At 36.5% G+C, this 144,179-nt stretch overlaps 7 protein-coding genes across 15 annotated transcripts; 4 read left to right on the plus strand and 3 right to left on the minus strand.

The window, feature by feature from the left end:
• Nucleotides 1-25,204: 25,204 nt before the first annotated feature.
• Nucleotides 25,205-28,078, plus strand: LOC140794207 (probable LRR receptor-like serine/threonine-protein kinase At4g37250). The gene is made up of 2 exons (XM_073146127.1): nt 25,205-27,178; nt 27,256-28,078. The coding sequence occupies exons 1-2, from the start codon at nt 25,420-25,422 to the stop codon at nt 27,924-27,926; spliced, it is 2,430 nt and encodes an 809-aa protein (XP_073002228.1). The 5' UTR covers nt 25,205-25,419; the 3' UTR covers nt 27,927-28,078.
• Nucleotides 28,079-32,243: 4,165 nt separating this feature from the next.
• LOC140794065 (glycerophosphodiester phosphodiesterase GDPDL7-like) lies at nt 32,244-38,068 on the minus strand. The gene is made up of 10 exons (XM_073145899.1): nt 37,963-38,068; nt 37,727-37,843; nt 36,974-37,270; nt 36,667-36,776; nt 35,972-36,473; nt 35,819-35,860; nt 35,448-35,729; nt 34,207-34,346; nt 33,144-33,627; nt 32,244-32,685 (listed from the first exon to the last, which is right to left on the minus strand). Exons 2-10 carry the CDS (start codon nt 37,812-37,814, stop codon nt 32,357-32,359), a joined length of 2,274 nt encoding a protein of 757 aa, XP_073002000.1. The 5' UTR covers nt 37,815-37,843; nt 37,963-38,068; the 3' UTR covers nt 32,244-32,356.
• Nucleotides 38,069-39,834: 1,766 nt separating this feature from the next.
• On the minus strand, nt 39,835-43,928 carry LOC140793588 (nucleolar GTP-binding protein 1-like). 3 transcript variants are annotated; one of them, XM_073145148.1, is made up of 3 exons: nt 43,646-43,928; nt 40,362-42,425; nt 39,835-40,173 (listed from the first exon to the last, which is right to left on the minus strand). In XM_073145148.1, exon 2 carries the CDS (start codon nt 42,386-42,388, stop codon nt 40,364-40,366), a length of 2,025 nt encoding a protein of 674 aa, XP_073001249.1. In that variant the 5' UTR covers nt 42,389-42,425; nt 43,646-43,928; the 3' UTR covers nt 39,835-40,173; nt 40,362-40,363. The 3 variants fall into 3 exon arrangements, with proteins under 3 accessions (XP_073001249.1, XP_073001246.1, XP_073001247.1); XM_073145145.1 differs by having other exon boundaries at nt 39,835-40,181; XM_073145146.1 differs by having other exon boundaries at nt 39,835-40,181; nt 40,326-42,425.
• A 3,124-nt stretch (nt 43,929-47,052) lies between these two features.
• On the plus strand, nt 47,053-66,722 carry LOC140793191 (protein TIC 21, chloroplastic). The gene is made up of 4 exons (XM_073144544.1): nt 47,053-47,459; nt 51,817-52,074; nt 59,690-59,893; nt 66,350-66,722. The coding sequence occupies exons 1-4, from the start codon at nt 47,175-47,177 to the stop codon at nt 66,461-66,463; spliced, it is 861 nt and encodes a 286-aa protein (XP_073000645.1). The 5' UTR covers nt 47,053-47,174; the 3' UTR covers nt 66,464-66,722.
• Nucleotides 66,723-67,771: 1,049 nt separating this feature from the next.
• On the minus strand, nt 67,772-85,054 carry LOC140793648 (uncharacterized). Of its 2 annotated transcripts, none has more exons than XM_073145266.1 (10): nt 81,394-85,054; nt 80,790-80,991; nt 80,497-80,647; nt 75,160-75,244; nt 73,345-73,419; nt 72,115-72,202; nt 71,738-72,008; nt 71,617-71,659; nt 71,421-71,524; nt 67,772-68,586 (listed from the first exon to the last, which is right to left on the minus strand). In XM_073145266.1, the coding sequence occupies exons 1-10, from the start codon at nt 84,872-84,874 to the stop codon at nt 68,143-68,145; spliced, it is 4,944 nt and encodes a 1,647-aa protein (XP_073001367.1). In that variant the 5' UTR covers nt 84,875-85,054; the 3' UTR covers nt 67,772-68,142. The 2 variants fall into 2 exon arrangements, 1 of the variants encoding a protein (XP_073001367.1); XR_012109994.1 differs by having other exon boundaries at nt 67,900-68,586; nt 71,421-71,493.
• Nucleotides 85,055-105,086: 20,032 nt separating this feature from the next.
• LOC140793832 (thioredoxin domain-containing protein PLP3B-like) lies at nt 105,087-113,559 on the plus strand. 6 transcript variants are annotated; one of them, XM_073145564.1, is made up of 10 exons: nt 105,097-105,341; nt 109,810-109,870; nt 110,681-110,913; nt 112,104-112,175; nt 112,283-112,330; nt 112,422-112,564; nt 112,651-112,723; nt 112,802-112,863; nt 113,079-113,176; nt 113,239-113,559. In XM_073145564.1, the coding sequence occupies exons 3-10, from the start codon at nt 110,830-110,832 to the stop codon at nt 113,349-113,351; spliced, it is 693 nt and encodes a 230-aa protein (XP_073001665.1). In that variant the 5' UTR covers nt 105,097-105,341; nt 109,810-109,870; nt 110,681-110,829; the 3' UTR covers nt 113,352-113,559. The 6 variants fall into 6 exon arrangements, with proteins under 6 accessions (XP_073001669.1, XP_073001665.1, XP_073001670.1 ...); XM_073145567.1 differs by having other exon boundaries at nt 105,139-105,341; nt 109,810-109,880; nt 110,672-110,913; XM_073145565.1 differs by having other exon boundaries at nt 105,139-105,341; nt 110,672-110,913.
• A 28,512-nt stretch (nt 113,560-142,071) lies between these two features.
• LOC140794430 (transcription factor MYB44-like) lies at nt 142,072-143,362 on the plus strand. The gene has a single exon (XM_073146454.1). The coding sequence runs from the start codon at nt 142,232-142,234 to the stop codon at nt 143,147-143,149; it is 918 nt and encodes a 305-aa protein (XP_073002555.1). The 5' UTR covers nt 142,072-142,231; the 3' UTR covers nt 143,150-143,362.
• Nucleotides 143,363-144,179: the final 817 nt, after the last annotated feature.

Here is a 144,179-nt window from a genome sequence, read left to right on the forward strand (position 1 = left end):
CGCACACTCTTTACTTTTTGCCGCGGCGAGTGAGAGTATCAGTGCTTAAGTACTAACGTGTAAAGCAAAAATAGTCAATAATATAGGGTCTAAAATAATAATAATAATAATTTAATAATAATGTACGGGCTAAAAGGTAATAATGGTGTCAACTTTTATTTAATCTCCAATCCAAAAAAATAAAGATTTAACTTTTTATTTGACCTAAACTTTGTATCTCATCCCTGTGCATTAATTATATTTGAATCCTTAAACTATTAGTCTTTTAACACTAAATTATTAAAAAGATATCAAATATGATTTCGTGAATAATTAATTATATACGATGTGTTTACTCTTACATTTTAAAGAAATAGTTATAAGAGGAGGCTACGAGGAAAATTATTGCCGCTTTGAAAATGAAAGGCTAATAATAATATAATCGGCTTCCATGATGAAACCCTGGAAAGAAGCTTCACGTCCATGCAGGAAGAACAGAGCACGCTCATGCATGCAACAATGCCAAAAGAAAGATCCTACCAAACACCAGAAGAAGACAAAAGAGAAATGAATGGAGGGGGCGGCATGAACCCCACCATCTCCCCCCGTAACTCACAAGAAGAATATATATAATGGAGTTGTTTTTGAAGTGGGAATCTCATCACAGAGGAGATCCACTTTATTATATATTATCCCTCCTTTTGAAGTCTGAATAGGGAGAGGGAGATCAGAGGAGGAGGAGGAGGAGGAGAAGAAGAAGAAGAAGAAGAAGAAGAGGAAGAAGAGAGGAGAGAGAAGAACACCAACTTTTCTTTTTGGTTCGTCTGAGCTTCTTTTCGAAGCCTTTTTCTTTAAATTTGTTGATAGGAGGAGGTAGAAAGCATCAAAGGAGAGGAGAGAGAGAGAGAGAGAGAGAGAGAGAGAGAGAGAGAGAGAGAGGCCACACAATAATTGTGGAATAATATGATGGCGAGGTCTCCTTTTTGACCCGGTCATCCACCACGCTGCCTTCTCCTTATGGGGACACCGACAGTAAAATTACGTAGGGGTTGGAGAGAGAGAGAGAGAGAGAGAGAGAGAGAGAGAGAGAGAGAGGAAAGCTTTATTAGTCAACATACTTGGAGAAATAAAGTTGGTAGGTTGAAAAAAATTAAGACAAATTTATCAAAAACATCTTTTCTTTCTCTCTCTTTCTTTCTAATTGATATTTATAATCATGGTAAATTTATATACAACACCCTACATTAGAATATAATTATAGTTTGCATCTAATATTTTCATTATTTACAAGTCGAGCATCATAATTTAACGAATATGTGCAGAAAATATTCTAAATTAAATTTGAACTAACACTGTGAGAATATTATTTTAAGTGAAGATATCTTATTTCTATATGACTAAAATGCTCTTAGTATCACTTAGTTGAAGATATTTTTATAATTTTTTTAGTATAGTTAATTTAACTCAGAGATTTTGTTTAGTTTAACTAACTGATCTGACAACATGATGCTAAATTATAAGGCTCGATTTATAAAAATAAATTACAGAGTATAAATCACAATTTCATTAAAAGACAAGGTGTTAATAGACAAATTTTCTAATAATCATTTATCCTACTAGATGTTCATCTTTCGATCCTTTACATTGCTCTAAACGTCTTAAAAACGCTTTAGCAACTAACCTTATAGAGAATAATTCGTTAATGAAAAGTAAAATATATAAAACACCTCTCATTTGAGTTTAAAAATCTAGGTCTCTATTTATTTTAACTTTAACCTTTTTTTTTAATTTAAGATTATTGAAGGGGTGTTGAGGTCTTTTTACATTAATTGAGTTATTTTAACTCATACATTTGGTAACAGATCATTAAGAAAATTAACGGAAGTATTTGGCAAATATCCAAATATAGTAGTGTCAATAATAATATATATATAATATAGGGTGTTTTTTTTATAAATTCTATAAAATTTAAGGAGGTATATATTTTCTATATATTAGTTTTTTTAGAGGGTAGGGCTATTAGTTATTAGAGAAATTTAGTTAACATTTACTATACATTTTTGGCTTTTTATATTCATGCTCTAATATATATATATATATATATATATATATATATATATATATATATATATATATATATATATATATATATATATATATATATTGCTAGGTATTATTCAACCTATGTATTTTTCTTCTACTGTCTAAAATGTTGGAAAAAATTATGTGTTTGAGTGAGGTACACGCATTATTAATAATATATTAATAGTAAAATTAAAAGATCTTATAGAGTATTTTAACATCATATATTCACTTATTTAAAATAATGAAAAAGGTGAATAACAATTTGGTTTTAAAGTAGCTATTATTATAATAAACAATAAAAGAAATGAGTTTAGTACCATATTTACTATTTGAGAAATGTCAATAGGATATATATATATAAAGTATTAAGTTAGTCGTAGGTTTTGAGCCTTAAAGAGGTATTCGATTTATGTGCAAGATAGTCGTTGTATCCTAGAAGATCAATGTCCACTATTCTTGAAGCAATGCAAATTAGTCTTAAGAAAATAGTGTTTAATACTAGATTCAATTTATACATAATATTACATTTTGTAATCTATAAGTTTATTTATTAAATTTTATTAATATTTTTAAATTTAATTTTATAGCTCCTTGAATCATATTGTTATCGAGAAGTTTAAACTGGCAATTATTGAGGAATAGAAAATATTTTATTACTTTCGAAATTAAAAAAATAAAATACATAAAATATGCCTTGGTAAAGTTGTCTACAAAGGGGACAACAATAACTTAGCAGAACTGAATGTAGATATATTTACATACAATCATTATCTTATATTTTTAATTTAACTTATTTATCTGGTAAATTTATAGTACTTTTGGGACAATAAAAATAAAACGTGGGAATTGAATGATAAATTAAATCACTAAAATATACTTGAAAAAAATTCTGATATAGACCTGCACTAGTTAAAATAAAATATTTCTAAACCATGCTATATCCTAATAAATATTATTTATATTAGCCCTCGAATAATAAATATTTTACCTAGAAAAACTATAATTTGAAGGGAGGAAAAATGTTGATATAATTAGCCTCTCGGATCAATCTATTTTATACTCAAATATAGTACACAATTTTTAACAATCATGTTTACCATACCCAAATAGGCCATGATTGAAGGCCTTTCTTACTCAAAATTCTTGCTTCAATAAGCTATTTTGTGAATTGATTGCTCATCATTAATTTTTCTTAACTCGATGTGGATAAGACTCTCAAACTTTTTGTATCAATGTAAGTGTCGACGTAGATAACTCGGTTTAGGTCATATGGTGCTCAATTATCTATCTTTGTAGTAGCCTAGCACGCGAACATATGTAGTAGCTTTACTCATATTTTTGTAGAAAATATGCTCCGTGAGAGAGTTAAGAACTCACTAATGATGAACTTGAAGATTCTCAATTCTCTTTAGATAAATCCTTCCTCTAACCTCTAGTTTCAGCTCCTCCGAAGTGCTACAAGATATATTCAATATTTGACTAGTGCTCGAAACAATAACTCCTCATACAATGATAAAATTATAAGCTCTTTAGATGAGGAACCCTAGAACTGGATGAATACCTATATTTTGTCTCTAGATCCCTTTCTTAAGTGTGGTAAACCACTTTCGATCATAGTAGAAGATTTACTAAAGAAAAACACCAAATTTGAATTAGTTTATCCTTTCCTTGTCAAATTCTGTGTGATCAGTTTGAACCGATTTGAGTTCGGTTCTTACCAAATTTATGTTCTTTTTAGTGTTTCGAGCAATTCAAAAACTTAGTTGCAGTTTGAGCCCTTTGAAATCGGTTCAAATCAACGCTAGTAATATTGCCTGATTTTACTATAGCAAAGGCTAAAACTGAGGGTTTTTTTTTGTACGCCAATTGATTCAATTTTTGGTTATCTTCGAATATACACTTCTTCCATAATAGTGCAACTTGATCACATATTATTTCTAAATTATTTTTCTAAATGTTTTATATTCACCAACTTGTCATTAAATTGCACTAATAGTTGTTAGTGCAACTTATGATGGTCAAAGGATTTAAGTTGTATGAGTAAACCAGGGTCTAATTCTAATGCCACCCAATGGTTTAAAAGGGATGCCATTATAGTTCTCACTTCTCTAATATATATAATATCCAATCCCCATTCTTCATCTATATTTAATCTAGATCGATCCGAAAGTAAAAAATTATAAAAATTTAAGTAGTGATAACCACATGAGTTAGGATTCTAATGACTATAGTTTCACATTTATCAGACATGAATAAAAAAACATAATTAAAATAATGGAGAAATATTAAAATATGGTATATTGGTAAATATCTCACATTACGGTGGGTGTCGGAGGAAGGTGATTAGGGTTTGAAAGCTTCGGAGGTTCTACGGCTATAATATACTTATAGAAAGATAACGACGATCTAATGGCTATAGTAAAAAATAAAGACGAATAATAAATATAACTTGACTCAATTCTCGTTCCATGATTCATTCTAATCAACACACGACCACTCTTATCTATAAGAGTAAAAATCCTAGCGTATCGAATACATATGCAGATTATTCGATTTATTTGACATTCAAAATAATAAGATAAAGCTAACTAATTTAACTCAACTTAACCAATGTGATTGGATCATAAAACGTTGAAACATACCCCCTCCATTCTAAATCAATCTTCTTCTTTTTTTTTGTGGAAAATTGCTAAAAATATCTTATTTTTAGGCTTTATTATCATTCACATTTTATTATATAAATACCTATTAATAGAAAATATTTTGTTACTTATAAAAATAAAAACTAAAAATGCATTCAATACGTCTCATTTGACTTATAAATTTAATTTTCCATTTATTTCTACCCTAACCTAAAAATCTTGTTCAAAGAATTGAGCCCATTTTCCATCTTTACTTTAACTCATTTATATGTTAACTTATCATTAAGAAGACTAACTAAGTGATATCCATGGAGTCGACGAATGATAAAATATTCATATAATATTAGTGTGTGAATGATAATAAAAGATAAATGTACAATATTTTTAATAAAATTTCATGGCTTAGTATTAATCTTTATTGTTTTTATTAATAGGGGAGATGCTAAGCCAGCGAAAATTTATTCAAAAAAAAAAAATTAAAGTCTTCCAAAATCAAGTTCAGGGGAGAATCGATGATTGCTTAGCCTCCAAGAACACAAAAAATTAAAGTCTCCCAAAATGGGCAGCCTAATCGAATGCATATTAGGGTTTTTTTTTTGCTCATATATATTATATATATACTATAGAGCTAATTGTTTATCAATCGGTTTGATAAAGATCTAATTCTTAAGATCCTTAAGAGTATAATAGGAATGCAAAAAATTTAAAAGATATTACCAGTTTAATCGGTAATTATAGTTTTTTAAATATATTAGCTTGCACATTATTTGTTTATAATTATATTATCTTAATAATTTATCAAGTAAAAGACATATATATCCTGGTTATATTTAAATTGAAGTCTATTTCCAAGAAATCAAATTTAAATAGTTTAGTATTAATTTGAATTAAATTTAATAATAGATAGGGATGGAGAATTATATTTAAATTAAAGTCTATCTCCAAGGAATCAAATTTAAATAATTTAATATTAAATAATATCTCCTATAATTAATGTATAATCGTATATATCGCAATCATATTTAAGAAAGAAATTTTAACAAAAGAAAAGAACGAGTAATCCGAAAGTTAAACACATGTAATTAAATTTTTTTTTGACTGATATGCTTCTTTATTTTACTAGGTTCTGGAATGAAAACTGATTATATATATATATATATATATATATATATATTACTTCAACACATACTTGATTATCGCGTTCACTGTTATACGTGTGCCAATTCAACTGCATCCATCCATCCATCCATCTATCATATATATGCAGAAAAATCGATCTCTGGCAAATGCCAGAATGAAGAACAGTTCGACGTACCTCAGGCTGGCTGCTCATCACGTCGATCGAGAACGCCGCAGATTAATTGTATATATATATAAAGACATTTACTAAGGGCTATGAAGGCATCTAATACGGGTAGTTGGCTAAGCTTCGACGATCACGTCGTTCACGGGCTTTGCCATCACTTTTGCATGCCGGAGGCGGAGATGAGGGAGAAAGAAGGAAGGAGGAAATTTTCCATATAACACCCTGCATTTAAATATTTTGCACTTTCGGACTTTACACCTCTTAACTTTCTAAACACCATTTATTTTCCTGGACTGCATTTCTCATTTTACGAAAAGGGCGGGTGTATTTTGTAAAAAAAAAACAGAAGAAAAGTTAAGAGTAACTGAATTTATTGCCACTGTGGGTGGTGACGAGGAAACACCATTAAATCGATGCGTAGCTCTTTGTAATTAATTGTTATAAGATGCCAAAGCCATCTTAATTAATGAGAGATGGTCAGGTAGTAGACAGTGGGCAGAGAGGGGTTCATACGCCTTGCGTGAATCCAATCACGCCCAGGATGGATGCCTTCCTTAATTTATTCTCATGATGAGTGGATATGATGAGCTCTCTGCACCTCACTGCCATGGTCCATGGTACATCCAATTTAAACATCAACATTGTACAGGGACATAGGAGGAAGGACATGGCCACATCAGCCACTCATTGGGAATAGAGCGGAATAAGGATAACAAAGTCTAAAATGAGGGTATTATTTTAGGAATAACTATTCCACTGTTTAGTTATATTCTTGAATAAGGATTAAATGATTATATTTAATGTGATATTTATGTATGTAATACTTGGAGTTAAGACTGCAATGTTAGGCTAGGACATTACGTATGTAATTTTAGTTTTTATTTGCACACTTATGTAATTGATAAATTGTATTTTAAAATATAATTTATATTCATGTAATGTATCTAGAATTATATATATGAGTATATACACAAGTTATGAAATATTTGATGAAAAATATATTGGAGTGAAAATTTAGTTTTAGAGTTAAAATGTTATTGAAGTGCTCAAATGGCGGTCATAAAAGTTGAAATAGTATGAAAAAAAAATGCTCAAAGGCATAGCATATGAACTATCACTCTGTATTAAACTGTCTAGTATGCCATTCAAATGGAGTGTTTGGAGTGTGTTCGAAAAAACATAAATTTTGTTTTGGCCTTTTGAACGCACCCTACGCAAGCGTTCACACATACAGATGCCCATATTTGGTTGTTCATAGCGCTTTGACAATTCAAGTCATCTTGTTCGAGCGCACTCGAGCCGCATTCGAATGCACCTATATAATTTACAATCTTTGGAGTTACGTAAGATCTGATTTAACTTTATCTCTAAAAGGATGGGGGCTGTCAATTATTAAATTAGAGACCATCTTTTTAAAAAGAGGTCTATAATCATATTGAGATAATCTTTTTAAAAAGTGGTCTACAATCATATTGAGCTAATCTTTTGGAGGCCATTGGAGATCACTTCTCTACTTTAGACAGAACGTGTTGAATCGTTTTCATCTTAATGCATCTACATCAGATCTAAAAGAAATATGTCTCGAGGGTTTCTAAGACAAAATAATTAACCTCGAGGGTCACTGAGGTTTAGAAACTTATTATGAAAAAAGCAGTGTGTTGTGGGGTCTAGCGAACAAGGTTGGCACATATTGAGTCGTGTAAATCAGCGAGTGATTTGTAAGCCTCTTGTTAACTGCTATAGATTTTAGTGATTAGTTTCGATCCGAATTTGAATTTGTGGTTTTTACCCAGTTTGAAAATGACATTGATTATTCATATATTTTGTCAATCCCTAATAAAAATTAGGGTTACATGTATAAATCTGTAAAAAAAATATTTAAGTTATAGTTTTAATTACTATAAGTAATTGGGTTAAATACATTTTACTCTCCTATACATATGCTCAAAATCACTTTACCCCTCCTGTATTTCAAAAAGTCAAACCAGTTCATGTATTTACGTCTAAAGTGAGACCATTAATTTTTTCATCCAAATTAATGGTCCCAAAAAATTTCAAAATTTGAATGGAGGGCTGAATTCCCTTTATTTTTAATTTTTTATGGACAAAAATATCTTTCTCATCATACATAAGCATTTCTTTCTTTTTTAAAAAATACTAACATATTTTCTTCTCTTACTTTCCAAATTGTATCAAATATATAGTAAATTTTATTAAACCTGAGTTTTTATGAAGTTTAATAATTATATCACAACTAGAAAGAAGAGAAATATGGATTAAAAGAATTAAATAAAAAACTCATCTATTTTGCCTAATAAACACGAAAGGGCATTTTGATTATTTGAGCACGTTAAATTTAGACAAAATTTGTCGTAAGTATACGAACTTGTCTGAGATTATAAAAAGTATAGAACAGTAAAGTGAGTAAAATGTATTTAACCCTAAAAAATTTAATAATCTTTTATTACGAGATCTTCCTCCAAAATATCTATGATACAGAGGTGAACAAAAAATAGAATAAAATTATGATTAGAGATAATATAAAAAGAGATTGATAATTTTGAATTCTACTAACACCTATCTAATAGGATTTGATATTAATGTTGTTGGACAAATGTTTCTATTGAGTTTACTGTCCCTATGCATGCATGGATGGCTATGTATGATCAAAGAGAGGGCAATCAATCATCGCCATCATCCTTTCTATCGTCCTTAATTTCTCCTAAAATAAGCAACAGCTAAGAAGGCCATCTAATTAACTCATTCCAGCCCGTTATCTAATCAATGGGCCTAAAAGTCCACTCTATTGAAGAGCCTATTGGATCATTAATTATAAAAGAAAAAAAAAATTCTAAGTGGTTGCTCTCCTTGGGAGATAACAAATGTTAAAATAAAAATTTCTAAGTAGTTGCTCTTTTTTTATCCTGTGTACAATGGATTTTTTTATTTTTTTTTCTTATTTTTAGCCGTTGAATACTTTTGAGATTTGCTTTTGATCTTGTAAAATATAAAGATTTTAACATAAAATTTGTAGTCTGAGTTAATTAAATCTAACTTTTTTTTATTTTTATAGATAAGAGTCAATAGGCTAATAGTATTAGACAAATGAGTGAACTCTTTAGAAAATGGACCATAAGGGGCCCAAACAATACTTATAGAAATATCGAATCTATGATCTTTGTTTAATAAACGGACCATAATAGCCTCGTTTTAGACATAATCGTTAGGCCCGACCCATCCAAACCCGGCCAGAACCTACCCTGTTTTAACCGGGCTAAGCCCGGCCGGATCCCGATTTAGGCCTGGCCTGACCCAAACCCAAGATGGCAGTGGATGACAGGGGCTAAGCCTTTGCCCGCCCGACCCGGCCCGAAAACTCGATCCACTACTCTCGTATATGGCCCAACCCATAATACATGCATATTCCTATAATCTTTTAGTCCTACATTAGATATTTAGTAAATTATATATTAATATATAAGTATGTTCTCATGAAAGATAACTAAAATATCTTAATATAAACCCATTAAACTTAGCCTAATAAAATATAATATTTTTTATATTTAATTCATTATGTTAGGCTCATTATATTCAACTCAAACTCAATATCTAATAGGCTAGTGGGTGGTAACGGGCTAGAATATTCTAGCACGACCCGAGTGATTGGTGAATCGGGCCGTGAACAAATATTTAAGCCCGGTTAGCCTGAAAAGCCCGTCCGGCCCGGACTGCCCGATGATCACGTCTATCTCGTTTATTAAACAAGATCATTGTATGAGATCGAGCTAGGCTTATTTAATAAGCAAGTAAGCTATTTATTGTAACATATGGGCTAATTGGGCTTGGATTGAAGAGCCCCACACTCAGCCCAACTTTTCTTGGGCTAATTGTACGCCCAAGCTTGACAACAGTGACATGATTCAAGCTTGGCTTGAAAGTGACATGATTTAAGCTTGATATGCATAATAGGCTCGGAATTAATTTCAAACCGAGCTTGATCACTCGGTGAAATAAGACTCAAAAATTATCTATTGATCAGCTCTTTTAGGCTCGAGCTTCGGCTCTAGCTCGAAATTAATTTCAATTCAAGTTTGATCATAGCTCGACTCGATTATATCTCGGACTTCTGACTAACGTCAAACTGTTAAATTTTTTGTCTTTAACTTAACATAGCTTTCCCAAAATTACTAAAATACCCTTTTATATTTATCAAACAAACTAATTGAAGAGAGATAATTCGGATATTTTGATAATTTATTCTATTTTATATAAATAGGCATTGTAGTAATTTAGACAAAATTTGTTAAGTTTGATAGAAAAATCTAACCGTCTCATATACCAGTTTAGTATAAAATTGCACAAAAATATAAAATAATTTTAAACATAAGTACAAGAAGAAAAAAATCTTCTACGGTTGTTTCATACCACTCTAAACAACTTAAAAAATGAAATAAAATTTATCTCAATTTGGATATCATTTAAGTTTCTTAAAGTGATCCTAGGTTGAATATTCGGCCGTCACTTACTTTCAGTACAACAAGGTTCTAAAATAGCAAGTTAAAACTATTTTTCTTCACACTTCGACTTAATTTTTTAAATGATTCGATCTTCCATAAGTTATATGACTTGATAGCGCACTTGAACTAATTTGTACAACTTTAAACATACATTCCATGAATTTAACTTGCAATCTCCCTTCAGTAATTTTGTGATAAAACACAAACCTAAATAAAAAATCTCATAGAGTTTATAACATCCATAGATTCAAGGCCCATAGCTTATTTCAGATTTTGAAAGAGTACAATCCTTGCAAAAATCAAAACCCCTACAAATCCTACGAAAAATAAGTATGTAAGATATGAAATTAATGTCATAAAAAAAAATCTCAAACCAAATCCCTGATCAATTTTCATATATGAATCTAAGCAATTAAGATTTCAAGACATAAAATTTATTACACCATAAATTTATTTGGAAAAAGCTCCTAGAACATACTTGAATTAAGTTTTCAAACTATATGCAAGTAAGCTCTAAACTTGAACAAGTAAGTGAAACAAAGGCAGAAGTAGGTAACATTGTCTGGATGCCATCCTGATGGAACTAGGACAGATTCTACTTGATACGATTTGATCACAAGAGTTGAGTCAGTTTGGTTGAGTCTAGTCAGTTGATTTTGCTTATTTTTTTAATTTGAATTAAAATAGATAATCCGCATATGTAAGTCCAATATGACAAATTAAATCTAATCAGCTCTGACTTTACTTCTATAAATAGTAGTGGTCATAGGTTATCATAAGATGATGGAATGGACATTCGTTTAAGTTAATTCTTGTCATATAAATAGTTATTATTTTTCTAGGAGTAGATCTAACCTAGAACTCTAACTCTATATCTAAATCCTAGCCACCATCTACCTCCACGAGTCACCGACCCTTACGCCTGACCTCCACAATTGCATAGTAGTCCGGCACCCTCTGACAACGGTCACAACATTGGTACTCCTATTTTTGTCTAGTTTCGTCCTATCTTCATTGTTTCCTTCGTAATTTTTCACTTCGACTTCAGAATCAATTCATTCCAATAGATCCTAGACTAACGAGGCTACCTCCCATAAAATTTTTATCTATTAACATATCATTTTAAATTTGGTTCGCAACACTTTCCTCCCCTAATGTAATCTACACGGGCTAATACTCCTCGGAGCTTAACTTCATAATTGAATTGTCTAAGAATTTCTTTTATTTCATTTTGACCCAAAAATCTACAAATTGGCAAAACAATTATTTCAAAGCCTTTAAAACAAAATTTATTAGATTTTCACATTTATTCTTTGATGTAGCTATTTTTAAGGTTAATTTTAAAGATTTTCTCTAACATGCAATTGCAACAAAGCCAAAAATGAATCTATTATGATAAAATATGGATATTATGCAACCAATTAGATATTTAAGATATAAGGCTGAATTTTAGGCTTAACATGCATACATTCTCGATCATGTGCTTTCAAAAGAACATTAAAAAAAAATCATATAATATATTTAAACAGTATGTAGTGATCAAATAGGTAGGTAATAAATATGACTCAAAGTTTTTGTCTTATACGAATAGAAAGGGAAATCCATCAAAACTAATCTAAAGAAAAAGAAAAGAAAATCTCGACCACAATATATGGCATTCTTGACACCTAAGAGTATAATAGTTAATTTTGATGCGATATATAATAAAGGAAAAATTAGGAAGCGCGTGATGGATAGTATATGTATTCCTCGATATGGCTATTATGATGTTTAGCTCTTATTCTAATATTAGGAATGTATTCTAGAATAAGAAAAACGTTAATCCTAAAATGAACACGAGCTTAGAATATCAGAGAAAATTAGATCTTGATCTCAAAACAGTCAAAGTCATAGACTTCTTACTACACTGTAGATGAGTTCTTAAATTAATATTGTCTAGTCATTTGAAGTGCACTGTCAACCCAAAATATGCAACTTAGATTTCTCATTCTATTGTTTAATGGCGTTTACGTTATCTAGAAGTATTTGACTAATAGTCATCTTAATGTATATAATGGTATTAATATTTAGGGTTAATATTACTTTATCTTCTATTAATTGACTTAATTTCATAAAATCTCTCTGTACTTTAAACTTAAACACTTAACTTCCTTATGGTTCAGATTAAATTATAATCGTTATTCTTTCATCATATTTAAAGTAGAAAAAGTATTTCTATTTTGCATGTCCAATCATGAATCCTCGAATTTCTATAATAAGTTAGATAAGATAAGAATCCAACTTAATCAAGTTATATATATAAATGTATAAATATTTCTAACAAACGTCGCCTTGTGTTCTTACATTATTTATATATAGTTATTTATAAATTTATTCGGTGATTTAGTGGCTTGACTCAATTAATAAATTAATGGGGCTCTGAGTTAAAAAAAAAAAAAAGCTCAATGGGGCTATGGCTTGGAATGTCTTTAGACTTTATGAATTATAAAAAAATATAGATTAAACTATAGAGAGAGAGAGAGACAAGTATTTATAATGTATAATATAACATGGGACAAACTAAATATATGCAATTATATAAGTGCACTTTTCTTATTACTACCAAGAATATATATGAAGAGCATATTACTCCAATTACTATGTTCTTCTTAATCTTTTTCTTTTCTTTTTTTCCTAGAATTGTGATCTTTAATATAATGTTCTATAGAAATAGTGAGAATTAGTACTAAAAATTAAGTATATATAATATAATATAGATCTAAAATTTTACCCATAAAACACCATTAAATTATTATAAAAAAATGACCACAATGCTACATTAACACTTTTAATAAAGTGTTTGTAGGCGTAGCATTATTCATTTCAGAAATAAGTTAATTTATTAAATAATTGTATTAATTTGAATTTAAATATATTCTAAATTAAGTGTTGAAATAACTTATATCTATTATTTTCATGTCTTATCAATATTCTCTCTCCTCTCTCTTCCAAAAAAATATATTTTAATTATAGAAGACAAATATTCATACACACCGATAAAAATTAATATTTTTATTTAATATAATTTACTGATAGATTTAATATGGGTGTAAAGTGGCTAACTTATATACTTTTTTTAAATAAATATATTTTTTTCTAAAAAAATTTAAAATTGATTAAATCTGTAATAAATTACAAAGTGAAGAGTGGTTATAGGCTTGTAAGATTTTAGACCGCAATGACTTATTTTTTTACTATGCTAAAAATAAGAAATTTTATTAAAAAATTATTAATTTTAAATATCATTAAAAATCAAAGAATATTTTAGTCTATTATTTCATTCAAAATAAAAATAATAATAAAATTCACTTTCTCATATCAATTTAAAAGTAACAATCAGCGTTTAAAATTTAGACTCAAACCAAACAGATGGATGGTTTTATTTTATTTTATTTTTTATTATCTGTAGATGGATCTGCCATTAATGATTAATTACTTCCTTTGGAATCTTAGTAAATAGTGGGTGCCACTGCCAACCCTCGAGAATGTTCTCGATCTCAACGCGTGAAGAATTAAATTCACCCTTCCTTTCCCCCCACCCCCCACCCCCCACATTGAGATATATATATATATATATATATATAGAGAGAGAGAGAGAGAGAGAGAGAGAGAGAGAGAGAGAGAGAGAGAGAGAGATCTACGCTAAAGTTGGTTTTGGAATTTTTCTTTTTTAGAATTTTATAAATTATATTTTATATTTTACTTATTTATTTTATGATTCACACGCTGTCTTTAAAATTTTTTATAATTGACTATTTTTCTTATAATTTTTATTTAATAATCTCAATTAATTTAAACGGTACCGGTAAAGAAATATTCTGTTATAGTATGTGAATATAAATATCTAAATTTCCGGTGTCTTTTTTAGGAAATGCGTAGATTGGAGGAAAATTAATAGTGAAGTTATTTTGGTAATTTGATCAATATATATTAATCAAAATAATGTCCAGATATAATACAAGAATTATAGAGAAAAAAAGGGTCAGAATATAAAATCGTCAAAAATAGATGTGAATAACAAAATAGGTAAAATATAAGGTGTAATTTATAAAATATCCGTTTTTATGAAGTTTTTAACATAAAATTTGTAGTCTGAATTAATTAAATCTAAATCTGCGTTAATAGGCTAATAGTATTAGATCAACTAGGTCAAACTCTCTAAGAAACGGACCACAGGAATCGACAGACGAGTTATACCGGTAGTCTTGTTTATTAAATAAGCTCATGGTATGAGCTCTACTTAGGCTTGTTTAATAAGCAAGTAGGCTTGTTTAATAGGCTTGTTTAATTAGCCTATGGGCTAATTGGGCTTGGATCGATGCCCAACAATCACCCAATGGTGGTGCAATTTCTACGCACAAGCTTAATAATAAGGTTCTCAAAATAATTACGCCGGCTCGAGTTCGACTTTGCTAAAGCTCGACCCAAAAGTGAATTGATTCAAGCTTTATCTGCATAGCCGGCTCAAAATTAATTTCGAGCCAAATTTGATCATAAGACAGCTCAATAATGCTTAAAAATATTATGACTAAATTTTAGATTAAGACCTAAAGACTTATAATATTAATATATTAGTTTTGTACCTTCGTCATGGATAGGGCCTTATTTCGACCTTACTTCACACATGAGCTCAATTTAGGCTTGAAATTAATTGTTATTGAATTAAAATTATTTTAATTTAATTATGATTCTATAATTAGGCTTAAAATTAATCTTTATTTAAACTTGATCAAATCTCGACTCGACTACACTCGAGTCTTCTGGCTAACGTGAGACTATTAGATTTTTATTTTATCTAAACTACTAAACAAACTGACGGGGGAGAAAGATTAATTTGGGTGTTTTGATAATTTATTTTATTTGTTATATTTGAAATAAAGGGGGAAATTTAGTAATTTAGATAAATTCTATTAAATTGGATGAAAAAAACCAATTTTTTTTACAAAATGTTACAGGGGGAGGATAAATTTATTTTGGATAAATATACAAGAAGATAATATATATTCATATATCAACTGTGGTCTGGACTCCACCACCTGCCCAACTTCACGTCCAAACTGTAAAACGAAGTACGAATCAAAGAGGACAGTAAGAAGAAGACTTACAATTTAGCTGCAAAGGAAGCCCCGACATTGATAGCAAATCTGAACACGGCTCTGGGCGTAACATAGTTGACTACAACTAAGCAGGCATTTCATCAAACACATGCTGCCTTACTAAAAGGGCCCATGCAGCCAGTTGCCATGGACAGTATCAATTATATACAGGGCAAGATGAACTAACTAGGCCTACCAAATCCATGCATTCCTTCTCTTTCCAATTGTTAAATGTGATGTTGGCATTCATATAGATAGATAGATAGATAGATAGATTGATAGGTAGATGGATCCCATACCTAACAAAGGGTGGCAATTTTTATTATTTCGATCTGATAATATGATTTGAACCTGAACTTTTTTTAACGGATTTGGGTTTAGTATGAACGGGTTCGTCTAATAAGTGGGTTGATCACTCTAGCTAAATTATTAATTGGGGCCTGATATTTAAGGTGGCATCTGGGTTGAGAATAAGAATTTTCTTAAACTAGTTTAGTTGTCATAACCAAATATTAAATAAACTAGCTAATTTCCTCTCTCCATTCCTCATCCATCCAACTATTTTATATTTATCAACTAAGTCAGAATTATTATTTACCTTTGAAATATGAGAGCCTTAATTCAATATCAAGAAGAAGAGATACAACTTCCTCAAAGAAGAGAAGCTCTCGAGCAATGTTGATCAGAGCAGCAACAATCAGATCATCATACTCCAAACTAAGACCATGAAGAAGCCACTCATCATCATCGATCAACTTTCCAGCACTTACAAAAGCTAAGGCCAATGCTTTCGCAATACAGTGCTCTTACAAGAGAGATTGTAGTTCTCATTTCTATGTTGAATATGAGCATGATTGTGGGTGGCATAAAGCTTCTCAAGTGCACTCCACAACTCATATACTGTTTGCCCATGAATAACCTGAAATAATATTGATTCAGACAAAGAGTGAATCAATCATGCCAAGATCATTTGATCAAGTTGCACTCACTTTGTATAGCTGGAGTCGAGAATATCATCACCATCGGACCCTTTGTTAAGCTTTAAAATAAGAAAGTTTACTAGTAATAAAAGCCAAGTAAGATATGGGGCTAAGAAGAACATGGAGTACTTGTGCTTTCTATAGTACGTATAGTTCATGAAAATAAGCTTTACAAAGATCTCCTACGTGATATCATATGTTTAGCCTTGCAAAAGTGATTATCTGAGAATTTACATTAATTATATTCGCGGGACTTTAAAGTGTGTTATTGTCCTAGGTGAGGAGTGTTAGTTTAGACTTTGTACAGAAAGATAATATTTTGTTAAAATGCTAAAAGAAGAGATTGTAAAGTACTTGTAACACATTGGCAATGTGATCAAAATAAGTTGAATTTGTAGAAAAGAAAAGTTCATATTTAATGTTATGATAATTTTTTACAAGTGTAGAGAGCAAGGAGGCAAGATATATGAAAATAAAATAAAAAGTAAAGTGGTTTAGTAGAGAATTCCATGTCTACTAGGTGTTCTTAGAGGGTTACAACAGATCAAGATCAAAAAATCCCAGAGATTATGTTTTATTAGGGTGCTCTGGAACGCAGTTAAAGGCGTTCGAATACCCATATGTCTTGGGGTCTTACAAGTCCAATTTGCTGAGTTTCTTAATAGGCACTTATGTATATTATGGGACATGTATATATTACAGTTTTAACCAAACCCTAGGCATCTCATCTATCATTGTTTTGGAGGCTACTTGAGATCCCTGAAGGATGGTGCTGAACTGATTCTTGCGCTTTCTCATCTACTTCATATGGCATGGATCTTTGTCTTGAAAGTTATTGAGATAGTAGCGTCTACTTCAAGGATCATTGAGCTTGGAACCGACTATAGTAAGCGGTGTGTTGAGGGTTCTAGAGCAAATTGTTATAAATTTAGTCGTAGAGATTGACGAGTGATTTGTAAAGTTCTTGTAACTGTTACATTCATTTTTAGTAGTTGGTTCAATCTTAGATATGAGTTGTATATTCTTACATGAGTTTGAGTTATTCCACATAAAATTCTTGTGTTTGTGATTGCCTGTTTTACACTATATTATTAGGTGTGATAAATCCTAGGACGTTATAATTTTTCGATATAGGTTAAGTTAAGTGAAATAAAATTCTAGGAACAAATATGACCCACCTAATTAAGTAATAATTTACTTAGAGGTTTGTGACATAATGACCCTTGTTATTTACTTGCATTTGATTTTAATTTACAATAATAGACTAGTGTGCACTGTATATATAACTTGTGTTATAAAAAAATTACTTAATTTTATATGCTAAATCAAAAAATTAAATATAGTTAATGTAACATCCAAAAAATTGGCACCGCCGGTGAGCTTAAGAGCGCGTACATGCAGGGCACATGTGCACATTTTCCTCTTTTCCCCTCTTTTTCTTTCTTCTTCTCTTTCTTTCCCTCTTTTTTCTTTTTCTTCTTTCTTCTTTCTTCTACCCACGAGTAGCCTTTTCCCCCTTCATTCTTCCCGCCACACTAGAGCATCGCTAGAACCGCCGACCCCTGGATCGAAGCGCCAAAGCTCCCTTATCCTCTAGGTAAGTTTGATTTACAATTCATTATTTAATTAGGGTTTTTCTATGTTTTTCTCTTCCTCTCGATCTCACTGTGATCCGGCTGGCCAACGGCCTCATGCCTTGTTGTGTCGGTCTGGTGAGCTTCCTCTCTTTGCAAGGATTTCCTCGGTGGTTTCCTTTGGTGCCTTCATGGCCGGAGTTGCCGGGCAGCCCCTCGCATTGGCCGGTGGCGAAGGCGGATTCTTGCTGCCGGCCGCTTCTAGCAGTTGGGCTTCCCCTCAGCTTGGTTATGCTTACCGAGGAGAGCATGTCGATAAGGTCAACAGGGTTGCCGGCGACTGGGTTCGCCGGCAGCTCTCCCCCCACTAATTGGGTTCTTGGCCATCGGTAGGTGGTCTTCGTCTTCCCCACCAGTCGGGTAGGCACCGTGGGTGCCTTCCTCCGCCGGCGAGGCATTGGCTAGTTTGTTGGCCTCGACTGCCGGCGTGGCATTGGCTAGTCTGTTGGCCCCGACTGCCAGCGTTGGTGGCCATTGGCAACCACCCTTCCTTCCACTTTTCTGTAGAGATGAGGAATGAGAGAGGGGCTGTCTTGGACTCGGGCTGGGTGCGACCACCCTAAGTGTCGGCTTGGGCTGGGTGCGACCTAGCCCAATTGCTGGGTTAGGCTAGGTGCAACCCAGCCTAAGTTTCAGGTCGGGTTAGGTGCGACCCAGCCCGTGGGCTGAGCTGGGCTAGGTGCATCCCAACCTGAGTTTAGGGTGTGGTTGGGCTGCATGCAACTTAGCCCAAGTTTATTGTCGGTATGGGCTATAGGCAGCCCAACCCAGGTTTGTTGGTGGGTTGGGCTGCGGTCCAGCCCATGAGGCCTTTAGGCCTAGTTACCTTGGGGCTTTGGGCCCAATTTTAGTGGGTTTGTACTTGGCCTTGAGCTGGCCAGGCCGATTAGTTGCATCATAATCAGTTTAATTATGCTAGTCATCTTATTCTTTTCTTTTTGTCAACTTGAGGCTTAATATTAATTATCGATAAAGAGTTGTTTGGTTAATTTTAATAATTGCTCTTAATAGGGAATTAGTTCTAGGTAGCGTTTAGCATGTTTAACTTTGGTTAAATTTATTTTAGCAAATGAGTCGTTGATCTGGTTGTATCTGTATTAATTGCTCTTGCGAGAAAATTAATACATATCACTATTAAGAAATTATACTAAGCAGATTGTCTTATTTAACGAAGCGAATTAACTTAGTATTGCCCATGTGATTTACCTAAATGATAATAATTAGTGAAACGAAAATTCGAGGTAGATTATTTATAATTGCTTTTAATAACGTGTTAGGCACTAGTACAGCTATGCTGGCTCGACCTAATTAATAAATATGAAAATTTGTAGATGGACCTACCCAAGCCTGTAGTGAACGTTAGTAAAATTGTTTAATTAATCAATGAGAGATATTTGTGTTTATATTTTTTAATTACTTTCCTTATCGAGGTGGACTCCGTATCCTATGAGGATGATCTCGTGGCGCATTATGGTAGTTAATATCAAAAAAGTAGTTTGGGCAAATGAAACTTCTATAATATAGGAGTAGTATAGAGAATGAAATAATTTATATTATGACATCATCACATTCATAGCATGCATGTGCATATGTTTTTCTTACCGTTATTATTACACGTCATGCATGGTAATTTTATTTTGTTGTTCGGTAAGATTTCACATATCATGATTTTTACACATATTTATTGGGCATGAACATGTGTGTTAGCACACAAAACATGATAATGATTTGTGTTACATTATGTTTATTATGTTGTATAATATTATGCCACTTACACGTGCATGACCATAAAGTGGGTGATTGCTGCGTCTTGACAGTATCTGACACCTCCATAGCTAGGGTTAGAGGCAGGAGATACTATTATACTTATATATACTAGGGCCCACGTCTAAGGTCTTAGTTTGTTGATCACAGACAATCTAATAGATGTTTCGTCGGGCGATAGGCGATTTACTATCAATCGACGAGAGTTATACCCTTTATGATATATAAGATAAAGAGAGAGAAGGGTAGGATGACGTAGATCTAATGGTACCCGATGACATAGGGTGAGGGCGTTCATGAGCAATGTCTCATGATTTTCACACGGTGATGCGATGATGAGGCCGAGGGCTCGGACGGTAGTATCGATGTGCGATACTGACCTATGTGATGGGCTTACGACTGAGGTCTTTAGTTCGCGGTGGCGGATAGTTGGTCTTGTTGTTCATCAGGTAATGAGCTGATAATTCTACCGCTAGGGCCTACCCTCCCTTGAGAGATGTGTGTAGTCAGGTGTGAGTGATGATGAACCTTTGTTACAGACTTAATAGTTTGAGATAATGCTTATTATGTCGTGAAGTGTTGTCCTAGCATATGGGCGGAGCTCAATATAAGCTCGAGTTTGAGGACTTAATAGTCTGGATGATACATAATAGGTTATCAATTGCTAAAGCATGTGCATATTGGATGAGCATGACAAGTATGTGGTATTAAGGCATTCTATTTGATCATGATGCATATATTTATATTTACTTATTATTATATTTTTTATTGTACTACTTTTAGACTATAATAGTAGATACTTACTGGGCTTTATGCTAATTACTGTTTGATATTTTCATATTAGTAGATGACCCCAGGCCCGTATAGGATATGGCGAAGACCGACTTTCAGTCTTCTAATTCTTATTTTTATTTTATTCATGTAAATTAAGTTAGATAGTTTGTAGCTCTTGCGTCGGCTTTGACTTATATTTTATGGATATATAATTTGGGCTTGTTGTGGCATTGGTGTTATGAGTTACTCTATCTGTTTTATTTGTGAAAATATGAGTTTTTCGATTGTATATTATGTTAAAACATTGACTAGTAGGTCATGTGATAATCACGTGGATTCTACTCATGAGCACGTGCGCGTATTTAATGTCGAGTGTTACAGTTAAATTACAAAAAGCCCCTCGTGACATAAATCTATTTTTATATTAAACTTAAATTTATTTAACAAATGGACTCATAAATTGCCACCCCTATATTTATACCTACCAAGTCTAGTTGAGAGTTAAAATTAAATTTCTCTCAGATACCCAATAACGGGTTAGCAACTCTATTGCAAGTAGTGAGCAGCTTATCTCTCAATTTTAATGCTCGGATTCAATTACTACTTTTTAACTGTTCTTTTCTTTTCTTTTTCTTTTTAAAATTTTTCTTTTACATTAGCAAACGCATACTACACGAACAGACGTACAGTAAATCTACTTCTCAAAAGAAAATTGAAGTTACTAGAAAAGAAGGTACTTTTTGGTTTTGTCCGGACTCTCTACTTGTCAAACTTCACATCCCTCTCTAAAGGACTTGAGTAGATCATATGTTCTTTTCTTCATGTTACTATCCGTATACCAAGCACATTAATGCATGTTATGTCCTTCTCATGCAAACTTTATTAATCTTTGCACTATCTTCCAGTTCTTATATTCCACAACAAGAATACTTTCCTGGCTGACAACAATTCTACCCAGGTGGAGTACATTTTACGCAAAAAAAAAAAGGAATGTCCATGGTAATAATATAGAAGAAAAATATATGATGTTTTTATAAGAAGATTTACTGATCTGAGACATAAATATCTCAATAATGGAGTAGTACCTGTGCAACAATGCCCATGTACGTAATATATATATAATAAGACCTAGCTAAATGCATCCAAATATATTAACCAGGTATACCAGATCCATGCATGGCTTCGCTTTCCATTTATTTTGTTCGATTAGGTAATCAGAACAACGATAGAGAAATTAATCAATAGTAAGATATACACCATGCATGTATAATTTGCCGGACCCATGCACGTATCTGGAGGTGGTCTTTATATAGTTTCTTTTGATCTTTTCATTACTTTATCTTTGTTGAACTTTTGTTCTCCACTCGCAAAAAGGGTGGCAAGTGCACTTGATTATTAGGGTTATGGATTCAGGTCAGGTCAACTACTGCGTACTGTGAATATAAAAGTTATACTTTTGAAAACTTTGGTGTACATTGTCGTTTTAGTAAAGTTAACGGTGCAAATTAAGTTAATAACATTGCATTAAGTATAAATGAAACTTTTCACATGCTTGACAACCACACAAAAGTGAATAGGACTTGGTACTCCTGGGAAAGTTTAAATAGCTGGGAATTATATATGTATATATATTGACAACATAATTGACAGTATGGTTGTGGTAAACTTTGTTTGCTTAGGTCTTTGATTTTTTTAGATGGATGAAGCACTTTGATGAAGACAATATCTAATAATTAAAATGATATATAGTCGATCTTGATTTGCTTCATTCAATCATGAAAGATATGATTATATACTATTTTCCATCACATTATTAGGATACTCTAAAAGGTCAGACTCTCACACATATATAGACATAGGTTCTCTTTTGTTGAGGATGACTGCGGCTCATATTCTAGCCTTTCGAGTAAACTGTCAATTGCACACCAGCATATTCAATTGCCATGGCACTTTGATGATGTCCTGATAGATAGAGCCATTCCTCGGTTGGCAATTCATGGTTCACAATTTATAGTCAAAATAAATAGTGGGCAGAACCACTGCATAAGTTATAACATCTTCTCTATCATAGACTGTTATTTGAATCGATATAATAAAGCCCGTCTAGCTATTTAAGATAATATATTCAAACAATGAAATGATCCATCTCTTAATAAAAATCTAAGGTATAGAACTTATCCTATATGTTATTTTCTTAAAAGAGGAAATTTGTATGGTTTTTGTAACTTGGAAGAAGATATTGGAAGACATCAATCCATAAAAAAAGCAGCATAGAATATCAAGGAATAAAGTAATATATTAGACATGAGTTAATAATTATTGTAAGAAAGTAAAAGTATTTTTGACAAGTAAACAAAGCGTTGTTGACTCGCTATTAATGATCAACTTCCATAAAATTTAATGCCCGTAGGGACCAGTGAGTAACTCTTATCCCTCAAGAAGAAATATCAATCCAATAGCCTAGACCTAAGAATTATTGAATGAAGAAGGTCAACTGCAATTCAGAAAGCCTAATAAACGCTCATCTTATCATGGGTCAAAAGTAATAATATTCAAATCAATATTTCGTATAATATATAGTTTAACATAATATAAGAGACTATCTTTATTTACTTGATCTGTATTTATACTTAATTGATATAGTAATTAAATTTATTATTCTCACTATCTTTAATTAGTCGTAGCCAAATAGAAATTATCAAAAGTTATCGGTCGATAGATACCGAGTTAATTAGTATGATATTATTAGATTTTTAATTTACTTCTCTCTAAGATGAAACCTTTTTATTGTTCCTTTGAGAAGGAATCCCCTTAGTATGAACTTTGAGAGGTTTTTTTCAAGTACTAAAAGCTGCTGCTAGATAACATGTGAGATGTGCAGCAGACACACTCAACTCAGCTGGAGATTCTAGGAATACCTCAAGAGAAAGATTGCAATCCTCATAACAGTCCATACTTTATTAGATTTCATATCTGGCAACAAAACTACTTATCTATTCATCCAAATTTTAAATTCCATTCCTCTGTACTGGTGAAATCAATCCAAGTTTCAAGTCCTACCAAATGGAATTTATGAGAACCAAAACAAAGCACCTCTATATATGTATATATATATATATATATGTATGCCTCTCCACCTTAAACACTTTATATATATATATATATATATATATATATATATATATGTATGCCTCTCCACCTTAAACACTATTAGGATTACTAAAGATCAACCATAACCCCCAGATCCATGCCCATCATGAAGGTATATATGATACCATGTGGTCCTTACAATCCTTACAATAAAAACAGGGATGAAATATTCCACCCATTCACACACACATATATCCCTCCATAAACCATGCCATGTGAGGAGAACATACACAGAGATTAGATAAATAACATTCCTTTCTCATCCTCTTATTTCCTATTTTATCCACTCTGGTTGAGAAGAGTGTACGGGTGAAAACGGATGGAATTAACTCTGATCCGGCCCGCTATTTGACTTGATTTGAATCAAATTTGGATAAAAAAATTTTATCCGATTTAGATATTGATTCGGATATGAATAGTATTTTTGAAAAAAAAAATGGATACGGATTTAAATACTGGTCGAATATAATTTTCGAATTCAGATACAAATACTGAATATTTATTTATTCGCATATTTTTTAAATAATTTATTATTTTTTAGTTTGCTTATTTAAATAGTAAATATTAATAATATTTCTAATAATATGTTATATATTAGTTGTACAGATTAATTTTACTAATTTTATATGTATTTGATATGCGCTAAATTTATCTTTTTTTGAAACCTGTAATATTTGTATGTTAATTGTCTCTAAATAAAATATTATAGTTTGTCGATCCCCTATCTAAAAAATTATTTGTATTTATTTAGTTATGATATAGTTTTAAATTTTATTATTCATACTCGGATAAAAAATATTAATTCAAATAAAGGTTAAGTATTATCAGATCCGCTTTGGCCTCTAAATGAATGGGTTTTCTACCCGGGGGGGGACCTAGTAGTTCTCACTCCTCACATTTGTTGACACTTTCCAACACTTGGAGATTCCTCTCTCTTCTCTATCTTTTGGCCACTCCATTCCCTCCTTTTTAACATCCCAAGCCCGGGAAGAGTAGAAAAGAAAAACTACTTATTAATAATTCTTCTTCTACTGTTACTCTGTTTTCAAAGGTTAAATATTTATGGAGGGATGAGCTGTGGTCTCATTATATTAACTCCACCAGCAGCCAAGCTGCTCCCCCCTCTCTCTCTCTCTCTCTCTCTCTCTCTCTCTCTCTCTCTCTCTCTCTCTCTCTCTCTCTCTCTCCCCCCACTCTTCTAACCTCACATGCTCTTCTCCTCTCTCTTCTCTTAACTTGGCTTAATCTTAGTGGGTCTTCTTTTTTTCTCATTAATTTGGTGAACTACTCCCCCTCCCCTCTATAGAAAAAAAAAACAGAGAGTAGCAGGTGGTACCCAAAATACCTCCTCCTCCTCACCACCATCACCACATTCTCTCCTGCTCCTCCTCCTCCTCCTCTTCTTATCCTCCAGTCTCCTGACGCATGGTGTGTGCTCCAGGCGGCAACCAACATGAGGTCTTCAAGCAGTTGTCTTCCTCTGTTTTTTTCCTTTCTTCTTCTGCTCCTCCCTTCTCCTCTCCTGAGTCTTAACTCGGATGGAATTTTCCTCCTCTCCTTCAAGTACTCCATCCTCAGTGATCCCTCGTCGGCGCTCGCTGACTGGGACTACGCCGACAACTCCCCCTGCTCCTGGAATGGCGTCATGTGCATGGGCTTCCCTGCTGCAACAGATGCAACTGGACTTAATTTGAACGCCACCACCGTTGTTACGGCTTCTGATGTCTATACTCCTACTGTTTCAAGAGTGATCAGCTTGGTTCTACCCAACGCCCAGTTGTTGGGCTCCGTCGCGCCGGAGCTCGGCCTCATCGAGCATCTCCGCCACCTTGATCTCTCTAACAACATCCTCAATGGCACCCTCCCGGCCACCCTCTTTAACGCCTCGGAGCTCCGGGTCGTCTCCCTCGCGAACAACGAGATCTCCGGCGAGCTGCCCGAGCTCGTCGGAGGGATGAGGAGCCTCCAAGTACTCAACCTGTCCGACAACGCGTTGACTGGAAGATTACCGGCAAATCTGACACTGCTGTCTAATCTCACCACGCTTTCCTTGGCTAATAATTACCTCAATGGAGAAGTGCCAAGTGGGGGATTTGATGGTCTTCAGGTGTTTGATCTGAGCTCCAACCTTGTGAATGGCTCTTTACCTCCGGATCTTGGCGGGACAAGTCTCAGGTACTTGAATTTGTCTTACAACCGGCTCACGGGGGAGATCCCAGTTGAGCTGGGATCAAGATTTCCAGCAAACGCTACGATTGATCTCTCCTTCAACAACCTCACCGGACAAATTCCTCAATCGGGTGCTTTTCTTACCCAAAAGCCATTAGCTTTCGCCGGGAATCCGGATCTTTGCGGGAAGCCACTGAGGGAAATGTGCACAATTCCTTCGACTCTCTCCGACCCTCCTCCCAATGGCTCCACCACGGCGCCCGCTGAATCCAAGTCTCCGCCGGCATTCGCGGCGATGCCGGAGAACCCAACTGGGAGTTCGCCAGGGCCTGGCGGGGAAAGGTCCAGGCAAGGCGGGCTTAAGCCGGCGGCAATTGTAGCTATCGTCGCCGGAGACGTAGTCGGCATTGGGGTTCTGTTCTTGGTATGCTTGTATGTATATCAAGTCAAGAAGAAGAAGCAACAACAACAACTACAGCAGCAGCAGAAAGAGGTGAGAGGAATTGGGTTGAAAGAAGCAAAGGCATCAGCATCATCCCCTGAGCACAGAGGACTAGTTTGCTGTCTAAGGAGCAAGAATGGCAGCAGCGGCAATGAGACCGAGGAGACCTCCGAGAGCTGGGCGTCATCTGAATCTGAAGCAGAAGCAGATCAACAACCCCGCAAGGCTGGAAAAGAGGGAGCCAATGGCAAGTCGCAAGCACAGGGTAAACAACAGGCGGCTATGCTTGTCTCTGTCGACGGAGATACTGAGCTAGAGCTGGAGACACTACTGAAAGCCTCGGCTTACATACTCGGAGCCACCGGATCCAGCATTGTTTACAAGGCGGTGCTCGTCGACGGCACCGCCCTGGCCGTGCGAAGGATTGGCGAGAGCACCACCACTGATAAGTTCAAAGATTTCGACGCGCAGGTCCGTGCCATCGCAAAATTCCGCCACCCAAATCTCCTCCGCCTTCGTGGGTTCTACTGGGGCGCCGACGAGAAGCTCGTCATCCATGACTACGCCCCTAATGGCAGCCTCGGCAACATTTCCTTTAGCAGTAAGTGCTCAACTCTTATCTCTCAGCTTACATATCGGTGCCTTTGGTATCAATTGATCGCGTCAAATTGTGCGCAGAGAAGCTGGGCTCATCACCATTCAACCTGAACTGGGAGGCAAGGATTACGATTGCGAGAGGCGTGGCGAGGGGGCTCGCGTACCTCCATGAGAAGAAGAGCGTCCATGGCAACGTGAAGCCAAGCAACATCCTACTTGGTCCAGAACTGGAGCCATGGATTGGAGACTTCGGCTTAGAGAGATTAGTTTCCGGCGACGGCAGCTCCAAAACGGGCGCATCGGCCCGGCAATTCGGAAGCAAGCGATCGATGCACTCGACGAGCAGCCTCCCTGACTTGTCGCAGATGACCGGAACTAGCCCCTGCTCCTCCTCTGCTGCAATGGCCCCTGCCCCATACCAAGCACCAGAGTCCTTAAAGAACCTGAAGCCCAATGCTAAGTGGGATGTGTACTCTTTTGGCATGGTACTACTTGAGCTGGTTGCTGGGAGAGTCTTCTCAGAGGTGGAGTTATGCCAATGGAATTCTGGGCTTGTTTTGGAGGAGAGGAATAGGATTCTGCGAATGGCTGACCCATCACTGCGAGGCGAGATAGAAGGCAAGGAAGAAGCTCTCCTTAGTTGCTTCAAATTGGGTTTTGCTTGCTCTGCCATGGTTCCTCAAAAGAGGCCTTCCATGAAGGAAGCAGTGCAAGTGCTAGAGAGGATACCATCCTCTTCCTTGTCTTCTTAGCCTTTCACTGATCTCACTGGCAACAATGGGATCAGAATTCTCAGAGTTGGGTGTTGCCATTAACCTTTTCCATTGTAACAAAAATACTTCAATTGTTTGTGTTGTATTATGATTTCGAGCTCAATATCTGAAGGGAAATTTCTTTTTGTGCATTGATGAAGGTGATTGTTAAAGTAACTTCTCCACTGTAACAATTGGTTGGCATGGTCTTTTTTATTGAGTTAAATCAATGACATATCTCCAATCAAATAGGAGTTTTATGAATGGGTTTTATGAATTTTCTATGGGAGTATTATTGTAGCCCATTAAAGCAATGAGAAGCTCATCAGTTTAGTTATCATTTGCTTCTTTATTCTATACACATTGTAGGAGATTAGCTCAACAACTCTGACCAGCAACATCAATAAGACATTGATTGATCAGGACGTTTACCATATCAGCCATTAAAAGAATGTCTATATCATAAATAAACATAAAAGGATAAAAATATACCATATTTACACTTATACTAAGTATCATATACTCACAGTATTATTATTATTAAGGAGAAATTATATTTTACCTATTTAGGGCTAAATTCACTTCACTCTCTATAGTTTATTTGTGTCACTTTACCTTCTTATTATTATATTGAAACTAAAATTATCATTTTTCATAATATTTGATCCATTGCTAAGTAGAGCTTGAAGATATTTATTAAAAATAAAGTTATAACAAAAACATACATATATATTATCATATTTTTTATCATCTAAAATCCGAATGGTATTATCTACAATTCTATCTCAAATAAATAAAATAACAATTTCAGTTTGAATATTATTATAATGGGATAAAATAACACAAGTAAAATTATAAGGGGGTGAAATAAATTTAGGCCTAACCGGAGAGGGATAAAATATAATTTTTCCGTATTATTTATTAGATATTGAGAGTAATGCATGTTTTAGTGAACTTTAGGAAAGATATTTTGAGAAATATGAGTAAATATTAAAATTTTATTATAACAAAGGGTTATTGAACAATGAATGTGCCAAAGAAGATTAGAGGTAAGAAATATAAATTAGGTTTAATCACATGGACATAAAAGCATCTTAGCTTTTAAGAGCATATAAAAAAAAAATTAAAAATAAAAACAAAGAAGAAGAATGGAGGCCTTTAAGACAATGTCCTCTAGGCATTGGATTCCAACCAAAGTCTCTAGAGAAAGCTACAGAAAAGTTAGTCTGTCCATTTAACATTTTTTTTTAAGCTAATGAAGGACAGTAACCCAACTGGAGTCTGCAAGGCTTAGGGTTATTAATCCAAGATTCGAAACCCTCGTGTTTATGCCTAAGAAATTAGTACTAAACTTGTAACGGTATAATTTCTCTTTATCCATCTATGTCGGTGCTCAAACTGTTCTTTGTTGATTCTTGGGTATCAAAACCTATTGGATTATAAGCAACTCTTTTATAGTGAAATTATATATATTTATATGTTCTACTAGGAGGAAATGCTCCTTAATGGATCTTTAGTTTCTTTTGATGGGCTGGAAATGCCAAACTTTGCCCAAGAAATGAACTTAGATGGCTCATCTTATACTAGAAAAAATCATGCATGAACAAGGATTAATTTTACTTAAATTTTTTCGAAAGCCTTAGGCTTTGGCGATATTTATCGGGCACTTCTTTAAAAGATAGAAATAAAAGGACTATAATTTTTAGCATTGACTTTAATTATAAATATATAATTTTCTTTACATAACAATAGATTGCAAAAGATAATACATAAACTTAAATACCAAAAATAATCTATTTTATTATAACTATAATTAAAATGCTTAACTGTTAAGTATTTTTCTAATTAAAAATCTTTGTAGACTAAAAAAAATAAAGTATAATCTAAAGCGTTTCAATAAAATTTGTATTAAAATAAACTCAATTTGGTACTTAAATTAAGGAGTAATCTATTTTGATAAATAAATTTAAAAAATAGATTTATTTTAGTCGACAACTGGAAGAAGTATATGTTTTATTTGTTGGGGGAGTTGGTGAATGGTCTAAACGAATTATATATATATATATATAGGAAGGGACAAATATTATTATTCCTAGGAAATATAGGAATATTACTTATCAAATTCAAAGTCAAAGATGATGGCTAGATGTAAGTTTAGAAGGAAAGAAACTCACTATTTGCAGCAGGAAAATAGTGCTACCCTACGGCAGGAATTGTTGCAAATTAGAAGCAAAAACTATAGCAAATTCTCCAACGCACACGTATATATTATCTATTTGCTGATGGAGTTTGACATTCTTGTTCACGTTAACAACTATGACCTGGAAGCCCCCCACACAAGAATATCAGGATTTTATGCAAGTAGTGCCACATTAGCCTGCCAACTCTAGTCTCTAGATAAAAAATGAAAAATAATGGAAAAAAAAAAGACTCTAGTCTCTAGCTGGGAGTTTTTGATTATTTTAACTCTTCTAGTAAAAAAAATTTCGCATGACTAATTCCCCTCTAAATTTAAATCCAAGACTATGTGAATTCTATTATGTCGGCAGTTTTGCTGAGCGAAGTGACAACTTTTAAACATAAATTATTATTTTTTATTTAGTGATGTATATAAAAATTTGAAGGTCAACTAGTAAATTACTAAAAGTCCGGGGGAGGAATTTCTATGTAAGTTTTCGGTCGATTTCATGACTTTTGAATTCCTAAATTGAAAAGCGATTATATAGAAATTGATCTTCTTATATTTAAGGATTTAAAATCGTTGTTCCAATTGATAGTTTATTGTTGTTAGACGTGATCATTGAGTGGCTCGGACTGATCGGGCTGTCCACTATGTTCATAGCTTGCCCGCGAGTGAGTTGGGCTAGGCCAGGTTCGATATGGGCTAGAATTGTTTAGCCCGTTGTTGCTCGTCAACTCATGAGAAATCAGGCTAGCCAAGCTGGGACGAGCCAAGCCAGGCTCCCCCTTAGTATGGGCTATACACCCAGATATATAGAATTGTCCTCTATATTCTTCTGCCCTCTTAACCTCTTATTCCCTCCCTTTATTCTTACTATATTTATCCCGACTTTCTCCTCTCCCATAGACTTCCCCGGTGACGACATCATAACCTTCGGATCTGATGAAACATACCTTAAGGACGTCGTCCCCGACAATTCTCGCCTCAAGAGCTCCCCTCCCCCCAAGAACCCACCTTCCTGGCGGTGCTGCCAAGCTCTAAGCATACTCCTTCGATGGCGCTGGAAAATTCTTCTCTAAGGATTGGGATTTAGCAGAAGGAAATAGAAAGTCCTTCACTTGGTACCACGTCAAGCTTCCCTAAGGGAGCCAAAAGTTTGCCCTAAATGCTCAATACCTAATTGAATCCCTTTGCCCTCCATTGAAGCTCCAAGAAATCTTAGCCCTTGCGAGCAACGTGGATGGGTAATTGGTGTTCAGGGTCAAATCTCATGGCCCGACGATGAGCCCCTTCACAGGATGAGGAAATCATCATGGCAGATGAGACACTGCCATCTAAGAGACCATTAGAGATCTATGTACGACCTCGGATGCCTCTTCTCGCTCCATAGCCATGCAAACACCACTATGATCTCCTTCAACTCCCTTCTCCTTAAACGGCTAAACCCTCTGTCCTCCCCTAATAAAAGTGCCCTCCGTCACCTCCTTCCTCCCTAAATGGTAACCCTTCTCCATCCTCCCACAATAGAATTGCCCTCCATCACCTCCCTCCTCCCTAAATTGTAACCCTCCCTCCTCCCTAAATAGTAACCATTCTCCATCCTCCCCCAATAGAGTCGCCCTTCATGCGAGGCCTCCTTCACCTCTCTCCTCCCTAAATTAGTTGAAGGAGGAGCAAATAAAAAATTGATGACTGAAGATGATGGGCCGAACAGGTCAGGTTGGGTCAAGTGGGCAAAGGGCTGGGCTGACCCATGCCACCCATTGGTAATTCAGACTTGGGCCAAGCCCAAACCGAGTCCAGACCAAGCTTAGCCCGGTCCAAACCAGGCCGGGTTGGGCTAGGCGCGGGCATGCTAGGTCATTTTATTAGGTCTAACTATCGTGATAAAATACACTTAATAAAGAAACAAGTTTGGGAGGACAATTTTTGTCAAAAACTTACTCTGATTGGTACAGCAATCATTTTTGAGGATCCTTCCACTGCTGCCATGAGATCTTTGTACTTGTATATTCTATTTATCTTGTGAATGGTTGCGGAAGATTTATTCATTTACTTATAACATCCTCTTTTAATTTGCTCTTTTGGATTTTCATTTAGGCAATCATTGACCAAAACAAATGAAATGCACATCCTGATCTAAATACTGCAAGTTTAACAACAACAAATGTTACGTAAAATTACAAATCGAGTTAAAAGAAAGAGAGAAGATGTTATAGAAATACAAATGTCAAGTCCCCCCAAAGGATCAATGGTAGCTCAAAGATATGATCACAAGCACCACCGTCAAAAGACATCGAATACCGCCGTTTGCGGCAATCGCCGGCTGACTGCTTTTAGGGTCTGTCGTCGTCGTCGTCGTCGTCGTCGTCGTCGGTGCTGCAGCTGGTGCTGGCTCATCAGCGATGTGAAGAACCGGCGGCAACGGTGGGTCAACAATATCGGCAGCGTCCAGTGCAGGAGCCGGAGCTTGGGCCGGAGGCAATGCTTCCGGTGGAGCCAAGGAGAGGAGAGAACCGGGCTCCGTCGGCAATATTGTGTAGGGCAGTTGGCTCTTCTCATATGAGCATGGGCTCCCTGCAAACGTTCACTTCTCATTAGTACGCATGGGATGCATGCCAATGGACTGCTCACTTGGAAGTTCTTTTCCTTTTAGAGAAAACAATAAACAGTTCATGTGGTTTGCAAACTGCAAGATAGATTGCAACATCGAAGATAGTATCAGTTTGGATATACTACTCCGAATTATGATAAGTTGTGCAACTTTTTGATTGCAACTTTTGAACTCTTTAACCGAAACTAATTAATACTTGCAGAAATCCACCTTAAGAATAAAACAAGCTTGATTTCTAATCAATATGCGCAGCAACCAAATTTCGTTTCTATGATAAAATAGTTATACATCCAAAAGGATGCTAAGTTTGCAGGATAAGTGAAGGATAGAAAAAAAAAATAGTCAAAAGTATAATGTATGAGATCTTGGTCATCAAAAACCAATAATTTGATATCTATTTACTGTGAAAGTTGGTACTTACTCAGATATGCAGTAGCAGTGGCAGGGAATTCAGTGATAAGACCAGCAACTCCAAGACCATCAACATAAGTAGCGATTTCAACCATGGGATCTGAGAAGAAATCAAATGGTAGCGAATCTAGCTCATTCCGCAGCACTGAGACGTAAACAGGTAGGTTTGCATCTCGCATCGCCTTCATCACATCAGTAAATCCTGAAAGAAAGGGGCCTGCAGTTGAAACAAGGGAAGCTCTGGGGAGTTTTACTACGTGAGCAAACTGCTTGATCTCATCCACTATTGGCTTTGGAGTGTTGCTTATGGTTTCTGGGATCTCAAGAACTCGCTTGTAGCTGTTGTATTTCTTGAAAATAGAGAGAATTGCAGTGTCATCAGACTGGATGAGGACTTGCTGAGTGGTTTGTTTGTCGTAGCTCGCATTCGTTAATGCACCCGAGACCGCATCAACAATATCAAGACCCTTCTCGGATGCCAGATAGGGAGCATTCTGCATGTAAAGAAAAAGAAATTCTCTAATGAAATGGCTTCTGAGATGTATTAAATTTTCAGGCGATGGTTTGACGAATAATATGTTGAGTAGCTGTCCAGTTCCATTTAGTACGAATCATGACAGCATTTCTTAGGATTCAACGATAAGTACTCAGTGGTATTTGACATTTAATCTCTAAAAGCTACAAGATGTTGTCAAGTCCATTTAGGCATGGATTTATGTTGAACCATCCAGACATAATATCCTTATGAGATTATGAAATGTGCATCTAAATTAATTAACAAGTGGCAATAGTTTAATACTTCAATTTTAACAGAACAAACAATTTTATCCTACTGACTGGTGATGCAGTTGCTGTAAGCATCCAAACAATTTTAATAAGTGCTGTTCGTTAGACAAGTAAATTCTTAGACAGGAATAAGATAATGATCACTTACCTCTATATTGATTAACAGAACAAACAATTTTATCCTACTGACTGGTGATGCAGTTGCTGTAAGCATCCAAACAATTTTAATAAGTGCTGTTCGTTAGACAAATAAATTCTTAGACAGGAATAAGATAATGATCACTTACCTCTATATTGATTAAGATACCAGGTACAGTGCTGTTCTTCGCAAACTCCAGAAATTCAGCCAGAGTCATTAATTTTCCCTTATTTTTTGCTGCAGGATTTCTTATCGCACCCGCTTGAGCGAAGGGGCTCAGGATCTCAGCTGGGAAAAATAAAATTGACAAGAGCTATAAGTAATATAATTTGAGAAATACTGCAACAAAATTCAATAGTACTTGCTACATCGCCTAATCACATAGAAGTTCTAGTATCACAGTTACGCGATATAGCTGCAAGGTCTTCATCCATGTTTCAGTAGTCCATGAGAAACTCCTTAAGGGTTCTTCCTATGATAACCACAATACATATAGCTTCAGTCTGAGTTTCATTCTTTATCTACTCTTTGAGATTCCTTTCCTAACAAAGTTAGGATAGTGCATTAGCGTGACAGTTCTAGTGTTTCTGCTATCTTGCAGCCACAACTTCTATTGTTTCAAGAGAAATTCAACATTTTTAATTGATTAGACCTCCTAGTCGCTTAACACGAAAGAATTGATTACTTTTAAGACAACCAATTCTCTATATTGAAAGTTTTACTTCTGAGAGTACTGTGCTAATACTGTACATAGTCTTGAATAAGTCTGTCCAATTAGTCTTATTGCATGAAATAGAGCAGCAAATATGTAGACTGTTATTTTACGAATTAACTGCAAAGTAGAGCACAGCAACAAAAATCTAACGAATTGAAGCAATTGAAGTAAAGAGTATAGAAAACATCAATACTAACACCTGTGACCAGGTTTATCATATATATTCAGCATCTAACATAGGTGCAAATCAGTGTAGGGAGTAAATAATTTGGATTATGGCCTGAATACAAGGCACTTATCAGTGTTATTCTACGCAAAAAAAACTTAAAAGCACCAGCAAAAATATACTCTAGATTCTAGAATGGAATGCCACAACCAAGAAAGTTGATTTCAAAAGAGTGCAAATTCTATAAGTTCTATATACTTGGCTTTCATCATTTGAACCCTATGAAGGTATCACTTCATGTGACAGGTTGATTCTCGCCAATGCATCCTAAATCCTAACGGTGGGGTATGCAAGTCAAGCAAAGTGCCTCTCCAATAAAGAAAACACAGCCACAAATTCTTGTCTATGGATACCTTGTTTGCCTGATTCCCTTTTTAAGTTATAAATATAATCTCACACTCTGGAGATATCAACAAAATTTATTATGAAAATGACTGACTGTCCTTACGCTTCAGGGTCTGGATATCGCTCCATGTGAGATCAAAGGAGAAGATCCCACTGTCTGTTTGTATGTCAGGGACAGTGCTTGATTGGCTCATGAAAAAATCTATTGCATTTGTGCCACTCATAAGATCTGCTGTATCCAAGCAGAAGGCTACTCCGTCTTTCGACATCTGAACGGAGCAGTCAATTACATCTGCACCATCTTCCACTGCTTGCTGATAAGCAAGATCTGTAGATCCAGCAAAGACGCCACTCGCACCGTTGTGAGTAATTACCAGCGGTCTCCCTGAAACCAACCAAATTTATAGAAGTAATTGGTGTCTCACTAAATGAACAGCAGATTAGTATGTTTAAGTTTCAGCATAGCTAGCTTACCTTTCTTACGAGCAGTATCATTATTGTTATATGCCAAGCAAGCTACACAAAACCATAGAGATTCATGTATCAACAATCTTCTGCCAAGTTAAGTGACTTGGGAGAACATTTAGAACTGCAATATTACTGTAAGTAGAGAAGAAAAGTACTTACCTACTGATTCTGATGCTGTGGATGGGAAGTCTGTAAGCAGACCATCAACTGAGAAGTTTGAGTTATCTATATAATGCAAGTACTCTGCTGTTGGGTCAAAACTATAGTTGTAACTCGCAGGTAGGTCATTTGCGAAAATATCGGCATAAATTTCAAGGCCCAGACTATGAGCATCTGTAACTAGAGTAGTATGTGGCTCTAGATATTGATCTTTATTGACAGGCCATATGTAATTCTTGGGCACAAGGATTCCAGAAGCAAATGACTTAATTTCTTGCAGGTCTTCGAGTAGGGAACTGTATGTTTTGTTGGTGGAGGGTTCCACTGCATTCACATCTCGAAAGCGGAAGATGAGCTTCGTCTTTCCTTTCGGTAATTTTCCATTGAGACCTTTCAAAAAAGCAATTTCTGGAGACGATATGTAATCAATTCTATTCATTTTTGATGCTCCTCGAATGTATGTAATAATGTCTAATTTATGTTCCTTGAAGAACATGTAATACTGCAACAAATTGAAGACAGGTTCAGATCACTGCTGAATATTTACAACTAGCATCATTCTGAAGTGGCAAAGTATAGTAAATCTTGAAAGAGAAAATATGAAAGTTAAACAATAAGCTAGAACGATTAAGCATCACAATCTAGACTATATGCAGGAAAACAAAAATGATAAGCTTTGGTACAGTCATGCTTACCTGCACATTCAACCAAAACTGTGAGGGGCGAAGGCCTGTGACTTCCTCGACGGTGAGCAGTGGCAAGCTGTCATCAAATATACTTGGCCGGGAATAGATACTCTGGACCACTTTGAAATGATAAATGTAGCAAAGAAATGTAGTTCAGCCTAAGTTTCAGTTATTTCAGTTATCGCTATAAACGTCAAAAGTATCTGAGATTTAGCCTAGGACTCTTTTCTTCTAGCTTGAATTGTGCAAATTAATCTAGTAATGATACAATTACCTCGAGCGCCAAGTAGAAGAGTAAGAAATGATGTATACTTACTTGTGATATTGTTATATATCTCATCTAAAGTGAAGTCCACCGAGAACCATCCGCGAATGGATTCTCCGTTCACGGAGTAAGTTTTCCTCCTTTTTGGAAAAATAGTAGCTATATTTGTGGAATTGTCAAGTCTTAAATCTGTTTTGCAAATGCCAGCCCCATCCTTTGTTAACTGCAGATCACACAACAGAATAACATCCTTCAAGCTTGTGGACAAGGCGAATTGGTAGGCGAATTCACTAGACTCAGGGAAGAGCCCCGAGTATCCACCGCGTGCTACAATCGCCGGCGCATTGCCTGCAGATTTGAGGACAAAATGTAGTAAGATACTAAGTTTGCAGTTCCCTAACAGTTGGATGTCAGATTTCTTGTAATTGATTGACATTGGACCTACCTGATATACATGCATTTGTAGTTAGAAAAAGAAGACGAATTGCTAATGCCTTGATCTAAGACATGAACAATATTTAGAGCACGAAAGAGAATCTAAATTAGTATAAAAGAGAATGCAAAAGAATCACATTTTGACTGTTTACTTGAAGATCCTTGTGCATAATGCTACAAGGGGCAAAAGAGCAATCTTTCATATCATAGTCATGATCATTATGATTTATTATTATCTAACAAATATATATATATATATAAGAATCTTAGATTTATCTTGATAAATTCATAAATTCATGAGAGAGAAGAACTTTGAAACATAAAAATGTTACATGGTCCAATTAATTTAAGAATACAATAAGATTTTACCGCGGAGTGTCAGCCATTTCGGTGGAGGAGAATTAGCAGCAGCTGCTCCATGGAGAAGAAGCAAAAGGGGAAGAAATGGATGCCACATTGTTTTATAAAGATTTATCTCTGGAAGACCTATAATGCAAACAATTAATCAAAACCAAAATGAAAAAATTCAAAGAAATGCCAAAACAATTGTAATAAAAACTGAGGATAAGCAATCAATAAAAAGAACTATAATTAAGGGAATTCACCGATCGCAAACAAACAAAGGTTTCCCGATTCGTGTAGGATTTCGCCGGACGTGAGATCCGGCCAGAAACCTACCTAAAAGAAGCTACACAAAAGAAAACTTATTATTTATGGAGACTTCAAATGCATTTTATTTTTATTTTTGTTGTTTATTTATTTTGATCTCTCTGGAATTGATGTCTGTTTTATAACAAACGGTAGAGCTGAAACTTCTCCCATCTTTCTCCATTATGGCTACTGCTATTTTTAACCCTTCCTTTCCCATTATAACTCTCTCTATCTCTCTCTTGGCTAGACTTCGGCAGGACGGTAGTTTGATTTAATGGCGGGAAGATTTGAGCGAGTTTGTGAGTTTTTATTTGGACTACAAATTATTTAAAAAGGATTAATTATAAATTGCCCCCCATAGTTGTGCCTAAAAATTAAATTAAATTACCCCCTAAACTTTTAATTATGTCACTTTTCCTCCCCTATGGTTAGACTAATATAAAATTATTAACTTTTCTATCCAAACTAATAGAAAAGTACAGGAAAAAATTAGTAGAGAAAATTTTCCTACCATAATGAATATAAAAATGTTAGAATTATTCTTCTCTTTCCATTAAATTTACTCATCATATTTGATACTTTAATTTAAAAATAAACTTATATTTTCAATCTCTTCTATCTTCTTCGATTTTTGTTATTAGATAACTATCATAATATGAAAAAAAAATTCAATCATCTAAAACAATATGAGTAAAAGATGAGATTATTAATTTTATAGAAATATTATAATAATTTATACTTTCTGACTACCCACGAAACCAGTAAGCTTGGATATCAATTGCCCCTAACATATATATATATATATATAATGCTCTTCTAATTTTCTTCTTATATAAATAAATATTTAATCTAATAACTCTCATTTTAGGATAAAAATATTATGTAACCCAGGAAGAAATTAATTACTGACAACCAAAAGGAAAAAAGGTCAGCTTGGAGAAGCAATGCAAAACCTTCTAAATTTAAAATTGTTTTCTTTTGGTCTTCGATTAGTTACTTGTTATTAGTTCTAGTAGCTAGATGTATGTAATTATATGTCTAAATTATTAGAACAGGCTCGTAGGAATTAAGAATACAGAGAACCAGCAGAGTAAGACAACAGGGAAGGATTTTTACACAAACCCGAGTGAGTAAGCGTAGCAAGAACACAAGAAGGAATTAGCATTACTACTATTTCAGAACAATGATACATTACTATTACACTGTTACGAACCGGACTAATGAGAGAGTTAGATTGCGTATTTAGATTGAAAAGAGTTTTTTTATATTGATGGAAGGGATAGAAGATGGATGAATATAGAAATAGAGATACTTGAGATTAAAGAAGAAAATAGGACGAAGGGAAAAAAGGGGGCGACAAATGAGGAGAAGGATCTAACTAATGTAGACTAAGAGTCGATGTGAGGGCAAGAAAAAAAAGAGAGTAAAAGAGATCCTTCCATTTGGACCAAAACAACAAAAATCAATCGCTAAAAATCAAATGTTCTCGCCACGACGCATGGCCATTCAAACGAGCAATATGCGTCATTCAAACGAGCAAATCCCGTAAACTGCTTTTACGAACGCGTATAGGAGTTTGAATTGGCGCGTGTTCGAATAAGCCCAAAGCCATTCAAACGCATAAATTTTTTACGTTCGCATAATACGTTCAAACGCAATCCCTAACATTCCAAGGCCAAGTGCAAGCTTGTAGTGGTCTTTGTTGTAAGTTGTATTCAGATAATACTACAGCAAAGGAAACAATAAAGTAAAGAGCTCATATAGAAAATTTTACATGTCAATCTCATCAAGTACATCCAAAACAAGCAATTAAGCACAGAAAAAAGTTCCCAAAGGTCGAAACATAAATATGATTTAAACAAAATTTTTGCCTAATTCGTTTTTGACAGGACTCCGTTTAAACAGAGCTTAAGAAAATTGGCATCTTACAACACGCATAATTAAGTACAAAATACTCGCATAGAACTGTCTCAAGAGAAATTAGAAAGTAGTTGACAGCCAAGACAGTAAAAAATTCATATAATGCACTTTAAGCTCTCCAAAAGGTTGTCCACTGTATTAGACTCTCTAATTCTCCATGCAATAACTTGAACAGGCAACAACACTATCTCCGTCCTGTAAAAGGACTCCATTACAAGCCTTCAGTTGCAGACTCGCAGATGAGCCTGAGATCCTGAAACAACAAAGTATTTGTATAATAATTCTCAAGAAACAAAGTAGTTGTATAATATGATCTACTTAAGTAGGAAAGAAAAAGGACGGTAAGGTAAAAAGTCGGATATTTTACACCACCAATTAGAAAAGGTGAATCTGATACCAAATTTTTCACAGAAAATGTTCGCCATTCACACACCTCTAGCGTCGGCTGGTCTTCCCAATTGACCGCTTTCCAGAAAACAAATGTTTTGGCTTCAAGTTTGGAATGACCCTATCTGCCTCTCCCTTGCGAGCAGACTTGTTCCTCAACCTAACAGATTTCTTTCCAATCTTTAGTGCCTTGAGTTTCTGAGCTGAGTCCTTAAACCCTTCTCCAGGGGTGACCTCGCTAGGTGGTCGTGATGTCGACCTTGACCTCGACCTCATCCGCAACTTCTTGCGGGATTGTTCACCATCAATATCCATATCTTCTGCATCTTCACTGTCTTTAACCAGTGATCTCTCCCGCTTCCGGCCCTTCCTCGAAACAGACCTGCTCCGAGCACGATTGATAGCTGCATTTGGATCCAACCCCAAAGAAGAAAGCTGCCTTCCCATTCTGTCAGTTGTGAATTTCCTGTCTTTGTCAAACTTCCTTGGCACAGTGGGACGACTTTCAGCGGTGCTCTTTTTTATCCTATGTTGTTGAATGAGCAAGCTCTTCTTCTTTCTGATCTCAGCCAAAGCTTCCCGTTCCTCAGGAGATAGTTCTTTCCCATCAATCTCAAACTCTTCTTCCTCTGCCTCAGCCTCAAGCCGAAGTCCCTCCTCCCTTTCCAACTCTTCCAACCTTTGTAAGATATCAGGATCGATAAAATCATAAACATTGTGTCCATCCAGTATCTCGGGCATTATATCTTCCTTCCATTCGTCATTTTCCAGAATATAATGTTTCCTTAGATTAGAAGAATACACACCAGCTCCACCATTTTCATTCTCCAAGTCTTTCTCAAGCTTCCTCTTTTCTTTCTCAATAGTTTCCTTTGCTCGGGCCTCCAATACAGCCTGAGGAATACAAGGAGGCCGTTCTTTTGTGTCACGAGGTTTTGGAATCGCAACATGAAATCGATTTAAACAATCATTGATCTTCTTTGATTTCATCTTGATCTCCACCCTCTGATCCAGAAGTCTTTCACAGGCAGCATTTTTCACAGCTATTACCCCATCATCTGTTAGAGTACTCATAGTCAATAAAACTCCATCATCATTAGGTTCCGTTCCTAGGGCTACAACAGTTTTTGTGGCTTCAGCCTTCATCTCCATTACCAGCTTCCTGTCCTCCTCAGACAGACCCTCTACAGGCTGTAGATCAATCTTGTTGCAAACAATAATCAGCGGTTTGCTCATGAACAATGACTTTATGCTGTGGAAGAGTGCTGCTTGTTGTGCTATGCTGTACCCACAAGATCCTGAGATGTCTAAGAAGAAAAGCACAGCAGCCCTTAAGTGTGCTAGGGCTGTGATACTGCACATTTCTATTGCGTTCCTGTCCTCAAACGGCCTATCTAGGATTCCAGGAGTATCAATTACTTGGTATCGGAGATACTTATAATCTGTGTGACCAACAAATAAGGACTTGGTTGTAAATGCATAAGGCTGGACATCGACATCAGCCCTAGTTATCTTATTTATGAAGGAGCTCTTCCCTACATTAGGATATCCACAAATCAAGATTGTTCGAGTGTTGGGATCTATGGAAGGAAGCCTGGCCATGTGTTGTCTTATCAGCTCCAGGTAACGCAAGCTGGGGGTGATACGCTTTATAACAGTGCACATGCGACCAAGAGCAGCAACCTTCAGGCACTTGCATCGGTATAAGGAGTCCCCATATTTAAGCAACCTCACATAATCTTTGGCAATCTTCCCAATGATGTTCCTAGCTGTGTTGATCTGGCCAAGTGCAAGCTTGTAGTGGTCTTTGTTGTAAAGAACATGGAGGAGATCACCATAAAAAGGGTGGATATCATCCACCCGTGGGAACTCATCAATGATAGTAGACAGCTTCTCATGAAAGTTCTGCAGGGTGAACCTCACCTTTCGCATGTAGAATTGGCGAAGGCGAGTGATGGCATATCCCTTGTGGACCACTGTAGGAGTCTGGCGCTGGGTGCGGGACAGAATTATATCAATAAAGTCCTTCCCAGATGGGATGACAGAGATTTTCTTGAAGTTATACTGAACCATCTTCCCTTTATAAATCTCTAAACCAAAATACTGTTACCTTTACATGCACAAGAAAAGAAAACACAGTGAGTCATAAGAAAGAAAAAGAAATCCTTATTAGCAAGAGATTCAATAACAAAAATAACATGAAAATCTGCCTAAATGACACTTAAACTCGCAAAACATTTTAATGCTTAATAATCTATCAACACATCCTCAGAGAACAGAAAATTTAAATGACAGAAACCAGCACTAAACTGTGTAACTGACTATGCATCAGAAGAAGGTAGATAGCATGCACAAGGCAGCTTAGGTTTCATAGCATGTCTATCTATTTGTTATCACTTATCAGTACACCAGAAATCAGATTCCAGGAGCCATGAAAGTTCATTTGGCTAAATGGATTTCATTTGGAAGGTAAAACAACAGGTATATGACATCTTAGTTTGTATGGCATGTTGCAAACTTATGGGATGTAGATCAATTATCAGTGCACCACAAATCAAATGCTGGAAATTTTATGTAATTAGCAACACTAATTTAAAATGTAAAACAAAACATCTTAGTTTTGCACTGGCCCAATTTGAGGTCTGGCAATCCATGACATAAATCAAATGACTAAAATACTCTCTACATTTATTTAGAAGGTAAGGAGGAAAGAAATATCACCCTTTACTCATTACCAGGGAGTCATAAATCATAATAATTTGGTGTCCTATAGTAAATAACCAAGCCTGGACAGAATGAAAGCTACAACCTCATAGAATCAAAGAAGTTGATTTTACTGGTTATTCACCATCTAATCTACGGGCTAGGCTCTGCATATCACTCATTCATCTGGCCATGGTTGCACGAGAATGCTTATGTGCTAATTAAAAACTATTCTAGACAAATCCTCGGGAAGAAAAGCATTCACAAGAAAAGGCCATCAAACTTCAAAGCATAAATATTTCTCTTTACAATCACCAGATAAATTTGCGGTGAGAAGAGGCCATGAGACAATAACAGATTAGGCATGGATTTGCCTAGCAAATCTTTTTCTTTTAACCAGACAAGTGATTATTGATAAACCACTTGAATGAAATCGAGATCGAAAGCTACCATCTTTCTTTCTTAGATCGAGATAAAAAAAAAAGAATCAAATATTTCCCAGAAATTTGGCATTGCATGCAGGATCAGTCCTCAGAGTTCGAAATAAACAGCAAAATACATCAAATATGGCATGGAGGAAACAAAGGATGGATCAAAACCAGTATAGAACCAAGGGAGATAGATTACCTCAGGTAGGAGGGAGAGAGGCGGCAACGAGACAAGCAGCCGCTTCTTCTCAGTTCGTATCACCCACGAAATATGAAGACTCTTCGAATCGAACAAAGGGTGTACGAAAACGGTAACCGGCAACTTGGATTTCTCTGGAACTCCGTAGAGGATCGGCCGTCGGCACCGCCGCACACGAGAAAGAGAGTGAACCGAACGGAGGAAGAAGAGATGACGGCCGCAGGGTTTCGGCGAGGGATTTAAGCAGCGGCGGAGAAAGAGTTGGAATTAGGGAAACGGATACAAGTATATATATATATGGATAGGGTTAAGGGGATAGCGGGTTGGCCCCAACCTGACCCGTATAATAAATTAGGTCAAATTGGGTTAAACACTTAAACGGGTTAGTGTAAAGTGTTGTGCATTCGAACAAGATCCGACTATTCCAAACCCATTTAAACATTATATGAGTTTCTATCTAGCAGTGTAATCGAGTTTAGACTCCGTTAAAGCTTGGATTAAAATTAGTTTCAAGCTTAACCTAAAATATCAAGCTTGAATTGATTAGATTCAATTCTCGGTATAGCCTATTTCAAATCTATCTTGAATCAAGCTTAGATTGAATCTAGGGTTATTATTTAAAACTAAATTAAGCGTGTAACAGATTTGTCTATTTATTATTTATAATATATATTAGAGTGTTTTGTGACAAAAACTCAAAGTTAGGTTTAATATTGTAAATTCTTCTCATTTGTCGTTTCCATCTTAATCACCTACTACATACACTAAAAAGTAGACTACTACATACACTAAAAAGTGGACTCGACATGATAAAGACTTTTAAACGGGTTTTGTTAGGTTTATTTGTACTTATATAATTAGTTATATTTTAAAAAATAATTTATATTTATGTAATATGTCTAAATTTATGCATGGGCAAATGCATAGGATATGAGATATTTAATGAAAAATATTAAAGTGAAAGGTTAATTTTAAAGTAAAATTATTCAAAATAATTTTAGAATCACTATTGAAGTGCTTAAATGATGTCATGACGGTTGGAGAAGTATAAAAACTTTACCTAAAGATATAGGAAGGCACTATGCATTCAATTATTTAATCTGTCGTTTAAACAGGGCGTTCTAATACACTCTAAGCCCGTTCAAACGCACCTTAGGCTCGTTCGAACTCACCTTGTAGTTGTTTACACATATAGAGAGCTTGTTTTGACCGTTCGAATGCATCTTATAGACATTCATACATACAACGGTGACATTCACATATACAGAGATTTATTTGATCGTTCGTGGCACATTCACACTTCAAGTCATCATGTTCTGACACACTCGGGTCGCATTCAAATACATGATGTACTTTGCAATTTTCTGAAGTTAGATCTAAGAGAATCTGTGGAGAATTTTTGAAGAAATAGTTATTTTATCTCTAAGAGATATTTATCATATCTCTAAGATTATAAGAGGGTTTAATCTAACCGTATGAGTGATACCGTCAAGTATTAACATAGAGATCATCTTTTGGAGGCTATTAGAGATCAATTCTCAGCTTTAGATGGAATGTGTTGAATCGTTTTCATCTCAACACATATATATCAGATTTGAAAAAACTACATCTTGAGGGTCACTAAGACGGAAGGATCAATTTTGAAGGTTATAGAGGTTTGTAAATCTATTACTGGAAGCAGTATATCAGTGGGTCTATTATAGCCGTTATATTGCCTTTATCTTTTTAGTAATATTACAGCCGTAGAAGTATTCTGATCTTCTAAATACTAACCATCTTCCTCTACTATTTAATTAATATCTTTTCATTTAAATAACGGATTCTCGTGAAACTAGAGCCATTAGAACCCTACTTTCGAGATCACCCATATAAATTTTCATAATTTTCTTATGTTCAAATTGATCCAGATATGATTCGTAACGTTTTTCCACATAAAAACTTTTGTATTATAATTGTTTTTTTACACTTTATTTCTATTTTTCACATATTTATATGGATAGCATGCAATAGATCTCATCTTCTAGGACGTTCCTTACATTTTTCAATTGATATAAGAGTATACCTAAGTATTCACGTAAGTTTTAGCTTTTCAGATTTGGGTTTAGTCTAATCTAAGTGCTGAGTTATAAACGGATTAACTAGTCTACCAATTATTAGATGAGTCGTATTCAGTTTATTATCTCAACTCAATTGACCCATTTATGACCTGATTCGCCAACTTGTTTATAACCTAATTAACCTGTTTATAACATAAATAAACTCGTTTACAACCTATTTATAACCCGAATAACTTACAACAAAAATATTTTTTGTCACCTATTGACTCGTTTAATCCACGTAAACGGGTCGTATACGTATTTGCATTATTATGACTCGGCTTGAATCTAACACGATTTGAACTCGTCTAATATGACCCAATTAGCAGTGTAACTCTTGTTAGGCAAAGAGAATTCTGCTTTTTATTTAATACCAATATGTCATTTCTAAAAGGAATATTATTTTTCCAAACAAGAAAATACCATTTTAAACACAAAAAATTAAATACTCTTTTTTCTTAAAACCATTCTTTCTAAAATAAATTTATCTTTATCGTCTTCACAAATCATATACAAAAAAAAATGCCTACTATTCCAATTTTTTTTTAAACTATCTTCTTCCAATAAATTGTATAAAATTAAATTTGAAGATCCATGTGAGTAGCAAAGTTAGAGAAAATTGAATAAGATTTAATATCTAAAATAAATATTGACAAAAGTGGGTTATTTTTTTATAAACAAAAAATGTTGTTCCGATAATATCATTTAGCAGCATATTAGCTTGAATTTAAAGATTCTCGTATGAAATAAAGTTGCAGGGAATTGAATTAACTTTTCAGTAGATCTAATATAGAAATGATTAGAGTTCATACTGAAAATATATTATCAAGATATTAAATAGTAATAAATTATGTTAATTAGTAGATTATGTCGAATTTAATGATCCTCATAGAGATAAATTTGGAGAGATACGAATAAGATTTTTAAAATATGTAAAATAATATCGATAGGAGTGTACGTGAGAAAGAAAGATATAATCAAAACATTGTATAATTTTTTATTTACTTTTTAAATTGTCATATTCTAAGGAATTATTATCCATCCACAAATTTGAATTTCCTCCTCAAAAATAAAATTATAAATAATTAAATAAATTTTGTGATGCATCTAAAATAATAACAATGAGCATTTATATAACAAAAATATGATTAAAACACCAAACTACTAAATATAACTTTATCACTGGCTTATCCCATCCGACATCCGATAATTGTTCCTTTTTTTAAATTTTTTAAAAATTATTCCATCTCTACCGTAACAAGCTAAGCACATTTCGTACTTCTTAAACCCCACCACAAGGAATTAATTGGTAACAAAAAGATATATAAACAACAGGAAGAGTTCAACTTACCGGCCAAGCATCGAACTCCTCTCTCTCTCTCTCTCTCTCTCTCTCTCTCTCTCTCTCTCTCTCTCTCTAACCCACCACCACAATGCAGGCGTTGCTGCTGCAGCCGCGGCCAGCGCTGCGCTCCACCGCGCTTCCATCGCTGGCCTCCTCTTCCCCACCTCCCGCACGCCGAAACTGCCCAATATGCCCCTCTCCCTTCCATCTCCCACCTCTCTCTTCCTCGACGCAGAGAGCCCTTCCCTTTTCTTCTCCTCTCCCTTTTGCGGCTCCACCTTTGGCTGCGGCCAATAGGAAAGAGGAACCAATGCGCGCAGCCGGGGCTTCCCCTTCCTTTGGCGAGGAATCGGAGAGCGCGAAGCTTGCGCAGGTCTGCTCCTTGTTGTTATTTCCCCTTTGTAATGTTATGTTTCTTGTTGGTGAATTGGTTCGCTGATGTTCGGATTGGAGGAAGAGAAGGAAGAAATGGGTTGGTTGGGAGCGGTGTTCACTTTAGATGGGATTAGGGATTCTTCGGGATTTTGGGTATATGTCCGTTTGGTGGTAGGGTGAAGTCAAATGTGTTTGAATTTTTTGTCTTAATGTGCTGAGTAAGCAGCTAAATGAGAATTTTAATGGAGTTGTTTCATGTTGAATTTTGGATAGAAACCAAGAAAATGCAATTTTCTTTTGAATCATGGGAGGTAGTCATTATGAGAACGGAGAGTCTGAAAGTGTTTGTGAGCAGAGCGCATGGGAATTAATAAAAAATAATCTGAAGATAAGCATCTTCTCAAGGACATACCTTCGAATAAATCATCACTGAGCAGATATTAGGTTTCATTTGTTGGTATTACAAGATAGGTTCTAGTTATTCCTAAAAGATTTTAACTTTTTCTTTCTGGAATTGTTCATCTCATTAGATCGTGCTTATACTTCTTCCCTTAGCCGCTGAGAGCAAGTTTTTATTTACAAATCAGGAGCATTTTACTTGAGGACATATCCATTAGCACAAATCCAGGGTCTCTATGCAAATCTTCCATCATGCATTCTGGTGAATGGGTTCTGTCATATAAGAGATGTTCTGTCATAAAAGAGTTATCAGCTTCTCTCAATACTTCCTTTTACATCAATTTTAATCTTACTTCCTCCCAAGGAATTTCTACCTGAATTATCTCAACCAGTACTGGTGCACTATGTTGTCTCCATGTCAGAAATGTCTAACCATTTCAATTGAAGTATGTAACTTGTGTTTGATAATAATCATTCTTCTTATCTTTCTATGAACTGTGTTTATCCATCACAACATGCTCATCTTGGTGACTGATATCTTTTAGATAGTCTTGTTTTCTAGTTGCTCAATATTCCAATTTACAGTTGTTCCATATGGTTTTCCTTCTAAGAGGTATATGACAATAACGCAACATACTAGTTTATAGATTCCGAATAATTTCGTCAGCTGAAACTTTTTTGTTATTAAAAAATGATTAGCTTGTTTGGATTCACTTGAAAAGGAGTAGACCTGGATTTTACATATGCATATTATATACCCAGAGAATGCATTCCAAACACAGATGGATGTATAAAGTATACCACTCTCTTTTCTTTAAGTGTTGGGTAGTAAAAAAGTGATCAGTTTATGGGATTCTGTTTTCCCTTCCTGTCTACTCACACTTGAAGAGAACCCTCTATATTAAAAACACATCATAATTTCCTTCTTCATTTTCATTATAAGAGGAGGGTTGCTTTTTGTTTGTACGGAATTGTTTCTCAACTTTTTTCTTTTTCGTATCCATCTACTATGTCATTTTCTTGGAACCGTTCAATATTTCATCTTGCTGTTTTGGCATACTTTCCTGGTGTTCTTCTAGGTCAATGAGGGAACTCTTTCCCATGCCATCCCATACTAGTGATTAATTAGAATATCACATTAGAATATTAAATAGCTTAAGCGTGTTGACTCGTACTGATAGAGTATCTATGTTGTGGACACTTATTTAATTTATTAGGTTATATGTAGGTGTAGATAAGAAGTTTCACTTTTATATGTAGACCATCAAATAGGGCATATAGTGCTCTTCTGTCATCCAAGTTTCTATTCATTGGATTTGGATTTATTAAGATCCAAGAGTTGCATTTTAAAGCATAACATGAACCTAGCTGCATTAGATGCTTTCTTTTTGGACCTTAGGATCCAGGTATTCTAGTGACTGTGCTGCCTAATGTCTGCATATGCAAGTTTGTGGTTCCTATGTCGCTTAACTAGGGCTAACCTACAGAACTGACAAATGACTTATTATAGGCTTAGTATATCATTTTTTAACTATAAATATTGCCAGACGTAGACAAAAATTCCTTGTGTAGAGAAATTGTTTGTCTTCCATATTTCTTATCAAGATCTTTTATTTCATATGGTTTATAACTTGCCTTGCATATTATTTAGCAATTTAAATGCTATTAACAATACAATGCATATACATCTATATATGGGATTTCTTAACTGCCTAGTATACTGCGACTGCCTTTTAGAAATTGGTGACCTCTATTCTTATAAATTTTCATTAAATCTTGATAATTTTTGTATTATCTAAGGTTTCCCTGTTATGATCTGACCACGTGGGTTAAGTCGAGTCAAGTCGAGTCGAGTCTATTTATTTTTTAATTATTTCACGATGTAAGCCCTTTAGGCAAGTCTAGCCATTAAAGCAAATCGAAATAAGTCATGGCAGCTCTTAAGGCAAATCTAGTTAAGGCAAGTCCAAATAAGTCACGATAGCCTTTAAGGCAAGTCTAGTTAAGTCAAGTAAGTCTTTAAGGTAAGTTAAATTAAATCATGCAAGCTTTTAAGGCAAGTTCTAATTCGAGTCGTGTCAGCCTTTAGGGCTAAGTCCGAGTAGGACTTATTGTACCCTACCTCTTTATATAGAGGAGCAGGACTTTTTTGTTATTCATCTAATAATCTAAGAATCGAAGCATCCAAGCATTGAGAAAGTATTCTAGCCTTGAGTTTATCTTAGGAGTAAGAGTAAGATAACATAGGAGTAAAAGTAAACTAATCTCTCTTCATCACCGCTATTGCTGCCCATCATCTTCCTCACCATCACCACTACTATCATCCCTCCTTCCACCCTCTCCATCTACCATCATTCACCCTAATCAAGCATACACTCCCTTGTTGCGGATCATCTCTAGTCGGTCCATAATATTCCCATGATCCAATGGTAAAACAATTGATGCTCATGCTATAACCATATCTAATTCTACTATAATTTGAACTTTAAACTTGTGCTACTGCCATCTTTCTTTGACCTACATCTATTGGTGTCATATAGTGATTTGACAAATTTTTGACATGAACATGTTGGTTTCCACTTGATCACCTTAGCTCTATCTAGGGCATCAATCTACAAAGTGAGAATAGAAAGCAATGATATAATTCACAAATTTTCCATGACTTTTACAGATCAATTATTACTTCATTTTTCCTCAAAGTATTCAGTGCTTTATTTTACATTTTCTTTTCCTTCAAGGATTTGCACATTCAAATGTAAATGTGATGTCTGTTTCACATGCTAACGTACTAATCTACAGGTTGATCTGTTAACTTATCTTTTCTTGCTGTTTTTTCTTCGATTTCACATTTTAATCTTTCTTTGTTGATAAAATTGGTTAAATATTTGTTCCTGCTAAAAGTACAGGGGAAGATACAATTTTTAAGAATCAATGTGTTGTATTGTGCCTCTTCTGTAGGAAGCCTTTGCTTTCATAGAGTTATTGAATGCAAATTTCATATTAGAGAGTTCACAATAGGTCCTTGATGTCATACTTGAATCTAACTCTAGTTAGAACTTAGTAATTTTTCTATTTTTGGTCATTTATTTGTTCTACTTAAAATTTTTTGTTACTTTTATGTTATTTAAGGTATTCATGGTCAATTAATTAGTTTATATAGCTTTTACATGATACCTATATGAGTGTGACACCTATTAGTTTATTTAGCCTTTTAAGTTTTAACTCTAGTTAGAACTTAATCAGTAATATTTCTGTTTCTTGTCATTTATTTGATCTACTTTATTATTTTTGTTACTTTTATGATTGATTTAAGGTGTTCATGGTCAATTCATTTAGTTTATTTAGCTATTTATGATACCTATATGAGTGTGATATCTTGTGGCCTATTCAAACTAGTAAATTGAGTTTGTTAAGTAGTTATCATCCGTCCTTCATTGGAAATAGGGGATGGTCTTCTTGTATTAATAGTTTGTTGATTAAGAAAGTTTCAATAGGAAAGATGCAGTTTCTTTCTCTTCTATTTTCTTTGCGTGAACATTGATCAAGAGATACCAATCCTCTGGACACTGTCCAGTGAGCCAGATTGAGTCCACTAGTTATCATTTCGCTTTTTCGTTTCAATGATCAAAGTCCTTTCTTCTTTACTATATCCTTTTTATTATATTGATTCTTGATCTTGCTCCAAGTCCCCAATATTTTCAACCAGACAACTTGAAACTCCAACTACAAATCCAACTCCATCCAGTGGAGGATTGTCTTCTTGTTGACTTACTAACTCATGATCCTCTTCTGGTGATCTAAGATACTATCCTCCTCTAGCAGTAGGGCGAAATCCAATCCCAAGTTTTATCAATAGGCATCCAATCCTGGGAAATTATTGTAATTATGGAAACCGGTTAAATGGATATGATTTCCAATCATTTGATGTTTGGCTAAATGAACCTTTGATTGTTCAGGTTTCGAAGAGATTGCAGAATACATCCAGATATTTTAAGCGCTTGGGTAATCTGGGATTCTGGGGACAACTAGTATGCACAGTTGTTTCTGCTGCAATTCTGTCATTCTCTGCAGTTGTTACTGGGAGGATAACGTCACCAGCTACATTTTATGCAACTTCTGCTGGTATTGCAGCAGCATTTGTTTCAGTCTTTTGGTCATTTGGTTACATTCGTCTTTCTGAAAAGCTTAGAAGAACAGCTAATGAGCCAGCAAAGGTGATCTCTCTCTCTCCATCACACAGACACACACACACACACACACACACACACACACACACACACACACACACACACACACACACACACACACACACACACACACACACACGCATCTGGCACGCGCGCTTGCACGCCAAATACTTACACTGATGTGCAAATATATCTTGAAATATGCCGGTTGAGTCCTTTCTTCCATTGGTAAAGTAAGTATGCGACTTTGTGACCGAGGTAGTTTCTATATCATATGTGACCTAAACAATCCACCAAGATTGAAATAGCCTTTGATGTATAGTAGTTTATGACTGGTTCATAAGCTGAAGTTGTCTTGATTGAAATCTAACCTCTGGTTATAAGGATATGTCATCTTCAATGTGCGATTCTGTTGTATGTATTGTTATTTGAGACATGAAAATTTCAGCGAGAAGAGATGTACTGAATTTCAGACCCCAAAGAATAAGATAGGAATAAATGCAAACTTGGTTTCACTAGCAGTTTCTTTAGAACTCAGTGAAGAAAAGAGAGAAGAGCCTTGTGCCAAGTGTCGTGCCACTACTAGCTTGGATTGAAGTTTCGGTTGATCCCAATTCGTATCGTTGAAATGGATTAGCCAATATGGTTGATTTGGTTGATCTCCGATCCGAATCATCTGAAACAGATGGCTGATTCAGCCAATTCAGCTAATACATATTTTGAAGTGTCCGATTCTGATCCCAAAATCGGTACTTAGAACCTTGCTCTTGAGAGTAATTACTTCTCTACTTATAATAATATAAAAATAAAATGTTCTGCAAAATGTGAAGCCGTGCTCCTACTGTCTGCTGGCCATGTGATCAAAGAAAAAGCACAAGAGCAGCTTTAAAATTTGAGAGGCTTCATAGATAACCACTATTTAGTGTCAAACATTAAATAGAGTAATTTCTCATGCTTTCTATAAAGTTGGTTTCAGCTAAACCTGCTCCTTTTACTTGAATGTCTAGGACCTCTAGGTTATTCTAACTTCTTTGGGCCCTAGGAAGCATGGACACTTTAAATAGCTGCCGTGTCTGTGTCTGATACTTGTCGAACACCGTCATTTCTCGGATACTCATTGGACATGTGTCGGACACTTTTAAGAACTATGACACTTTTGGACACTCTTGAGACACGTTATGAATATAAGATTTATCATACGCTAAATAAGTTTAATATAGAAATGATATACTACAGGAGTTTCCTACATATATTGCAGAAATATAATCAACAATCATAAGTTAGCACATATTATTATTCTTATAACATTGAATTGTATTGTCACATATTAGCAGATTATCATTGTTGACTTGTTATACCTCTGTGATATTGTGCATACTTTGTTTTTCTCTCATAAATAGTTTATGCATACTGTATTTATATTATAAGTTTAAAATTATTACTTTAAACGTATCAAATATAGCTATATATATAGTGCTTTTATTTATTTTGTCGTGGCTTATTTTTTAAGATTTGTCATATGTCGGTGTCTATATCATGCCATGTTCGTGTCTCGTGTCTATGCTTCTTAGGTGTTGCCATTCCTCCTTTGATGAGCCATGGTGCTGCATCTGCTACAAATGACAATAACTGTGATGAGATTATGGAGTGGGAAAAACTTCGTTGTCATTTTGGAGGGGACGGGGAGAGGAGAGCAAGAGGAAGAGGTGGGTGGATGACATGATGTGGGGTGGTGTTGGGGAGAAAGAGGTGATGAGGTGGGAGAGAAGAGATGATTTTGTTGGGTGGGATGAAGGAGGTGAAGAGAAGGGAGAAATAGAGGTGGGAAAGATGGATGAGATGACAAATGACAAGGAAAGAGAAACTAGATTTGCAAATAGTTTAGAAGTACTATTATTTTTAGAATTTTATGTTAAAATAATATTAAATGTAAAACATAGTCTATTGGATAATGGAGCTTTTGGACATGTTTTCCTACAGCGGAAATACAAGAAATGGGAAAACTAGTGTGGATTGAAGAACATAGGAGCTGTGATAAGAGGGAAAGGGGATATGTTATTGAGGAAAGAAGAAAGGAAGCCAATCAAGAATATGGAATTTCTTCTCCAATTTCATTAATCTGGGAAAAGACAGCTGGAAAGAGACCTATGTCATTTTTTCTTAGAAAGTACTAAAAGTCTAAAAGTATTTCTTTGTCTGGCTTGATATGAACATAATATATGTTAGGAAGTTTGTTAAAGCCTGAGGGGCATTCACTTGACTAAACCTGTGGAAAATGTGAGGGAAAAATTGTAATAATTCTGTTTTTTATAAGAGCCTCTATCAGGCTACAAGTAATAATTTACAGAGAGGGAGAAAATAGCAGCTCACAAGAAAAGGAAACCCTATATTTGGGAATCCCTAATTTTCTGTAATCAGTTTTCTAAACTTAAGAGAAAAGATATTTATACAATCCCTTATTTTTAAACGACCACCAATCAAGGGTTCAATCTCTATTTTCCACACTCCCCCTCAAGCTGGTGAATAGATATCCTTCATTTACAGCTTGGAAATTAAATCTTGGAATGTAACATTGTTGAGTCCTTTTGTAAGCACATTTGCCGGGTTGACCTCTCGTGGGAATATAAGGTGTGCAAATTAATTCGCTTTCTAACTTTTCCTTAATGAAATGCTTGTCTATCTCAATGTGCTTAGTCCGGTCATGCTTCACTGGATTTTGTGCAATTCTGATTGTAGATTTACTATCACAGGAGAGTCTCATTGGTCCACTCCATTTAATCTTTAGGTCTCCCAGTATGATCTTCATCCACAACAGCTCACATACACCCTGTGTCATTGTTCTAAACTCTGCTTCTGCACTAGATCGTGCTACAAGTTTTTGTTTTTTGCTTCGCTATGTTACTAGATTTCCTCCAAGGAATGTATTAATCAACATCTGTATAGGCTTCAAGGACTAGTTTGGAGTTTCTCTTGAATATTATCCCCTTCCCACGATTAGTGAAGTACATGGTAGATAGCCTGAAGGTGAATCTCTTTAGGATTGTGCATAAATTGGCTAATGACGCTCACAGAATATGCTATATCCAATTGAGTGTGAGAAAGATAGATGAGCTTCCGAACTAGTCTTTGATATATCTCCTTATCTACTGCTCATTCTTCATTTGATTCTCCAAGTCTGTGATTTGGCTTTATAGGCATTGCAACCAGATTGCTTGCGAGCATGCCCGTTTCCTTGAGAAGATCAGTAACATATTTTTGCTGTGAAATGAAGATGCCCTGTTTTGGGTTGAGCAACTTCGATTCCTTCAAACCCCCTTTTTTACCATTAGCAAGAACTTACAAGATTTCAATTTTCTTGAATCTTAAATCTCAAACTCCTCGGTCAAACATTGCTTCAAGGTTTACTTTCTTCTTCATCATCTCCGATCACTATTATGTTATCCATATAGACTATCAAGGTCGTGACTCCCTTTATAGCCGAGTGTTTAATGAAAAGAGTGTGATCTTCCTGACTCTGCTTATATCCAGTATCTATCATCATTTTGTTAGATCTCTCAAACCAAGCATGAGATGACTATTTCAGCCCATATAAGGCCTTCCTTAATTTGCACACCTTGTTTCCTTGTACTCCAAATCCTGGTGGAATACTCATATAAATTTCTTCTTCTAGGTCCCCATGTAGAAAGGCATTCTTGACATCATACTGTTGTAGTTCCCAATTATAGTTAGCCGCCAAGGATAGTAGTATCCTCACAGTATTCATTTTCGCAACTGGAGCGAATGTTTCATTTTAATCAACTCCATATGTTTGTGTGTACCCTTTTGCAACCAACCTTGCCTTGTAATGCTCCAACGATCCATTAGCCCTGTATTTTAGAGAGAAAACCCACTTATAGCCCATTGCCTTTTTCCCTTTTGGTAGATCAACTAACTCCCATGTTCCTCGAATCCTGGTCCTAAAAGTCACAGTAAGAAGGGTAAAATGTAACATGGTAGTTTAAGTCTCTAGTAAGCTTTTGGATAGACACAAGGTTAGTGGATATAATTTGGGAACATGCAGAACATTTTTAAGGACCGGATTTGGATTGATATGTTGGTCTCCTACACCAGCTACTGTGGTTGTAGTTCCATCAGCTACAGTTATCTTTCTAGTACTAGGACATGGGGTGTAAGTATGGAACAAATTGGATGCATATGTCATGTGGTCTGTGGCTCCTGAGTTTATGATCCATGAATCTCCAAACAATTTATCAGAAATATTTAGTCCAAAAGAGAATAAAGGCTCGCCTGCGAGTGCTAATGAACAAGCACTAGAAGAGGATGATTTCTCAAGAGTTCCCAATAGTTTCCTTAGCTTCTCAATCTTGACACTTTTGAATCATTAGTTTCCTGTGTTTGCTCTGGTCCCTTTTATGAGGACAAGTTTGCTTGGCTTTGTTGTCGCTACTGCTGTCCACCTTTGCCCATTCTCAACTGGGTGGTTTTCTGTGTAGTTTCCAGCATGTATCTTTGGTGTGTCGTTGATTGTTACAGTAGGTACACCAAAGATTGTCTCGGCTTGACCCTTTAAAAAAATCTCCCTTTCTAGGATCAACACATGATGGCTGTTCCATGGTCAGACTCCTCTTGTTATCTCTCGAGGCTGCAAGTGCTGAACCATCTTGGTTGTGACTCGAGCATAATTCCTCTTTGACTCTCCTCTGCTCAAATCAGCAAAATCACTTCATTAAGTGATGGGGTCTCTTTTTTGCCGAGAATTTGAAGTCTAACTTGATCACATTCAGAGTTTAATCCAGCAAGGAAATCATAAATCCTATCTTTTCTCAAAGAAGGTTTTGACTTTTGACAGCACACTCGCTGCATTTAAAATCAATTACTCAGTAATAATCCAATTCTTGCCACTGATTATGCAACAAATTAGCATAGTCAGTCACGGACTTGTGGAAGCTGTCTTTGTCTCGATCTCATAAACCTGCGCCACATCTCGTACTTTTGAATATGTCTGGTTGAGGGCATCCTAAATGGCCTTTGCAGTTGGCATGAGCATGCATGTATCACTGATCTCAGGTTTCATGGAATTCCACAGCCATGACATCACAATAGAATCCTCCTCATCCCATGCATATTGAATCCCACGTCTCCTTTCTTTGGTCCTGCTCACAGTAGATGGCTCAGTTTCTCTTTTCCTTTCAGAAAAATTAGAACCAATTGAGACAACATCAAGTAGTTCCGTCCATTAATCCGATAGGTTGGTTGAATATTCTGCAATTCACCTATGGAGCGCTGAGCCTGTTCCTCATGTTGTTGGGATGGTTGGACTAGAGGGGTTGAAGAGATTATCTCTGACATTTTCAAACACTGGTCTTTGAAGACTCACAGAAAAGAAGTTTGATGAAGAGAATAGGCTAAGCAGATTGTCAAGAAAGAAGACTGCAATTGGGCTATAAGTATAAATTTACAGAGAAGGAGAAAATAGCAGCTAACAAGAAAAGGAAACCCTATATTTGGGAATCCCTAATTTTCTGTAATCAGTTTCCTAAACTTAAGGGAAAAGATATTTACACAATCCCTTATTTTAAACGACCACCAATCAAGGGATTCAATCTCTATTTCCATAAAACCCTTTTTCGTTGGCTCAAGGTGCATCCATATGGTCTGGAGAGGTTCAATTTCTTTTCTTGTCAAGTTCCATATTTTTTGCCTAATAAAATTGTGTCCGAATATTCCTTTAGACTAATTGACATATGATGAAATCAGCTTTGCAAGTCAAAAATTGTAACGAAACTAAGAAACTAATAATAAATCTGCTTGATTTCAGACTTCTTAAAATCCAAAGTAGCAGTTCCTATTGGTTTGAACTTTGAAGAACAAGATATGATTCCGTGGATCGGTAGGTAGCTAAATTATTCTGTCACTTGGACCAACCTTACATCTTCTAAACTAGGATATAAGTTATTAAAATCATGGACAAATTTATTACTTCCACTGTTTGTTCTATCTCTTCATTCATCTGCTACATTCATTTGCAAGGGTAGCTTTTGAACCTCATTAACATGATTATAAATAGGTTGAATGAGTTTTGTTTCAGGAGATATTTCTTTCAGCGAAGTCCTATTGTTTATGAAATACCTAAAAGTAGGGGTGAAAACGGGTCGGATTAACTCCGACCCGACCCGCTATCCGACCCGATTCGGATAAAAATTTTCTATCCGATTCGGATACGGATTCAGATACAGGATAGAATTTTTGAAAAAATTCGGATACGGATTCGGATACGGGTCGGATATATTTTTCGGATATCGGATATCCGTTTATCCATTTATCCGCATATTTTTAAATGATTTACAGTTTTTAATTTGCTTATTTAAATAGTAAATATTAATATTATTACTAATAATACATTATATATTATTTATAGAGATTAATTTCTCTAATTTTATAAATTTGACATAGAAAAAATTATTTATCGTAAAACTCTTAATAATTTTGTGTTAATTATATATAAATAAAATATTATAATTATTTTAAATTCAATCAATATCCGTTTAAGATCCAATCTTCTATCCGAAAATTATCCGTATTCGTTTAGTTAGGATATGGTTTTACATTTTGCTATCCGTTCAATATCCGTATCCGAATCCGTATTCGGACTAAAAATATGGATCCGGATATGGGTTGAGCACTATCCGATCCGTATTCGATCTGTTTTCACCCCTACCTAAAAGGCAGAAATGGTACTCTATTTAGATTCCTTCTAACTCTTAAGAGAAAGAAATTGCATAATGTTGCTGAGACATACACTTTTATGACCAACTCAATATTCCATTTTACATCCCATAGGAGATCACTATGTTATAAAATGGATTATGTTTTCTCTTAGCATGTCTTGGTGCTCATTGTTTACCTATTAAAAAATTATCTTGTTTTCCACAGAGTGAAAATTCCTTTCATGTTGATTATTTTCCTTTGATTCAATATTGGGTAATATCTGTCATGTCTGATTTTTTTTTCTCTATCAGGTCATTTTTTAGCAATTTTCAGATATTTATAGTATTACTTTCTTTTCTTTCTTCTGTTTCTTTCACAGTGATCTTAACATGCCATTGTTGAATTTTTTTAATAAATTCTGTCTACATATTGCTGCATGACGTATTGATTACTTATTTTCCTTGATTTAAATAATAGTCATCTGTAACACCAAGGCATCCAATTCAAATGCTCATTGAATATGTGCTCGTTACATTATCATTGGATCTATTTAAGTCACAGAAACTCTAGACAATAGCGTCTATAAGCTTTAGATAAGTATCTAGGTTTTTGCAATAATGGGAGAATAATGGGATCTTCTGAATTACATTAAACCATAACATGTATTAGGAGCACACTTAAGATCAGGGTCAAAGAGAATCATTAGCTCATTCATTTCTTTGTTTTCGGTTATAAGCATGTTTAAAACTAAACTGAATTATCTTATAGACTATCTTTTATGTGTAACTTCGACAAAATTGTAACCTTATATCTTTATTGCAAGTTTGGAAATTATAAATTGGTAAATGGGTGAATAATTTAAAGCTTACTTGCTGAAGCTTCTTTTGATTATCAGTTCAATATACAAAGTTCTTAATTTGTTTGCTATTTCCAGGCTCCTCCTCGTGCTGATGTTGTTAAAAGTCTGAAAAATGGTATAGTGGTAAATGTTCTTGGAATGGGCGCTGCAATTCTTGGCATGCAAGCAACTGTTGGGTTATTGGTTGCAAAGGCCCTTACTACCTCAACAGTTCCATATTATCAAGGGATATCCCCTGGTCAGAGTCCTGTTTTGGCATTAGATGTATTCCTAGTTCAGGTATATTCCTCTGTCCTTCACTTGCTTCCATATTTCTGCCTGTTGTTGGTTGAAAGTGTGCTGAAAACTTTTGATTTTCCTTGTATAGTGGCTCCTAGGCCTTGGCCATAGTCATACTAGACTTTTACATCCCGTAAACGAAAAAAAGTTTAAAATTTAGTATCAGGATTGAAAGTAGCAGCTGACATCATTAGCAGTTCTCATTTAATCAATTGAGCTACAAAATATTAGGAATTCTTTCCACCTTTGATTGCAATCAGTAGTTAAATTTTGGGGATATGATTCTTTGTTTGACTAGGTTTAGAAATATGAAAAGAAGAAACACAAAAAACTAAGTCAAAGTCAAGGTCAAATCCTAGTCGGATTAGGAAAGCTGAATTCTATGGTTTAGAAAAATAATTAAGACACCAACTTTAAAAACCGAAACTAAGTAGAAAATAGAAATCCAAATATTACTCAAACTATGAAAATTAAACTCAATTCGGGAAGTGACAAATTGAGTAAGAGTAAGAAATGAAAAGCCGAGAATGAATAGGAAAAATAAATATGGCAAATACGTCACAATTTTTTTAACGTGGAACAACCTCCCGTTTGAATGACCTCCAACACTTCTGTGTCATGCTCCCTGGTTGAAAATGACTCATCCCTAGGTCACATCCCTTAATGTCTTCAACATATGGAGATAGATCGGTGAATAAGATTTCAATCGTGGATCCTTTGAATGCACCTAATTAACCTTCTTTCTTTTCATACCATCCTCCCTTGGTTGGAGAGAACTCATCCTCGAGTTCAAGTCAAGATAATGCTTCACTTTCATATCAACTCTCTGAAAATAATTGGCATTGATCTCTTCTAATTGATATGCAGAAAATTTCGCTCAAAGAAAAAACTTTCACTGTGAAGGTGTGTTGTGAATCTAAATCCTTCCATTCTGCTTCAGGAATAACCATGATTTGCTAAATTAATAGACTGGGACTTTCATCCTCATTGATTTCAGCATTAGTTTAAGTTGGCTTCTCAGATCTAGTTGCTGCTGTAGTAGTTGAACTTGCCTTTTCAAATCATCTATTTCCACATCATGCAGATCTCATTCACGAATATATCCTCGACCATGGCTTGACATTACCACCAACCTTGAGCTTTGATACCAACTGAGACCTGAAACGAAACAACACGGATGCTCTGATACCAACTTATAGGGAAAGAAGATAACCGTTGATGAAGTGACAAGATATATGATCACCACTCTAGATGATCCCGTGAGATACAGAATGACTCCTTGTTCACCAGTCCTGGAGGTCACAAAGAGATATAGATCAAATAATCATATGAAGAAAGCACATTTGAGATCAAGAAGCTTTTCCAAGCTGCTAGGGTTTTTTTTTTCAATAAACAAAATAATTCATCTATAATAGAAACAACGACATATAAATAGTCTTTCGGTTGTACTAGTTACTTGAGGAAAGAAAGCAAACACTAACCAAAGGGAATGCTCTAAAAAATAAATTAATTTGAACTAAAATTTACAGTGGGTGTATGAACGGCTTGGATGTGCATCGAATGTATCGGTGAATCTTGATGGGCATTCAAATCACATCGTCTGTTCGAATGGCCTCTAGCACTTCTTTGTCATGCTCCCTCGGTTGAAAAAGACTCGTTCCCGAGTCACCTCCTATAATGTCTTCAACGTATGGAGATATATCAATGAATAAGATTTCAATCGTGAATCATTTGAATACACCTAATTAACCTTCTTTCTTTCTGTATCACCCTTAGTTCCGTCTGGGTGGGATTCTGACTGCGGAATACACTTTTCTTCATATGTTTGATTGATTTTTTTGTATGATTCGATCTTTTATAGGCTATGTGATTTGACCATATATTTGAATCCAATTTATACAATTTAGATACATGTGATTTTATCCACGGATTTTGTACTTACAAAATAATTGCACTTATAATAAATGCAGGACTATAAAGGTTGACATGAAAAATTCTAGATTAGATAAGTATAATCGATCTTTGATGCCAACTTTAGTCAATTTAGTTAGAATTAAGCTCTAGTTTTTGATACTTTTAAGTATTTTGATAACTTTTGTGTTTGGGTCTGATTTAGAATTGATTAAATTGTTTCAAGTCAATATGGTAGTGCTATTGACCTATGGCAATTTTATTATGTTAAAGATCTTTCATCCACCCCTTAATGAAACAAAGGATGGAGGTCTCTTATAATGAATTTGGTTTATTTATCAAGAAAAATTATGCAGAAAGGGTGACTGATACGATCTCCCTTTGGGCTAATGTTCGATCTATGCTGTTTTTCATATCTGTACAGAATCTGACATGGAACCTTGGCAATGGATCCCGGAAGATGTAGGCGTCAGATCGACGTGAAATTTTGATATGTTGTAGTTCTAGAAAAGAGCTTTTCAACTTATCTAATTTTAGGAAACTCGGACGATGGGATCTCGAGATATCGTCCGAAAAGTAGACGAATGTCAGGGAGTTCATCTATAGATTCGTGGATGGAGGCACGAGATCCTAGATAAAGATGGATGGTGGTGGACCGGCGATAATGGGGTGGCTCCGGTGAGTAAGTGGAGATGGAAGGATTATGGATGATAGAAGGGGTTAGGGCAATGTGATAGATAGATTGGAAGAAGGGGGAGGAGTAGGCGGCACTAAGGGACTAGGGTGAGTGGCCGGTCGAGGGAGGTTAGAAGCGGCGACGCCGGGGAACGAGAAAACAAGAGAGAAAAAGATGGAGACTAGGACAAAACTCAACTCATTCAATAAGGATTCCATGGTTGCCATCCACATCTTTAGAGGCTAACCAAACAATTCAAAAATGACAATTATTAACCCTAGAAATAGTGGTTTTTCGTCGACCGCGTTCAAATGCACATTTTGCATTATCTGTATTTGCGAACCTGATGCAGGTGTTCGCAAGCGCATTCGAACGCACATTTTGTATTCTCTGTATTTGTGAACCTGATGTAAGCATTCGCAAGCGCGTTCGAACGCACTCTACTCGCGTTCAAACGCGACATACAGAAAACTTATTTTTCTATAAAATAAACAATAAAACAAGAATAAAAGACACCCTTAAAGTGTATCCATGCTCGAGATGATATCGGTGAAGTCTGAATTGTACCAGTGACAGGCATTTTCCCCTTCTTGTTTCTATGTGGACTGAAGCAAGACTGGATGTCCCGACCTAAAATCGGAATCATGGCCGGTCATGCATCTCAATACGTTTGGGATACACAAAGTCTTACTAATACTTCTTAAGTGTACAATGGCAAGAATAAATAAAAGAAGAGAATCTGCTTTATTTTATTTAAACTAATTGCAATGAAAATAAAACAATGTCATTATTACCGTCTCTAAATGAAATTAAATTAACAATTAATCTAAAACATAAGACCAAAAGAACGAAAAGGTAAATAGACAGGTCCTAAGTGGAGGTAAGGTCCCAGTGCGTCTCACTCAATCGTTACTTGAAATGATAAAAGAGAAAAAAAAATCCATCGGTTAACAACTATAGCTCAATAAGTGGAATTCACTCGAAAATCAAATAATTCTAAAATTTTATAGTGTTAAATAAAACCCAAGTTCAATAATATAAATGACAATTTCAAATAAGCATGCTCTGAAAATAACTACAATAATAGTAATAGAGTCATAACTTATAACCTTGCTCAATTTCAACATATTAACATCTTTCTCAAAAATAATAATGTATTTGTCTCAATGGCTATACCCTATGGATCCACATCAACTAGAAGTCATTTCGAGATGACGCTCGGGTCTTTTCCTTATAACTGATCTGGTTAGGGTCATTAGGAGGTGTCACTATGTGATCAGTACATCTTGTTTTTTTCACTAACCGTTAAGAGATGTTAAGTCATCACAGGAACTTTTTGTTCTATCTTGGAACTATTCCCTAACTCTGCCAGAGTCACCTAAGAAAGTCATCGCAGTGATTTGAAATAGAACTTTCCCTTGGACTTTCAGTTAGACTTGAGTCACCACGGAAAGCCGTAAGCGATCTATACCGGGACTGTTCTCTAAGTCATACTAATACTAGTTTTATTTTCTCCCACTAAAATTTATAATTTGCACAATGTATGGCGATGCACTGGGTATAATAATTAAATGCACACAAATAATGTAATAAATTTGCACATAAAGAATGAAATAAATAAATTTGCATACAACAAATTACATGGTCCGATAAAAGTACAAAATATAATATAAATAAATATGTGAGTGAACCCACTCACCTGAGTCTAGGTAAAACAACTGAAATTTCTAATCTCTAGTTCACGTGTCAAAAATCACCACCTTTAATAATAAACGACAATAAAATTTTAAATTAACTAATATCATTAGTTCTAAGACTTAAAATTAAAAAACTAAAATGGGTTAAATTAAACCCATTAGATTGGGCTCGGTTGCTATTGGCTGCCGCCCCACACCAATTCAATCGGGTTGGGCCAAGGCCCCATCCAAAAGCAGTGGACTCGGCTGCGGGCTAACCCACAACCCACCCACTATTTAAGTGGTTCGAGTCAGGTCTTTGGATTCGAAATCTAGGCCTGAACTGAACTTGCAACATAACAAAAGGGTTGGCTTGGGTTAAACCCGAGCCCAACCAAATCCCTCCCCATGAGAGTCCGCCGGCGACGGTCCGTCGGCTGCATCCTTAGCTCCCTGACACCCTCGCGACCCCATAGACCACGAGAAGTGGAGGAGAAGTCGTAGATGATGGTTGGCTGCTCGACTCCATGGACGACGACCATGGATTTGTCTTCTACCACACACCAAGCCACGAGGACTCCAGGGAAGCGTGCCTGCGACATGAGGCCGACGACGCCAGGATTTGGCACACGAGCGCCAGCAACCCGAAGCCGCCGGCTGGCTCGATTAGCTGACGGAGCTGTAGATTCTCTAAAATAGGTATTTTGATTTTAACCTATTAAACTTAAATTTATTTTAAGGGGTGGAAGAGGGCTTATTGACAAGTCACATGGTGGTCCCCTATTATTTCGGCGGTTCGAACCCACGTTGCGATTCCGACGGCAAGAAAGAAGAAGACGAAGGAGAAGAAGAAGAAGAAAAAGGGAAAGGAGGCTAGGGTAAACAAGAGAGAGAATGTAAGGTTTAATTTATAGAGCAAAAATCTAAATCTAAATTAGATTTGGATTCGGCGAAATACCTATAGTGGCCTCGTCGTGTGCCGGAGAGGGAGAGAGCGAAGGGGCGAATGTGCAGTGCACGTGTGCTCCAAGAGATTTTTTTTTGGTTTAGGGATTTTTCTTATTTTTCACCCTAAACTTTGTATTTATAGTTTACACCTTGTCTTTCTGTTAATTTATACTATAATCCCTGCATTTTCAGCAAAATACCAAAAACTGTCCTGAGACAGACCTTTGTCATTTGACATTCAAAAGATACATTGATCTGAGGTGTTTTCTGTGATTGAATCAAAAATCAGTGTTCAGATTTAAAAGTGAAAAAGAGGGTATAGATCGCAATAAACACATAAAATATAATGTGGAATGAAAATTCCTTTGGTTTATTATCTTTTCCTTCATTCTTTCCTTCTCTCCTTTTATGTTGCTTTGCTGTTCTTGCTGCTACAGCCCTTATTTTCTGTAGAACATCCCCTATCGATCCTGTAAGTCCATCTAAATTCAACTTAAAGACCTTAAGCCTTAGATCCAAACTCCTTTACCCATCCACGTGCAAACATGAGCCTCTTCCACCAGCATTTAAGAGTTCCTTCTTCCAATTTGCGGGAGACTAAAGGCTTTTAATACTCATTTTGGATGGATCTCTGACAGAAATCCAAGTATCAACAGTGGACTTCTGCTGATTGTCCTATGTCAGTTTGGTCATTGGTTTGAGACTGAGAGCTAGTCGTCCCTCAACTACGTGGTCCACATTTGCCATCTTTATCTCGGTTGGGTTTGATTACTGTAAGCAATAAAATTTGCAAAATTTCTCTCTGAATCTTATTTCCAAACTAAGAACATTTTGTATATGTTGATCAAGCGAAAATGGGAAGGCATTTTTATTAATTTCTTTTAGATTAACGATTATATGTAGGACTTCATTCTCGATTATTTAAATATTACTTCCTTTATTGTATGTTCGTACTAGGTGTTAAATCATTTAATGATTTGAGAATAGCAACTTTGAAAGCACTGAAATTGCTCCAACATCATTAACAGATTCCAATGTAAAGATATTTTTCTGAACTTTGAACCTTGAATTGCTCTAGGCATTAGCTGCATGTGTCGTCTGTACTACCTGTGCAGTTGTATTAATATCTGATCATACAAAAGGGGTTGCATTATTAACTTCACATGCATGTTTTGTTCCTTTGTTAATACAATTAGTTTCTTAGCCTGAACTAGCAAGCACTTATTAGTTAATTTGTTGTGACAGGCTTCTGCTAATACTATACTTTCGCATTTCCTGGGGCTTGTTTTCTCATTGGAACTGCTGCGGTCAGTAACACTACCACATCTGGAAGGTGTTCCTATCCCTAAAGCTGCATGATGTGCTTGTAGAGAAGATTTGTGTTTCTCGCTTATTCTTTTTTTTTTTCTTTTTTCTTTCATTAAGAATAACACAAAGCAGCAGCTTTTGGATGATCCCGTTCTTTATTTGTATAACTATGTACTAATGCAACTGTAGTTTTATTTGCTGAAATCATGTTTGAATCCATCGCTTGTGATGATCATGATCTTCAATGCAAAGTGGCCATAATGGAAACTCTGAAATTTTAGTAGGATTAAAAGTCAGAAACTCTTCATTTTCTTGCCTCTTTGCGAAATGATGAGAGTTAGGGTATTAATGTTAATTGTTATGTATTAAATTTAGGGACTCTTTTGTGGTTCATGGTGTTGGTTTTCTGGTCTGTTTTTAGGAGCAGTGGGAAACATAAGGTCAATTGTCGCATCATTAATATTCGAACTTGAAAAGATTCATACAACATGAGTCTCGTTAATCATTGAGACAAATTCCCCTTGAATTGAGGATGTCAAAAGGCTTAGCAAAGTCAAGTCATTTAGTAGAGAAGATAGATACTTGTGCAGCAGTTGATTGTTATTATTGAATTTGCCTTCTTATTCAAATAAGAAGAAAAACAAATAAGATTTAGCTTGTTGCTTTCTCCAATCCATTTTGGGTTAATTACATGTTTGTCCTCTTCAATTATTTAATTATATCACTAAGTTCCTTTTGTTACAATCTATTTTAAAAACATAAAAAATTGATTAATTAATTAGATGGATAAAAACAACCTTTTCTTTCTCTCTCCTTTTAGAAGTGAATGTTAAACAATTAAAGAATATCAACTTAGAATTTAATATTTAGAGAAATTACTATAGAGATTATTAAAGGAGAAGATTAAAGAATATAAAATAATACATGAGTAATTTATCCATCTATTAATTAGTCAAACTCTAAAAATCATTTTTCAAATTTGTGGTACTGAAATATATTGTGGGGTTCAAAATTTTAATTAACCCTTCCATTTTCGGTAGTAAATCTCTGATACATGTCATCCAATTGTTCCAGTGCTTCAAAAAGTTTCGGACGTGCTTAGGCATATAGTTTACAAGACTATTTACATTTACCATAACACTAATAAAGGTACGGATAATTTGGCCATTTACACTATTAAATTTTGAATAAAAAAAATCTAACAGATGCAATTTAGCCTGGAGCCCTGGACTGGAGTTAAAAAATATTTATTTTAAAGTACAAAAATGTAAGTTGAAATTGACCCTGACCATGGGAGGATAAATGCAATTTTCCCGTAAGAGTATATGAAGGTATAAGAGCATATAAAAACATAAGAAATCCACCTAAAGTGTCAAATCTTTTCTCCAATAAATAAATTATTCTTTACAAATTTCTCCTGTTGATTTGAGCATAAACAATACAAGTCAGAACTATACACTTTCTCTCTTTCTTTTCTGTGAAAAGTGTAATCTTCAAAAAAAAAAAAAAAAAAAAAAAAAAAAAAAATCAATGATCATTTGTGATGTACAACACATACCTGGTTCTCCAGCCTCTTCAGTCAAGGCCATTGCCATCACAATTGAAGAAGAAAGTGAGAACCGGGCCCAACCCAACCCAACCCAACTCAACCATCTTACCTGAAATGAAATTAAAGCAAAAACAGAAGAACTGATTGATCAAACAAGGAACTAATTCTGTTGTCAAAAATATCAAAGACCAATGGAAAAATTTGTCAAATTGGCCTTCCTCATGATCCGAATTGGCTTGATGAGAGCATCAAGGTCCCCTGTGTTTAAGTCCAGTTGATCAGATTCTGACTGCACTGGCAGGAAGTCCTTAGGATGATTATAATCCTCACCATCTTCATTAATGCCATCACTGAGGCTGATATAATCTGCAAACCAGCCACCAGAACAAAAGAGATCCTCGTCCTTTTCAGTTTCAAGTTTGTCTGACGGAATTTTGATAGGCTCAGCAACATAATTAATGCTGAAACCAAAATAACGTCCACTACTGCTACTTTGGCTCGCAGCTGCTTTTCTTTTCTTGGGCTTAGTTTTACTCTTAGGGTGATGAAGTTTGCATTTAGATCCTTGTGGACATTCTCCTTTTGCTTCAAAGAAAGGACACACATAACTGTGCTTTTTCCGACACTGCTTGCAAAAAAAAGTAATTTCAATATTCAGCAGAAGCTTATAAACTAATTAAGAAACAAGAGAAATGATTGCATTCATATTTCCAGGCTTTCATAGATAAATCAACCCATATGTTATCAGCTACAACAAATTTTACTAAACAGATAAATGTTAGTTACTATAGGAGTTCCACTAGTAACCAATCCATACTAATCCTTCTTCATCAAAGTAAGTCCCTAAGTTGCATGTGCACATGAAGAGGATGTAAATATGGAAAGACGACTAAGAGAAGAGTGCCAATAAAATGTTTTTGACTCTACTTACTGCTTTGAAAAATCTAAGTAAACAGACATTACACCTGCTACTTCTATATAGAATTCAGATGATAAATTAGGACAAAAAGTACTCATCTAAGTAGAAGTTCATACGAATTTATCTTTACACCAAACATTTCCATAGAAGAAAAGTCAATAGTTCCATAATGTGGATACAGATATACCAATATGACAACTTTTGCAAAACAAGGATTTGATATGTTACAAATACATAGCGCTCGTGTACAGGAATACACATGCACATGGACATATAGTACTTTTCTATATTAATGTGACTATAAAATATATATTTATGTTTGTATTTAATTTTATTAAGAAAGCATTGCTTTTGCATGTGACAATTAATTCAAAGGCACATTTCCAATTATTTACCAACAAAACTTACCAAGCGTAACAAACTGTTAGTTACTAAAAATAGAAACAAAATGAAGAAAATTTTGATTTGTACATCATGGGTTTCATTATGACATTGCATCCTAATAGGGACCTCATTCAAATTCATAACTCATGCCCCAGGAAATAACATCTATGGTCAACATTTTTAAAGACTTCTTCAACAAGACTTATCTTTGGACTCTCACTAATCTAGGAAGCCCCTACACGTATCCTAACAGTATCTGACTTCTGAACCATATAAGAATTTTAATTTTAATTTAAAAAATTGGACACATAAAGGAAGTATCCTCCACATATCCATGAAGTATTTGATACATCCAATATGGATGCAGCAATGCATGGATTGGAAATATCCATGCTTCATAGGCTCCATGTATATCCCTCTCCTTCCTTTTATCATCGCTAAATATGAATAGAAATTTTCTATATCATCGTACAAATATTAGTTTTCTATTTTATAAAACATAGTTTTGAATATGCTCAATAAAGCCATAACTGAATATTCTAGCTGTATATCCTGTAAAATTGGATTAGAATAGAAAATATGGTAGAAACTAACAATTGAACACCTAGTCTTATTAAGATAAAACTAAGAAAGGAATCAGATCTTTTAAACCTCCAAGACAATAAAACTCGATCTGGTCCTACATTGCAGACATAAGACTCCTTAAAAGTTAAAACATTGTCCTTGTAAAATAGTATGATTCGTCTTTTATTTTCTAATGGCTGTCCATATGTTTACTTATTTTGATTGAGAAAGCCTTTGACTACAGTATCTAGAGGAAGTTAAATATTTTGATACTTCAATGCCCACCATAGGAAGATGTTTAGGCAACAATCTTTTAAATTGCAGACAAAATGGGAAATTGTATAGCATCTTAACTCAGAACATGATTCAGTGAACAAGAACTCAAGAAGAGAAGGAGAAGAAGTAACATGGGATCAACTTCTTGTAATTTATCTTGCATTTTATATGAAATCAGTCGTTAGGTCATGCTTTATGCCTCTCAAGAAAATTCACCAATCTTCATCCATTGGCCACTAAAATGGCAAGAAAAACAGTGAGAAAATGAATTTATTCCTTAAAATTGTTCATTTACAAAATACAATACAAGGAGTTCCTTCAAGCTTATAACATCATTCATCTGGAGCATCACAGCTTGTGCTAGTATAATTCATCAACAAGAAGACAGTGTATATTACAGAGATGAAGATTTGGAATCAGCCAATATTAATGATTGTTCCTTTCCCTAACTCCAAACCATGATCCTAACCACAAAAGTGAGCTCATCATGTGGATCGGAAGTAAAAGGGTATTGTCTTCCCTAGCATTGACTTGTCATAACAGCTCTAGCAAGATTATCTAAATTTTCATGGCAGAATAGGAATAGTAGGGCTTCAATCTAAATAGCTAACTTTTATAAAATGTCAAACTATTGGTAGAATGGTGAATCAAGGATTACTGTGCCAGTGGCATGGGGCATGCCAACCTTGGCTCAAGAAGATACATATTGTTGGCATGTGCCATGTTGAGCCGGTTGTACCATTGGCATATTGAATAGTCTTGATATGCCGAAAAACAATCCCTAAACATTTCTAGGTCCTTAAAATAGGTTTTAGGGGCTAAATTAAAGTCCTTCAGCATTATATATTAGTGTAACATATGTAATTAGATTCTAATGTCATGATTTTCCTCAAATTTTCTATGATCCTCTTTCTTAAGGCAAATAACTTGGGACAAACTGAAATTTTCCTTTGATTTTTAAAATTTGAAGTGTAATTTATATAGATCAAACACCAAAATGCAAAGAGGCGTCAAGAGGAATGAAAGAGATCCCAAATCCCAAATTAGATTTCTTTAAAATAAGATATGCTCAATTCTAGTGGCATAGATCAATAAGTGGTTCATGAAAGTGTATCGAGATGCTCCAACTTATAATGGTGCCAATAATTCACTGCCTGTCAATGTTGACACTTGAAACAAGTCATGTTTAACAACCATAGTCATGTCATCATACAAGCTATAACCTCAACAACAGTAAGACACATGCACAGATTTGAGGGGTGAAGAAGTCGCAGGACCACTAGGGAAATGAATATCTTATAATTTATGATACATACCTCATCACCTTCAGCACAATATCCCCTAAGAAAACCTTCACAAACAGAAGCATTTGGGTTCACATTTACATGCCTATAAGGACAATTTGTATTGGTACACAATCCTGTCAGTGTATCAGAAATGCATAATGAGAATAGTAATTTAGATAAAAATGATAAATCAACATGACATGCAGATAGCAGCAAAGCTGGGCACCTTTTAAAAAGTAAGAACAATCTGGCATTCTTTCAGGAATGACCTGTACATTAAATCTTGTAATGATGTCAAAAATGTCCAAGAGAAAAAAGAATACAAATAAAATGGCAGAACATCTCACCTTATGAGTTAGCTTGCAATTGTCATTTGAACATAAGCCTCTAAGAAATCTAGTACAGATAGCCACTTTAGCAGGGTCATGAATGTATGGACACTTCCCATCACTTTTATTGCACTGGCCAAAGCGGGTGAAAAATTGACAATACTGCTGTTTTCTAGCCAGGCGCAATCTAGCAGTGTGCAAGCTCCAGCGGACTTTCTCACTTGCCAAAACGCGAATTAGTTTCTTTGGATCTCTAACAAGTTGATTACCATTGCTTACTCTAACATATCTGTTCAGCACAGGCATATCAAATTATAATGATCTCTAGATGAATTTTTCTAAAGATGAATACAATTCTTAACAGTAAAAGGAGAGAAAAAGGGAAGATAACATACTCATCATTTCCAATCGATAACCTCCTTGGAACCAAAGATGCCTGAATGCTGCTTCCTGATTGACTGGTGGCACATGAGGACTGCTCATCTGCAGAGAGCCCCAATGACCACAGCATGGTAGAAAGTTACATGGTCAATGAAATGGAAGCAAAGTGCAGAAATGACGCTTGTTTATGCTGATCAGGACTCATAAGAAGTGAAGATGATGGATGTTGAAAGAAAAAAGTGACACAGGCAATCATATCTAGACAGCCCATGGCTCTTTAATGATTGAAAAAAAAAAATGTTGCGCTAGTGTCATGGGAGTGTCAGTAAACAATCAGTACAGAGCGGGATGCTCCAATGCCAAATAGAAGATACCAATTTGACAAAGGATTGGCAAGATTCGGCCCAAAGGATATAGGGGATTATCATGATACACTACTCCTACATAGGTTTCAAATTTTCAAAAGTTTGCTAACACAATCAAGTATCGAATTGTGCTGATTGGCATAACAATCCATGTATTTAGGATATCTTAAATCTACTGCAGTTCCCTCAATCTGTATCCTATGACCTCAATACTTAACCATGCATATTCAATCTAAAAGCATAAAGAAAAAAAATCAAGAATCTCTAATTCTCTACAATATAATACAAAACGGTGAAAAATATCAACAAAGAAAGAGCCAATACCAGCAATTTCTAGCTCTCAAAGAAGATGTGCTAGTAGCTAGTATACTTTTTTGATGTTACATCAAACAAAGAAAAATACTGTATACAACCACAGTGTGATTATTTGTTTCTAACTTTCTATATTTCTCATTCTTTTCTATTGGCAATCAAAATTAGGATAGCACATTTTATACAGAAAATCTAAACTGAGATTGTCTTCATGCGTTCCATTGCAACACAAATTTTATATTTCCTTCTTCATAGAAGGGGCAGGCCAATGAGACTCCAGGTAGTTCCAAAAAGTCCGATGGAAAATGGATTCCAAAAGTTAATCCTGCAAATTTAATGATCCCATTGTCCTACCGAAGTACTCAATTGTGAAAGCAGGTTTCAAATATTCAATTGATGACTCATCATTTGGAAGCTCGTAAGAAAATGAGTTGCTTGCCAAAAAGTATTAATTAATCATCACTTTTAATGCTCATTTCTCAATGGAATGTAAAATATAGAGTTAAAATTTCAAAGGAAACATCGGGAAAGTAACCATTATGCATTGCATCAAGAGGAAAGAAAAACCTGGTATTTTTATTAATGAACGTCTAGAGGGATCCATTTTGTACCGAGCTGAACCAACACGAAAAATACGCTCCCCTGCACATATGTAAATTACAGAAAAAGTATCATCAGCACCCATAATTTAAGGACAACAACCGATACATCAAATATGTTCCCCTATGCATAAGATTATATTCTTGTGATATGCAGACATATATGAATAATTAGAACAGAAAAAGTACCCAAGAAAGTTCTTCGATTAAAACCCAAGAAAAGAGCACCAGCCTCATATATCATTAGATATATGTAGATAGATAAATATATTATAGATATATAGACTGGGTTTGTGTATTCTGCTCAAAAGTGACTGACTATGGTTGTGTAGTTTGTTCTGGGGTGCAAAGATGGCTACAGATAGAACATGATGCTTGCTCTTGTGATATAAAACATATAGACCTTTATATATGCATAGACAAAGAGAAAGAGAAGAGCTAGATTACAAACTTCATAATAAATCCTTGTCAGAAGATTTAATAAGTTTACAGTTGGGATTCTAAAACCTGATCCCAAGGATGGAAAAAGTGGAAACTTGAAGCTTTCCCTCTCATCAGCTAGTACTAATATGTTACAATGTATTGAAAGGCGGTAGCGGAGGCAGTCACCCCACCGCCTAGCGCCAAGGCAGAAGGTGGGCCCTAAGGTAAGTGCTAAGGTAGACTAGCAATTTTAATATATAAAAAATAAAAACATATGATATTTAATATATACTAATATAGCATATTACATGTATATAAAAGTTTTAATAGTGCAATTTATAACCATAACAATAAAAGATCACAATTCACAAATATGTATATGTATATACATATGTATATATATATGTGTGTGTGTGTGTGTGTGCGTGTGTAACAATATATAAACATATTTTAATGCATCTAAATAATATGGGTGCATGATAGCGATGAGGGACAGCTAGTGACTGAGAGAAAAGAACAAGTGAGTAGGTGTGTCAGCGACACATGGCAGCTAGTGAGAGGGTGAATCAAAAGGTGAGAGAGAAGAAAAAGAAAAGAGTGGTTTCCAACATCAGAGAGGAGGATGTGGGCGCTGGTCGGCCCAATCACCAAATCACTGCAGCCTACCCCTTTAGCGACACATGGCAGCTAGTGAGAGGGTGAATCAAAAGGTGAGAGAAGAAAAAGAAAAGAGTGGTTTCCAACATCAGAGAGGAGGATGTGGGCGCTGGTCGGCCCAATCACCAAATCACTGCAGCCTACCCCTTTGCGTCCTCGCCAAGGGAGCCCGCCTTGGCTGCTTTTCAAAACACTACTATTTTACAATCTCAAGTCGCAGTCAATGGCTCAAAAGTAAGTACTGTTTATACTTTAAATCAAAGTTGGAGGAATCTTGAAAATACTTTTAACTTCTTGAGATGACTGCACCTAAAAGCAACAGAAAGAACTAAAAGGAGTAAAAAGATTCATTGAGTCCAACCATAATAATGAAAAACCAAGACAAGAATATTTAGCAACTGCATACTAAGCTTATTTTGAGTATTTTCCTCAATTATAGTTTAATTCTGGTTGGACTACATGCAGAATGGGCACAAAACATGATCTATATGGGTATATGAGCAATTGAGCAATTATGCCCAAGAGGCCAAAACTATGTGCAGTCTAATTTAGAAGAACAAAAGATTATTGCATTTTAAATATGATAAATTTCTGACAAATATTTCAATGAAAATATATCCATTTCTTTAGTATGCTAATATCAGCTGGACACAGATTGTATTACATCCTACATTCATGCACAATTGCATAAAAAACAACTTACTAGGTATATAGTTCCCCTTTTTAGACATACGCTTCCTTTTCTCCTTTTTCTTTCTTTCAACCTCAGCAACTGCTAATGTAGCTTCCTGCAACATAATATACAGTTCAGCTAAACGGACAAGCAAATTTCCCATCCAGGGTTACAATTCTATAAAGGGAGACTAGTTTGAACTTTGAAGCATAATTTAAGTGGAAACTTTTTCAGTTGTAAGACAAATGTTCTGTTAATGCAATTATGCATGTAGGATGTATTATACCGTCGATGAGGTTCAAAGATAAATTTTACAGAACACTCAAATGAAAAAGTTTATGCCTTAGAGTAATCTGATTGCTGAACTTTCTTTTTGCAATTCTTTCAACTTGTATCAAGCAACAAACCAAGTACAATATACAAAACATCTTTCCAAAATAGACTAGACAAATAAAATTAAGGGGTCAAGGCAGTAAATCTAACTATTAAAAATCTATATTTTGCTTGATGAGAGGTTCGACCTGAATTAGACGCAAACTACAACATTTAGAAGAAAAATGAATTCTTTTTTCAAATACATCACGAGCCATCTACACCCAAGTAAGATAGCACATCTGAAATTTTTAACATCAACACATTGCATATGCACTTAAAACACGCCCATACAAAAGAGGCATTCTATAGGAGGTTCTAACTATAAAAAAAATGTCAGAATTTTTCATGCATGGTCAAAAATTTTGGTCATATGTAAGCAAAGTAGCTGATAAAAATAAAAGTACACAGAAGAACTAGGACAAAGGGTCGATACAAAACTTGATAGCTAGGAAACATGAATTCTTCTATATCCTCAACATACCCTTATTGGATATCATATCGGATACAACATGCTTTGGATACTTCTTAGATACTTCTGAGATTTCTATTGATATTAGTCAAACAAAAGGAAACTAATACCTTTCATTTCTTTATCAAATCTAAAAGGTTTCTTTTTATGAAAAGATTGAGTTGGCTTGTATTTTATAATGTATATTAGGAAATTATGTTACGATGATCAATTTCTTCTAAGATATAGATTGAATTTACTTGTTTATTTTACACCTTACTTAGGAATATACTACCAATGTTTTGAAAGGCGGCCATGAATGGTGGACAGTCACCCCACTGCCTAGCGCCAAGGCAAAATGGGAGTGACAAGACAGTCTAGCATTTTTATATTAAAAAATTAAAAAATTATATATGATATATTTATAATTTTTAATATTAAAATTTGTAATGATGCACTACGCCACAATATCAAATAACATAATCACAATTCACAATTATAACAAGTTCACATAAATCACAACTAATATCCAAAACAATAACATGGCCAAAGATTAAAAATTATCAAATTCATAATAAGAGTCATAACCAAATATCCAAAACAAATAGCATGATAAAAAATTCAAAATTATCAACATCATAACAAGTTCACAAGAATTACATTCATAACAAATTCACAATCATGACATCCAAATTCATAACAAATTCACAATTATCACATCCAAATTCATAACAAGCTCACAATCATCACAAGAATCACATTCATAACAAGTTCACATTGAAAATTAGACTTCTAGTCTTCTTCACAATTTTTAAGTGGAGCTTTATTTGCCAATAAATTATCATCTGAATCATCATTAAGCTCTAGCTCAACATCATCATCATCCTATGTTTCTCTATTTCCTTATCTGACTGGATCAATTACTCATCTAGAGAAGTGGAAGAAGTGCTACTAGTAGTAACTTGAGCAACTCTAGCACTTCTTCTTGATGATAAAAATTCTTCCGCACCTAATGCTTCTGTCACCATCTCCTAAGTTAACCCTTCACCTGAAAAAAGACCTTTTGCTCTTGAGGATTATTATCTAACCAATTAATTGCATTATTTCTTTCTTTTGAAGTCACAGGATTCTCTTCTTTTGCTATCTTTCGATCTTCTGTCGACCGTGGAAAGGAAGCTAGCCCCTAGAGTTTGCCGGTGTGTAGTGAGAGAGAGACGAGAGAGATCAGCAATCGAGAGAGAAGAGGAGTTGGGTTTCCTTTTATACATCGATTAGTTATTAAACCCAATCTACTATAAAACTCCACCCATTTCACTTATTATCCACATTTGACTTGGCAGGCCAAAGCGCCGGCCGGCCTTCTCGAGTTGCTCGGCCCACCTAACGCTATTTAGCACCTAGGCGACTAGCTGCCTTTTGCCAACGCATTTCAGCATAGCAAGGCAGCCAGTGTGCCGCCCCGTCATGGCGACCGCCTATTCCGCCTTTCAAAACACTGTATACTACTTAACTATATTGGACCTTTGTAATAGATGGTATTTCTTTTAGTGGAGAAGAGGTCTCCTTATATAAGCTATCATATGTAGCAATAATATATAATTCCTTAATTAAAAAAAATGCAAGTACACATGTCCACTAACATGAACATATATAATCTACATATCCTATGCATTTCATATCCTTATTTTTCAAGATTTTATCATATTCGCCTACACGTATCACATCCTTATCCATGCTTCATAGACTAACAGATATATCATCCTCTAACAAGTCTAGCTCTTTTATCTGTTTCATATATAACCTTCTAAAAGGAGTTCACAAGACTCTCTGTACATGAGGGAAGCTCTACCAATCCTTTCTTCACTAATGACATTGTGAGTACTGCGACCATTGACCAATGCAATCAAATGAGAAAGCACATGGTTCATATTTAGATATCATATTTGAGGCTCACTTTGACTAGATCCAAGCATCTCCTAGATTGTCTAGAACCTCTTAGGCGAGTCTATAAGGTCACACTTGTTGCCAATAAGCATATGAAAGTGAACAAGATGGAACATGTAAAAGATTTTATAGAATATCCAAATTAGGCTTCATAAATTTATAGGAAAAAGAAAAGGTGATTTTTCTTGGTCATTCTGCACATTCTTAGCAGAAAAAAAAGGAATAAAAATTGTTTTAGGTAACCGACTATCTACTAAATGTAAATAGAACATTACAATAGTGATCTTCTCCAAAGAGTACTTGCAAGTACTCAACACATGAGGCTTAATCCATGCTTCAAAGTATCGGTTTCCGGATTGGAATTGGCCGATACGATGAAACATATTGGATGTTTTAGTGTTGAACTAATTTTTTTAATATGTAACATTCTAAAAATTGTTATAAAAGTAAAAAAAAAAACCTTAAATTTGCAGAAAAACTGGTACGGAAAATAAGTAGGAAAACTAAAAATCTCTCTCTCCCTCCTGCGCCCTGCTTCTGCTGCAGCCCTCTCTTATCTCCAACTCTCTTCTACTACAACAGCCTCTACAACCCTGTCTCCTCTTACTCTCTCTCTCCCACTCTCTTCCTTTACTGCAACAACAATTGAAAGACTTTTACAGTAGCAGAGGAGGGAGTTTAAGAAAGAGAGAAGAGAGATCAAATCTGGAAAAGAATTAAAGGAGAGAGAAAGAGAGAGAAAGGAGACTCACGAGCTCCTAGGAGGTTGCTGGAGTGTGCCAGAGGTCATACAGTCATAATTCACATTAGGAATAAGAGAAAGGGTACACAATATCTAGGATAGGTGGGAGGAAGGAAAAGAGGAAGGAGAACCATGGAACATCTGAATTTTAGATCCGGATTGGATCCAGTCTGGAAAAAAAAAAATCAAATTTGACACATAAATCCAATGAAGGTGTTTAGGCCATTTTGGCCGAAACATCAAAAGCTAGCCACCGACTAGTTTTGGTTCCAAATCAGAATTGACAACCAGCCCAGTCTCCATGTCGTTCCTTATTGAAGCTTAAATTTTCTATAGCAAGACAAATTATCAAATGCTCCTCAAGTTCTCCAAAAGTTCGATCTTTCTTTGGGACTATGTCCAATAATGTGCTTCATAAAGCTTAAGCAAACAACATAATTAATATTTAATAATACTCGAGAAATAAGTTAGGAGATCACTTGGCTTCACAAGCATTTGCAAGAAAAGGATCAAAATCTTATGGCCTTTAATATTGAATTGGCAAGTACCTACACTTTGATTAGCTAACATGTCTCTTACGAGTGCTCTCCTCATCTTGAATACCAATGGATCAACACAAAATATGCATACATTAAACTTCCAAAAGATCTAATGAGATGCATTGACCTCTCAAAGCCCATGGTTTGAAGCATCGGTCGATACATATCAATATTGCTTGTTGTCGATCCAAATTCCAAAACAATAGTCAGAAAGCTTTCATTGGCTAAAACGACTGAAATACTTTCCTAGTTTGAGCTAGATCCAGATAGGATTTGTTTGGATCCAGCCTGCATCCTATCTTTGACATGATATTTCCTTTTAAAAGAGAGTGCTACTTATTTCTCATACCATACAGAAAATAGAATAATGACAACATAAATATAGAAGAATCAAGATGATGAATAATTAAGGAAACAACCAAGACAATGAGAATGTCGATGACAAGGTGATATACATTTTTGGGAGACACAGTCAAGAAAATAAACACTTGATAGACTCGTCTTCTCTACAACAGAGTGGCAACTTTTATTTCATAGAATAACATCGGCAAGAACCAATGTAGAAGCAATGAAAGTTCAAAGGTTAAGATGAGAAGGTCTATCTTATCTATAATTTTCTATTTCAGAATAAAAGATGAGAACATGAAAGATGTCCACCTAAAAATAAGATAAAGCAGCTCTTTATAAAATATCAATTTTCTGGCTTGAAATCTAACACAAGCAGTGTTATATAATATTTGTAAACCTAAGCATTACTTCAAAAGCTACTTTATCATCAGGAGTTAAACCACAATATCACATAATATGGATCACCACATTGAATAAAATCAGTATATTATGAAACGAGCAGTGTACATTTACTAATAAAAGTGACATTTGCTATAAACTAATCTAAGAATAATGGAAAGAAGTAACATTAAAATCTCTTCATTTGGGCCAAATTACCTAGTAAAACATGTTAACAAAAGAAAACATTCAAGTCAAGAAGATATAGCTATTTAAGCAATATATGGATTTTAACAAGTGATTCATTCACAATTAAATCAGCAAACTTACTCCAGCAAGATTGCATTACAGGACCTTCCCACCATTAACAAACACATACATGCCCAGGTACACATTCGTATAGATGATGTTAATAGTTTATAGCTTAAGGAAAAAGGCTAGGTGCTCATATCAATTGTAAACCAGTGAAGCTGACGTAAACAGATAAATTTAAACTTCTTCTACAAACATTTATACGCCATTGCATTCACTTACCTCATTAGCTGATGTAAACAGATTTCTACGAACATATACATGTCATTGCATTCACTCACCTCATTAGCCTTTTTTGAGCGCCTCTCAATGGATCGTGACCATTTTAAACTAGACGCACCAATGCTTAAAACCCCAGCTTTTCGCAGTGAGAAGCCATTGCTGGAAACTGTGTAGATCATATCTCTTTTCCTTGTTAGGAGCAATTTTTGGCTGAACAAATCATAGCAGCGAATTACTGGTTAGCTGGTCTATGTATAGACCAGAGATAACTATTAAGATGAAAACAAGCCAAAACATCAAGGATAAATCAATATGACATGATGTTCACATCGGTTTCACAACTAATAGTTACCTGACTACTGATAAGGAACTATTATTCAACATTGTTGATCTGTTACTCCCATAATTCTTCCAATATATTGATCTCTTCCATGGAAAAAGATGAGGAAGCACCTTCCACTGATTAACTGGTGTCACACTTTTCGACTGTGTTTGTTGGCCACCGAGTGTCCACACATGAGAGAAATGTGCTAGTTTCTTTGTTTTCCGAAGGGCTGCATTTAAGAAAGTTGCTCTGAAGACTAAAGCACAAAATTTGCTTGCATATTAAAAGTTCGGAAGCACCTTCTTAGTAGAATCAACAAGAAATATAATAGATACATGTATCTATGATGTCATTTTTAATTAAATTTCTATATGTTTTCGATATTATTCACTTAAAAGTCCTAACCCTGAAATAAGAATAAAACCAGCCATATTATTGATTTAGGATCCAGCTCATCAAAACTTCAGCTAGTTCTAGAAAACTGAATATGTGGTCATGTTAAAAATTATAGACCAACATAAACCCAAGATTATGCTCTCTATGTAGCATCGCCAAAGGAAAATACTAAAATTCACTACTGCCAAATCCATAACAAATACAAAAGGAAATAATGAATTGACAAAAGACACACCTTTATCTAGTCTTTTCCTGAATGGACTAGTCTTGCTGACTTCCATGGAGGAAATAACTGAATCTTTATGATCAGCTGAATTTGAGTTATCAGCAGGAAGTACGTCTTTCCTGTTTTGACCATCAGAAGAGGCAGAATCCAAAATGATCTGATTCATTTTTCTCTTGTAGTAGTGATCAGAAGATATGAAAGAAGGGACTGTCAGGGTCTTCTCCAAGGAAAAGTTAGATGAATCACCAACTTTAGGCCTTGGGGCAGCAACCAACTGATTTGATTTGTGTTTGACGTACACCATTCCTGTACCTAAGGGCCCAGATTTTCCCAATTTCATACTTTGATCATCGGCATTACTCAACTTTGGATGTCTGATCTGATCTTCTACAATTGATTCAGGAATCACATTCTCGAGCAAGGGGTGACAAGTATCCTCTGGAGGATCAATAGTGCAACTTATTGGCTTGGTGCCAAGGGGTAAAGGGGGTGTTTTAGGTCTTTCAAATGTAGGATTATGAGCTGAATCACCTTTTCCCTCAGATTTGAAGCTTCTCTTGGTGACATGCTTAATTGAGTTATTTGAAGCATCCAGGGTACGGGATGAACAAAGGGAAGCAGATTCAGTGACTGATTTTCTAATAAGACTATTACCCTTACGAATGTAAGAACTCTGAAGCTTTCCATGCTTCTTTGGTGATAGCTTAGTCAATGAATTATACCCTGCTAGCTGCAGAGTTCCTTTCAAGGCCGAAGTAGAAGAAAGGTTGTTGTCACGGTGCCATGTCCTGTGTCTAGCATTGTGATTCAAACGAGATGATTCTCTCAATGAACTAGGTAAACTCACACGACCTGGAATAACTTTAGGAAGTGCACAACCTGCAGAGGTCTTCTGCCGATTAGATTCTTCTGCTCCAACCAATTTGGAGTCCACAGTCACTTGATCTTTATGTTTTACTGTTTCTAATACCTTTTCTTTCTCAGGTAAAGAATGATGAGACAGCAAGCTTTTGTCTGAATTCATATTCTCTTCAGTTTCAGATATTAATGATCCTGTAGAATGTACTAAAATGTCCTGTTTGATGCTAGCTTTTTCCACTTGGTTCCCATCATTACTGTCTTTGATGCAACCCTGATTATCTGACAACGGAGGGAAAGGTCGTTCTGCATTAATACCTTGCAAGACATTTTGAAACTTGGGCAAAGCATTAGCAGAGTCTATACTAGAGATAGTAGTTTCACTCCTGTTAGAAATCTCCAGCCTCTTCTCCCTAGGGGCCAAACAATCAGTTTGGAGAGACTCATTGCTGGAAAGCAGTGTAAGACTATCATCTTCAGCAGGACTCGCATCATCGAATCTTGTTCTCTTTTCCTTATCAAGAAATTCATTATCTTTTGTTCCCATAGTAACCTCCTGTTCTTGTTTTTCTAGTTTTAGTCTCTTACTTTCTATATTTTCAGTTTTGAGATAACTGCTGGTGAAGGTGGAAGTCATCTGACTAGCCAATATTACATCTTCCTCAATAATTCCCACTGAAGAAGAAGAAACCACATTAGATGATACAGCAAAAGCATTTTCAGGTCGTAAAGAGATTCCACAGTTATCAGTCACTTCAGGTGCTTGGTACACAAGATCCACCTCCATGTTGTTATCAACCATTCTAGCCTTCGGTGAACCCTTTGCAGTAATTTTGTCAAGTAATATAGCCTTTCTAGTGAAAGACTGTGAGCTGGCATCATATGCCACTATTGCATCAGGAAGTGTATTCAGATGAACCACTCTATCTTTCTCACCAACTGTTAAAAATTCTTCTTCCGGGATATCCTTACTACCACCAACTTCCAATATATTAACAACGCCATTGTCTCCATCACTCTTTTCAAATTTTGTAGTAAACCCTTGCTCACATATCTCTGAATCTGTATCAACATTAGTCAACCTTTCACAACCCATGCCGCTTGCGGTTTTTGTAACTTCCTCGTTTCCACATTCAATAGTCCTCATAATAATTTTCTCTGAGTTCTTCTCAATAATAGGTGTCATCTTCTTCATCCGTTTTGTATGAGGTTTAGGACTGCCAACTTCTACAATCTCACTAGAAGAGGCCACTGCCTTTTCTGATTCCATTGAATGATACAGCTTGAGAGGACTGCTTGATATTGGCCTCTTGGGGGCTCCCATCTTTACAGTAGACCCTTGTGGTGCAGAAACAATAGGAAGAACCACTTTCTCCTTCCTTTTCACCATCTTCTTCTTCTTTATCACCTTCTTATTTGGTGCTATCACATTAGGGCCCTCTTTGTTAGAGCTGTTCACAACTTTGTTTGGTGAAATCAAGATCTTAGCCACCAGGGCATTGGACCGGAACGAGAGATCCAGCGCATCCATCTCTGTTTGATGCTCATCGGAAAATCTCGCAGGAGAAAATTTTGGCGAACAGTGCTCATCAGAAAACCTTGTGGGAGAAAATTTGGGTGGAGAAGGAGGAGTCAAAGAAGATGATGACAAAAATGAAGGTTTTTCTGCTATCCTATTCCAGACAGATATCCCAGATTGAATCCTAGAAAGAGCACTGGGTTTCTGTGGAGGCCTCTTACGATCAATTCCTCCATTGGGCATCTTCCTTTTCCCCTTCTTGCTCATAAAGTAGTCATCTTGAAGCCTGTGCTCAAAGGGGCCGCCCCTGGCATCATATATGGTCCTTTCGCTCTTTTCCACAATCTTTGCATCAATACATAAACGCGGAGAAGACCACATCGGTCGCGATGGTGGCGCAGGCGGAGGGAGCCGTTCCATAACAGCGGAATACTCTTCCGCTCTTCTTGGCACAAAGAAAGCATCGGGCATCCCCGGCTCAAAGGAGAAATCTTTCACATCCCAAGACCCGTGCCTGCTATAAGCCCTCGCACCGGAATCCTCCTCCAAGACATGATCTTGCGCCCAATGGAGCCGCTTCTGTCCCGAGGGAGATGCGACAACGTCATCCTTCGGCGGTAAGGGAAGATGCCACCTCTCGTCTTGAGCCCACTCCAATTGGGAAAACCTGGACCTTTCATTCAGAACCCTAAACCTATCGACGCCGCCGCCATCATAGAATCCATGGGGAGGAGCTTCTTCACGGGGCGAAACCCTAGGAAGAGGAGGAGGAGGAGGAGGAGGAGGAAGAAGAAGAGGGGGAGGAGGAGGGAGATCTAGAGGAGGTGGTGGGTAAGGGAAACAGAGACGGGCATCGTTGGGGTAGGGTTCGCGGTCGTGGCGGTGGTGGCGGTGGTGAAGAGGAGGAATATGCAGAGGAGAAGGAGGAGGTTGGTACGGGGGTTGGGGGTAGTAAGATTCGTGGAATTGAGGAGGATGTGGGGGAAGAGGAGGAGGAGGAGGAAGAGGACGGCGGGGTTCGTATTCATACCTGGGGTGACCGGTCCCGGCGAGGTGGTGGCGGTGGTGGTGGTGGTGGTGGTGGTGGTGGTGAGGATCGAGAGGGGGATCCATGAGGCGCCGCCGCCGCTTGCTGGAGGTGGCGGGGTTGAGATCCTATCAAAGGTGCTTTCCTGCAGCGGACGAGAGAGAGGAGGAAAGGGGGAGAACAGGACAGGAACAGAGGAGTGCACGCGTTAAGCGTACGTGTGCTTCAAGATTGGAATAGCGAGAGATGCCGTCTCCCATTGTGTGGTTTCCGTTTCACGGTTTGACCCCGCCCTCTATACTTGAGAGTTTTGCTCAAGTATTGTTACAGTGAAAAATTAACTTCTGTATGCTAGAGTTCAAATTATTTTAGAAAATAATTTATAAATCACTATTCGAGAAAGCAATTTATATTACATAGATTGTCTATCGACATCCTTCTCCCTCTACCTCACAATCTATTTATCTATAATAAATCGCTCTCTCCAATAGTGATTTATTAACTGCGATTAGGAAGAGCAATTCATTAATCATTTTTTCAACATATCAATCTAGTGATTAATTAACTTAAAATCATTGTATGAAACAATAATTAACATACAAATATACCATGTGATATAATTATACTATAATCTCTTCAAATATAACAACATATAATGCATTATAATTATAACTATATTATGACAATTTCAAATGCAACCACATATAATGCATGACAACCATTATATAATTATGTATATCAAAATGTGATAGAATCAATGCACTTCTCAATATCTTAATTATCAATGTTAACTCTAAATGAAACAATCATTCTAAACCATTCTACACCTAATATCCAATTTTACTATCTTGTCCAAAGGTTCAAAGTATACCATACATATAACACCTTGTTTTTTTTAATAAAACTGTAGTTTACACACTACATTTTAACTATTTATATATCGAGTCATATGATTTAGCGAATATGTGCCGAAAAATATCCTATGTTAGATTTAAACTAATACTATGAGAATATTCTGTTAATTAGAGATATTTTATTTCTAAATGATAAAAATATCCTTAGTATAGGTTGGATTTAGTTGAGTTGAATTTATTTGAGTTGAGTTGAGTTAGTATAGGTTGGGTAAATATAACTTGGTTGAGAGTATTTTCATAATGAACGATTTGAACACCTATTGATTCTAACAACTGATTGCGGAGTTGATCATTCGGACTTCTTAGTATAGTTAACTTTACTCAGATGTTTGATTAAGTTTAGATAACAAGCATGGCATTTTCTACACATATTCGCTACATTATATGGCTCGATTTGTAAATATTAAACTATATTTTTATTACAAGTCAAGGTGTCATATGCAAATTTCTATATATATAATTCTGATAACATTAATATGCTTCTAATAAATCAAATTTTCCTAATTATAAAGTAATTATAAATTGGTTATTCTCTTTTTATATAAAAACACAACAAGGGGCTAAATGTACACATTATATCATTAAATATATATATATATATATATTATCTAATTTTATTTTAATTATTTTGATACGATCACGCCTTTGGCTATGGAGCTCTGATACCAACTTGATACGATCTCGACTTTTTGGTGAAGAGTCGATCTCTTCCAATTCTTGATCTGGACTAGATCTGGCACGGAACTTTGAAATAAGATCCCAAAATATGCCGCTGCCGGATCGACGTGAAACTCTGATATGTTGTAGCTCCAGAAAAGATCTTTCCAACAAATCTAGTTTCAGGCGAATCGGATGTGGGGATCTCGAGATATCGTCTGATTTGTGGACAAATGTCAGATGGTTTATTTTGGATCCGTGGATGGAGGCACGTGATCCTAGGTAGTGGTGGTTGAAGGTGGACCGGTGTTAATGTGGTGGCACCGGTGAAAAGTGATGGTGGAAGGGTTGTGGTTGATGGAAGGATTAGGGCAAGTGTGGGATAGATTGGACGAATGGGGAGAAGAGGGCCACTCCTAAGGGACTAGGGTGATTGGCTAGTCGAGGGAGATTAGAAGCGGCGGGGATTGAGGGAACGGGAGCGAAGAAGACGAAGGAGGCAAGGCAAACTCAATTCTCAATAATCAATAATCAATTTGGTTGCCTACTACATCCTTTTATAGGCTAACCAACAACTCAAATTAACCCTAAAAACACAATTTTCGTCGACCGCGTTTGAACTCGCCCGACCGCGTTTGAACGCCCCGAATTCGCTCTTCTGGATTTGCGAATGCGATGCAGACATTCGAACGCGTGATCGAACGCGTCTGTCGGTATTTGCGAACGCGATGCAGGCATTCACAGTGCGTTCGAACGCACAGTACATTCTCTTCACCACGTTTACAACCCCGTTCACAAATCGCGTTCGAACTCACTCCACCCGCGTTCGAACGCGACTTATAGAAAACTTATTTTAATAGAAATTAAACACTAAAATATGAAATAAAAACACTCCTAAAGTGAATCCATGCTCAAGACGACGTCGGTGAAGTCCGAATTGTATCATATTTTGTGATTATTACTCTTGTTTAACTAATTATTAATTACACGTAAAAAGTCTTGATTCGATCCAAAACGATTTTGGACTAAATTGTGGACGTGACTTTCGAAGAAAGCTGCAGATGATTTAGTAGTTGAATCTTCCTAAATTTTGGGTATGTTGTCGCCTTTGAAAAGAGCTTTCCAATGAATTTAAGATCATGGAGTTTAGATGGTTAAATCTTGAGATATCAGTTAAACAGTGGCTGAAGGTTAGATAAACGTTAACTTGATAGCCCTTCAAAGGCTAGATAGGTGCTAGGTTAATTGCTTGATGTGAAGGGCGAGAAGTTATTGTAAAGAGGGGGATTAGGAGTTAGAGGAAACTGACCAAATACTTGGATGGTGGAAGAAAGTAGGTGGGAGAGAGCACCAATGGCTAGAGCAAGTAAAGAAGATAAAGGCACAATGTCATTTCAATTATCAGATTTTTTCCAATTAGAGTTTTCTCTATATATTTATAGAGGCTCGCCCTAAAAACCCATCAACTAAGTCAAAAAAACCCTAACAAACTAACAATTTTCACTACGGTGCATTCGAGCGTGCCTGATCGCATTCGAATGCGCCCAATCGCATTCGAACATAGAATTACAGTTCCTTGTTATTGCCAACATGTGCAGGTGTTCGAACGATCACGTTTGAATGGCCCGATTCCGTTCGAACGCACAATTTGCATTATCTATTTTTATGAACGCGTCCAGGTATTCGCATAATCCATATCCATTTATTTCTTCAAACAAAAATTCTTTTATTTCTTCAAATAAAAATCAACTAGATAAATAAGCTCATCTCAATGAACCCAATGTCGCGAGTGGAGCCAATATGAATTGAATCGTATCACTCCACCACACTTCCGTTCACCTTGCCCTCAAGGTGTCAGCTTGGGATAGCGGTCCATGAAGTCGAATTCAAGCATCCAAGTCACCTCGTCCACTATGCGTCTTCGCCACTCTACCAAAATCTCAGTCATCCACTCGTCTTGGACTCAAGTGCATCGTCTGGCTAGGATCCGAATTAGAATATGAGTACACAATTCTGCTTCTGACTCATTGGGGTCATCCCTTATTGGCTTGGGTGGAACAACTCCAATCAGCTCAGCATGGGGAACTCTAGCCTTAAGGCTTGAGACATGAAAAACTAGATGTATCCACGCCTCCTAAGGTAAGTCTAGACGGTACGCCACGGGTCCAATTCTCTTAATCACCTAGTATGGTCCATAAAATTTTGGAGCCAACTTTTGATTAGGAATGGGTCTAACCGATCTTTGCCGATATGGTTGGAGCTTGATGTAGACCCAGTCCCTAATCGAGAAGGACCTCTCTTGGTGTCGCTAGTCATAGACTTGCTTCATTCGGTTCTAGGCATCTGCTAGGTGCATGTTGAGTCTCCTCAACACCTCATCACAATCTCACATAACTGCATCCACCTCAGTTTGGTCAACTCGGGCCGATGGCAAGTATGTATGCAAGGTCGGAGGTGGCTGACCATAGACGGCCTCAAACGGGGTCATGCCAATGGCCGAGGGAAAGGTCGTGTTGTAAGATCACTCATCCCATGGAAAATAAGATAGTCACTATTGTAATTGCTCGCTGACAAAGCACTACAAGTACTGCTATATGCAACGGTTCAACACCTCGAATTGACCGTCCGTTTGAGGGTGATAGACTGAACTCATACGAAAAGTAGGCCCTTGGAAGGCAAATTGCCAAAATTGACTTGTAAATATAGGATCAAGATTTAAAACAATGACTTTGTCATACTATGTATCTTGGCCACGTCGCACACATAAACCTCCACAACTTTCCTTGCCAAGTAGAGATGCGCCAAGGTTGAAAAATGTGTATACTTGCTGAGGTGATCTACCACCACCATGATCACGGAATGTCCTCTGGCCTTGGGTAGACCGTCGGTGAAATCCATGGCGATATCGATATCCTCCTAAACCTTCATTGGAATCGAAAGCGGTTGTAGCAAGCCGGCAGGTTCTGCTGATTCTGTCTTCGCTCTTTAACACACTTCACAAGCCTTGACATAGGCTTGTACATCCTTCTTCATTCCAGCCCACGTGTAAATTTGGTTCAACCATTTATAGGTGCACAACACCTCTTCATGTCCAGCCATGGGGGTGTCATGGAAGTGGCGCACCAACTCCAAACGCAAGTGGCGGTCAACTAGAATAAGTATCTTGCCTTTGTCTACCAAGAGTCTGTCCTTCACCACAACTCTTTGCATATAGCTGGGATCAGCAACAAGGTCGTCCAACATCCTCACGGCATCGGGATCCCTATTGTAGACCTCCTACAGCTACTGGAAAAAATAAAAAATTAGCGCTAAAATTGCGGCCAACTCGGCTGGATTTGGGCACCTTGATAAGGCATCGACAACGCTGTTTTCGATCCCCTTCTTGTACACTAACTCAGTCTTATCCAAGTAGCTTGGACACCCACCTTTACTGGGCTGGTGTGTGTATGTGCTGCTTAAAGAGGTATGACAAACTCCTTTGATTGGTGTGGATCGTGAAGTGTCGCCCAATAAAATAAGGCCTCCACTTGGTGATAACATGGATGATGGCGAGCATCTCTCTTTCATAAGTGGATAGTAGTTGTAAACTGTTGAAAAGAGCCTTGCTCATGTAAGCCATGGGTCTCCCTTCTTGCAATAAAATAGCCCAACGTTGATTCCGGACGCGTCGCACTCAATGTTGAATGGTTTGGTAAAATTAGCTAAAGCAAGGGGTCGGGGTTGAGATCATCGCCTACTTCGAGTCTTCAAATGCTTCCTTTGCTTTGTTCGTCCATGTGAATGCACCCTTCTGCAGCAAGGCCATGAGAGGAGCCACAACCTTGCCATAGTTTGCTACAAACCGACGATAATAGATGGTTAAACCGAGAAAGCCACGTAGCTCCTTGGTAGTCTTGGGCAGCGGCCATTCCACCATCCTTGATGATATATCAATATATCATCAAAAAATATAACATATATTGCCTTAAATGAGGCCTAAAGATATCATTCATTAAGCTCTGAAAGGTGGCGGTAGCATTGATAAGACCAAAGGGCATGACGAGGAACTCGTAGTGCCCATCATATGTTTTAAACGTCGTTTTGTGCACATCGAATTATTCTACTATGATTTAATGGTACCTTACTCTTAAATCCAGCTTTGAGAAGTAACATGCACCCGCCAATTCATCCAGCAACTCTTTGATCATCGGTATGGGATACTGATTTTTGACGGTGATGGAATTGAAAGCTCGATAGTCCACACAAAACTACCACGATCCGTCCTTCTTCTGCACGAGCAAGAACGGTGAAGAATAGACATTTTGACTTGGTCTTATCACCCCACAAGATAGCATCTCTTGGACTATCTTTGTTATAGCCTCCTTTTGAATGAAGGGATATCGGTATGGCCTTACATTTGCTAGACCCGCCTCGGGCATGATCTCGATGCGATAGTCTTATGTCCTAGGTGGAGGCAGTTCATGTGACTGCTAGAATACATCTTCAAATTTCTACAAAATAGTCTTTAAGTCAGTGGGTAAGTGTGCTAGATCCTCCACATCCTTGGCCCCTTCGATGAGTTCCATGAGGAATCCACGTCACCCGAGTTTCGGCAACCCCTTAGCTTCCTTGCTTGATGCGGCTAGTAGCTGGATCAGTTGGCCTTCGTGATTGAACTCCATCGCCATGATGTTGAAGTTGAAGGTGAGCGGTCCAAGATTTCGAAGCAATTACACCCCAAGCACCAAATCGGCTCTTCATAGTGCCAATGGATATAGATCAATTCGGAAGACATGGCCTTGAATTTGCAGTTGAACTTTGCGAGATATGCCCTCCGTTTTCAACATGGGCACTCACCAATAACTACATCGAAGTCGTTTGAAAGCTCTGACTCTAATCCCAAATGTCTCACTATCCGAGAATCCACAAAATTGTGGGTGCTTCATGAATCAATAAGAATTATAATTTTATTCTTCTTAATCATACCTTCAACCCGAAGAGTTCTCAGAGTCGACTCGCCGGCAAAAGAGTGAAGGGAGAGCTCGGCTTGACTTCAAGCGAGTTGTCCTCTTCGATTTGGCTACCATCCTCCTCTTGCTGCTCCTCAAGATCTTCAATGGGATCATCATCGGGCATTTCCTCCAAGAGCATGATGGCTACGGGTTTTTTGGAGTATTTGTGACACGGTGTGAAGCACTTATCACAATAAAAGCATAAGCCCTTCGAGCACCGATCTTCGATCTCCACTGGTATGAGGCGTCATCTCATCATCCGTGGCTATCCCCTAGGGTCAGGGGTTGTCTATGGTGGGGGTGGCCAGTTGGGGTTTGGCTAAACCCACCTCACACGTGCCACACCCGAGATCGACGATCTAGGGTTAGAGCATAGGTCGCTAGTGCTCCATGCTGGATGGTGTGTTGCCTTCAACTCTTTTATCTTATTTTTCATCATTTGAGTCGCTGATAAGGCTTCTAACAAAGTAGTAGGACGAGTCACCTTGACTTTCGCTTGGATATTACGACGAAGTCTGGAGACAAAAGTGCTTTTGAGAGCTGAGTCCGACCACCCATGGACTTGATTGCTAATTCTTTCAAACTCTTCTTGATAGATTCTTACAGAAGTCTTTTGGGTTAGCTTCATCAAGGTGGCTTGGAAGTCCTCAAGTTAGAGGGTCCGAAATGCACACAAAATGCATCGACAAACTCTTCCCAAGTGGTGAAGGTGCGCGTGATGTGCTGCGTGAAACCATCTCACCGCTACGTCTTGAAGGTGGAATGAAGCCAGAAGCACCTTTTGGTGGTCAGGTGTACCTCGATAGGTGAAGAATTGCTCCACTCTATAAATCTAATCCAACGGGTCATCCCCGCTGAATTTAGAAAAATTGACTCGAACGGTGCGAGGTTGTAGCATTTGGTCGCGTCCGTTCTCGTGTCCTCAGTGAAGCGACTCTTGATCCTAGACCCTTGGTTGATATGGAGGCTCCTCCCACTCCTCCCAAGGTTCCACCTCTGGATGTGGGGCCATAGGTGCCCTTGGGTGCAAGGGTGGTAAATCAGTGCGACGCCCTTCCTGTTCGTCACGTTGTTACCATGGTGCCTCCAGATTGGTTCTCACCGGATCCTATCTCGTGGTAAGGGACGATCCTTTTGTCTTCGACGATGTTTAGGCGTATGCCTTGGAAGATTTTGATTCATGTCAGCAAGGGTTGCCTTGATCTCCAACATCGTTTGTGCCATGAGCGTCATGGTTTGCGCTAGATCGAGAGGGCCCTTTGTCCATCCTCGTGAGCTTTGTATGGATGGGGATCTTGACGGAGCCATGTGGTCCGTCGCCAAGCCTTGATCACTTGTTTGCTTTTCCGCCTTTGATTTAGTGGTGGCCATTACAATCCAAGAAACGTTGGCTCTAATACCAATTTGTTACGAACTGGCTTGATCCGATCCGAAACGGTTCTGGACTAGATTGTGGACGTGACTTTCGAAGGAAGCTGCGGATGATCTAACCATTGGATCTTCTTAAATTTTGGATATGTTGTCGCCCTTGAAAAGTCCAACGAATCAAAGATCGTAGGGTTTGGATGGCTAGATCTTGAGATATCGGTCGAATAGTGGCCGAAGGTCAGATAAATCCTAGCTTGATAACCCTTTAATGGTTAGATAAGTGCTAGGTTAATTGCTTGGTGTGAAGGGGGAAAAGTTATTGTAGAAGAGGGGGATTAAGAGTTAGAGGAAGCCGACCAAAGATTTGGGCGATGGAAGAAAGGAGGTGGGAGAGGGCGCCAACGGCTAGAGCAAGTAGAGAAGAAGATAAAGGCATTATCAATTTTTTTTTTCAATTAGGATTTCCTCCACATATTTATAGAGGCTCACCTTAGATATCCATCAACTAAGTTAGAAAACCCTAACAAACCAACAATTCTCTCTGTAGTGCGTTCGAACGCACCCAATCGTGTTCGAAGGTAGAATTATAGTTCTCTGTCATTGTGAACATGTGTAGGCGTTCGAACGACCTGATTATGTTCGAACGCACAATTTGTGTTCTCTATTTTTGTGAACACGTGTAGGCGTTCGCATAACCTTTTCAAACGTGGTCCCCGGGTTTGAACGCCCCGCGGCAAAAATCCTTTTATTTCTTCAAACAAAAATTAACTAGATAAATAGGCTCATCCCGATAAATCCAATATCGCGAGTGGAGCCAATATGGACTGAATCATTTCAGTAAGTTTTATACATAATACTAAAATAATATGCTATATATATATATATAGAATATGAGTATATATGAATTTGATTATTATTAATAAAATTATATGTATTAATCTAATAACAGCATATAAGCCATAGCTACACTCATATGCAAATATTAATAATAAATATTAACTAATAATTGTACTAATTATATTTAGTTAATAATCATGTAAGTGAAGATATATTCTTAAAATAATTAATTATCGGATTAATTTTATTTAAATTAACTAAGAAAAATAAAATGTATAATTAATAGAAAATTAAAGAAAAAGGAATTTTTTAAAAAAAAACCCCTACTATAATCAGGGAGAAGCATATTGAAGAAGAGCATGAAAGGGCCTATTGGTGGCCGCTAACTAGTAGTCGACCTCTCGTCAGTAGCTTAGTTTCGATGAATCTGAGCCCGAGAGAGAGAGAGAGAGAGAGAGGCGGTGGATCGAGAAGAATGAGAGAGAAACGCTTCAGTCAAGTTACGGTAGCGGCGAAGCAGTAGGACCCTCGAGTATGGTTGGTTACAATTGGTTGGCCGTGGCATGGTGTCCCTAGTCCAACTATGCTCATGTAGATAAAAGGCACAAGGCTGGCCACAACATGCCCCTCGATGATGTGCACAAAATGCTTTATTTTTTGTTTGTTTTTTTAAAGAGAATATTATGATAAATGCATGGGAGAGGAGAGACATGTTTTAATAATTTGATAATATCATCTTTCAAAGTACCTGTTGTATTCAAGAGTGTAAAATGGAATAGTAAGATGAAGTTCTATGAGTAGCAAGAAAGGTAGCATGAGCCACGTATTCACAACTATTATCTGAATAAAGTATATATATATTTTATTTGAAAAATGTGTTTCCACTATGGCTTTAAATCTTATAAACATATTACTTCAGCTTTTTACTTAGGAGGATAAAGCCAAATATATTTAGTGTAGTGATCAACAAAGATGACATTAATATTTAACACCATCATGTAAATAATAGATGAGGTCTATACATCCGAGAAATATTTTCAAGAAGTTAAGAAGAGACCAGAGTAGAGGTAGAGAAAAACAATTTATGATTGTTATTACAGTGACAAGCATTGCACAGAAAATCATGTGACATAGAGAAGACAAATCTAACTAATAATAAGAAATGATATGTTTTAAAAGCGAATACATGATATCTCCTAATCTATGATGGCATTAGGATCAAATTTTAATACTAGAGAAATGATTCGATTCCGATCAAATCGGATTATATCATAGAGACATTAGGCTCGATGGATTGAGTCTAGTTATCTTATTTATTCTGCTTATATAGTTTAATTAGAGTCTAAGTAAGTTAGAGTTTATTTAATTAGCTAAGTTTGTTAACTTATGCGCAATTTCAGTAAAATATTATGCAGATATTTATCAGTTGACCGAATATTATAAACTTGGAGAAAATCGAAGACATCCTAATCTACAACTTTTGTATTCAAAGCTTGAAAAAATCATAGACATAAGTATGTATCTAAATACTAGGCAATGATATTACTCGTTTGCTTATGTAAAAATCCGAATAAATATTAAAAATGAAAGCAGAGATGAACGCCAAGATTTTAACGTGGAAAAACCCAAACGGGAAAAAACCACGGATCCAAACTTGGATCAAAACCAATCACTAGGATAGTAGCAGTTACAAGACTGACTCACAAAACAACCTGTAGATCCAAACGACTTTATTCCTCTTAGTCTTGCTCGCTAGAACCCACGATTTACTGCTTCTCGTGATTGATGTCCAACCTCAGTAGCCATCGAGATTGATCTTTCGTCTAGATAGCCCTTACGATGAAATATTAAGCTTTTAAGAAGAGTAGGATCTTGTTAGTTGAAGAACCGATGTAGCCTCAAGAAGTCTCCTTCAAAATTGCTTCTTCAACCACCCTAGAGTTAGGGCATCACAATACTTATATATGATCTCCAAGATAGAGCTAAATCCAAGTCTTATCCGAACTCATGAAAGTCCAAGAATTTAAACTTCGTTGGTGCGTTCGAATGCGGCTCGGGTGCGTTCGAACGACCTGACTTGATCTCAGGTGTGTTCGAACAGGCCCAAGTGCGTTCGAACGCGACAGCCTGAATTTCTCAGGTTACGTTTGAACGCGTTTGTGAACGCTGCTCTCGGTCTGTGTGAACTCATGTACCCGCGTTCGAACGCACTTGTGAACACAGCTCTTTGTCTGTGTGAATGCGTGAGCCCGCTTTCGAACGCGCTTGTGAATGCAGCTCTCGGTCTGTGTGAACGCGTGAGCCCACGTTTGAACGCGCTTATGAACGCAGATCTCGGTCTGTGTGAACGTGTGAGCCCGCATTCGAACGCGCTTGTGAACGCAGCTCTCTGTCTGTGTGAACGCATAAGAATGCGCTGTGAACGTGGTGTAAACACGATGTGAACTCATAAACTTTTCTCCAATAATTTTGCAATTCTTCAAACCAGAGATTTTATAGACTTGTATAAAAGCTCATATATAGTGGCAGAATGAAAAAATATTCTGAGAAAGATAAGGAATGCTAATTTAGCTAAGTTATGTTTATCTCTAGGTCATGTTTATCTTTAATATAAGCCCTTAAGCCAAGTATAGTTAAGTCATATAAACTACTAAATCAAATTCAATTAAGTCATGTAAGTATGTAGAGCAAGTTCAATTAAGTCATGTAAGCTTCTAAGACAAGTTCTAGTTCGAGTGCCTTTAAGGCTAAGTTCGAGTATGACTCATTGTACTCGACCTCTATATATAAAGGGGTTGGGCTTTATTAATCCAAGCATTCAAGCATTGAGAATTAATTGAGTTTAATTATTTTCTTATTCTCATATTTACCGTTTTTATCGTAGCCATTAGATCATATTTGTTTTTCCTAGGAGTATATTTAAGTTAGAAACTCAAATTCTACCTCTAACCTATAGCCACCATCATCTCCAGTAGCCACCTTACCCTACGGCCGTCCACCACCACCCTTGGCCATCCACCACCCTTCGACAAATGCCGCAACATCAGATATTTATCATTTTACTCCGTTCTGACTTTGCTCCACTATTTTAATTATATCTTTTCATCCAAATATTCGATTGACTTGAAACTAGAGTTATTAGAATTCTATCTCATGAAGTTGCCACTATTTAAATTTTTATTTTCTTACATTCGGATAGATCCAGATCTAATAATGAAGATCTATGTTGGAGAGGATATTGACCATTTATATAATCATCCTTCTTCTAACCCTTCAAAAAGATTGTCTTCTTATGAAGTTTCTTCATAGGAAAGGAAGTTATTAGGAGTACAAAACATATATTGTTTGATGTGTAAAATTAGGAAATACATATTAGATTTTTCACACTAAGAACACAAAGAATATTGTCTAATTTGTATGTAGTGTCAGAAGTGAAAAATAATGTAGAATCAGTGTAAGTTATAAAGAGTTCCGAGCTATTACTAATCATAATATCATCCATACCGGTGTATGGTGTATATTGACAGTGACATAATGAGAAACACTACTATCAAGTAGCTATTATAGAATGTCGGAGTGTTGGCTTTAAAAATTCCAATATTACTATAGAGTTGGAGAGTTGGTCACTAGTATAGTTGGATGATGAGTTTATCAACACAACTTTTCAGTGTTTTGAAGAAAATTGGTAACACTTTGAGAACCCTTGATTAGATCTTTAAAATGTCTTTTTACCTGTTCGACTTAATCTTTCAAGCTTTTTGTGAGGTCTTAGTTCTAGCAATGAATGAAATAATGGTGGGAGAGAGAGAGAGAGAGAGAGAGAGAGAGAGAGAGAGAGAGAGAGAGAGAGATATCCAACAAGAATATTGATGATTTATTAGTTTTGTCAAACCCATATAGTGTGAGTAGGATTTGATGTAGTAGTATTATTTTGAATAATGATGGAAGATGAACATGACGATGATCCATCTATATATCTATAGAGGATGTCACTAATAAAGAAGGTATATCATTGAAGTTTCTATGAAATGTAATTATTGATGGTGAGTTTGTGTGTGGCTTGGACAAACATATTGATAGTGATCAGTGAAATATTTGATTCATTTTTGTTGTGAATAACATGAGTAGAAGCACTTGAGTTGAAATTATTAGTTGTAATTATGAGGACACCAATAGCAGCAATTAAAATTGCTCTTATGCCATATAAGCAAAACAAAATTGAACGAAGAAGAATTTTTTTATATTTAATCATTAAATATATATACAGAAGAAAACAAAAGTTTCAACATAGGAACTATAGTACCTAAACTAACTCATGCAAATATGAATAAAATTGGGAAACCTAAACATCAATTCAAATTCACTACACGTCAGAAGTAATTACAATAGTAAGAGAAATAAACGGAGAGAACTAGACTGCTTCTCTATTAGAAAACACTAATTATAGAGTCTAGATGTAAACACTAAAATCCTAAATATGTGCATGGCACGAGCCCACATGGCACGTGCAAGCCATCTAACAACTTAGTTAGTTGTTAATAATTAAATAAACATATATGAACACCATAATTTTATCCATAATATCTAAACTAAGAATAACTAATGTCCAAATATCAACAACACACTAATAACTCTAATAAAGCCTCACATAGGCCATAACACATCATCAAGAGTATCTCACTACAATAGTGGTATATATATATATATAATAAGTACAAAGTTACCTGCTAACAAAAACAACAAAGATAAAGACATCACTCTAACAGTCAACTAATACATCATATAACATGAATTATCTAGTGTACCAAACTAGCGACACTCTACTTAAGACCTTAGGGAAATATCACTCCACTTATTCACCTAAGGTTTTGAAAAAGAGAAAACAAAGAGAATTATGAGTTAAAGGCTTAGTGAATAGATCTTACCCCATTATTAGTGATATCAAATAAAAAGTAAATCATATACTATATAATATGAATCAGAAAGGAGTACGATGTCATGTATGAGCATGTATATATGTATCATCGATAACATATATATAAATGAACTTAATATTATCTCATGAATGGGCATATTATATTCTCAACCAAAAATATATCTAATGATAAAATTATAATATAACATCACCAAATATAACAACATATGATGTATAACAATCATAATACAATGATAACAGTCATATCAGTAATGATGTATGATGCATGCCAACCACTCGATGTCATACATGTTAGAGTCAGATACAATCCACATATCTCTCACTATTACAATAATTCGTCTCAACTTTAACTATCATCTATCATACTGGACTACGGTATCTGTGATACACTTAGATAGGATCTTTTCTTATTGCATTAGGTGTTTATTTTTTTTAAATAAAATTTCTGTAGGTCATGTTCAAATGTAGGAAGGGTCGCATTTGAACGCCCTTGCGAACGCTTGCATCAAATTTGCAAATACAGAGAACGCATATTATGCGTTCGAATGCGGTCGGGCGAGTTCGAACGCCCGCGTTCGAACGCCTACATCGCGTTCGTGCATACAAAGAACGTGTTTTGGTGCGTTCGAACGTGATCGGGCGCGTTCGACCGCGATCGACGGAAATCCTCTAGAATTAGGGTTTCATATTATTTTAGGACTTGTTGGCTGGCCTCTATATATATGTGGATGGCAGCCAAATTTATTATGCAATTTGATTATTGATTTCTTGCCTCTTATCTTCTCTCTAGACTTCTCCCTCCTCCCTCTTCACCATCCTTTCACCTTTACCATTGGCAAGGTTTCTCCTAACTTCTAATCTCCATCGACGGTCGAGCCACCCCTCTTCTTTGGGATTTCGACCACTTCGTTCCCTTCGTCTACATCCTTTAACCATTTCCACAATCCACCTTCATCTCCATACCCATTTATAACCCTAACATCCACTTCACCCATCACCACCACCATCACCCACGTTAGTCCGTATTTTCATCTATGCTACAGTTTGAATCTATGAAGGGCATAAATACAAAAGTTGTAGATCAAGAAGTTAACGGACCTAATACAATTAGTTTCATAATTTTCTGACAATCGAAGAATATTTGACTAATATTTTCCCACGGTCATATAGACTGATTCTTGTAATACATCCAGATCTCGAAGGAATCGTTGCGTAGCCTATCTTTAGTATTGGAACTTATCAATTTGGTATCATAGCTTATCAACCTAGCCCCAAACTCGGTACAAATCTTGCCACAAACTCAAAGTATACTTGTCATACCCTAAGAGTATCTCTAAAGATAATTATACCCTACTATACGCTATGTTATCTCAATAAAGAATTATATCCTATCATACGCTAAGGGTATATTAGTGATAGTTGTACTCTATCATACACTAAGAATATAACCATTAGCCATCATCATACTCTGTCATAAGCTAAGAGTATGTCCAAAACCAGTTTGGGCCAAATATCGTTCCAGCCATCACATCATATATATATGTATTTTCATAATTTTTTAATACATGATAGATTATATGCATATATTTAGTACTACAACAAATCATACAACTCAGGAATTAGGTGGTAAAGAAGCCAAGAAAAAAATAATGTAATACAGTTTTCAACCATGTATCTAACATATGCATCCCCTTACTAGTCTATCACATGTATACTCATTCTAAAAATTATCATGACCTAAAGTCATAACAGTATAGTCATCTCCAATCATCTCTATATATCACTAGTATATTAATATTCAAGATCAGACTAATCAAATATATGATAAAATATGATCGATTGAAATCATCTTTAAATAAGATCATATAATTTTATTGAAGGTTAAAACATGTATATACATAATTATATAATATATCTTAATTTGATAAAGACGTTTAGAGGATAAAACTACTCACAACAAAGTGTAATTATCAAGCAATCACTCTTTCACGTTTGCTACAACAATGATCAGTCATCGATAGAGAGGTCCACATGGCCTTGAATATTACTAGTCGAAATCTAAAATTATTTATAACATATAATGTCAGTCTTTTCACTAATTAAAAATTAACCCAACTAAAAAATAATTTATTATTATAATCATATCCTATTAATTCCTATATTTATTTTCTTAATTATCAAAGAGAATAGTATAATCATCTCCCTATTCTCTTTGATAATTAAGAAAATAAAAATAATTTAATGTAAGTAATTACATATGAACATATGTACATAACTCTAATAATTACTATACCTAGCTAGGATTAATACAGTAAATCATATTATATGTATTTTGCTAATCCTGGAATAATTAGATTTATTTACTAATCATGATATAATCAAATTTAATTCATAAAAATTAAATACTTTAGATTAATTACAATAATTAAATAACTAAATAACATAATTTCACATAATTTAAATAATAATAAATAAGTTTAAAAATATATCTATTTACATAGTGCTGTGCTCAGCCCAGCAGCATGCAACCAAGGGCATTCTGCCCGAGAAGAGAAAAAGAAGGGGAGGAGAAGAAGAAAGGGAAGAGGAGAGGAAGGAAGAAGAAGAAGAAAAAGAAATGGGAGGGGGCCAAGCCACAATGGAGGGGAACGGTGCTGGTGGCCACTCAGCGGCCGACCTCTTGCTGGTGGCTTAGTCCTCTGGTGGCCCTCAGAGAAAACCATGAGAGAGGGAGAAAGCTAAAAAGAGAGGGAAAAAAGAGAGAAGGAAGGAGAGAGAGAGAGAGAGGCTCACCGATGGGTAGAAAGGTCGACGATGGCACTTCCCGACGGTTGGTGGTCGTTGTGGGGTTAGAGGGAGAGAGAGAGAGAGAGAGAGAGAGAGAGAGAGAGAACTAGAGAGAGAGGACAAGGTTGGGAGAATGAGAGGAAACAAAATAGAAAAGTAGAGAGAGAAAGAGAGAGAGAGAGAGATTGAGGTGATCGCATGGTGGCAATGGAGTGGCCGGTGGGCTCGGTCCCACCTCCGCGCATCGCCACGACGTCAAACGGGGAGGCCTTAGTGGAGGCATGTGGCACCTCCACCATGGCCACTACATGCATAGCATGTTGGGCACAAGGCCAACCACACCGTGGCCAATAGCATCGTGCCAGCTATTTAAATCTAATTTTATTTTTTTATTAATTTTTTTTGTGGTAATTGGGGCTATTACACTAGAGGTCCATAATGCATTTGGATAAAATAGATGAAATATTTTTAGTTCTTTATAAGTGAATAATAGACTTGCAATGAACACTCTGATCTCATCAAACATAATTTATGCTAATATTGTTCTCCATATGGTGAAAGCCGAAAGCATGCAAATTTTGTTATCATCTTATATTTATAAGTATCAAGTCATGTGACTCCTCTGAGCAACAAACAATGAACATTAAAAACTAACAATTTGAAACTTAGTTTCAAGTCAAAAATCTCCTTGTTAAAATTTTGTTAGAGAAATTGATAAATGTAATTAGTGTTTGTACTAGATTTGTCAATATTTGTATCATTTTATTTTAGAATATCAACTTAAACATCATAATTTCTCACACTCTCTTAAAAAGTACAATGATATAAAATATTAAAAACAACATACTTTTTGCCTTTCTTATCATTAACACCATTGCAAATTTTGAGTTGCAGTAGCCTTAGATATTTAGGAAATCCATAAACTTTGGAATATTAAACCATCTTAAAACTAACCATTTAAGTCAAGCCTCAATTTATTAATAATAGGATAGTATACATAACTCCACACGGCTTTATTCCTAATAAAAGAATTTTAAATTTTTTTACTCTTGTACTTCCAATGAAGGAGGAGAGTAGCGGAGAAATTAGATCATTTCACAAAGGCATTAAATAAATCGTATTCTGTAACACCTAAAAAAGGGCATGCGTAGTGCATGTACATGCTTAAACTTAATAACCTTAATTTCTCTCTACCTTTGATTTTTACCTCAACTCCCACTTCCCCTTTCTCTTTTCTTCCCTAGTATGCATTTATTGTCTTCAATGCGCCACCAAATAAGCAAGCTAATATCGATGTTCGATCCTGATACCACCTGAATTATAACGTCTCCGTCTGGCACGGGCACGTGTACGCCCACGTGTCCACACGACATGGGCTGCACACGTGACAAGTCGGGCAGGGCCCGTCACTTACAAAAATACTCATGTGCTTATATAATCATGATATCATCAAATAAAATCTTCTAACATATCCATGCTTACATAATCCATCACCAAATAAATATGCTATTATAATCAAATAAACTTGTTAACATATGAATATCTAAGTCAAAAAAAATCATCACATCTCATTTCTAATAAATAAATCACCTAAACCTAGTAATTCCTCAAAGTTTCAACTTAATATTCTATTACATTCTCCGAACAAAGTCCACTACATATACTAAATAGGTGAGCTCTTTCATTTCCACTTTATTTAATTTAAGTACTGTTATATGCAATGTCATTTGTTTGAATCTTTAGGTTCACTTTTCTCGGCTAAATTGCGAACCAATGACATCCAGTTGACTTCATTTCCACCCGATGAACTTCATCACATCTTTCCATTGGCACCCTCTTCTAACCTTTAAATCCCTCTATTGAGCCTACACCATGTACCCCTCCACCCTCTCGTATATCGCCTTCGTTATGGCCACTATTGTCATGTTGCATGTGTCACCTTCGACCTATTATGATCCCCTCCTCTGGATGAAGCTAGCATATCTTTATTTCAGGCTCTCATTCTTGGTTTTGCAAAGTATAAAACTCCATAGCTATTAATCATGGAGCTTGTTTCCCACTGTATGATTCCATGGTCCCCTCTCTCATCTCTTTCCCTTTTTGCTATTGGTTCAACTCTCTAGTCGTCTACACTCCAAATCAATAAGAAAAGTCCTTCGCTTGTTTTAATAATTTTTTATTTTCTATCTTCTTCTTCCTTTTACTCCTCTTCTACTTGATTATGGTGGTTGTTAGTAAGGGTGGCAAAAGTTAATCCGACCTGATAATCTGACATGGAACCTAACTTTTAAGCAGGATATATTTAGTCTAATTAGGTTGGGTCATAAATAATTGTGTTCGTGTTTATTACCTCAACCCAATTTACTCTTTTATGACCCCACCTATCAACTTGTTTATAATTTACCAACCAATTTATCACACGATAGCTTGTTTCTGACTCGACTAACCCATTTATATCCAACTAACATATTTATGATTTGATTTCTCTTGCAACACGAAAAACACCCATTTGTAACTCGAATAAATTCTTTTACAATAACATATTTCTAACTTATTTATGATTCGTGTAACCTATTGAATAAACGAGTCGTATTCATGTATAGAAATTCTGAGCCATTTAATAAACATGTCGTTTTCATGTTTGTCTTATCATGGCTTGACTTGAACCTGATTTGATTCAAACCTAGCTAACCTGATTTGATTGCCACCCCAAGTTGTTAGGTCAAAACAGCTTGATGTGCTACAGTTTGCCATCAGTCTAATCAGTTTGAGGGCATGAGCTTGTAACTCCAAGTTGAGGCGTTAGATGGCATAGGATATTAGGAGTCTATTATTTTGGCCTTATGTGTCTGAGACAGTTCTAGGCATACTATTTTGCTGTTTATAAAATCTCAAGAACATTACATTATAACACATTTGATTAGCCTTTTGGATTGCTGAAACCAAATATTATTGGTAGCTAGTGATTATAAGCTCTGATCATACATTTAAATCAACCGGCGAAGGAGAAAGAGTTCTTTGGTCCAAGCTGCCTTTCATCTATTGTACCTTGGTAGCTTCACGAATTTTTTAGATCAATAGGCGAGATGTTTGTATGTATATGTTTATCTTGCCCAGTTTAACTCTACTGCAAGTTGCCTTAATGTTCATATAGATCCTTTTATTAATTTTTTAGAATTTTTTTGTATAATTGCTACCGAAAATTTTTAAAATATCATAATTGTTATTACATTCTTTAAAATATTAGAATTGTAGCTAAAATCTTTTGACTCTTTCGGAATTACCATTATAATTAATTTTTAATAGTATATATTCATAACAAATTATTTTGAAAATTAATTAATATGTAAATGACTAAGATAACCTCTTTTTTTCAAGTTTAGAGTGTAAGATATTTATTTAATAATTTATGCAAGGCTAAAGTAGTCTTTTTAGATCTAAATTGTGTTTTAATTATGATTAGTTAGATTTAACGAATGAGACGATATTTTTGAAAGAATATAATGATTTGTGGCAACTATTATATTTTGAAAAATACAGTGGTAATTATGTTATTTTGAATCCCTAATGTTTTTAATGTAATATCTTCTTTATGTTGAAGGTTTAAGTGACAAATATACCTGGACAATGATCTAAGAAATCAAGTATATGCAACAAACGGGGGTGAAAACATATCGGATTTAATATGACATGACCCAAAATAATTTATTTGTTCGGACCCGGATCCGGATATGAATACGAAAAAAAAAAGATTCTATCTAATTCGGATCTGAATAAGGGATATCCGTTTAACTACGTAAAATTACCCAACCAAACCCGTTACCACTAACACTAACCCAACCCCTGTCTTCTCCTCCCTTTCCCCAAATCGCATTGCATCCGCCGCCTCCACCAAAAAGTGAAAAATCTCACCGTCGGCCATCACCATCTTCAATTCCTCTTCCGCGCCGTCGCCTCTCCGCCACAAGCTGCGCTGACATATACACTCTCCGTTGGGTCACCAAGCTCCGCCTCCTCCCTCCTCGACCTGGTCGTCACCAAGCTCACCGGTGACGATAGGAAGGTATTACACCACAACACCTCTTATTTTGGAGGATTCATGGTATAGACTTCGAATTATCTAGTATGCAATTTCTCGATGATCTCCTTTGCTTGCAACTACTAAGCAGGAACTTGCATTTTATATGCCTAATTATAATAATTGCCATTTATAAGAAACCTGGTATATGGCCAAAGTAACTGGGAAATGTATGTTACAATTCAGTAGGTGAAGGCTGCTGAAATTTATGATTCACCTTACGTAGAGTAAAGAAGCTGTTGAAGGGCTTTGGGCCAGTCACTCTGTGAAATTAGATGATCGTACCCACAATTTTTGGACATGGGATTTTACTGATGGGGCATGCTTCTTGCCATCAGTTACCCAGATTACAATTCCTTGCTTCAATGGATTAAAGATGGATTGCTTTTTATAACAATAAATTATTATCTTGAATTTGATCTTAATATCAGCAATGTCTAATTTATAACTAAGATCATCAGTTATAAACTAGCTAATTGACTTAAGGCTTTGATGATTCTTGAGGTTAAAATAATTATCTTAATTTTATTCAGTATTTACTGATATGGAACCATTGATCCATCTTAATTTTGTTCATTATTTACCAAGATGGAACTATTGATTCATCTTAAAATAGTTTCAGCACTTTTTAAAACATCCTAGTTTGTATTTCAACTATATATTGAACTTCTAATAACCTATAAGCAGAGGGCGACACTTTTTTTGAAACTCTTAGTATTTTGTGTTAAAAGGTTATAAATTATTTTCAGCTCCAATCTGTATCCGTTTAAGATCCAATTTGTATTTGAAAATTATCCGATCCATACGCATAAATTATCTGTACCTGTTTAGTTAGGATACGGTTTTATTTTTTGCTATCTATCCAATATCTGTATTCGAATTCTTATCCAGACTAAAAATATGGATTCGGATGTGAATTAAGCACTATCTGATCCGTTTTCACCCCTATGCTCAATCTCTCTTCCATTGGCTGCCTGGAAACTCGATTGCTCCCTTATTGTCTTCAACGGTCCAACAACTCCAACCCCCTCAAGGCTCTACAACTTGCTTATCTCTCTCTCTCTCTCCATCACTCTCTTCGATAACTTTTCGACTCGCCCTCACTCCCTTTTCATCAGCTGCCATGAAACCCTAGTTACCCTGCCTATCTCTATCTCCCCCTCACTCTCTCTGATCTCTTCACTGTGCCAGTTACCGCCTCCATCCCTCTCCGATGTATATCTCTCTTCACCCGCTGAATGCTGTCTTTGACCTCTCCAGTCTTCACCCACCAGTTGCTACCTCTGTCGGACGTCGCCTCCGACTCTTCAGTCTTTACCTGAGTGAGTTTGTTTTTCCATTTGTCAGGGTTTCCTATCCCTATAAATTTCTAACAAAAAGGGGGAGTGATCATATTAAGCACAAATTAATTTAGGGTACAATTTTGGTGACACAATTGAATCTACTACAACAAAAGGATAAGAATGTAGTCAACAATCTAATTGATAAAAGGCAACCTTTATCTACCTTTTAAAGTTCACAAGTAAACTTCTAACTTTTTAATTTCAGATTTTTTTTGTCTATTGATCAGTAACTACTAGATTTGATTGACATCTTAAATTAGTATGCTCCTGATTCTTCAATCTTTATTTTTAGCACGATATTTCCCAATAAAAAGAATGTCAAACTTAGTTGAACTTTGAATTTCTTTCCAAGTATATATGAAACACCAATTTATTAAACAATATTAATAGTGAGCTCTATTAGGTACCTCTAATTGTTCGTGTAGCTGCCTGCACACTTCAATTTGCATTTGATGTGCTTCACTTATCTACATGGTTCTAAAATGAGCATGTAGTTAGTAAATTATACCATGGCTAGAAATGATCATCTGGTGGGCCATGTTGGGTTCATGCCGAACCTACCAGGCTAGTCGGGCTGAACAATCTTTTTACCATTCCTCCCGTGAGTGGATTGGGATGAGCTAGAATAGTCTAGCCTGTTACCGCCCACCAGCTCGTGAGAGTGTGGGCTTGGGCTAGGCGGGCCAGGCTTCGGAAACGTGAAATATTGGAGAAATTCAAATTATGTGGCTTAGAAAGAAGTCCTATGTCAGCCTAAACACACACCACTCAAACATCCGTTGTGCATAGGGCCTAGGTAGGTGACTACTTATCAACTGAGGACAATTGTCCCTATAACTACTTAGTAGGACTACATACTAGTTAGTGCTAGTTAGTACTTAGTAGGACCATTGACGATAAACTTTTGATCTTAGATTCTTAGTCAAAATTTGAAAAAGAGATGTGAAGTGCGACTTTGCCAGACTAGTTAGTACTTAGTAGGACCATCATGCACCCACCACAACCTAGAGACTAGTTAGTACGTAGTAGTGTGCGTGCGACTTGGCCAACTCAATAAATGGAATGATGTTTTATAATTAGATAAGTAGTTATACAAAAATAAATTTGCGGGCTTTGGGCTACGCTGTCGGATCAACGGGTAGTCTTCCGAGCTGAGCTGGGTGGGCAAAGAGCCAGCCCGTGTCGCCCACTAGCAATTCGGTCTCAGGCGAGGCCGAGCCCAAACCAGGTCCGGGCCAGATATGGGCGGGTTGGGCCATATGATCACTTCTAACTATGGCATAATGATGGAGTACATTTTTACCGTCTCTTGTCTATCTGGTCTATGATGTTCAAGTGGCTCATTGATGATCCATTGGCTTCAGTTGTTCTATTTGTTGTTAGGGTGCAACCTATAAATGGCATCAAGTATATTTTTAATCTTTACTTTTTCTCAAACCTAGTTTGAACTTAAGGGGAATACTCTTACGATTTTTCATATTTCCACTATTAGCTTGTCCTTGAATATTCTTACTAAGCCTGCATTTCTAGGAATCAGAAAGGCCCATGAGCCTTATGAGTGATTTTGGTGAAGCTTCTGCAAGAGGATATTTAATGTTAGCTGGTACCTTTGTATTTATCTTATTAAAAATGATGAATTTTATATTATTACACTTACTATCTGCTCCTCCAAGTTGATTTACTCTAAAACATTCGTCGAGCTCCACTGTCTATTTTTAATCTTGGCTCTCAATTATTATTTTAAGTGGATTAATCTAGTTTCTTTACCTCAGCTTTCTCTTTATGGTGTATGTACATTCTATCTCTTATTCACTTATACCTCTCTACTTGGTGTGGGTGCCATGATTTAAAGCTTTGGATGGATTGTGTACCTGCCTATTCATGTCTATTTCTGTTTAATTTTATGTGATAAATGAACATGTTGAGTGAATTAGAGTTTCTATTTAATTGCATGTACATATGAATTGTGTATGATCATGTTTATATTTGTATCTAGTTAATATCCGCTGATATGTATTCGTACTTGTTTAAGATCTGATCCATATCCGTTTAAAATTCGATCCATATCCGATAAATTAGGAGATGATTTTAAATTTTGTTATCCGTCTAGTATCTGTATTCATATCCGTATGCAAGTAAAAAGATGGATCCGAATATAGTTTGAGCACTATCCGATCTGTATCCAATTCATTTTCACCCTCAATCTGACTATATCATTTTGCCTATACCCATATAGATCACCTTTAACTATCTTCCTCAATTATTTTCATTAACTGTGTAGGATTAGTTTCATATTCCTATCTGGTTAATATTATATATATCCATATTAATTTAAAATCTGATTTGTATCCGTATTAGTTTAAATTCTATTTTGCATCTGGTAAATTTCTGTATTTGTTTTATCAAGATATGATTTTAATTTTTTTTATCCGTCCAATATCTGTAACCATAAAAAAAAATATGGATCTGAATATAACTTGGGCACTATGCGACCCTTATCTGATCTGTTTTCACCTCCTAAGCGTCATTTTGCCTATGCCCATTAAGAGAACCTTTAACTATCTTCATTAACAGTCATGACATGATTGAGACAGTTTTTCGACATATTTAAAACTTACAACTGCTATTGTGTTAGCATATGAAAGATCAACATTGTTTAAAGGAACATTGCAGTCCATGTTTTTGTATTCTTGGCCTCATCGGCAAATTTTTCTTTCCTCTCTCAATACCACTGTTTGTTTAAATGAATGGGAGTGTCTCACAGAATGCTTGAAATCCATGTGTTAATTAATAATTTGAAATCTCCATTTGCGACTACATCTTATCTGTGTCTCTGCTATTTATCCACCTCTTCAGTTATAGAAATGTAGCTAAACAGCAACACCACTACTTCCAAGTTTGTGCTCCCTTACTGTTTATTTGATTTCCCTTTGAGCAAGAAAATTGTTGGTACATTAAACATTTAATATTTGGATCACTTCTGAATGGCAAATCTTGTTGCAAATTAATTGTAGCTACAAAGACTTCTCAAAAGAAAAAGAAAAACCATAGCTACAGAGGCTCGATTATATTATTAAACGTTCACTCTCCTCTTTTTGCTATGTAACCAGGAAATCTCTACTGCAAGCAACTCTCCTCAGAAAGAGATTTAGAAGCACAGCAAAATACTTGGTGAAGCTCTGTAACTAAGCCTACCCCTTAAGAACTTCTAATTAGTTCACATGCCCAGATTTTGCATTCTCCTCCAGCTTAACAAATCTGCTCAGATGCCTCCTATGTGAAAATTACATTGTCCAGTATGGATAATATTTTCTTAGCTGTTACGTTGGTATTAATTAGGATGAGACATTTGAAACATTTAAGTTCTATAAAGTGAAGAACATAAGCTTCCTGATTGGTGATCGTGATGCAAGTTCATTTATACATAAGCTTCATTTATGCAACTTTTTTTATATTTGTATTCCTGAATTTAGTCCTTTTCTAACATGTGCAAGCTCATTAATACTTCGATTGCAAAAAGGCGAGTTTCTTATCTTCTAAGCATGGTAGCTTTTTATTAAAGATTCGGTTCGTATAAGTATTTGGTTAAGATCCAATCGATATTCGATATGTATCCATATCCTTTTAAGATTCGATCCGTTTAAAATCTGATACGTATCTAGTTTATATCCTTGTCAGTTTGGTTAGAAATTTAGAATATGGTTTTAGATTTTGCTATGCGTCCAATACTTGTATGTGAAACTGTATCCAAACTAAAAGATGAATCCGAATATGGATTGAGCACTGTCTGATTTATATCTGATCTATTTTCACCACTAGTCTAGACTCTAACTGGAGGTCCCAACTTGGGAATATATCATTATACTGTGGGCCTTCAATTGATCAACGACTATGGCTGCAAAAGAATATACCATTTAGAAGTAACTTTGTAGATGAGCTCTTAGACGTTTCCAAATTGTGACGACCTACTAGCTTTTGTAGAAAGGATTGTAGTAAGTATTTGTATCATCTCGGAGTCGCTTCTTCCCCAAAATAATAAAGCCCTTGAAGGACAAAGTGCTCCTCTTGTCATCCTATTTGGATCTTTGCATAAGAGAAGAAGGAGAAAGAGGAAGAGAAATCCTAGTGAGATGGATCCAGATTCGGTCAAATCCACCTTGTCCGGCTTGGCGCTAGGAAATGTGATGGCAGCGGCTGCTAGAGACTACAAAAAGGTACGATCTTTCTCAGAATATCCGCTGATTTATTTGCTCATGTGGCCTTTGCCTTGGTCCTTTTGCAAGATATGATCCATTTTATATTTTATCGTTTGATAGTGACGAACACCCATATCTTAGTTTTTTGATCATATCTTGTTTTCTGCTGCCTTAGTTTTGATTTACCTAATTCGGTCAGTAATATGCAAATCTATTTTTAACTTTATATGATAATTGCTCGTTGTTGTTGATCTATGAGTTCATGTAGTTGGTGTGAAATGTCTGAGTGGGATATTGTTGGATGTGAGAACTTATGGCCTTTTTGACATGATGCTTATGTACTTATCTGAATAATTTTAGCTCAGATTCGTGTAGTTAGATATTTAGGTATTCTGTCCAATCTTTGGTTCTTCTTTAAGCTGCTTATGACTTAGTGGGCCTTGGGAGATTGGTATGTAGTTTGGTTTATAGTTATTTTCTCCATTATACATCTGATTGCAACACTGAAGCTGTAGTAGATAGTTGTCTTAGCTCTCAGATAGAATAGGGGGTAGTAGTTTAGTGCTTCTGTATAGCATGTATATTATTGGATTGCTTTGGTCATCTCTCAGGATGATATCCTCTACTTGATCTATTGGTATGGCATATTTGATTTATCTCGGTTTATGTTTTCAGAAATCAGAGTCATTCATGTAGTTCTGCTTTTCTATTCTAGATATCTAAGAAATGGAAGATATTTCTCGTGGTTCTTCTCATAGAAGATTTACTAGTGGATTAAAAGCTATTTCCTGTTATTCTTGGTAAAGTTATTGATAAAATTAAGGTGTAATCATAGCAGGGTTGCAAGTAATAATATTTGAGGGCACCTTTATGGCCTATAAATTAGTTTTTAAGAAAACCTGAAACAGAAATCCTGTATCCCAAATTTCTCTTCTCAAAACTGTCCCAAATATCTCTTGAAGCCTTTTGATTTTGTGAATAACTAGCCACTTTGCATATTTACAAATCATAGATCCTCTATATAAGAGTATAACAATTTTTTTTTCCATGTATTATTCCAGCCCTCTCTTTATATTATTTCTTGTTCATTCATATCTAACAAATGCTGCCTTACTGGTACTGAATTTAACTCAGGATGAAATGCTTCATTTTTTTTCTTCTGCACAAAAGGTTGTCTTTTTTCTTATATCAATAAACTAATTTTTTAGGAAGTGTTAGCTAAAGGGAGGTCTCAGGCAACCTCTACCAATGAAGAAGTTGATCTTGATGAATTGATTGATGTAAGTCAAAATGACACCTGCTTACTATGTTTTAATAAAGCATAGATCATACTTTTGAGCTTAGCCTATCATCAAATTCTACCAACCTTGTCTTGTGTATAATTTAGGACCCAGAACTGGAAAAGTTACATGCAGAAAGAGTAGCCGCTCTCAAGGTAATACCGGGGTGCACATTTTGTTTATTTAGCTATTTGCAAGCATAAATGTTTCATCTAATAAAGTTGTGGAGAGCTCCTTATTTAACAGAAGGAGGTTGAGAAGCGAGAAGTCCTAAAAAGGCAAGGTCATGGTGAGTATAGGGAGGTATCTGAAGGGGACTTTCTTGGGGAAGTTACTGGTAGTGAAAAAGTCATCTGCCATTTCTACCATCGTGAATTTTATCGTTGCAAGTAACCTTTCTCCCCTTTCTCCCTTGACTTGTGATGATTGATTTCTGGTTCCACCCATAACAAGATGTACCACATACGTCTTGTAGGATTATGGATAAGCATTTGAAGGCTCTCGCACCAGTGCATGTTGCCACCAAATTTATCAAGCTGGATGCTGAAGTTAGTGTATATTGTACATTGCCATTTAGCTCATTCGTTGGTTGAAAGAGTGGCTAATCGTTTTGGTGCTTCATGCAGAATGCTCCTTTTTTTGTGACCAAACTAGCAATTAAAACATTGCCTTGTGTGATACTGTTCAAGTGAGTGCATTGATCCTGTTCTTTAAACTTTTATCACCTAAAATTCCAAAACAGCACATTGATACTCTCAACCAAGGAAGTAGAATTTTACATGTACAAAATTGTTTGCTACTCCTTTCTATCCATCATTTATGATTTTCTCACTAATATTTGTCCATGAGAGACGAGAAATGGTTGTATCTATCTTTGAAATTTTTACTTGCATTTCTCCTCAGGAATGGCATTGCCTTTGATAGGCTGGTCGGTTTTCAAGACCTTGGCGGCAAAGATGATTTCACCACTAGAGGCTTAGAAAATCTTCTTAAAAAGAAGGGTAAGACACATTTATCTTCTATCGCTTATCTCGCATATCAATGACTCACTTCCTTGGTTTAGGTATAATCTCTGAAAGGAAAGGAAATGGTGATGACGAAGATGGAAGTGATGATGAAGACCGCAGAAAAAGGAATGTTAGATCTTCAACTGTTCAGGATTCAGATTCAGATTGAGCAGCAAATAATCCCCTTTGTTATTAGGCCTTTTGTGCCTCACCTGGCTATATAACTTTCAAGAGATTGTTGTTTTGCCGTCGAATGCAGTTTATTTAATGCCTTTGTGAAATAATCTGATTCCTCTACTCTCCCATTTCTCCGCCGGAAGTACAAGAGTGAATAGAAAACCACATGGAATCATGCATGTTTTCATGTTTTGCTATTATTTTTGAATCGAATGGTTAATTTCTTTGGTTTTAGGAAGGTTAAATACAATTCCAGCTGTCAGTTTTTGAATTTCCTATATGTTAAGAGGCTGCTACAGTTCAAAATTTGCTAGGGTTTAATGATAAGAAAGACAAAAATTACTTAGCAAGGGTGTTAAATGATAAGAAAGGCAAAAAAAAAAAACGTTGTTTTAATATTTTTATTTGCTTATCCAGTAGCTCTGGGAAAGTTGTTAAAGCAAAAAGAAATCTTTCCGAATATTTTGGAAAGCAAAATTCCTGCTAAGATTTGAAGGCTTTCTAAAGTTTCAATCTAAGTATGCTATAGATTATACATTAGGTTATAGCTCATAAGAAGGTACTGGATAAGCAAATTATAGATTGAAGTAATGTAGATAGGGTTCCATCCGGGTGGAAGATCTTGTGCAGATTGGTCTGAGTGCATCATATCAATTTCATGCACACTGTAAGAGCCTTGCATTCTTTTTAGGATGTGATCAAAAGTAGTTGGACATGCACAATAGATGCATTGACATGCATCCGATAGCTATGGATTAGTTTAATATAAGATATAAAAACTACCGCTCTAATAATTTAAACTTTTAGAATAGTTGATAAGTTAATTTGGTATTAGATCAAAAATATTTATCCAGATATTCATTTATCGTGTAAAATATAAAATATTTATCCGATTAAATTAAATTTACTTCTTGGTCCGTCAAAATATCTTGAGCCCATAAGTAAAGAGAAGTGATAAAATATAAAATTAATATTCTCTAAAGGCTTCAATTGATAGAGATTTTATGTTAAAGTTTATGTTGTATTGTTTTGAAGCTGCCTTTGGATTAAAAATTAATTTTGACAAAAGTTATTTGATTTATCTGGGAAAGAATGCAAAAGAAAAGTGAGATATTTGGTTCAATTGCTTAATTGCAGTATCGAAAACCTCCTTATTAAGTTGAGAAAACAGGATTAGTATCTGAATTCTAATATCAACTCTAGGTAGATATATAATAAAAGGGAAATATTATAAGAAATACAGACTTGAAACCTTTAAATTAATAATTAATCTAATCATCCCAATTAATTTTCCCCCCAACCTTCTTCCCTCTAAACCAAACTGCCAACTGGTGTGAAAGCATATCACAGAAGAAGAAAGAACATACAGAGAGAGACAAAAAAGATTACGTAAAACCTCAATGCTTGGTATCAGGGTTGGTTAGTGGGCAGAATCAATGGTCGTTCTTGAAAAAGAACAAACGTTGGTATCTGATGCAAAATTGCCCAAAGATATACCCAAAGTCATGACAACAATGATCTTATCGTTTAATTCTCGTATGTCTTCTTATGCTTAATTTCCGTGTAATGGAACCTAAATGCATGCATCATGTTCATGTATGATGGATCATTCGTTATCAAAATAGCTAAAAGAAAGAAACAAAAGCGACTTAAAGATATAACGGAACACACATCATCATCATCATCATCATCATCATCATCATTACCATCATCATCGTCCCATCAACCCATGCATCTCGTCTCATGACTCGTTGTCTCTAATTAAATTATATGACTGTGGATTAGATGACAGTGGAGAATAAAAAAAAATTATATATATATAGAGAGAGAGAGAGAGAGAGAGAGAGAGAGAGAGAGAGAGAGAGAGAGAGAGAGAGAGAGAGAACTTTTTTGTGTCGATTAATTTGATATCTTTCTCTTTCACACCACAATCATAAATTTGCTTAATTTTGAAGCGGTGGAGACCAACTGGTTGGCTCGTCGTTTTAGTGCGGCAGAAAAGAAAGGATAAGAAAATACCTCCATGGCACTGAGTCGCCGTAGACTTCTTTATTAAGCAATTGGTAGACTTTTCTAAAAATATTATTCTATCATGGGGCTATTTGCACAAAATCTAGCTTAATTTTTGCAGCACCTCACAATTATCCTTCCACTTTGTACAGGGATTAAAACTATTAATTATTTTCTTAACAATAATCTGGTTGGGATATAAATTTTTAATTTTGTATTGTAGAGTAAAATAAAACAAAGATAACTAGAAAATCACTTTGATTGAGCATTATATTATTTATTATTATTTTTAAAATAATTATTTTAGAGAGTCTAATAATTATATTTGATATGATATAAAGTGAAAAAAATATATATTTTATTTTTTATGAATCTATCATAAATATTTTTTAATTTGATATAAAGTAGATTGACGATAGATATCAATAGTAAATTAGTAATTAAGCTAATTAGTCAATAAGATATACATGAATAATATTTATATTTTAGAGTCCGGAGGCGGAGTGCGTATTAGCTGGCGACAATGACGTGGCGACGCTGAGTGTCCCACCATCGCGGCAAACAGGACCGGAGTCTCGACATTGACCTACACGTGGCGAGCATATGGTACGGTATTAGGACACGTGGATATTTGTAAACAAACCAACGCTCTTGCAACGCTCTTGTTTAAAACGTGACATCAATAATGAAGGGGAAAGAAGTATGGAGGATGACGTGGGCTCGTTTCTATCTTTCTTTCTTTTTTACTATCGTTTTATACAGGGAAATTGATCAAAATTATATTTTAGGTTTAATGCGTTAAAGATATATTAAAGTTTTAAAAAATAATATTTTATTACTTTTAAAATTAAAAAACTTAAGTATTTAAAAAAATTCTTAGGAGACACCTGGCCATAAATCTCCTCTTTTAAACACATATTTTATCTCTTTACCTCAACTATTTATGAAATGTTGACGGAGTATATAAAGTACTAAGTTTTACTTGAATTTTAGGTTTCATGGAATGCCTATTTTTGTAACTAAATAAATCTATGCAAATTAACTTACGTGTGTACCCCTCGTATGCACGGATCAAATTTAAATTTATTTTTTTATTTGCCAAGAAGGATTTTGTGGTCCAGTTTTAACTTGAAGAGTTGCATCCCTTCAGATAAAGTAGTTAATTTGTTGTGAGAAAGGATACGACATTTAGTGACGAAATGAATTATTTCATTCTAATGTAAATTTTGCACCCCACTTAGTCATGATTGTTCATTTCTATAAATAGGTCTATATTGAGAGAGAGAGTACTGCATTGTCCTAATTCAGCGAGATATGTTTGTGACTATTTAAGAGATGAAAATTTATTATTCTAGAAATAATCGATGGAGGCTAAATTGATTTTAAAGAGATAGTGCTAAAATAATAAATTTAAATTATACAGAATATTATAATATAAATTAATTTTATTATTTTGTGACTATTTAAATGAGAATGTTTCCACCATAACTTATATATTGTCTAATTATTTACCTCCGTGAATCAGAAAAGGTGAGGTGATGTTTGTTAACCAACTCCACAGATAGATATTTGTTAATCCCAATCGAGATCACCTCAGTCTTTTTCTTATAGAAAAAAGAGGCATCTTTTCTTCTTTTTTATTAATGTGGACAGGAGGAGGCCAACGCCAGCCAAGAAGAGAGAGAGAGAGAGAGAGAGATGGTGGAGATGTCTCGGGAAAGCAAACTTTGGAATCTCCTAGTGGAAACGAATCCTATTCAAACTAACTTCAATTCGGTGTGTGTATATTTATCCGTACCTTATTCCTAACTCCAATCCAAGCAAGGATTGTTTGTTTTCCATTCCATCCATGTATTGGTATTTGGTTGCGCCCCTGATGGGGGACACCCTCATCACCTACCGCTCCCAATCTCCCATCCATCCATGTGAGGTCCCCCCACCCTCCTTCTACGTCAATTGTCGCTTTTACCCCTCCCTGCCATATCCGCACGTGCGAGTAAGGCCTTGGTTCTCTCTCTCTCTCTCTCTGGTTGGTGACGCAACGGACAGAGGAGGGAGAGGGGGGGAGAAAGCGGAGGTCGGGTGTGTGGCAGCTGTCATGCACGTAACTGTTCGTGCGAAAACGTACGCTCCCCAAAATCTCACTGCTTCGTCTTCCATTTTGAATTCGATTGGAAAATTATATTGCATTATTCTTATATTCACTAGTATTTTAGAGTAAGAGTGTAATGATGCTTTTTTTAATGTGATATAAAATAGAAAAAATATTTTATTTATAAAATTATGATAAATATATTTTGATTTGATATACTATAGATTAATGGGATAGATATTAAAGATAAATTAGTAATTGAGTTAATATGTGATATAAGATAAAATTTTGATAAATAGTGTTTATATTGTATAATATGGCTACTATGAGCTGTTATCTTAATGTTATTTGGGTCTAATTGGATCGCCTCACGGGAGAGATTGGGTTTACTAGGTCTAACCTGTTTATCGTAGTATTAGTGGTTTATTATGTTAAATAAAATTTTAACGTCGGGCTAGTGTAGTCGAACGCTCACCAAATGACATTTGAACGCCGTAACGCAACAACAATTTTTATCGATTCAAACGCCCGTCCGATAGTGTTTGAACATCTCAACCAGAGAGCAGTCTTTTATTCGACAGTGTTGGAGTGCCGGGGTCATTTTGTGTTAGGGTAATTTGAATATTTTTAAATTTCTACTTAGCATCTAAATATGTGGAAGACAGCCATTTTGTGATTATAGAAAAATATTGACATTCAATTTTCTCATCTCTCTCAATCTTCTACTTCAATCCAAAGGCGACGTCATTTCCTTCCTTCTCGAGCTGATCCTTCTAGTGCAGTAGAGTCGGTGTTAGGCTCTGAGACCAATTGATAAGCTATGATACCACTTGTTAAGCTCTGATACCAATTGATAAGCTCTGATACTAATTTGTTAGGCTCTGATACTAACTTGTTAAGCTCTGATACCACTTTGATAGGATCTAGAACTAAAGATAAGCTACGCAATTATTCCTTCAAGATCTGAATGTATTATAGGAATCAGTCCACGTAATCGTGAAAAAATATTCTTCAAATATTCTACAATAGTCCAAAAATTACGAAACTAATTGGATTAGATCCAAAACTTTCTTATCTACAACTTTTGTATTTACGCCCTTCACAGATTCGAACTGTAGCAGGGATAAAAATATGGAATAACATGGGTGATGGTGGTATGTTAGGGTTATGGATGGATATGGGGATAAATGTGGATTGTGGATGTGATTAAGGGAAGTAGATGAAGAGAACGAAGTGGTCGAGATTCCAAAGAAGAGGGGTGGCTCGACGGTCGAGGGAGATTAGAAGTTAGGAGAAACCTTACCAATTGTAGAGATGGAAGGAGAGTGAAGAGAGAGGAGGGAGAGAGTCTAGAGAGAAGATAGGAGGCAAGAAATCAATATTCCAATAGTATAATGAAGTTGACTGCCATCCACATATTTATAGAGGCTAGCCAACAAGTCCTAAAATAATATAAAACCCTAATTCTAAAGGATTCTCGTCGATTGCGTTCGAACGCGCCCGATCGCGTTCGAACGCACCAAAAGACGTTCTTTGTATGTGCGAACGCGCCCGACCGTGTTCGAACGCACAATATGCATTCTCTGTATTTGCGAACTTGATGCAGGCATTCGCAAGGATGTTCGAACGTGACCCCACCTGCGTTCGAACGCCTATAGGAATTTTATTTTAATGATAATGCAATAAGAAAATATCCTAACTAACTATATTAGCCTACCACGCTGCCCCCACCTTGCACTCAAGGTGAAAAGTCAGAGAAATTCTCCAAGATATCAGTCTCCAACTCTCATGTGGCCTCATCAGATGGCTTGCTAAACCACTCAACTAGAATCTCCATCTCCAATCTGATATCATGTTGTCGTCGGCGTCTAGTAAGTATTCGAACTGGCTCTACGATCTCTATCTCCTCCAATGGCTCTGGTAGAACCGATCCAATAATCTCATGATCTTCAATGTGCTCTCTCAATAATGAAACATGAAAGACAGGATACACTCTCGACCCCTCCGGCAGCTTCAATCAATATGCAACTGGACTAATACGCTCCAACACCCGAAACGAACCAAAGTAGCGATGTGCTAACTTTTGGTTTTGCATCGGACGTAAGGTCACCTATTTATACAGTTGCACCCTCACAAACACCAAACTGCCGATGTCAAACTCATGCTCCCTATGGCTACAACCATAAATTTGCTTCATGCCATTTTGAGCAAGTTTAAGATGAGCACGCAACCTCCTCAATGTGGCGTCTCTATCCATCAATGCTAAGTCCACCTCCGTCCAATTTGCAAATGCCACTAGATCATAATAGCATAACGTTGGAGCCATGCGTCCATAAACCACCTCAAATGGAGTCATGCCTATGGTAGGCGGTGTTGTAGGACCACTCCGACCACGGTAAGAACTCCAATCATCGTCTTAGCATCTCTCCCACAAAGCACCTCAACTACTGCTCAATGCCTCTATGGACCACCTCGGTTTGACCATCCATCTGTGGATGGTAGGCTGAACTGAAGTTTAGTCGAGTCCCCTACAACCTAAAAAAACTCCGTCCAAAAGTCTCTCATAAATACACGATCACAATCCGACATTTCAGCCACAAACTTGGCTGAAAACATATATGACAATACCGAAAAGTGCACATACTTGCTCAATCTGTCAATCACCACAAAGATAACGGAATAACCACGTACTAGTAGAAGACCCCCTATGAAATCCATAGAAATGTCCTCCCAAACACGGTCCGGTATAGGTAAACGCTGAAGTAATCCAGCGGTTTCAATGTAGTTGCTTTAGCCCTTTGATAGACTTCGCAAGCACGGACAAAACTCCTTACATCCCGTCTCAATCCTAGCCATGTGCAACTCTAAGATATCCTCCTATAAGTCCTCAAGACACCCTCATGACCAGCCTCTAGAGTTTGGTGGAAGTGCTCAAACAATTTCTGCCGTAATTCATCCGCTGAAATGATGTGGCCTAAATACTCCACTGGTGGTACTCCCCATAGACACTTGGACTTCTTAATCTTCAATTAATTTTGCTTCAACAAATTCAGCACATCCTCCAAATGCCGCTAATGCTCCAATTCAATCTTGCTATACACCAAAATGTCATCAAAAATACCGAGACATACCTTCACAAGAGAGGCCAAAATATATCATTCATGAGGCCTTGAAAGGTAGCTGGAGTATTGGTGAGACCAAAAGGCATCACTCGGAACTCGTAATGCTCGTTCGGAGTCCAAAACGCAGTTTTGTGCACATCCACCGGGTGAACTCTAATTTGATGATACTCGGCCATCAAGTCAAGCTTACTAAATATAGTCGCCCTTGCAAGCTCGTCCAGCAACTCCTCGATAACTGGAATATCATTTAGTGCTCGATAGTTGACATAAAAACGTCATGTCCCATTCTTTTTTCGCACCAAAAGCACAAATGATGAATATGAGCTATGACTTGGTTGTATGAGGCCTTGCTCTAATATCTCGGCTATCATCTTTGAGATAACTTCTTTTTACACATGTGGATACCGATATGGCCTCACGTTTGCCGGTGCAGTCCCGAGTATAATATCTATGCGATGGTCCACTGCTCTCCTCGGCGGTAACTCCTTAAACAGTCCATAAAAGTTATATAATAAATTAGACAATTCAATAGTAGTACCTGAACTCGTTTGAGACTCATCTCTTGCTGGTCCTAACTGAAGAAGATAGGCCAAATCGTACGCACAAGGTAGCCCCACCATAGGCTGCATCGCAGGAATCGGCGAAGACCGAACACCATCCAGCCGCACATCTTTGTTTTCTTGTTTAAATATAATCCACATGCTTCGAAAATCAAATGTGACGAGTCCCAAACTCTGTAAACACTGAGTACCAAGGACAATGTCTGCTCCTCGCGGCGCCAACGGATATAAGTCCACAATAATGTCGTGTCCTTACACCCGTATACCGACCCTACAACACAAGCTCTCCGCCCTAAGCTTCGTGCCATCTCCTATAGCAACGTCAAATCCCATGGTCGACTCGGCATTGAAACCTAATCTCCTCACCAACCTCTCATCTAGAACGTCTGGCGTGGAAGTACACGAATATGAATACATCGATATTTCAGCTTGGATATCTTCCTCCACGCCCTCCACAACGACCTCCTCATGGACCTCCTCTGGACACTCTCCGTCATCAACAACCTCATCATCCTCCTCAAGACCGTCAATAAGCATCACACTCCCGATTGGTTTAGAACACTGAATGATCGGGGTGAAACGCTCATCACATCGAAAGCAAAGGCCCTTCGCTCTTCGCTCCTCCACTTGAGCAGGTGTGAGAGTTTGAACAGGGGGTCTTGTGCCTCCTCTAACATCGGAAGGTCTCAAAGGTGGTCGTGGTCTAGTACTAGCAGCCGCTGTTTTTGACAACGCAGAATTTCCAATCGGCGTTCTAGGTGCAAACTGCCCGTCTCGGTTGCCCCAGTTGGTTTTCACTGCCAACTTTAGAGCCTTATATTTTTTTCTCCATCCTCACAGCCTTATCAAAGTCCTCCTCAAGAGTAGTAGGACAAAGAGCATGATCATTTGCCTAAATCTCATCCCACAGTCCTGAAATAAATGTGCTCATTAATGACGGTTCGGGCTAAGGTGGCTCACAACGATTACTAACGCTTTCAAACTCAGCTTGGTACTCCAATACAGCCGTCCTCTGAACCATCTTGCTTAATGTGGCAGTAAAATCTTCATATGTCGCTGTCCCAAATTTGCGTGTAATTCTCTTATAAAAATTAGCCCATCTGGTAAATCCATCACCACGAATAACTGATTTATACCGATGCAATGCTGTTCCTTAGAGGTGAAAGCTTGCCATATGGACTTTTGCATCTTCCGCTGTATCTTGACAATCAAAATATTATTCAACTTGAAACACCCAATCAGTTGGATCACCGCCTTGGAATTTTGGAAAGTCCAAGCATGCGGTTTTCCCCCGAATAGCATTGTCGGGTTCGTGAAAGATCCTCGGTTCATATCTAAATTTTTGTGCAGGTTGATCACCCTCTCTCAATCCTCGAGCACGTCCATCACCATCTCTATAGGGATCAACCTCATCCTTATAGTGCCAATCCTCCTTATCGACGAAGCGCACCAGTGTCGCACGCCTCTCGGGTTCCACCACCGCCGATCTTGGGTTTTGCAACGGAGGTGGAGAATTATGTGTAGGCATAGGTAAGAGGGGATCATTGACACTCGCATGATGCACCTGGACCTATGGGGTATCAGTTCGATGAGGCCTCACCGTTGATCCTTTTTGAAACTCCGATCGTTGTCGAGGAGATAACGAATCAAATCGGTTCATGACATATTCCTTGAAATTATTTTGATCCTTTTGAATTGAGTCAACTATATGCATCAATGTATGGAACATGCCCCTAAGTTCATCCATATTTGCACTCATGGAAGTTGGTTGACTCGGTCCAACCGTGGTCACTCCAAAGAAATCGGCCTCACAGTTAGAACCATTGTGGATTGAGTCCTCTTTTGTCGGTGTGCTCTCCATAGGTCTCCTTGTTGATGTCATCTTTCTTATTTCAACTATTAATAGAGGTTTGAGGTTCGCCTGCTCTGATACCAATTGATAAGCTCTGACACCACTTGTTAAGCTCTGATACCAATTTGTTAGGCTCTAATACCAATTAATAAGCTCTGATACCAATTTTTTAGGCTCTGATACCAACTTGTTAAGCTGTGATACCACTTTGATAGGATCTGAAATCAAAGATAAGCAACGCAATTATTCATTCAAGATCTGAATATATTACAAGAATCAATCCGCGCAATAATGGAAAAATATTTATCAAATATTCTCTGGTAGTCCACAAATTACGAAACCAATTGTATTAGATCCATAACTTCCTGATCTACAACTTTCATATTTATGCCCTTAGTAGATTAGAACTTTAGCAGGGACAAAAGCTTGAAATAACATGGGTGATGGTGGTGGTGATGGGTGGAGTGGATGTTAGGGTTATAGATGGATATGGGGATGAAGGTGGATTGTGGATGTGATTAAGGGAAGTAGATGAAGAGAACGAAGTGGTCGAGATCCCAAAGAAGAGGGATGGCTTGACAGTCGAGGGAGATTAGAAGTTAGGAGAAACATTGCCAACGGTAGATGTGGAAGGATAGTGAAGACGGAGGAGGAAGAAGTGTAGAGAGAAGATAGGAGACAAGAAATCAATAATCCAATTCCATAGTGAAGTTGGCTACCATCCACATATTTATATAGGCTAGCCAATAAGTTCTAAAACAATATGAAACCCTAATTCTATAAGATTCCTATCGATCGCGTTCGAACATGCCCGATCGCGTTCGAATACACGAAAAGACGTTCTCTGTATGTGCGAACGTGATGCAAGCGTTCGAACTCGCCCGGCTGCATTCGAACGCACAATATGCATTTTTTGTATTTGCGAACTTGATGTAGGCATTCGCAAGAGCGTTCGAACACGACCCCACCTACGTTCGAACGCAAACTACATGAATTTTATTTTAATAAAAATAAACAACTAATGCAATAAGTAAATATCCTAACTAAGTGTATTAGTCGGCTATCCTCTCCCCTCTCTTTTAGATCCTAGTCATTAGCTTGCTCTTCCCTTCTCATCTATCGATCCCTTTTTTTCTTTAGGGCCGACCATCTTCTCCCATTCTTCCTTTCTAAATCATAAGATCTACCTCACATCGTCTTCATCTCTATTATGCATTATGTTTCCATCCTTTAGATCTATCATCTCTACTGATTCCACCATCTAATGACCCATTAAACACCACCAAAACCCATCTTTGCCCATACACAACATATCTTGGAATAAGGATTGTTTTCTAGAATAAGGAATAATTATTCCTAATTCAAATGTGTTTGATTTGAGACTAAGCTCAAAACTTGATTAGTTGACTCCATTTTTCTCATCTTGATTCAGTTACCTTGATCTAGACTAAAAAAGTATGGTGTTTGATTGTGATACAACTTGGGACAACCTAGTCGTCTCAAGTTAACTAGATAGGGGCCAAAATCCCTTAGTTTAATTAGATTTATTTATTCTTGCAATTTAGTCCTTAGTCAAGTTAGTCGGGTGGAGCTCTTTATGTTGGCTAGTTGACTTGAGTTAGGTAGCCACCAACTTGCGGTGCACACCTAACCATAGAAGGATGTTAGGCGTGTTTGCTTTTAGTTCTTTAACTTGTGTTTCTAAGCAGTTGGCCGAACTGTGTACCGTGGCCACCTATAAATATATAGGTGTTGACCACATTTGGGATTATCGAATGAATATTGAAACCTTGACTTTGCCGAAAGACACTTCTCCCCAGCTCTCTAGTGCGACATCTCTCTCTCGCCGAGCTTCATCCTTGGTCGTGGTTAACGCTGTTGCCACCCTTCCCTTATGTTAGATTGTCCTCTCTCATCCTTGACAGTACGGTCCCTTCTCCCCACTCGTCTAGCTTTATTATCCTCACTATCGCTGCCATATCCATCTTCTAAAACCCTAACCTTAACCTTATTCCATTTTTCACCATCCACATCCAACTTGCCACTTTCTGACCTTCGATCAGTATTTCTTAGATATCATCAGATCTATACCTCTGATCCTCGTAATTCTAGTTTTGTTAGACTCCTAACTTATAGGGGAACCTATCATAGTCAGGCCTTTTGAATAATTAGATTAGTTGACATTGCCTTCAAAAGTTTCGGTTCTAGATCTGATTAGAGCTAAGTCTTGTTGCGATCACAACCACCTCGAGGGTGATCGTAATAGATTATGAACTAGGCTAAAATGTATTATTACTTTTGATGTGATGTGAAAACGGAAATATATATTAGATTTGGAGGGAAATAAATGACAAATAAAATTAATAGACCAAAATGCCCTTTGACTTTAATGATAATATTTAAAAATATTATTTTCTAATCAAGTAAAAACTTTTCAATTATTAATTTGCAGATTGACAAGCATGAAAGCCCATTTGCGACCTGACATGCTTGTAAATGGGCTTACAAGCCGCAGATATGCCCGCAAATGGGCTTACAAGCAGCATGTAAGCTTTTATTTTTGTTTTTATCCTGTTTTTCTAAAATAATGTAAGGTTAATATTTTTTTAAATAATAATATAAGGTTATTGTTTTTTTCCCTTTTGTTTTTGGTTATAAGTCCACATGTAAGGCTATATTATTTTTTAAGAAGTGAAGTTGTTCCTATTATAAGCTTTTATTAAAAAAAAAGTGAGTTATTGCGGGTTTAAAAGCTCACAAGCCATGTACTGCTATATAATTTATTATGGACTTAATAAATTTAAAAATAATTAAATACATTTTACCTCCTGTATTTATAACTTACTTTCTTATACATTTAGTTAGGATCTTTTCTTATTGCATTAGTTGTTTATTTTTATTAAAATAAAATTCATGTAGGTCGCATTCGAACGCAAGAGTGGTCGTGTTCGAACACCCTTGCGAACGCCTGCATTAGGTTCACAAATACAAAGAATGCGTAATGCGCGTTTGAACGTGGTTGGCAAGTTCGAACGCCGTGTTCGAACGCTTGCATCGCGTTCGCACATATAGAGTACGCTTTTTGTGCGTTCGAACGTGATTGGCGGGAATCCTCTAGAATTAGGGTTACTTATTATTTTAGGACTTATTGGCTAGCATCTATAAATATGTGGATGATAGCCAAATTCATTATGCTATTGTAATATTGAATTCTTGCCTCTGTATCATCTATCTATCCTAATCTCCCTCCTCCCTCTTCACCAACCTTCCACCTCTATTGTTTGCAAGGTTTTTCCTAACTTCTAATCTTTCTTGACTGTCAATTCTCCCATCTTCTTTGGGATCTCGACCACTTCTTCCCATTTATCTATATCCCTTAACCATTTCCACCATCCACTTTCATCTCCATACTCATCTATAACCCTAACATCCACTCCACCCGTCACCACCACCATCACCCGCGTTCTTTCATATTTTCGTCCAAGTTGTAATTCGAATCTGCTAAGGGAATAAATACAAAAATTGTAGACCAGGGAGTTACGGATCTAATCCACTTTATTTAGTAATTTTCTGACTATAGGAGAATATTTGACGAATATGTTTCTACGATTAATAAATCCAGATCTTGAAGGAATCGTTCCGTAGCCTATCTTTTAGTATAAGAACCCATCAATTTGGTATCAAAGCTAGGTGAACCTCAGACCTCCATTAATGGTGGAAACAAGAAATATGACATCAACAAGGAGACCAATGGAGAGCACACCGATAAGGAAAAACTCAACCCACGATAACCTTAACCATGAGGCTAATTTCTTTAGAGCGACCACGGCAGGACTGAGTCAACCAACGTCCATGGGTATAAATATAGGCTTGGCGGATGAACTTAGAGGCATGTTCCAAACATTGATGCATAGAGTTGATGCAATACAAAAGGATCACAATGATTTAAAGGAATATGTTATGAACTGATCGACTTCATCATCTCCTCAACAAAGATCGGTACCTCAAGAAGGACCAGCGGTGGAACCACACTGATCTGATACCCCACAAGTCCAGGTGTGACATGTAAGTGTCAATGATCCCCTCTAACCTATGCCTACATATCATCCCCCACCTTCGATACAAAACCCAAGATCAGTGGTGATGGAATCCTAGAAGCGTGCGGCACCGAGCTTCGTCGATGAGGAAGATTAGAACTTTGAGGATGAGGTTGATCCCTTCGGAGATGGTGATGGACGTGCCTGGGGATTTAGAGAAGGAAATCAACATGCACAAAAGTTTAGATCTGAACCAATGATCGTTCGCGAGCCCGGCAATGCTATTCGGGTGAGAACCGCGTGCTTGGACTTTTCAAAATTCTAAGGTGGTGATCCAACGGATTAGGTGTTTCAAGTTGAACAATATTTTGATTGTCAAGGGACAGCGGAGGACGTAAAGCTTTCACCTCCAAGGAACGACAATGCATTGGTATATATCGTTTATTTGTGGTGGAGGATTTATCGATTGGGCTGATTTTTGTAGAAGGATTATATGTAGATTTGGGACAGCAACATATGGAGATTTTACTGCCACATTAAGCAAGATGATATAGAGGATGATAGTATTGGAGTACTATGCTGAATTTGAAAGATTTAGTAGTCGATGTGAGCCACCTTGGACCGAACCAACATTGATGAGTACATTCATTTCAGGGCTGCGGGAGGAGATATAGGTAGATATTCGTGCTGTATGTCCTACCACTCTTGAGGAGGCCTTTGAGAAGGCTATGAGGATGGAGCGAAAGTATAAGGCTCTCAAGATGGTAGCAAAAACAAGTTGGGACAACTGAGATGGGCAGTTTGCACCTAGAACGCCGACTAGAAATTCTACAGGTTCAAAGACAGCAGCTGCTAGCACTAGACCACGACCACCTTTGAGACCTTCTTTCGATGTTAGAGGAGGCACAAGACCCCCATTCGAACTCTCACACTTTCCTAGGTGGAGAAGCGAAGAGCAAAGGGCCTTTGCTTTTGATGCGCTGAACATTTCACTCCCGGTCATTAGTGTACTAAACCGATCGGGAGTGTGATGCTCATCGACAGTCTCGAGGAGGATGATGAGGTAGATGATGATGGAGCATGTCCAGAGGAGGTCCATGAGGAGACCACTAAGGAGGGCGCGAAGGAAGATATCCAAGCTGAAATATTGATGAATGCCATATTGGGGTACTTCTGCGTCGAGGACATTACGAGTTGATGGACTTGTTAGAAAGCATTGTGTGCACATCCTCATCGATTCCGAGAGTACACACAACTTTCTAGATGAGAGGTTAGTGAAGAGATTGGGTTTGAATGCTGAACCAACCACGGGGTTTGACGTTGCTATTGGAGATGGCACGAAACTTAAGGCGGAGAGCTTGTGTCGCCGGGTTGGTATACGGGTGCAAGGACACGGCATTATTATGGACTTATTTCCATTGGCGCTGCGAGGAATCCTTGACACTCAGTGGTTACAGAGTTTGGGACCCGTCATATTTGATTTTCGGAGCATGTGGATGAAATATAAACAAGGAAATAAAGATGTGTGGCTTGATGGAGTTTGTTCTCCGTCAATTCCAGCAATGCAGCTGATGGTGGGGTTACCTTTTGCGTATGATCTGGCCTATCTTCTTCAGTTAGGACTAGCAGGAGATGAGCCTCAAACGAGTTCAGGTACTAAAATTGAATTGTCTAATTTATTAGATAACTTTTCTGGACTGTTTGAGGAGCCACAGGGGTTGCCACCGAGGCGAACGGCAGACCATCGCATAGAGATTGTACACGGAGTTGCACCGACAAACCTTAGGCCATATCGGTATCCACATGTGCAGAAAGAAATTATTTCTAAGATGGTAGCTGAGATGTTGGAGCAAGGCCTCATTCAACCAGTCATAGCTCATACTCATCGCCCGTGCTATTGGTGCGAAAAAAGGACGAGACATGATATTTTTTTGTAGACATCAAGCACTAAACACTATTACCATCAAGGATCGGTATCCCATTCCAGTTATAAATGAGCTACTGGACGAGCTTGCCGGGGCGACTATATTCAGCAAACTTGACTTGAGAGTGGGGTATCATCAAATTAGAGTTCACCCGGCGGATGTGCACAAAATTGCGTTTCAGACTCCGAACGGGTATTACGAGTTCACAGTGATGCATTTTGGTTTCACCAATGCTCCAACTACCTTTCAAGGCCTTATGAATGATATATTTTGGCCTCTATTGCGAAGGTATGTCTTGGTATTTTTTGACGATATTTTGGTGTATAACAAGACTGAATTGGAGCATTGGAGGCATTTGGAGGATGTGCTAAATTTGTTGAAGCAAAATCAATTGAAGATCAAGAAGTCCAAGTGCCTATGGGGAGTACCACAAATAGAGTATTTAGGCCATATCATCTCAGCGGAAGGTGTATCGACGGATCCTCAAAAGGTTGCATGCATGACCGCTTGGCCTACTCCTACTACTACCACCAGATTGAGAAGATTTTTGGGGCTGACCGGATATTATCGCTGTTTCATCACCAGGTATGGCAAGATCGCTGCTCCTCTCACTTCTTTATTAAAGAAGGACTCTTTTAGATGGATGGATGAAGCCATTACAACCTTTGAAAAACTAAAAACAGCAATAACGATGACGCCCGTTCTAGTTTTATCAGACTTCACCAAAGAGTTTGTTGTGGAATATGATGCGTCGGGAGTTGGCATAGGAGCTATATTAATGCAAGGAGGATGACCCATAGCCTTTCTTAGTAAGGCTTTATCATAAAAATCTTAGCAATTATCGACTTGTGAGAGAGATATTGGCAATTCTGCATGTAGTGACAAAGTGGAGGCTTTATTTGATCGGTAGGCGATTCATCATTCGAACTGATCAAAGGAGTCTTTCGTACTTTATGGGACAGCGTATTCACACTCCGACACAGTAGAGATAGATCACAAAATTGTTGGGGTATGATTACGAAATCCAATACAAGAAGGGAATGGAAAATAGAGCTGCGAATACACTATTGCTCTAACATGATATCGTCGAGCTTGTAGCCTATTCTTCGCCTATTCGTCTCCTACGAGCTGAGATATGTATGTACATCTGACCCAGATGTTTTGAGATTATTGCAGGAGGTGTTGGATAATCCGGAGTGTCATCCAGAGTTGGGGAATCGATGCGGTTTGTTGCTGGACCATAGATGCATTTGAGTGCCCGCAAATGATAGATTGCGGCATAAATTGTTGGAGCACTTCCACCAAAATCCAGAGGCTAGTCATGAGGGTGCCTTGAGGACTTACAATAGGATATCTCAGAGTTACGCATGGCCAGGATTGAGGCGGGATGTGAGGAGTTTTTGTAATAACCCAAGCCCAAAAAAAAAAAAAAAAAACTGCACTGCATGGCACGACAGCTCGTGCCATGCAGTGGCAGCAGGATGGGCACCACGCGCCCCAATCGCTGGCCCGGCCAACCTGGCCGAGTCAGTTGGCGCGGTGGGCCCCTGTCGCCGCAGCCCCTCCCCACCGCTTCTCTCTCTCTCTCTCTTTCTCTCTCTCTCTCGGATTCATTTTCATCCCCCTCTCTTTCTCTCTCAAACACCCCTTCTCTCTCACTCTACCCGCTGCCGCCGCCACCTCCACGAACGCCGGTGAGCTTTCCTCCTTCTCCTTCTCTCTCTCTCTCTCTCTCTCTCTCTCTCTCTCTCTCTCTCTCTCTCTCTCTCTCTTTGTCGGCTTTCTCTCGGACCGCCGGAGGGTTGAGCCGTCGGCGAGAGGCTGGCCGCTGAGTGCCACCAGCGGCCGCACCCCTCCCCCATGGCCCAACCTTCTTCTTCTTCTTCTTCTTCTTCTCTTTCTTCTTCCTCTCCACTTTTTTCCCTTCTCTCCCTGGCTGCACTCTGCAAGGGGTGCTGGGCTCGGCCCAACGCCCTTGCAGCGCCAGGCGCTGGGCTCGGCCCAACGCCTTGCTGTGCATGGTGCTGGGCTGAGCCCAGTACTATATACAATTGTATATTTTGTTTTTTTTTCTCTTTCTATATATATATATATATATAGATATGCACAATTAGTTTAGCTTACTTAATTTAATGTAATTAAGTTATACAAATTAAATATAATTATATCATAGTTAGTATATAGTTCTAATTATATCATGTTTAGCAAAATGCCTGCAATATAAATTACTATTTTAATCCTAAGAAATTTTTAGGGTTATGTACGTATATTCTTACGTAATTAATTGTAGTAACTTAATTCTTATTTTCTTAATTATCAAAGAGAATAATAGACATATAAAATATATTCTAAATACACAAATAAATAATATAATTATGATTAATAAATAACAAAAACAAATATAGAAATGAAGAGTACATAATTACAATAAGAAACTATTCTTTTGTCTGGTTAATTTTAATTAATAGAAAGACTGACATATTTGTTATAAATAATTTCAGATCCCGACCCCCCTGTTCAAGATCCTGTGGACCTAGCTATTGAGGCCTGATCATAATCGTAGCAGCATGAACGAGTGGTGGTTTGGTATTTCAGTGGTGTGAGTAGTCTTATCCCTTAGATGCCTTTCTCAAATTAGGTTATATTATACATTTATGTATATGCATGTTTTGGCCTCCAACATGATTATATAATTTTATTTAGAGATGATTATAGTTGAGCATATTTTATTATACAATCGATTATGCTTATTTGGAATATGAGTACATTGGTGACATATATAGAGATGATTAGAGATGATTCTACTGTTATGATTGTTTACCGAGTTGATCTGTAGCATGAGTATGCATGTAATAGATTAGCATGAGTATACATGTATTGATGATACAGTTGGAGACTACATTGCATCATTTTCTCTTGATTCTTATTTCACCTAAATTCCTGTTATGCATTGATTTGTTATCGTACTGGATATATGCATATGATCTGTCATTTAGAAGGAAAGCATGAAATGTGATTGATAGAATAGTTGATAGAAAGCGTGAGGATACCCGAGTGGGCGCGAGGGTTAGGATGCGCTTGATGGATGATTAATCGCTTGACATAGTCGCGATCCTGTTGGCCTTACGTCCGAGGTCATTAGTCTATGTGTGCAGTAGACATTCGGACACATGCCGTTCGCTAGGGCATATGTGGCGAGTTATCCTCACGAGATTTCTATCAGCTAGAAGGGTGCCCGGTTTGGATGGATGTTGATACCCTTAGCGGATGGCAGGGTATGATTATATTTGAGATACTCCTTGCGGATGGCAGAGTATGCTCTGAGCCTTCGGGCATGATGTTGAGACCGGATACCGAGTGTTGACTGTGCACAGTGGTCTAGTATGATGATATTATACCGAGATGTCGGTGATGATCGTGATGTTAAGAAATGCATATGATTTCATTATTATCTGACATACCTGATTATTGAGTGGTCAATATACATCATATATAATTGTATCTGATATCATAGCATTGTCATGGTCGGCATGCATCATGTGTCATATTTGAGAGAGAGTTATGATGATCATATGACGTGGTGATCTGTTTATTCATTGTCGAGGATTATGTATTTTTATCATTTATGACATGACATGTTATCTATATTTTATTTATGTAGTATTGAGGACACATTCATTTACTCATTCATGACATGATACTCTTTCTGATTCATATTATCCAGTACTTGATTTACTCTCTGTTTAGCATCACTGATTCGGGGTAAGGTCTATTCACTAAGCCTTTAGCTCATGACTCTCTTGTTTTCTCCTTTCCAAAAACCCAGGTGAACGAGAGGAGCAGGATACTCCCTTAGAGGTCTTGCTAGTGAGTGAGGAGTAGAGTGTGGTTAGTGTTGTATACCAGTTGAGTTATCTTATCTGATGTAATAGTTGACATCCTCCAAAGTGTATCTATATCCTTGCCTTATATTTTAGCAGGTGACTTTGTACTTGTATAATTATGTATATACCTTTGTTGTGTATATGTAGTTGTAAAAAGCTCTTCATGATGTGTTGTGGCCTGTGTGGGGCCCAAGTAAGGTTATCTATATGCTGTTGACAGTTAGACTTGAGTTATTCTTAGTTTAGATATTGTGGATAAAATTATAATGTTGCTACAGATTTATTTGATTGTCAGTAACAAACTGAATGGTCAGGTACTATGCATGTGCCGTGTGAGCTCGTGCTATGCACGTGTTTAGAGTGTGGGTGTCACAGTTTTGTCCGTGCTTGCAAAGTCTGTCAAAGGACTAAAGCAACCATATTGAAACCGGCCAAATTACTTCAGCCTTTATCTATACCGGATCGTGTTTGGGAAGACATTTATATGGATTTCATAGAGGGTCTTCCGTTGGTACGTGGTTATTCTGTTATTTCTGTGGTGGTTGACAAATTGAGCAACTATGCACATTTTTCTACATTGTCACTTCTGTTTTCAGCCAAGTCAGTGGCTAAAATTTTTGTTAGAGATGTTGCTCGATTACATGGCATGCCATGCACGATTGTCTCGGATCGTGATCATGTATTTATGAGTGACTTTTGGACGGAGTTTTTCAGATTGTAGGGGACTCGATTGAACTTTAGTTCGGCTTACCATCCACAGACGGGCGGCCAAGTCAATCGAGGCATTAAGCATTACTTGAGATGCTTTGTTGGAGAGATGTTGAGACGATGGTTGGAGTTCTTACTATGGGCGGAGTGGTCCTACAACACCGCCTACCAAAGTAGCATTGGCATGACTCCATTTGAGGCAGTGTATGGATGCACGCTCCGACATTACGCGCTTATGATCCAGTGACATCTATAGATAGTACGGAGGTGGACTTAGCTTTGATGGATAGAGACACCACATTGAGTAGGTTGCATTCCCATCTTAAACTTGCTCAGAACCGCATGAAGCAAGTTTATGATCGTAGCCATCGGGAGCAGGAGTTCGACATCGACAGTTAAGTGTTCGTGAGAGTACAATCATATCGATAGGTGACCTTGCATCCGATGCATAACCAAAAGTTAGCACATCGCTACTTTGGTCTGTTTTGAGTGTTAGAGCGTATCAGTCCGATTGCATATCGTTTGGAGCTGCCGGAGGGATCGAGAGTGCATCCTATTTTCTATGTTTCATTACTGAGGGAGTGGATTGGTGATCATGAGGTCGTTGAACCAGTTTTATAGGAGACATTGGAGGAGACAAAGTCGTGGAGCCAGTTCGTGTACTTGTTAGGCGCCGACGATGATATGGTACCAGATTAGAGATGGAGATTCTAGTCGAGTGGCTTGGCAAGCCATCCGATGAGACGACATGGGCGTTGGAGAGTAATATCTTGGAGCATTTTCCCAACTTTTCACCTTAAAGGCAAGGTGGGGGAAGCATGGTGGGCTGATACATTTAGTTAGGATCTTTTCTTACTGCATTAGTTGTTTATTTTCATTAAAATAAAATTCCTATAGGTCGCATTCGAACGCAAAAAGGGTCGCGTTCGAACGCCTTTTTGAACGCCTACATCAGGCTCACAAATACAGAGAATGCGTATTGTGCGTTCGAACGCGGTCGGACGAGTTCGAGCGTCTGCATTGTGTTCGCACATATAGAGTACATCTTTTGTGTGTTCGAACGTGATTGGCGGGAATCCTCTAGAATTAGGGTTACTTATTGTTTTAGAACTTGTTGGCTAGCATCTATAAATATGTGGATGGCAGCCAAATTCATTGTGCTATTGGAATATTGAATTGTTGCCTCTCTATCATCTATCTACGTTAATCTCTCTCTTCCCTCTTCACCATCCTTCAACCTCTACCGTTGGCAAGGTCTCTCCTAACTTCTAATCTCCCTCTACTGTCGATTCCCCCCTCTTCTTTGGGATCTTGACAACTTCTTCCTTTTCGTCTATATCCCTTAACCATATCCACCATCCACCTTCATCTCCATACTCATCCATAACCCTAACATTCACTCCACCCGTGACCACCATCGTCACCCTCGTTCTTTCATGTTTTCATCCAAGTTACATTTCTAATCTGCAAAGGGCGTAAATATGACAATTGTAGACGAGGGAGTTATGGATCTAATCCACCTAGTTTCGTAATTTTCTAACTATAAGAGAATATTTGATAAATACTTTTCTATGGTTGCGCGGAATGATTATAGTAATAAATCCAGATCTTGAAGGAATCATTCCGTAGCCTATCTTTTGGTATAAGAACCCATCACTTTCCTATACTTTAAAAAGTTTTAAACTAGTCTTTGTACTTACGACTAAAGTGAGACTACTGAAGCACGCTTAAAATTTTTAAAAATTAAATGGAGAGTTGAATTCTCTCCATTTTTAATATTTTGTGAATAAAAATGTTTTTCTCCTCATATATAAGCATTTCTTTATTTTCAAAAAATACCCACATATTTTCCTAGAATGTGCCATATATATAGTAAATTTTATTAAATATGTGTTTTATTAATTTTAATATTTATATCACGTCTACTAGCAAGACAAATATAGATTAGAAAAATTAGATAAAAAAACCCATGTATTTAACGTAATAAATACGAAGGGGTATTTTGGTCGTTTGTGCGTGCTCCATTAACGTTGACAAAAAAATTGGCAGTTTCATTTTAGTCATAAGTATGGAGACTAGTTTGAGAATTTTTAAAAAACAGAGAAGTAAAGTGATTTTGAGCATAAGTATAAGGAATAATATGTATTTGATCCATTTAAAAAATAAAGAAAAATGTATCTATTATGGAGGGAAATTAGACATAAGTGAGAAGATTTGAAATATAAGTGTAATTATTATTCTAGGAGAAAAAATTAGATACATTCTAGGAACTATATAACTACGAATTAAAAAGTGTTCAATAACTAGGAAGTTTATTGATAAGACGGAACTAGCTGTGAAGTTGTCTATATTGTAAGAGTATTCATCTTTCTAATCTCATCTTTACTATTTTTAGAAATTGTTTAGGCATCGATAAAAGTAAACTCATACTAGGTATTAGTAACGATGAAATGAGTTTCTAAAAATTTGAATACGATAATATTTCTATTCCTTCTTATCCATTTCATTTTTTGACAGTAATTCACAATTATGTTTACATAATTCTCAGTTATATTTATGCAATTCACAGTTATTTTTAGGGACGATTAGTTATTTGCATCATTACTATTATCCCAACAACACCTTATGTTTAGTCACTATTATAACACCGAGACTATAGCATAGCAGTATAGAGGTAGTCATTTTAGTTAAGGTGGCGTTTGGTTCATGCATAAGGATATTTATTTGTAAATTATAATTCTTTTAAAATATATTTTGTAACTAAAATATGTATAAATTATGCATAAAATCTTATCACAAGTAGACGGGTGCAAATTTAAGTTATATTAGTTTATGATGCAAATCTCCCTGTCTTTTTAATATACAATTTTATTATCTCTTTGAAAAAATTCCTAAATATATTTAAAAAAAAGGTAAATGATTCAATAAGAACTATTAAGTTCTCTATCCGAACGGTTGAGATTAAATGATACTAAATAAAATTAACCGAAAGTATTGATCATATGAACCGGAAGTACTAGTTACTTTTCTAAATTGTAAGGGTAAATTAGTCATATTTTATTTTTCTCTCTTAGCTATTAATTTTTTTTATAAGAAATAAAATAATAATAAATTGGTAGAAGTTGATACTCCTATTATTAAGAAAACAGTTATAAGAATGAGTAATAAGAAAATACTTAAATTGTAATTTTATATGGATTAATCTAATCATATATGTAAAATGTCTTACATACTTTTTAAAATATCAACATATAAAAATTATTTTTAATAAATCATTGCTCTTAAAAAAAATCCATTTAATTATTTTTATTATTTTAATTCAATTTCAGTCAAAAAGTGTTTTTTGAGAGTAAAGTCCAAATCATTAAAATAAAATAAAAAGAAAAGTCTAAAACCAATAAGTGTGCCGGATATCAACCGAAAACTCCAATCAAATTCACATTATATATCTAGCCATATTTATTTAAAGGGGTCAGTTTCCTAAACGGTAGAAATGAAAGCGACTAAAGAGTTAACTCACGGTAGTTATTCGGTTCTTTCCCGAATAAGTCTCTCTCTAGTCTCTAATCGCGATTTTACCCGAATAAGACGAAACTCCATCCACATCGTGACACCGACGCGAGTAAAATTTGCTGTCGATCTGCGAATAAAGCTAAAGAAGAGTAGGGTGAGTTGTACGAATAGCCAATCGGCGTACAGCACTATCGAATACGGAATAAGATAATGGGGATTGGCTCTCATCATCAAATACGAGAGCATGCACGAATAGATATGTTGGGGTGGGATAAGACTGACCTGATACACTAATTTATCCGACAACTGGTGCTATTGGGAATATTAATCATCTACCGGAAGTAGTGGAAAGAAGCGTGGCTGGTGGCAAGCAGGGAATAAACTTGGGATAAACAAAGCCCAAGCTGGAACAAAAAAACGGATAAGGAAGGGGGAAGGAAAGCGTCGACGACTGTCAGAGAGTCTGGAGTTCGGAGCACCGAAACGTGCCGGTAGGAGTTGAGTCGTTGGACAGGCTGGTCGGAGTCGCAGGGAATGGGCAACCTCACTATTCAGAAGACTATTCAAACAATCTTTTCAAATATTTGGGTCTTTGATTAGTCTTAAGCTTTAGCTGACCCTAATTTTTTTCTTTTAAATTCTTTGGTTAGCTAGTTTCAAGTAGACTAAGAAAATATATTATTTAGTTTTAAACTATGCTCTGGACCATTATTATTTTTAATGTGATATAAAAAAAGTAAAAAGAATTGTTAGTTTTATGGGAATAATATGTAAAATTAATGAACTAAAATACCATTTGATAATATTAGAATGAAAATATTATTCTAGTTAATTAAAGTTTAAAAATAAATCAAAAAAATATATTTTATATAAGAAAATAATTTTTATTGTGAGCTTGTAAGCCTACAAGTGCCATTGGACTTGCAGAGTTATATGCTTGATATTGCCTACTGTTTGTTTGTTTCTTTAGTTAAATATATTTTATCGTCCTGTACTTATGTCTTTTATCCCTCTATATTTCAAAAAAATTTAAAACCATTTGATGTACTTATAACTAAAGTAAAATAATTAATTTTTTTTTCAAACTTAATTGAGCTCCGTAAATACCCAAAATACCCACAAATTTTTGATATTATGCCTCCAAATGACCAAAATACTCATAATTTGTATTGTTTTCTTATAAATTACACCATTAGACATGATGTAACTACTAAACTTCATAAAAATTTGGGTTTAATCATACTTATCATAAACTTATAACTTTGATTTGACACAATTATGAAATATATAAGTTTTTATGAAAATGGAGTATGTGTCATGCAAATTAGGGGTGGCAATTGGGTTAGTTAGCTAGGTTTGGGTCGTTCAAGTCGGGATTGGATACTGCAAACACGAACATGACCTATTTATTAAATGGGTTATAATTTTGAAACATAACATGACCTGTTGATTAAAAATGTTAAACATGTTACATCGGTTGGAATTTCAAAATATAACATGACCCGTTGATTAAATAGGTTACACGGGTAATAAATAGATTATCGAGTGACACAAATTATTCAAGTTAATTTTGAGTTATTCTAGTTATAAACGGGTTTTTCCGAGTTATAGATGAGTTTTGAGGGGGTTAATGATCGAAGTCCAATTGAAATGCATTTGAATAGAGTGTCATTTTTGGATCACTTTACAACAAGGGTTTGAATGGGCTCAGAGCTTTTCGAATGTACAACTTGTTTCTTCCCCCATCAAATCACATCTATGAATACTCTATAACCTTAAGAAAACTTGTATTTATATCTTTTGAGATATTAGAGCTTGAGAAAACTTGTATGAATCTATCTAGTGGATTGAAGAATCTATCTAGTGGATTAAAGCTTTACATCATCAGTGGATATAGGCACATTGCGAAACCTAAATTTTTATCTCCGATTTTTTTTTTCTTTGTGGTTTGCTTGCATTTGGTGTTCTTGTTGTGATTAGCTTAAGTGATTAATAGTTCTCAAATTATAATATTTTAGTTGTCAATTTCTCATTTGGTATTGTTATTATCTAATGCTATTCCATTCAATTTTGGTCTTATGGGTGGGGTTTTTGCATTCCCACTTTGTACAAGTGGTGTAAAAGATTAAGCTAGGTTCAAACTTAGGCTTTTGTATTTAGGGATACTATTTAGACTACTACAATAATTGCAAAAATGTTGGAATTATTCAAATAATAAGAATGTTTCAAGTGCCAAATATGAGGTAGAGAAGTTTGACAACATCGATAACTTTGAGAGTTGGACTAGAATTTGTAAAGGATAATAGACTTGGTCTATTCTTGTTGGAGATATTGATTGAAATCAAGGCAAATAATTTTGATATAGAAAACTCAAGTTTGCATTGGAAACATTGCAAAAAAGAAAAATCAATTGTTGTTAGTAAATTAAGAAAGAAGACTCAAAAAGTTGCATGATGTGCTGGCATGATGGCATATTTCAGTTGTTTACAATAACAGTAAGGTTGTGTGATTAGGGTTAGATCCAACATTGCTAGCACTTGATCAAATTATTTGCATATTTGCTTACCTTCATATTTGGTGTGTTAGAAAGCAAATTTGTAGGCGATACATTTTGGGAGAGTGTGGCATTGTTATTTGCAAGATTGAGATTGCAGATAATTCGACAGATATATTGCCAAAAGAAGTGGCAAGAGTCAAGTTCCAACGGTGCTTGAACTTAATAAATATCATACTTATTTATTGTTTAAATTTGACGTGTTAGGGTGCAAATTTGTAGGCAATGTATTATTAAGGTTTCAGTCACTTTGCAATAGTAAAGATAGATTTATTTAAAGTCGTAGAATGCTTGCCAAGGTAGAGAATTGATTGGATTTGACATTCTAAGATGCAAGTTTGTAGTAAGTGCAATTTAGAGTTTCTTGTCATTTTATAGCAGTGGAGATTTGAGTTTGATATCTTAGAACACAAATTGCAGTTGTATGCAATTTAAAGTTTCTAGTCATTTTGTGGCAATAGAGATAGTTTTGTTTGAAGTCTTTGAATTGTCACTAAGGTGGACTATTGCTGGTCTTTGACTTAATTTAATTTGCGTGTTTGAACAACTACAAGCCTATTCAAACGCTTGAATTAAATATATTGTTTCATCATTAGATCAATTTATTCCATTATTCTTAGGGTTTGAATGAGCCCATGACAGTGACAACGGATTGCAACCTGAAAGTTTTGGGAGGGAGGGCTAGAAGGCATTTGAATGCTTGAATGGAGTGACATTTTTGGTTCATTTTGCATTGGAAGTTCGAATGGGCTCATAGCCATTTATTGTGAATTTCTTCCCAATTTTAAATCTTACCTATAAATAAATTTTATGTGAAAATATGTCTCTGCTATATTGAAGAATGTTTAGAGATTGGAGAAACTTATATTTATACCTCTATGAGTGAATTGATTTGTTGCATCTTTCGTCGATAATAATAGAGACATATGACCACATAAATCTGATCTATATTCTTTACCGTTTACTTGTATTTGGTGTTCTCATTTATAATTAGCTCAGATTTTTTTTATTTAGTAGTAGAAGTATTATTTATTACTATTTTATTATGTTTTATTACTGTGGGTGTGGGTTTCGCATTCCAGATTTATTATCATATTATCATGATCAGTCATAATTTAGTATTAGTAGTAGCCGATAAAATACAAGTACTAGAACGTGAGTAGAGATTTGATACATAATTGAAGCATAGAGGTTTCCAGTTAGGCTATGACTCGCAATAATTCGACCATGAACGTCGTACGTACCTTCGTGTACACAGTACACATGCACGGAGCCACGGAGGGGGAAAAGAAACGCGGGAGTCGGGACCATCTGCTTCGTTTGGATGCTTTCGGACAGCTTTTTGACCAAACTACCCTTTATCAGACTATATTTATCACAATGAGTCGTCGCATCCCAAACTTATTACTAAAAGACTAAATAATTTTTTCTACTTTTAGTTTTCCATAAAAATGCCAACTAGTCCGTATATATACATATAAATTACCAAAATAAAATACTAAAATTATCGATGATTTATTAACGTAATTCACTGAACTTATTAATAATTTATCTAGATAAATTGTTTTATTTTCAGATGAAATGTTGACTGAATAAACTAAGCCACACATAAAGCGCTGACCAAATTATGACTTTATATTATAAGAAGACGTTGATTACTAATAGGTGCAGTAAAATATACTCATTTTAGTATTACATACCTCGGTAAATAAAATTTAGGTCAAAAACTCTGATTTTAAATATAAAAGTTGTTATAAAATAATTTTATAACTCTTATATATATATATATATATATATAAATAAATTAATTAGCACTCACATGTATTAGACTCATAAGTCTACTGATAATACTTCATCAGAAACCTTCTCATGTGTTGTGCTATCTCAATTAGAGAACTAGGTTAACATTAATCTGATGATTTAGAACATGTATTAAAATTTAAATAGTATGTATATGAACATAAATATGTTTCTAAAATATATCTATTTTGAGCAAACCTTGACTATGCTAGGACCCACTTTATCAGTTTAAGCTAAGCTACTTTATTAGGTAAGCGTGGGATAGCTTGCAAGCTGGCGAGATTCTTTGGCGCCAGTACACCCTTCAAATTTCCGTCCCCGTTTAGATGCACTTCCTAATCCCAAAATCGTTTTCCAAAATCGTTTCCCTTCCTTCAGAAGAGAGTTACATGAATCTCGGTGAGCTAATTTTACACGAAACGATGGGGAATCGGGTATGGGATATTGGTAAATATCGTCCATTTTTCTTGGGCATTTTGGTAAGGTAAATAAAAAAAAATAGAGAGGAAGAAAAGAGGGCAGAGGATCTAGGGGACGAGCGACGCGTGTGCGACGCCAGCTGTAAGCAAGCAACCGACTGCCTGGAAGAAGCGGTTTTCGCGCCTCTCAACGCCCTACTACCGGTCGCCCCGAACCGGCTGCTCCCGGTCACCGACGTCTCCCCTCTCCGTTATATAAATGAGTCTCCCCCCCCCCGATCTCTACCCCGCACCTCTCACTACTTACCTTATCTCAGTCCTAGAAACCGCCCTCCTCTTCTCTAATCTGCACTTCGCAATCGGATCGAACGGTAGGGTTTGTTCGATTTTTCTCTAATGGCGACTACGGCGACGGCGAGAAACAAAGACACCGATCGGATCAAGGGCCCATGGAGCCCCGAGGAAGACGAAGCCCTACAACGCCTAGTGCAGAAGCACGGAGCAAGGAACTGGTCTCTGATAAGCAAATCCATACCTGGTAGATCTGGCAAGTCTTGCCGTCTCCGATGGTGCAACCAGCTCTGCCCACAGGTCGAGCACCGCCCCTTTACTCCCGAGGAAGACGACACCATCCTCCGCGCCCACGCCCGGGTCGGCAACAAGTGGGCCACCATCGCCCGCCTCCTCTCCGGTCGCACCGACAACGCCATCAAGAACCACTGGAACTCCACCCTCAAGCGCAAGTACCTCGCCAGTGCCGACTCCGACGCGGTGGAAGAACCGGAGGCAGCGCGGCCTCTGAAGCGGGCAAGCAGCGCCGACGGCCCGATGCTCTGCTTGAGCCCCGGGAGCCCGTCGACGTCCGATCTGAGTGAGTCGACCCACCAGAGCTACCCTATCGTGTACCGCCCGTTGCCCAGACCCGGCGGCGTAGATCAGATCGAGAGCACCGCCAATAGCGGCGGCGAAGATCCGGTCACCTCCCTTAGCCTCTCCCTCTCTCTACCCGGGTTGGATCAGCCGGAGCCGTCCCCATCCCCATCCCCATCCCCATCCCCATCCCCGTCCGATCAGGAGAACGGTCCAGATAGGATCCAACGGCTATCGCCTCCGCCGTCATCTTCGTCTTCGGCTTTTCCTTTCAGCGCCGAGTTCTTGGCGGTGATGCAGGAGATGATACGGAACGAGGTGAAGAGTTACATGTCGGGGTTGGGGCACGGCGGAGTCGGCGGTGTCTCGTGCATGCCGGCGCCGGCTCCGGAGAGCGTTCGTAACGCCGCCATTAAGCGGATCGGACTTACCAGAATCGAGTAGTGTTTTAGTTTCGGATCACATAAGAAAGTAATAATCTTCGAAGGACTAAAACGACTTCTTTAATTAGATCTTAGTAGCTTCTTTCAGTCTCCCTTATTTAAAGTTTCTTATAAAAATTAGTTGTGTGGAAGATGATCGTTTCCATGTACAAAGAAGAGATGCAAGCTCATCATCTATTCTGCAAAATGTTTAATTTGACGTCGGGATTCTCTCTCTCTCTCTCTCTGATTTGAATCTGAAGAACTCACACAGCTCACAAGAAGCTAAAGTTTTATTTTTCAAATTTTGATTGATGGGTTCTCAGCCGTTCTGGTCTAAGAAGGGTGTATACAGCTGTCCCCAGCGATAATTGGACCAAGGGGGCTCGTTGGAACTTGGAAGATTGGATTTAAAAGGGTTCATAAGAATTACAAAACAAATTCCTTGGAACTCAATCTGAGTATTTTTTTAAATGCAAACAAAATAAAAGGAGTTGCTGACGGCAGCTCGTTGCACTTGTGGGTTACAGCCCACTAGAAAGAAACATCAAATGGAAGTTTATATAATTGCCAAAGAAAATATTCAAAACATCATAATTATCACCCCATTAAATAATATTATAATTCTCAGCAATTAGGCTTTTTAAAAAGTTAGATGTATAGGTTGTTTTTTTTTAATTATTTAAGAAACTAGTTATGGAACAAAATATTACCATACTCGTACCAGAAAGAGTCGAGTGAGGTCAGAAGATTTGTTTTCTTAAAACCCCCAAACTCATATACAACAAACAAAATGCTTATCCGGGAAAATAGTTAGTTCTGATGGTCACATGTGCCAACAATAATGGTGACCAAGTAGATATTGCTTCGCCTAATGTGAGAAATGACTTGTTTATATTAATGGAGCTCTATTCAGCTGGATACCCTGTATCCGGTCACTCGGCCAGAGGTATCAACTAACAAAAGGTTACAAAAATCGAGAGAGAGGGGATCTGCAAGTCCCAAAACAATAATGGACAACGCCACCTTATCTTGGTTGATTGCCAAGCCAT

Source organism: Typha latifolia, chromosome 8 (assembly GCF_019914945.1).
Source record: "Typha latifolia isolate L0001 chromosome 8, TyphaL0001v2, whole genome shotgun sequence".
Taxonomy (NCBI): domain Eukaryota; kingdom Viridiplantae; phylum Streptophyta; class Magnoliopsida; order Poales; family Typhaceae; genus Typha; species Typha latifolia.

What these genes read in the sequence shown, in the direction of transcription:
- LOC140794207 (XM_073146127.1), top strand. Translation starts at nt 25,420, where the DNA reads ATGAGGTCTTCAAGCAGTTGTCTTCCTCTGTTTTTTTCCTTTCTTCTT. An exon ending in CGGCAACATTTCCTTTAGCA is followed by an intron (nt 27,179 to 27,255) that starts GTAAGTGCTCAA and finishes AATTGTGCGCAG; the next exon opens with AGAAGCTGGGCTCATCACCA.
- LOC140794065 (XM_073145899.1), bottom strand. Translation starts at nt 37,814, where the DNA reads ATGTGGCATCCATTTCTTCCCCTTTTGCTTCTTCTCCATGGAGCAGCT. An exon ending in AGTTTTGGTTGAATGTGCAG is followed by an intron (nt 36,474 to 36,666) that starts GTAAGCATGACT and finishes AATTTGTTGCAG; the next exon opens with TATTACATGTTCTTCAAGGA. An exon ending in CGATATCCAGACCCTGAAGC is followed by an intron (nt 34,347 to 35,447) that starts GTAAGGACAGTC and finishes TATTTTTCCCAG; the next exon opens with CTGAGATCCTGAGCCCCTTC.
- LOC140793588 (XM_073145148.1), bottom strand. Translation starts at nt 42,388, where the DNA reads ATGGTTCAGTATAACTTCAAGAAAATCTCTGTCATCCCATCTGGGAAG.
- LOC140793191 (XM_073144544.1), top strand. Translation starts at nt 47,175, where the DNA reads ATGCAGGCGTTGCTGCTGCAGCCGCGGCCAGCGCTGCGCTCCACCGCG. An exon ending in AGAGCGCGAAGCTTGCGCAG is followed by an intron (nt 47,460 to 51,816) that starts GTCTGCTCCTTG and finishes TTGATTGTTCAG; the next exon opens with GTTTCGAAGAGATTGCAGAA. An exon ending in TAGATGTATTCCTAGTTCAG is followed by an intron (nt 59,894 to 66,349) that starts GTATATTCCTCT and finishes TTGTTGTGACAG; the next exon opens with GCTTCTGCTAATACTATACT.
- LOC140793648 (XM_073145266.1), bottom strand. Translation starts at nt 84,874, where the DNA reads ATGGATCCCCCTCTCGATCCTCACCACCACCACCACCACCACCACCAC. An exon ending in TTATCGATTGGAAATGATGA is followed by an intron (nt 72,009 to 72,114) that starts GTATGTTATCTT and finishes TGTGCTGAACAG; the next exon opens with ATATGTTAGAGTAAGCAATG. An exon ending in ATTGCAAGCTAACTCATAAG is followed by an intron (nt 71,660 to 71,737) that starts GTGAGATGTTCT and finishes TTTAATGTACAG; the next exon opens with GTCATTCCTGAAAGAATGCC.
- LOC140793832 (XM_073145568.1), top strand. Translation starts at nt 110,830, where the DNA reads ATGGATCCAGATTCGGTCAAATCCACCTTGTCCGGCTTGGCGCTAGGA. An exon ending in AAAGAGTAGCCGCTCTCAAG is followed by an intron (nt 112,331 to 112,421) that starts GTAATACCGGGG and finishes CTTATTTAACAG; the next exon opens with AAGGAGGTTGAGAAGCGAGA. An exon ending in CCTTGTGTGATACTGTTCAA is followed by an intron (nt 112,864 to 113,078) that starts GTGAGTGCATTG and finishes ATTTCTCCTCAG; the next exon opens with GAATGGCATTGCCTTTGATA.
- LOC140794430 (XM_073146454.1), top strand. Translation starts at nt 142,232, where the DNA reads ATGGCGACTACGGCGACGGCGAGAAACAAAGACACCGATCGGATCAAG.